The 144,179-nt window shown below is 46.5% G+C and overlaps 1 protein-coding gene across 1 annotated transcript; it reads right to left on the bottom strand.

Annotated features, from left to right (window-relative positions):
* Positions 1 to 33,109: 33,109 nt before the first annotated feature.
* Positions 33,110 to 34,756, bottom strand: LOC134990591 (protein FAM200A-like). Its single transcript, XM_063950705.1, has one exon. The coding sequence runs from the start codon at positions 34,754 to 34,756 to the stop codon at positions 33,110 to 33,112; it is 1,647 nt and encodes a 548-aa protein (XP_063806775.1).
* Positions 34,757 to 144,179: the final 109,423 nt, after the last annotated feature.

The raw sequence follows: 144,179 nt of genomic DNA on the forward strand, positions 1-144,179 counted from the left end.
TGGTCTGGTGGGCTATTATCGTAGGTTCAGGGGTGGAACTTGCAGCGGTGCAACCGGTGCAATGCACCAGGGCCCCTCCACGATGAAGGGGTCCACAGCCGGAGGCACTACAATGAGTCAGACTGACTCATTACATGCCACCTGCCGGCGCGCTGCAAGCCGCCGGTTCCCCTTAACAGAATGAGGCTTAGCTGGTGTGCAGAGCTGCAGTCTGGGTAGAGGGGGAGGAGGATGCAGTGGAGGAGTCTGGAGAAGGAGAAGGGGCCATCTTCCCCTCTCATTCACGGGCAGCCCAGCTGTTTCTTTTTGCTACCGGAGCATCACGTGACCATGCGGCTAAACTGTAGAGTATCTGAGGTAGTGCAGCAGCATTCCTTGTAAGGCGGTCAGGCAGCTGTGTGTTTATTTATTTTTATTTTATTATACATTTTTCTAATTGTACATTTCATCCTGCAAACTCAGAATCGCGGACCTCGAAGAGGTGGAGCCTACATTGAGGGGGCGGAGATTGGGAGGTGGTGGGCGGGGTTGTTACAGTAAGCTGGTCTCTCTGCAAATAGTAATGGTGACTGTGCATTGACATATAACATACAGCACAGCATAGAGTGACCCCACTAAGGCAGCCAGGCACAAAGTCATGTATTGTCACTCAGGGTGCATGTGCTGCTGCTGGCTTCATGATGCATAGTGTGGGCATCTGTCTCCATGGGCCTTGTATATCCTTGTACAAAGGAAGTGTCCCATCTTTATACAGTGAGAAGTCTCCTGAGTTTTTGTGGGAGTTGGATACAATTGGCCGACAGTTATCATATTGATATTCATTATGTCGACATGAAGAACTGTCAACAAACAGTCCCTTGTGATATAGCAGTTTCGTACTTTATACCGGTGACAGCAGTGCCTTTTTCTGGATCACATTGCATTGGCGATGTCTCAGCAGTGTTCTGGTGAGTATTTTCCCCATTATCCCTAATCCCTAAACCTTTCCCTAGTAGCTAACCTTAACCTTTTCCCCTCCCCACAGCCTAACCCTAGCCACCACCCCAGTGCCTCACCCCCCCCCTCCCCCCAGCAGCCTAACCCTAAAACTTTACCGTAGTGCCTACTATATTGGCGTTATGTGTAAAAGGAGCTCTACTGTGTGGCGTAACATGTATAAGAGGCACTACTGTGTGTTGTAATGTGTATAAGAAGCAGTACTGTGTGGCATAACGTGTTTCAGGAGCACTACTGTGTAGTGTAACGTATATAAAGAGTACTACTGTTCAGTGTAATGTAATGTAAATCGGTGTAATGTAATAAGGTTGCACTACTGTGTGGGATAATTTGAAATGGTGGTACTATTGTGTGCCCACACCCCTTTTCAATGAGACCATGCCCTATTTTTTGACACACATGTTGTGGATCTTGGGGGGGCTGGGGCAACGCATTTTGTTGCGCCTGGGCCCACCATGGTGTTGTTCTGCCACTGCGTAGGTTCATGCGCGAATTTGCCACAGGGCAGCATCATTCACTGAATGTCTGAGGAAACAGTCCCCAGACAAGATCTAATCGCAGATGTTGTAAATGTAGCACATCTACGATCATTTACTCTGACATGCGGGTGGATGCCCAGCACAGGGCTAGTCCGCCCCGCATGACTGACCCTAGCCCCCCCCCCTCGCACAGGTACAAAACCATTGCACGGTGGCGATGATTTTGTACCTGATGAGTGGCTCACTGCAAACGAATCTCCTGCACGCTGGCAGTCCGCTACTCGCCACATCCCGGGTCGCAGAGTCTGTGTGTAACGCCACGCAGCTGCATTGGGCCGCCCCCCAACGGTCCAGACAGGCCACCGTTGTCCGGACCGTGGTTCTAAAGCCGGTGGCATGCCCCTTCCCACCACGTGACCGCCTCTGCCTGTCAATCAGGCAGAGGCGATCGAAGCCCTGAGATGCTGATAGAATCTCACTGGGCTCCCGGAGTGCACACGCGCAGGGCGCACTCCACAAAGTAATTCAGACTGCGGTCGCTGCCGTTGCAGTGATGCAGTCTGAATTACCCCCTAGGCTGCAGAGACTACTTTGCAGAATTTAAGAAAAGCTTTATGCGCAGAGACTGTATTGCAGGCTCCTGATTTCAGGTGTAAAATGTGTGGCCCAAGACTACTTAACCCTTGCAAAACTACAGCTACTTATTCAAAATGGTAAAATATGGTGTTTGTGCCCACTTTGCCAGTGTATTTCATGCCCAAAACAGCGTTGGGCCAAGCAAAATACAAGTGGGTGATATGTAAGTGACCACCCTCTGTTGATTTCAGGTGTCAAATTTGTGGCCCAAGACTACTTAACCCTTGCAAAACTACAGCTACTTATTCAAAATGGTAAAATATGGCGTTTGTGCCCACTTTGCCAGTGTATTTCATGCCCAAAACAGCGTTGGGCCAAGCAAAATACAAGTGGGTGATATGTAAGTGACCACCCTCTGTTGATTTCAGGTGTCAAATTTGTGGCCCAAGACTAGTTAACCCTTGCAAAACTACAGCTACTTATTCAAAATGGCAAAATATAGTGTGTGTGCCCACTTTGCCAGTGTATTTCATGCCCAAAACAGCGTTGGGCCAGGCAAAATACAAATGGGTCACATGCATGTGACCACTGTCTGTTGATTTCAGGGGTTAAATTTGTGGCCCAAGACTAGTTAACCCTTGCAAAACTACAGCTACTTATTCAAAATGGTAAATTATGGTGTTTGTGCCCACTTTGCCAGTGTATTTCATGCCCAAAACAGCGTTGGGCCAAACAAAATACAAGTGGGTCATATGTAAGTGACCACGTTTTGTTGATTTCAGGTGTCAAATTTCTGGCCCAAGACTAGTTAACCCTTGCAAAACTACAGCTACTTATTCAAAATGGTAAAATATGGTGTGTGTGCCCACTTTGCCAGTGTATTTCATGCCCAAAACATGTTGGGCCAGGCAAAATACAAGTGGGTGATATGTAAGTGACCACCCTCTGTTGATTTCAGGTGTCAAATTTGTGGCCCAAGACTAGTTAACCCTTGCAAAACTACAGCTACTTATTCAAAATGGCAAAATATGGTGTGTGTGCCCACTTTGCCAGTGTATTTCATGCCCAAAACATGTTGGGCCAGGCAAAATACAAGTGGGTGATATGTAAGTGACCACCCTCTGTTGATTTCAGGTGTCAAATTTGTGGCCCAAGACTAGTTAACCCTTGCAAAACTACAGCTACTTATTCAAAATGGCAAAATATGGTGTGTGTGCCCACTTTGCCAGTGTATTTCATGCCCAAAACAGCGTTGGGCCAAACAAAATACAAGTGGGTGATATGTAAGTGACCACCCTCTGTTGATTTCAGGTGTCAAATTTGTGGCCCAAGACTAGTTAACCCTTGCAAAACTACAGCTACTTATTCAAAATGGCAATTTATAAAATGGTGTCTGTGCCCACTTTGCCAGTGTATTTCATGCCCAAAACAGCGTTGGGCCAAGCAAAATACAAGTGGTTGATATGTAAGTGACCACCCTCTGTTGATTTCAGGTGTCAAATTTGTGGCTCAAGACTGGTTAACCCTTGCAAAACTACAGCTACTTATTCAAAATGGTAAATTATGGTGTTTGTGCCCACTTTGCCAGTGTATTTCATGCCCAAAACAGCGTTGGGCCAAACAAAATACAAGTGGGTCATATGTAAGTGACCACGTTTTGTTGATTTCAGGTGTCAAATTTCTGGCCCAAGACTAGTTAACCCTTGCAAAACTACAGCTACTTATTCAAAATGTCAAAATATGTTGTGTGCCCACTTTGCCAGTGTATTTCATGCCCAAAACAGTGTTGGGCCAAGCAAAATACAAGTGGGTCATATGTTAGTGACCACTCTCTGTTGATTTCAGGTGTCAAATTTATGGCCCAAGACTAGTTAACCCTTTTAAAACTAATTTTTTTGAATAAGAAGCTGGAGCTCGAATAAGAAGTGAATAAGAAGTGAATAAGAAGCTGGCCGAATAAGAAGCTAACTTCAGCATCGTTATAAGTTTGTTCATTATATTTCTGATGCTGGGATTATTTATTTACTCATTATACTTTTTAAAAACATTGACAGCATATTGAGAGTTTTATTGATAGGGCCTAGTTGCCCTGGGTCTTCCACAAACCTTAATCTGACCCTGCAGTTGAGAGCACTCTTCCAGTCATGTGGGTCAACATTTATGTTTTTCTTCTTCCTCTCCTTTACAGTAAGATTCAGGGGCAAACGCAACCGCCGGTAATAAATACCGAACCCCTTTCTACACCTCACTTGCTTATATGCTATGATTTTAGACTTCAGGTGCTATTAATATATTTGTATCTCAGGGAGTAATTCAGAGCTGATCGCTAAGGCTGCGTTTTCTCACAGCCTGCGATCAGGTCTGAACCGCGCATGCGTATGCACCGCAATGCGCAGGCTCGTCAGACGACTGCACCGGGCATTGGTGCATAGCGACGGGATGGTGCGAAAAAAGCGATTGCACGGGCGATCGCAAGGAGATTGACAGGAAGAGGGCATTTGTGGGTGTCAACTGACCATTTTCTGGGGGTGCCTGTGAAAACACAGGCGTGTCCGAGCGTTTGCAGGGCGGGTGTCTGACGTCAAATCCGGTCCCGAACAGGTTGATGTGATCGCAGCGGCTGAAGTTCTGGGCTACTCAGAGATTGCACAAATCAGTTTGTGCAGCTCTGCTACACATGCGATCGCACACTTGCACAGCGAAAATACTCTCCACCTGTAGGCGGCGACTATCTGAACGCAGGACAGCAAAAAAACACTTGCGAGCTATCATGTCTGAATTACCCCCTCAATCAAGTAGCCTTCAGTAGTTTTATATATACATAATTTTTATATTATTATTTACTCTTTATATTTAATGTATTCTATTAGTTATGTTCCCATTTGTTTTTCCTGGTGCTGTTAACCTTGTACACACACACACACACACACACACACACACACACACACACACACACACACACACACACACACCTAATAAATTAGTGCACATGTACAAAAATGTTGGTATACTGTGTTTAAAGCCCTTATGAATATGAAGCAAAGGATCATTGAAGACAGAGGTTCCTTACTGAGGTCAGCTAGGAAGGGATCAGTCTGTGTGGTGGTCACATTCAGATTAGGCAGCCTCACAAGACTTGTGACCATAAGCTCTGGTTCACCTGTCGCTGGCTGAGAGAGGTCAGTGTGTGTAGCTCTACCCAGAGGGTCTGCGAATCGCGGGAAAATGTCGTGAGTGGGCGGAGCTACACTTGCAAGCCGCGATTAGCAATAAAATTGATGTGGTCCATCAAGTGGGGGGGGGGTTTCTGGGTACTCAGTGGTGCGCCACTGAGATTACCGGGGGGAGCTGCGCACTACAAAAGTTAGTCGCAGAGGAGGGCAGCAACAGTAACACTATATTGGCAGCACAGTCTCTGAAATTAGTGACTGCATTAGTGCTAAGAAGTTAAATTATCTTATACATTTTCGATTAAAATAACATCAGAGTACCTCAAACTGAAATACTGCTTACAGTTGAAAAGTGTTGTTCGTGCGAGGGGCAACATTTGAAATCTGCATGGCATATTGGAGGCAATCTATGCAGCACACTCGCACCTTAAGGCGGGTACACACTAGGTGATAAAGGTAATGCCGGTTATGAACGACTATATCGTTGAACGACTATATCGTTGAACGATATAGCATTCAACGATATAGCGCTACACACTGAACATTATCATTTAATGATAATGATCAGTGACATCACCGCCGGCATTCCCGAACATGCAGCTCAGCCTGACATTGACGGGTTGAGCTGCATGTCATCAGCTCAGTATTGGTGATCGCTGAACGTCGTGCGTGAGTGCGCATCGTTCACCAATATTGCCCCCATACACACTGGACGGTATAAGCCCTAAAAATAAACGATAACGACATTTACAGAAACAGTCAAAAGTTTGGACACACCTTCTCATTCAATGGTTTTTATTTATTTTAAGTATTTTCTACATTGTAGATTAATACTGAAGACATCAGAACTATGAAAGATCACATGGAATTATGCTGTAAACAAAAAAGTGTTAAACAAATCAAAATATGTTTTATATTTTAGATTCCTCAAAGTAGCCCCCTTTTGCTTTGATGACAGCTTGGCTCACTCTTGGCATTCTCTCAATCAGCTTCATGAGGTGGTCTCCTGGAATGGTTTTGAATTAACAGGTGTGCCTTGTCAAGAGTCAATCTGTGGAATTACTTGCCTTCTTAATGTGTTTGAGACCATCAGTTGTGTTGTGCAGGGGTAGGGTTAGTACACAGTGGACACCCCTATTTGACTACTGTTGTAATACATATTATGGCATGAACCACTCAACTCAGCAAAGAGAAACGATAGTCCATCATTACTTTAAGACATAAAGGTCAGTCGATACGGAAAATTTCAAGAACTTTGAATGTATCCTCAAGTGCAGTTGCAAAAACCATCAAACACTATGATAAAGCTCACTCTCGTGGACCGCCCCAGGAAAGGAAGACCAAGAGTAACCTCTGCTGCAGAAGATAAGTTCATTAGCGTTACCAGCCTCAGAAACCGCTACTTAACAGCACCTCAGATTAGAGTCCACATAAATTCTTCACAGAGTTCAAGTAGCAGACAAATCTCAACATCAACTGTTCAGAGGAGACTGCGTGTATCAGGCCTTCATGGTCGAATTGCTGCGAAGAAGCCACTACTGAGGATGAACAAGAAGAAGAAGAGAATTGTTTGGGCCAAGAAACACAAGGAATGGACATTAGACCAGTGGAAATCTGTACTTTGGTCTGATGAGTCCAAATTTGAGATTTTTGGTTCCAACCACTGTGTCTTTGTGAGACGCAGAGAAGTTGAGCGGATGGTTTCTGTTGGTGATTTATTCAAAATTCAAGGCACACTTAACCAGCATGGCTACCACAGCATTCTGCAGCGCCATGCCATCCCATCTGGTTTGCGCTTACTGGGATCATCATTTGTTTTTCTACAAGACAATTACCCCAAACACACCTCCAGGCTATGTAAGGGCTACTTGACCAAAAAGGAAAGTGATGGAGTGCTGTGTCAGATAACTTGGTCTCCACAATAAATCGACCTAAACCCAACTGAGATGGTTTGGGATGAGTTGGACCGCAGAGTGAAGGAAAAGCAGCCAACAAGTGCTCAGCACGTCTGGGAACTCCTTCAAGACTGTTGGAAAACCATTCCAGGAGACTTCCTCATGAAGCTGATTGAGAGAATGCCAAGAGTGTGCAACTCTGTCATCAAAGCAAAAGGGGGCTACTTTGAGGAATCTAAAATATAAAACATATTGTGAGTTGTTTAACACTTTTTTGTTTACAACATAATTCTATATGTGTTCTTTCATAGTTTTGATGTCTTCAGTATTAATCTACAATGTAGAAAATAATTAAAATAAATAAAAACCATTGAATGAGAAGGTGTGTCCAAGCATTTGACTGGTACTGTATGTCGCTATCGTTTATTTTTAAGGCTGAAATCGCCTAGTGTGTATGGGCCTTTACTGAAAATCAAATTTTGCTCTGGTGCAACTAGATGCTCTTGCCCTTCTGCTCCACCGGAGGTTTCTGTCCTACCTAAGCTCGCCTTAGGACCCTGCGTAAAGGCTTGACAGGTGTACCTCCCCAGTCAAACTCCCTACCTGCCACTTTAGGGCACTTCAAGCTGTAAAATCGACTAACAAAGGAGCAGATGTGCATTTTAACTTGTATCCTGGTTAGGGATGGCCATCAGTGGGTTATCCAACGATGGTTACCATCGATGATACTATTGATGGATAACCTTGATGGTGTTCAACCATCTGCAAGGGATGGTTCAGAGTAAAGAACCTCCTGAGAAAGTGGGTTTGTTCAAGATGTGGCTTAGAGGTGTGACCACATCTAGGTGGTTTTACCCCAAATGGTCACCCCTGCATTAGTGTTGAATGAGTTGCGGGACAAACAGAGCCCTGGTGCAGGGTTTTGCAGGTGTCAGGGGCAGAGCTAAACTCTGTATGCCGACACTTGGAGAAAAAGACATGTGGGTGCCGTTTTTTTACCCAGTGCTGCTTCTGGTACATGACCAGTGACAGCGTTGTCTGCATGTTTATATGTTTACAGCACCATCTGTTGCATTTCCAATGATCTTTCAGTGTTTATGCCTCTGTTCCGCAACGTCTTGCAAAGTGTTTCCTTATGAATCCCGGTAATGGACGCATTATTTCCTGAAAGCTTCCTGTATCCATTATCTCCTGCAGCGGTTGCTTCAAATTTTTATTCCATTTTCCTTCATGCAGTAGCGTAAACCTGACTTCCAATCCATTATATCTTTTTATAGGTCAATGTAAACTTGCCTGTGCTTGTTTTTCTTATATATGTTTTTTTTATTTTACTCATGAAACATAACTGAATGAATGGAAGAACTGAATGATGCATCAGATGAGCATCAACACATCTTCTGCGTTGCCCGTCCCTTCATCTCCTGAGATTCTGTCATAAATATGTTTAGGGGGAAACAATATATAACCCGCTTCTAATGTAAATTCATTTTCTCTGACGTCCTAGTGGATGCTGGGAACTCCGTTAGGACCATGGGGAATAGACGGGCTCCGCAGGAGACTGGGCACTCTAAAAGAAAGATTAGGTACTATATCTGGTGTGCACTGGCTCCTCCCTCTATGCCCCTCCTCCAGACCTCAGTTAGAATCTGTGCCCGGCCAGAGCTGGGTGCTCCTAGTGGGCTCTCCTGAGCTTGCTAGAAAGAAAGTATTTGTTAGGTTTTTTATTTTCAGTGAGATCTGCTGGCAACAGACTCACTGCTACGTGGGACTTAGGGGAGAGAAGCGAACCTACCTGCTTGCAGCTAGCTTGTGCTTCTTAGGCTACTGGACACCATTAGCTCCAGAGGGTTCGAACACAGGGCCTGACCTCGATCGTCCGTTCCCGGAGCCGCGCCGCCGTCCCCCTTGCAGAGCCAGAAGACAGAAGAAGAAGCGATGAAATCGGCGGCAGCAGACTCCTGTCTTCATTAAGGTAGCGCACAGCACTGCAGCTGTGCGCCATTGCTCCCACAGCACACCACACACTCCGGTCACTGTAGGGTGCAGGGCGCTGGGGGGGGGGGGGGGGCCCTGGGCAGCAATTATATTACCTTTTGGCATAAAATACACATAATACAGTCAGTTAACTGTATATGTGTAAAAACCCCCGCCATTAAGTTACAGAAAACGCGGGACAGAAGCCCGCCGCTGAGGGGGCGGGGCCTTCTTCCTCAGCACACCAGCGCCATTTTCCCTTCACAGCTCCGCTGGAAGCACGCTCCCCAGGCTCTCCCCTGCAGTATCCAGGTACAAGACGGGTTAAAAAGAGAGGGGGGGCACATAAATTTAGGCGCAAATCGATACAGACAAGCACTATTGGGAAAATCACTTATTAGCAGTGTAAATCCCTGTGTTATATAGCGCTGTGGTGTGTGCTGGCATACTCTCTCTCTCTGTCTCCCCAAAGGACTTTGTGGGGTCCTGTCCTCAGTCTGAGCATTCCCTGTGTGTGTGCGGTGTGTCGGTACGGCTGTGTCGACATGTTTGATGAGGAGGGTTACGTGGAGGCGGAGCAGGGGCAGATAAATGTGGTGTTTCCACCGACGGGGCCGACACCTGATTGGATGGATATGTGGAAGGTCTTAACCGACAGTGTCAATTCCTTACATAAAAGGTTCGATGACGCAGCAGCCTTGGGACAGCCGGGGTCTCAGCCCGCGCCTGCCCAGGCGACTCAGAAGCCGTCGGGGGCTCATAAACGCCCGCTAGCTCAGATGGTAGACACAGATGTCGACACGGAGTCTGACTTAAGTGTAGATGAGGATGAGACAAATGGACAGTCTACAAAGGCCATCCGATGCATGATTACTGCAATGAAAGATGTATTGCACATTTCTGACATTAACCCGGTTACCACCAAGAGGGGTATTATGTTTGGGGAGAAAAAGCAGCCAGTGACTTTTTCCCCATCTGATGAATTAAACGAATTGTGTGAAGAAGCGTGGAGTTCCCCTGATAAGAAACTAGTGATTTCTAAGACGTTACTGATGGCGTACCCTTTCCCGCCAACGGATAGGTTACGTTGGGAAACATCCCCTAGGGTGGACAAGGCGCTCACACGCTTATCTAAAAGGGTGGCACTGCCGTCTCAGGATACGGCCGCCCTAAAGGAGCCTGCGGATAGAAAGCAGGAAGCTATCCTGAAGTCTGTGTATACACACTCTGGTACTCTACTGAGACCTGCTATTGCTTCAGCCTGGATGTGTAGTGCTGCAGCAGCATGGACGGATACCCTGTCAGACAACATTGATTCCCTCGACAGGGATACTGCTTTGCTAACCCTCGAACATATAAAAGACGTTGTCTTATATATGCGGGATGCCCAGAGGGACATTTGCCTGCTGGCATCTAGAATTAATGCAATGTCCATTTCTGCCAGGAGAGTATTATGGACTCGGCAGTGGACAGGTGATGCTGATTCTAAAAAACACATGGATGTTTTGCCTTATAAGGGTGAGGAATTGTTTGGGGACGGTCTCTCGGACCTCGTATCCACAGCAACAGCTGGGAAGTCGACTTTTTTGCCTCAGGTTCCCTCACAGCCTAAGAAAGCACCGTATTATCAAGTGCAGTCCTTTCGGCCTCAGAAAGGCAAGCGGGTCAGAGGAGCATCCTTTCTGGCCAGAGGCAAGGGTAGAGGAAAGAAGCTGCACCAGGCAGCCAGTTCCCAGGAACAAAAATCCTCCCCTGCTTCCACTAAGTCCACCGCATGACGTTGGGGCTCCACAGGCGGAGCCAGGTGCGGTGGGGGCGCGTCTCCGAAACTTCAGCAACCAGTGGGTTCGCTCACAAGTGGATCTGTGGGCTGTACAAATTGTATCTCAGGGATACAAGCTGGAGTTCGAGGCGACTCCCCCTCGCCGTTACCTCAAATCTGCCTTGCCAGATGCTCCCAGGGAAAGGGAGGTAGTACTGGCGGCAATTCACAAGCTGTACCTCCAGCAGGTGATAATCAAGGTCCCCCTCCTTCAACAGGGAAGGGGTTACTATTCCACAATGTTTGTGGTACCGAAACCGGCCGGTTCGGTGAGACCCATTCTGAATTTAAAGTCCTTGAACACTTATATAAAGAAATTCAAGTTCAAAATGGAATCGCTCAGAGCGGTCATTGCAAGCCTGGAAGAGGGGGATTTTATAGTGTCGCTGGACATAAAAGATGCTTACTTGCATGTCCCCATTTACCCACCTCACCAGGAGTACCTCTGATTTGTGGTACAGGACTGTCATTACCAATTCCAGACGTTGCCGTTTGGCCTGTCCACGGCACAGAGAATATTTACCAAGGTAATGGCTGAAATGATGATACTCCTTCGGAAGAAGGGAGTTATTATTATCCCGTACTTGGACGATCTCCTCATAAAGGCGAGGTCCAGAGAGCAGTTGTTGGTCAGCGTAGCACTCTCTCAGGAAGTGTTGCAACAGCACGGCTGGATTCTGAATATCCCAAAGTCGCAGCTGATTCCTGCGGCGTGTCTGCTTTTCCTGGGCATGATTCTGGACACAGAACAGCAGAAGGTGTTTCTCCCGGTGGAGAAAGCCCAGGAATTGTCATCTCTGGTCAGGGACCTCCTGAAACCAAAACAGGTGTCGGTGCATCACTGCACGCGAGTCCTGGGAAAGATGGTGGCTTCTTACGAAGCAATTCTCTTTGGCAGGTTCCATGCAAGGATCTTTCAGTGGGATCTGTTGGACAAATGGTCCGGATCGCATCTTCAGATGCATCGCTTGATCACCCTGTCCCCAAGGGCCAGGGTGTCTCTGCTGTGGTGGCTGCAGAGTGCTCATCTTCTCGAGGGCCGCAGGTTCGGCATACAGGACTGGGTCCTGGTGACCACGGATGCAAGCCTCCGAGGATGGGGGGCAGTCACTCAGGGAAGAAACTTCCAAGGCCAGTGGTCAAGTCTGGAGACTTCACTACACATAAATATACTGGAACTAAGGGCCATTTACAACGCCCTGAGTCAAGCAGAGCCCCTGCTTCAAAACCAACCTGTACTGATTCAGTCAGACAACATCACGGCGGTCGCCCATGTAAACCGCCAGGGCGGCACAAGAAGCAGGATGGCAATGGCAGAAGCCACAAGGATTCTTCGATGGGCGGAGAATCACGTGCTAGCACTGTCAGCAGTGTTCATTCCGGGAGTGGACAACTGGGAAGCAGACTTCCTCAGCAGACATGACCTCCACCCGGGAGAGTGGGGACTTCATCAAGAAGTCTTCACACAGATTGTAAATCGCTGGGAACTGCCACAGGTGGACATGATGGCGTCCCGCCTCCACAAAAAGCTAAAAAAATATTGCGCCAGGTCAAGGGACCCTCAAGCGATAGCTGTGGACGCACTAATGACACCGTGGGTGTACCAGTCGGTTTATGTGTTCCCTCCTCTTCCTCTCATACCCAAGGTACTGAGGATAGTAAGAAAGAGAGGAGTAAGAACTATACTCATCGTTCCGGATTGGCCAAGAAGAACTTGGTACCCAGAACTACAAGAAATGATCTCAGAGGACCCATGGCCTCTGCCTCTCAGACAGGACCTGTTACAACAGGGGCCCTGTCTGTTCCAAGACTTACCGCGGCTGCGTTTGACGGCATGGCGGTTGAACGCCGGATCCTAGCGGAAAAGGGCATTCCGGATGAAGTTATTCCTACGCTGATAAAGGCTAGGAAAGACGTGACAGCAAAACATTATCACCGTATATGGCGAAAATATGTTGCTTGGTGTGAGGCCAGGAAGGCCCCTACAGAGGAATTCCAGCTGGGTCGATTCCTGCACTTCCTACAGTCAGGAGTGTCTATGGGCCTAAAATTAGGATCCATAAAGGTCCAGATTTCGGCCCTATCTATTTTCTTTCAAAAAGAATTGGCTTCACTGCCTGAAGTTCAGACGTTTGTTAAGGGAGTGCTGCATATTCAGCCCCCTTTTGTGCCTCCAGTGGCACCTTGGGATCTTAACGTTGTGTTGGATTTCCTGAAATCACACTGGTTTGAGCCACTTAAGACCGTGGAGCTAAAGTATCTCACGTGGAAGGTGGTCATGCTGTTGGCCTTGGCTTCAGCTAGGCGTGTGTCAGAATTGGCGGCTTTGTCATGTAAAAGCCCGTATCTGATCTTCCATATGGACAGGGCAGAATTGAGGACTCGTCCCCAATTTCTCCCAAAGTTGGTATCAGCGTTTCATTTGAACCAACCTATTGTGGTGCCTGCGGCTACTCGGGACTTGGAGGCTTCCAAGTTGCTGGACGTAGTCCGGGCTTTGAAAATGTATGTTTCCAGGACGGCTGGAGTCAGGAAAACTGACTCGCTCTTTATCCTGCATGCACCCAACAAGCTGGGTGCTCCTGCTTCAAAGCAAACTATTGCTCGCTGGATCTGTTGCACGATTCAGCTGGCACATTCTGCGGCTGGACTGCCGCATCCTAAATCAGTAAAAGCCCATTCCACAAGGAAGGTGGGCTCTTCTTGGGCGGCTGCCCGAGGGGTCTCGGCTTTACAGCTTTGCCGAGCTGCTACTTGGTCGGGTTCAAACACATTTGCTAAATTCTACAAGTTTGATACCCTGGCTGAGGAGGACCTTGAGTTTGCTCATTCGGTGCTGCAGAGTCGTCCGCACTCTCCCGCCCGTTTGGGAGCTTTGGTATAATCCCCATGGTCCTTACGGAGTTCCCAGCATCCACTAGGACGTCAGAGAAAATAAGAATTTACTCACCGGTAATTCTATTTCTCGTAGTCCGTAGTGGATGCTGGGCGCCCGTCCCAAGTGCGGACTCTCTGCAATACATGTATATAGTTATTGCTTCACTAAAGGGTTATGGTTATGAGCCATCCGTACAAGGAGGCTCAGTTGTTGTTCATACTGTTAACTGGGTATGGTTATCACAAGTTGTACAGTGTGATTGGTGTGGCTGGTATGAGTCCTACCCGGGATTCCAAATCCTTTCCTTGTTGTGTCAGCTCTTCCGGGCACAGTTTCCCTAACTGAGGTCTGGAGGAGGGGCATAGAGGGAGGAGCCAGTGCACACCAGATAGTACCTAATCTTTCTTTTAGAGTGCCCAGTCTCCTGCGGAGCCCGTCTATTCCCCATGGTCCTTACGGAGTTCCCAGCATCCACTACGGACTACAAGAAATAGAATTACCGGTGAGTAAATTCTTATTTTAATCACATGAGAACAAACACAAAAGCTGCTCACAGATGTCTAGTATGGGTGTCAGGACATTACCCTGTGGTATTGATCTGTGAGCAAGTGTTAGCAGTACAGTCTCTTCCAATTTCTGTATGTTTCTGTCTTCTTCACCCACACACTACTGCTGAATCATCTCCCACACATTTCTACAGTTATTAGCTACGTCTTTCTTTCTCTCACGGTTCTTGTGCTCCACCTATTCTCTTATTCATTTTCTCCTATTATGAGAAAATAAAAAAAGAAATATGCACCAGGGCCTTAAAATATAATCTAATAAATAAGGATTTTGAAGTATATGTGCTATGTTAAAATGGAAGAAATGTAGGCCTTTTGTTTCCTACACATTCAACCTTGCATGCCAGGGTAAGAAGACAACAATGATTATGGACAGGTTGGGGGTTGACCAATGTAGCACATGGATGATGATGATAATGAGAAGTCTAAGCCATGTGTCTAACCTCTTCCCCTCCCTATGCAGCTACACCATCCTCTGCCGGGTATGGGACTCAATGTCGACACCAATTAGGTCGACAGTGGGTAGGTCGACACTTGAAATAGGTTGACACAGCCATTAGGTTGACATGAAAAAAGGTCGACATGCGTTTTTAATGTTTTTTTGGTGTCGTTTTCTCCGCCAAGTGACCGGGAACCCCAATTAGTGCACTGCGTCCCCTTTCATGGCGAGCGAGCTGCACGCAAGGTGGCTCGCTCAGCTACCACACAGGTTACCGTTCCCAATCGTAGTCCATGTGGATCGTAAAGTATGAAAAAGTACCAAATAAATTGCGAAAAACTCAAGACGACCTTTTTGCATGTCGGCCTTGTTCATGTTGACCTAATGGCTGTGTCGACCTATTTCTAATGTTGACCTATCCACTGTCAACCAATGGGTGTCGACCTAGAGTCCGGATACCCCACTGCCTCTGATGTGCCAAGGTTGTATGTATGTAAGTCACACTTACCCACACTGTGGGCATTTGCTGGATTTGGAAAGAGAGTATCCTGGCACCTGGGAAATGTAGCAATTCTCCCACATCACAATGTATTGTCACTTCTTCTGTGAAGAGGGGAAGAAAATTACACAATTTGCTATGAATTGCGTCATCATAATCCCACCGCCAGAGATGTAATGCCCGGAATTGCAGCAAAACACTGCAGGGATGTGATGGTGTTATTTGCAGCTCCTCACCCTCACCCATGCAGGCCCATGGCTTCATGAAGCCATGCTCTTGGAGGGTCCTGGCAGTGGTGAATTTCCCATTAGGCACGTGAGGCACATGCCTAGGGACGGCACTTATTGGGGGGCAGTATTTGGATGCTTGTATTAGTACTGTCAGACCAAAATTTACCAGTAACTGCAAAATATTTCCACTCTACTGTCCCATATGTCATCTTGAGTGAAGTGTAAATGGGTAGGACATGCACATACTGCCCCTGTCAGCTGTCCAACTTAGTACATATGCATACTTAAGTAAAAATAAAATGAAATGTCATAGCTAGTGGCGTTTTTTATTATTATATTAAATTGGCTATCAACAATGAGGGCTTATAACCAATCGGTGAAAATAATAAAAATTAGGCAGAGGGGGGGCAGCCAGTACCGTTGTGCCTCAGGGCAACATGATGCCTAAATTCATCCCTGTGTCCAGGGAGGCTGCTGCCACTACCCTCTGCAGCTGACCAGTGCCCCTCCAACCAGACCTGGGTAAGTAGCATCCACTCTCCCTTCTTGGACACCCGAAAGACAAATAGGCTCTCCCCCAAATAAAGGAAATGTGAATTCCCCCCCCCCCCCCCATCCTCCGCTGATAAACCGGAGGCCCCTTTCCAACATCCCTGTTTGGCGTGTGTTTGGTTAATATGTGAAAAATACTGAAGAAATTGTAATTTATCATATTTACCTGTCCCACTAAGCGCTGGTGCCTAGTAACTGCTTAGGTGTCCTGGCACTTGTAGAAGCTGGGAGTCTGTCCAATCAACAGCTTTGCTCTGATTCTCTGTTAGGCGCCGGGGTCCGCTCGTCGGTGCGGCCCGGCGCCTAGCAACCAGGGACGCCGTACGCGAACAGCCGCCGGCTCCCTGGCAACGCTGGACGCCGGGCGCGCTGAGCCGCACGGACCCTAGCAACGGGGACGCCACTGGCGGACCGTGTTCCCCGTTGCTAGGCTTTAAGGGTTAATGTTTTCTCGTGCTCTCTGGCCGGGCAGCAAGGCAGCTGCACGGCATTTATTCTAATCAGCCTTTTGGCAGCTGATTGGAGGACTCCTTGTTAAATACACTCCCAGGGCTTCTCACAGACGCCGGTAATAGCTTCCTGCATGCTGTCTTTGTTTGCTGAGAGTCTGTTCCAGTCTTGCTGTATCCGGTCATTCCAGTATTGGAAGCTCTGAACTCGGAAGTTTGTCATCTAATTCCTGGAGTCCTGACTAATCACCTTATAACATCCAGTGGTGTTCGTGAGTCACGGCCTTGCTGTGTGTTGCGGCTTGTCCGCTTTATTATTTATTATTTTTGTTTTGGTGCATTTTGCGGAGGGTTCCGCTTCCACAGGTCCACTCTGGTATCCGGCGGTGCCGGGTAGGAGTATTGGACAAGTGGATTTTGGTTGTCCTTTTCCCTGGCGGGTTTCCGCACATACTTTAGGTTTTGTCAGTTAGCTTGTAGCCCCTGGCCTGGTTGTTTAGTCAGAGGGCCCCTTGTTATCACCCTGTCTCGGATTTCCCTTTGTCTCCCATTAAGACCTGAGGGGGCATCGGAGTTGGGCAGACTTAATCCGCCCTTCAAACGCGGCTGCCATGGGCTCAAGCAACCATAGTCTCGCAGGGGATTTCTGACAGCACGGGCGAGACAACGGAGTTAGGGCGCCAGGGGCTATTTTCTATTCCCGCTCCCATAACCAGCATTCCCTTCCAGTACTCTGACCATTGCCATGAGATCTCCTCCGGTCAGGAGTACTGGAATCATAATATTATTACCGGCCATACCAAAACCTAAAATTAAACTGGGTTTAATTTTTTCCTTATTCAGTTTTGTAAGAGTTATCGGCCTCATGAATCCCACAGGTTTAGGGCCAAATCCTGGTCAGCTCCTAGTCAGCCAGATTCAAGAACTTACTCAGATGTTTCAGGATCTTTCCCTTCGGGTGAAGTCGCAGGAAGATCTTTTACGAACTTCCCCGAGGGTAGTCCCTGAACCAAAAATGCACTTGCCTGACCGTTTTTCTGGTGATAGGAAGGAGTTTTTTAATTTTAAAGAATCCTGTAAACTTTATTTTCGTTTAAGACCGATCTCCTCAGGTACTGAATCTCAGCGGGTCGGAATTATTATTTCTTTGCTCCAGCGAGATCCTCAGACCTGGGCATTCGGTTTAAAAGTAGAGGATCCGGCGTTGTCATCAGTAGACGCCTTTTTTGGGTCTTTAGGGCTTTTGTATGATGACCCTGATAGAGAGGCATCCGCTGAGAGTCAGTTACGCACTCTCAGACAGGGTAGAAATCCTGCAGAAGTTTTTTGTACAGAGTTTCGCCGTTGGTCGAACGACTGTGGCTGGAATGACCCAGCCCTGCGCAGTCAGTTTCGCCTCGGCTTATCAGAGTCTATAAAAGACAGTCTCCTTCAGTATCCCGCTCCTGAGACTCTCGATAAACTCATAGAGCTTTCTATTAAGATTGATCGTCGTCTCAGAGAGCGGAGGGCTGAAAAAGGAGCACCTGTCAGGTCTACTCCATGTGTATTTTCCATTCCTGAGGACGTAGAGAAGCCCATGCAGATGGGTCTCTCCCGGCTGTCTCCAGAAGAAAGAGCCAGAAGGCAAAACTCTGGTCTTTGTTTGTACTGTGGGGGTAAGGGACATTTTGCCCATAATTGTCCGATCAAGTCAGGAAAACGCCTCAACCAAGTGAATTGTGAGGGGGTTCACTTTGGTCTGCAGCTTATCTCCTCGAAGAACTCCCTTTTAGTCCCAGCTAAAGTTTCCTTTGGCAGCCTCTGTTCCTCGGTGTCGGCTTTTGTTGACAGTGGAGCTGCAGGGAACTTTATGGACTTAACGTGGGCCAAGGCCTTAGGTATTCCTCAGTTAGCCTTGGGTAGGTTTATCACCATGCATGGTTTAGATGGGAGTCCCTTGTCCAATGGGGTTATTTCCCTCTGTACACCCCCTGTACTACTTACGGTAGGAGCTCTTCATTACGAAAAGATCGAGTTTTTCCTTACCCATTGCCCAGCAGTTCCAGTGGTTCTGGGTCACCCTTGGCTGGCCTTTCATAATCCCACCATTGATTGGCAGTCGGGGGAGATTTCACAATGGGGTACCATCTGTAATAAGGAATGTATTACGTTTCCCGTCAGAATAGCTGCTGCCATTCCCGGACTCATTCCCGTGGAATACCAGGACTTTGTTGATGTGTTTTCCAAGGGCAAAGCAGACATTCTGCCTCCCCATCGGCCTTATGATTGTGCTATTGAGCTAATTCCTGGTGCCACATTGCAAAAGGGAAGGTTATATGCATTATCCGGGCCAGAAACTGCGGCCATGAATGAGTATGTTAAGGAGAGCCTAGGGAAAGGATTTATCAGGCCATCTAAATCCCCTTTAAGTGCAGGCTTCTTCTTTGTGGAGAAAAAAGACGGATCACTCAGACCTTGCATTGACTTTAGAGCCCTGAATAAGATCTCAGTTAAAAATACTTACCCTCTGCCGCTGATTTCTGTCCTCTTTGATCAGCTGCGTTCGGCTGTGATTTTTTCTAAAATTGACCTGAGGGGAGCGTATAACCTCATCCGAATCAAGTCGGGAGATGAGTGGAAGACGGCTTTCAGTACTCAGTCGGGTCACTACGAGTATCTGGTGATGCCGTTCGGCTTGTCTAACGCTCCGGCAGTATTCCAGGATCTCATTAACGATGTGCTCCGTGATTTTCTAGGAAGATTCGTGGTCGTTTACTTAGACGACATCCTGATCTATTCTGAATCAATTGAACAACATGTTACCCAGGTGCGTCAGGTTCTTCAAAAATTACGTGAAAATCATCTATATGCCAAGCTGGAGAAGTGCGAGTTTCATGTCACGAAGGTATCCTTTTTAGGGTACATTACTTCCCCTCGGGGATTCTGCATGGAACCTAAGAAGCTCCAAGCCATCCTTAGCTGGGCGCAACCCACCAACTTAAAAGCAATTCAGCGCTTTTTAGGGTTTGCGAATTATTATAGAAGATTTATTCATTCTTTTTCCGACCTGGTTGCTCCCATTGTTGCACTGACTAAGAAGGGAGCGGATCCTACCAACTGGTCACATGAAGCCGAGTTATCCTTTCAGGCCTTGAAACAAGCTTTTGTCTCAGCTCCAGTCCTCAGACATCCCAACCCAGAATTGCCCTTCATTGTTGAGGTTGATGCCTCGGAGGTTGGAGTGGGGGCTATCCTATCTCAGAAGGATCCGGACACTCTGGAACTACATCCTTGTGCCTTTATGTCCAGGAAATTCTCATCCGCTGAATCCAACTACGATGTTGGTAACCGGGAGTTACTGGCTATTAAATGGGCTTTCGAGGAGTGGAGACATTGGCTTGAGGGAGCAACACATACCATTTCAGTATTGACTGACCATAAGAATCTGCAATACATCGAATCAGCTAAGCGGCTGAATGCCCGGCAGGCTCGTTGGGCTTTGTTCTTTACTCGTTTCAAATTTATTATAACTTTCAGGCCAGGTTCCAAGAATACCAAGGCAGATGCTCTGTCACGCAGTTTTCTTCCGGTTCATGATAACAGTCCTGTTACTCCCATACTTCCATCTTCAGTCATTTGGGCAGGCCTCACACAAGATTTATTTACCCAGTTAAAACAGCTTCAACACCAAGCTCCTGGAAATACTCCTGCTGGTCGTCTTTACGTCCCTGAGTTCTTGAGAGCAACTGTTTTGACTGAGTTCCATGATAACAAAGTTTCCGGGCATCCGGGGATCTCTAAGACATTGGAGTTAGTCTCCCGCTCAGTATGGTGGCCTGGTCTTTCTAAAGACGTTAAGGAGTTTGTTTCTTCATGTCAGGTTTGTGCACAGCATAAGGTTCCCCGTTCCTTGCCTATCGGGCAACTTATGCCCTTGAATGTCCCTCTTAGGCCATGGTCTCATATTTCCATGGATTTTGTGGTGGACCTTCCCCTTTCAGCTGGGTGCAGAGTCATTTGGGTGGTAGTAGACCGTTTTAGCAAGATGGCTCATTTCATTGCCCTTCCCCGACTGCCATCTGCCCAAGGATTGGCAGTGTTGTTTCTCCGCCATGTTTTCAGACTTCATGGGTTGCCCACTGATATTGTTTCTGATCGGGGTCCACAATTCATTGCACAATTCTGGAAGTGTTTCTGTGCTTCATTAAAGATGAGATTATCATTAACATCTGGTTACCACCCACAGTCCAACGGGCAAACCGAGCGAGTTAACCAATCATTGAAACAGTATTTGCGTTTGTATTCAGCTAAACTCCAGAATGATTGGTCCGAGTTTCTTCCATTGGCGGAGTTTGCTTACAATAATTCTTGTCATTCCTCCACCAACGTGTCTCCATTCTTTTCAGTTTTTGGTTTTCACCCCAGAGCTAATTCTTTTTTTCAACATTCCTCAGTTTCCTCGCTAACCTTAACCTCCCATCTCAGAGCCATTTGGAAAAAAGTGCACCTTGCTCTCAGAAAAGCGGCCTTTCGAGAGAAAATTTTTTCTGACCGGCTCCGACGTCCTTGCAGTTTTAAGGTGGGAGATAGGGTATGGTTGTCGACTCGTAACATTAGACTTCGACAATCTTCAGCTAGGTTGGGACCCAAATTTATTGGACCATTTCATATCATTAAAAAAGTTAACCCAGTTGCTTTCCGGTTACGTTTACCAAAATCTCTTCGGATTGGTAATACGTTTCATTGCTCCCTGTTGAAGCCATACATTTCTTCCAATAAATTTCCTCGGAAGATCTCTCAGGGAAGATCTCCAGTGGATGTACAGGGGCAACAGGAGTTCCTGGTGGAGAAGGTTCTCGATTCCAAGTTGTCCAGGGGCCGGCTCTATTTTCTGGTTCACTGGAGAGGTTATGGTCCAGAGGAAAGGTCCTGGGTCCTGGATAAGGATCTTCATGCCCCAAGGCTCAAGAGGGCATTTTTTCGGGAGTTTCCTTGGCTTTAGGGGTTCCTTGACCCCTCCTCAAGGGGGGGGTACTGTTAGGCGCCGGGGTCCGCTCGTCGGTGCGGCCCGGCGCCTAGCAACCAGGGACGCCGTACGCGAACAGCCGCCGGCTCCCTGGCAATGCTGGACGCCGGGCGCGCTGAGCCGCACGGACCCTAGCAACGGGGACGCCACTGGCGGACCGTGTTCCCCGTTGCTAGGCTTTAAGGGTTAATGTTTTCTCCTGCTCTCTGGCCGGGCAGCAAGGCAGCTGCACGGCATTTATTCTAATCAGCCTTTTGGCAGCTGATTGGAGGACTCCTTGTTAAATACACTCCCAGGGCTTCTCACAGACGCCGGTAATAGCTTCCTGCATGCTGTCTTTGTTTGCTGAGAGTCTGTTCCAGTCTTGCTGTATCCGGTCATTCCAGTATTGGAAGCTCTGAACTCGGAAGTTTGTCATCTAATTCCTGGAGTCCTGACTAATCACCTTATAACATCCAGTGGTGTTCGTGAGTCACGGCCTTGCCGTGTGTTGCGGCTTGTCCGCTTTATTATTTATTATTTTTGTTTTGGTGCATTTTGCGGAGGGTTCCGCTTCCACAGGTCCACTCTGGTATCCGGCGGTGCCGGGTAGGAGTATTGGACAAGTGGATTTTGGTTGTCCTTTTCCCTGGCGGGTTTCCGCACATACTTTAGGTTTTGTCAGTTAGCTTGTAGCCCCTGGCCTGGTTGTTTAGTCAGAGGGCCCCTTGTTATCATCCTGTCTCGGATTTCCCTTTGTCTCCCATTAAGACCTGAGGGGGCATCGGAGTTGGGCAAACTTAATCCGCCCTTCAAACGCGGCTGCCATGGGCTCAAGCAACCATAGTCTCGCAGGGGATTTCTGACAGCACGGGCGAGACAACGGAGTTAGGGCGCCAGGGGCTATTTTCTATTCCCGCTCCCATAACCAGCATTCCCTTCCAGTACTCTGACCATTGCCATGAGATCTCCTCCGGTCAGGAGTACTGGAATCATAACATTCTCTCTAACAAAGTGCTGTAACTGGTTACTTGTGCTGTCATTTGCGTCACAGCTCTCTGATAGGAGGAAGCTATGCGTTGTCTACTACAGTTTACCAACCTTACACTACAGATGTAAGAAAAAAGACAGTTATTATAGAAATTGGGCACATTAGTAATTATTACTTCAATGATCCATGCATATGGTGACGAAAACTACTCAAAGTAAGATGAATCTCCAGGGATGCGCCACACTAATATTTTCATGCTCACACTTTCCATAATGCGCTCTTGCACCCTCTTCATCTTTAGGGCAGTATCCTCATGGGATAGGAGACAGGTCAAAAAGCTTGGTGTATAGTGCTATGAGTTACGGCTCTATCAGTCCTAGTTCCTGTGTATGACTCATCCAATCCACACAATGCATTTCAGCAAAGCAAGTTTAACAAGCTGCCAGCCACTCTGTTATTTCTCTTGTCACGCTCTGCAGAACTTGATTCCAGTACTTGGATTTGATTCTTGTAACTCTGCCTTTTTGAGCCACAATGGATTTTATTGATCTGCTGACTCTCTGCCCACTTCCTGACTACAACCAATCATCTGCAACCTGTGGGTATTTAAGGCTGTAGAACCATCCACAGAGGGCCTGATTATTGTGCTCTCAAACTCTAATCCTGCTGCTCCTTTTTCTGTTCTTCGGTTTACTTAGACATTGGACTTGTGGCTTTGTTCTACCTTTACAGCTCTGTTATAGCTATGTTTCCTGAATTTGGCTTTTGGATTATCTTTGGGTACCTGCAACAGACTTCTGCCCAGAGGCAGAACTCTGGGAGGCAATGGAGTTAGCTGCCGCCGGGCTCCTGCTTTGAAGGGGGGCACCTCCTCCTGTTCCGTGTGTTCAGCGACATTAATCCATTAAGTTAATTGACAACAGCCTGTATCTCTTCCATAGCCGACTTCCCCACTAGTCACTATACATTACAAATCACACCCTCTTTATTATAGATACACAGGAAGCAGACACCTTACTGATGAAGCTATTTGCTCCTATAAAGGAAACATGAGAATTCTAACTATATGAAGTTATTTCTCTGACAATTACACGTAACTTCATATAGTTAGAAATAATTCTCATACTTCCTATGCAATAGCAGATATCTCCATCAGTAAGGTGCATGCTACCAGTGTAAAAGGTTGTGGGTTCTAATCCTGGATATGACACTTGAAAATTAATTGTCAGAGAAATAATCAGCATTGTGAGTGACTGAGCAGATCTATGCAGTGTGTGGCTGGACCCCTACATAGATCTGCCTAGTTGCAACGGTTTTGCAGTAGCTTCATATAGTTAGAATTAGAGATGAGCGGGTTCGGTTTTACTCAGTGTTACTCAGATCTCAAAACGGCATCTTATTGGCTCATGGATGATATATAGGGGAGGGTGGAGGGGGGGCACCAATGTTTTTCTTGCCTCCGGGCAACTGGGAGAAACTTACGCCACTGCTTCCGCCTGCTCCCAATTTGAGACTTTTGTATACTGATCCAGCTTGTATTAACTACCTGCTTCTGACTGCTCTCAATCTGACAGATCACTTGTGCACCAAATTTCTGACTTTGGCTCTGCTTAATCTTGTAGCTACCAGCCACTGACTCAAAGTTCTAAAGGGACGTTACTGCAGCCTCCCAGCTGCAGTATATGACCAATGAAGGGTTTTACATAAGGCAGGCATTCCCAACCACGGTCCTCAAGGCACACTAACAGTGCAGGTTTTAGTGATATCCAGGCTTGAACACAGGTGACTTAATGAGTAGCTCAGTTATTTTGATTTAACCATTTGTGCTGCAGCCTGGATATCACTAAAACCTGCACTGTTGATGTGCCTTGAGGACCGCGGTTGGGAATGCCTGACATAAGGGATGCAGGGCTGCAGCACCCCAATAAAATCTGCCACCCCAGTGACAGCCTGGCAGTGGCTTCCCTTTGGAAGCGCTCCCTGCTAATCACTTGATGGTCATGCAGTGCCAAGAGGAGGTGTTTTCTCCCTCTGGGATTGCCAGTTTGGACTGTGATAGCAGAAAACACTTTCAATTGGAAGCCACTCCTCTGCTGTCATGGCAGCCCTACCACGCTTCCAATGCGAATCCAGGTAGGAGCTGTTTAAGAAACACATCCCTATTAGTGGGATCGGTATGGGATGCCGGCGCACGGGATGCCGAATGTCAGCATATCGACATTTGCATCCCATGCGCCAGAATGCTGGGAAGGGGGGGGAGGCGAGCGCAAAGAAGCCTCTCGGGGGCTTGGTGGCGAGCTTAGCTCCCCACAGGTTCTATTCTCCCTCTATGGGTGTCATGGACACACACAGAGGGGGAATCACCTACTTTGCCGTTATTCCGGCGGCGGTATAGTACCCCTGTCAGGATCCCGCCAGGAGGAATTTTAACCAAATACTCTATTAACATTCCAACCTGCTGCAGACCAGTGAAAAGTCCATTCTGTCATACAGATTATTTACTGTCGGTTGTGTGCTTATAATTAGTTTCATGCTGATAAATGCATAAACTTGGCACTGCTCTTAATCAGTGGCTAATTGCCATTAGAAGGAAATAATGGTTTGCTATAATCCGTGCTTCAATTCCGCGCTGTTAAACTGTTTGACTTGCAGCTTAGATATTAACAAACCTTTTTTCCTTCTCAAAATTTTCAATCGAAGCTATAGTGAAAAGATACAGTATTACTTCAAATGATCATCAGTAATCAAATAACCAAAGAATAAAAAATGATTCATTCTAACAAATTTTTTATTACTATAGAGCTAATATATTTTCTCTTACGTCCTAGAGGATGCTGGGGACTCCAAAAGGACCATGGGGTATAGACGGGATCCGCAGGAGCTTGGGCACACTAAAAAGACTTAAAACTGGGTGTGAACTGGCTCCTCCCTCTATGCCCCTCCTCTAGACCTCAGTTAGACTTTGTGCCCAGGAGTGACTGGATGCACACTAGGGGAGCTCTACTGAGTTTCTCTAGAAAAAGACTTTTGTTAGGTTTTTTATTTTCAGGGAGCCCTGCTGGCTACAGGCTCCCTGCAGCGTGCGAGTGAGGGGAGAGAAGCAGGACCTACTTCTGTGAGTTTCAAGGCTCTGCTTCTCGGCTACTGGACACCATTAGCTCCAGAGGGTTCGATCACTTGGTGCGCCTAGCTGCTTGTTCCCGAAGCCACGCCGTCACCCCCTCACAGAAGGCAGAAGTCGGGTGAGTATGAGAAGATCAGAAGACTTCAGGACGGCAGAAGACTTCAGTGACGGAAGGTAAAGCACAGCGGTAACGCTGTGCTCCATGCTCCCACACACATATCACCAACGCTTGTCACTGGGTGCAGGGCGCTGGGGGGGGCGCCCTGGGAGGCATGTTACTGAAGTTTTGTAAGGGCGGCATATGATTGTGGGTGCCGAGGCACCTTTTACAGACCCCCGCCGGCATTTTACATGAGTTGGAATTTGGCGGGCCGAAGCCGCCGGGAAGGGGGCGTAGCTTCGGTCCGCGGCTCACACGCGCCATTTTCTCCCTGCACCAGACGGAGGGAGAGACGCTGCCGGGACCTCCACGCTGATTTCAAGTAAAGGGGGCATCTCCAGAGGGGAGCCGCAGTGGGGTACCAGTCTTTTTGATAATAAGGCAGCGCTGGGTACATATATTCGTGTACCAATATACAGGCGCTGGGGTGTGAGCTGGCATACTCCCTCTGTCTCCTCTTCTTGACTGCATTGTGGGCCTGTCACCTTGCTGGGACGGTTCTGTGTGTGTTGTGTGTCGGTACTACATGTCGACATGTCGGAGCCTGAATGTTATTCACCAGAGGAGGTTATGGGAGGTGGGGATGCGGGGCTAGATGTAGCACTGTCGACACAGCCGACTCCTGATTTACTAGCACTCCTTAATACAATAAATTCCAATGTAGCTTCTTTATCTAAGACAGGCTTTTTCAACCAGTTTGCCGTGGCACACTAGTGTGCCGCGACTAGTTGCAAGGTGTGCCGCGGAGCCAGAGCAGCTTCCGGCACCTTCAGAGTGAACTGTTGGCCCAGGCTCTTCTTACAGGATCAGTCGTACTCTGGCCGTCGTGCTCTGGCCTTGAAGATGCGGCGGTGTGATATCATAGGTCACAGCCGCCGCATCTCATCACCCAGCCAGCCCACCCACCTGCATACACATCTTCCAGTTCCTGCCTGCATACACAGCTTTCCTTGCCCACCCACATCCACACCTGCCCGCTACTCGGTATTTGCAGCACTCCACTATGAACCACTCCCGCCAATGAGGGCTAGGGACGAGGACAGCTGACCGGTAGGGGCTAATATTTGTTATTTTATTTCTCCTGTGGGGAACAATAAGATTTCAATAGGATTTATGTGGGGAGAATAAGGATTTATGGGGGGACAATGTGAATAATTCATGTGGGGAGCAATATGATTTATGTGGTGAGCAATGTGATAGTTTTTTCTGTATATGCCAATGTATGTGTGGATTTTTTTTTTTTTTACTGTGAGGACCAATGTGTGTTTTTTGTTTTTTTTTCTGTGGGGAACTGATGGTGTGCCTTGGGAATTTTAAAATATTGTTTGGTGTCCCGTGAGTGAAAAAAGGTTAAAAATCACTGATCTAAGAGGTTAGATAAGTCTGAGTCACAGACGCAGGTGTGGAAAAAGTCCATGGAGGAGGCTTTATCTCAGGTACAGACCCCATCCAGGTCCCATAAGAGGCCTTTTACTCAGGTGGGGGATACGGATACCGACACGGACTCTGATTCCGAGGTCGATTTCACTGAGGCTGCGTTACATCCACGATTAGTTAAGAGTATTCAGTACATGATTGTGGCTATAAAGGATGTTTTGCAGATTTCTGATGAACCTGCGGTACAGGAAACAAGGATTTGCTTGTTCAAGGGAAAGAAACCTGAGGTGAAGTTTCCCCCCTCTCATGAAATGAATACTCTTTGTGAAAAGGCTTGGGAGTCGCTGGATAAGAAATGGCAGATTCCCAAGAGGATTTATATGGCGTATCCTTTCCCCTCTGATGACAGGGAAAAATGGGAGATATCTCCAACTGTTGATAAAGCTCTATCCCTTTTGTCTAAGAAGGTGGTGCTTCCGTCTCCTGACACGGCAGCTCTCAAGGATCCGGCGGATCGCAAGTTGGAGACGTGTCTGAAGTCCATTTTCGCTAATATGGGTGCATTGCTCAGACCTGCTGTGGCGTCGGTATGGGTGAGTAGTGCTATTGCTAAATGGGCTGAGAATTTAGCTAGTGACATGGATACTCTTGATAAAGATAATGTCCTTCTAACTCTCGGTTATATTAAGGACGCTGCGGATTACCTAAAGGATGCGGCAAGGGACGTCTGTCTCTTGGGATCAAGGACCAATGACATGTCGATATCTGCCAGGAGGGCCTTGTGGAGCCATCAATGGAATGCTGATGCAGATTCCAAGAGGTCTATGGAAGCTCTACCCTTTAAAGGTACTGTCTTGTTTGGGGACGGCCTGGCGGACCTAGTCTCGACCGCGACTTCGGGTAAGTCCTCTTTTCTTCCTTATGTTCCCACGCAACAGAAAAAGGCACCACATCAACAAATGCAGTCCTTTCGTCACAATAAATACAGGCGTGGGAAAGGTTCGTCTTTCCTCGCCTCAAAGGGTAGAGGACGGGGAAGAAAACTTCCTGCAGCCTCAGGTGCACAGGACCAGAAGTCCTCCCCGGCTGCTACCAAGTCCACCGCATGACGCTGGGGCTTCCCTGGGGGAGACCGGACCGGTGGGGGGCCGTCTTCAGGTATTCAGCCAGGTCTGGATTCAATCAGACCTGGATCCTTGGGTGTTAGAAATCGTGTCTCAAGGATACAAACTGGAGTTTCAGGGGATGCCCCCTCACCGGTGCTTCATTTCGGCATTACCGGTGGTTCTTCCTGACAGGAAGGTGGTCCGGGCGGCGATTCAAAAATTGTGTCTACAGAAGGTCATTGTTCCTGTCCCTCCGTCCAAGCGGAGGGAGGGGTTCTACTCGAGCCTCTTTGTGGTACCGAAACCGGACGGTTCGGTCAGACCAATTCTAAATCTAAAATCCCTTAATCCATACTTGAAAGTCTTCAAGTTCAAGATGGAATCCCTTCGAGCGGTGATTGCCTGCCTGGAGGGGGGGGGGGGGATTTTATGGCGTCAGTCGAGATAAAGGATGCCTACTTACATGTGCCGATATATCCTCCACATCAGGCTTTCCTCAGGTTTGCGATACAGGATTCTCATTACCAATTTCAGACGTTGCCGTTTGGGCTTTCCACGGCTCCGAGGATTTTCACCAAGGTCATGGCAGAAATGATGGTTCTTCTTCGCAAACAAGGGGTTTCAATTATCCCGTACTTGGACGATCTCCTGATAAAGGCGAGGTCCAAGGAACGGTTGCTGAGAAGTGTAGAGTTGTCACTATCGGTTCTGCGATAGCACGGTTGGGTGCTCAATTTGCCGAAATCTCAGTTGATTCCGACCACTCAGCTTCCTTTTCTGGACATGATTCTGGACACGGAGTTACAGAAGGTATTCCTTCCAGAAGAAAAGGCTCGGGAACTGCAGACGATGGTCAGAGAACTTCTGAAGCCGACGAGTGTGTCAATCCATTATTGTACTCGGGTTCTGGGGAAGATGATTGCGGCGTACGAAGCCATTCCATTTGGCAGATTTCACGCCCGCGTGTTTCAGTGGGACTTGCTGAGCAAATGGTCCGGATCTCATCTACACATTCACCGGAAGATAAGTCTATCTCCCAGAGCCAGATTTTCTCTCCTGTGGTGGCTACAAGCTCATCACCTCCTGGGGGGACGCCGCTTCGGTATCCAGGATTGGGTACTTCTGACGACAGATGCAAGTCTCCGGGGCTGGGGCGCAGTCACCCAAGGAAGAAATTTCCAGGGAAAATGGTCGCTCCAGGAAGCCTGTCTCCACATAAATATTCTCGAGTTAAGAGCCATTTACAACGGCCTGCTCCAAGCAAGAAGTCTTCTTCAGGATCGACCGGTCCTGGTACAGTCAGACAACATCACAGCTGTGGCCCATATAAACTGGCAAGGCGGAACGAGGAGCAGAGCGGCAATGGCGGAGGCCACAAAGATCCTTCGCTGGGCGGAACAACACGTCAGCGCACTGTCAGCAGTTTTCCTACCGGGGGTGGACAACCGGGAAGCGGATTTCCTCAGCAGACACGACCTCCATCCGGGAGAGTGGGCTCTGCACCAAGAGGTATTTGCAGAAGTGACAAGACGCTGGGGAATTCCGTTGATAGACATGATGGCGTCTCGGCTCAACAAGAAGCTCCCGAGGTATTGTTCCAGGTCAAGGGACGCACAAGCCACTGCAGTGGACGCCCTGGTGTCTCCGTGGGTCTTCCAGTCGGTGTATGTGTTCCCTCCACTTCCTCTCATTCCAAAGGTGCTGGGGATCATTCGTCGAGCAAGGGTTCAGGCGATTCTCGTCGTTCCAGACTGGCCAAGAAGGGCCTGGTACCCGGATCTTCAGGACTTGCTGGTGGAAGATCCTTGGCCACTTCCTCTAAGAGAGGATCTGTTGTTGCAGGGTCCATGCGTGTTTCCAGACTTACCGCGGCTGCGTTTGACGGCACGGAGGTTGAGCGCCAGATCTTAGCTCGTAAGGGTATTCCCAGGGAAGTAATTCCAACTCTCATTAAGGCTAGGAAAGAGATTACGGCGAAACACTATCACCGTATCTGGAGGAAGTATGTTTCCTGGTGTGAGCTTAAAAAGGCTCCTGCGGAGGATTTTCACTTGGGTCGTTTTCTCCACTTTTTACAGGCGGGCGTAGATGCAGGCCTGAAATTGGGTTCCATCAAAGTGCAAATTTCGGCTTTGTCTATTTTCTTTCAAAAAGAGTTAGCTGCCCTCCCAGAGATTCAGACCTTTGTGAAGGATGTAATGCATATCAATCCGCCGTTTGTACCTCCTGTAGCTCCATGGTACCTCGATGTCGTCTTACGGTTTCTCATGTATTCTTGGTTTGAACCTTTGCGTAAGGTTGAGTTGAAATTTCTCACTTGGAAGGTCGTTATGCTTTTAGCGCTGGCATCTGCCAGGCGAGTGTCGGAATTGGCAGCTTTATCCCATAAGAGCCCGTACTTGATTTTTCATGCGGATAGGGCGGAATTGAGGACTCGTCAACAATTTCTGCCGAAGGTGGTTTCTTCATTTCACATTAACCAACCTATTGTGGTTCCGGTAGCTACGGAAGAGGTGGTGATTCCAAAATCTCTGGATGTTGTAAGAGCGTTAAAAGTATAGGTTTCTAGGACAGCTGTTACTAGGAAAACTGAAGCGTTGTTTGTTTTGTATGCGGCCAACAAGATTGGTCATCCCGCTTCAAAACAGACTATTGCACGCTGGATTTGTAGTACGATCTAGCAGGCTCATTCTTCGGTAGGACTGCCGGTGCCGAAATCGGTTAAAGCCCATTCTACCAGGAAAGTGTGCTCATATTGGGCGGCTGCCCGAGGTGTCTCGGCGCTACAGCTTTGCCGAGCAGCTACTTGGTCGGGTTCGAACACTTTTGCTAAGTTCTATAAGTTTGATACCCTGGCCGATGAGGACCTGGCGTTTGCTCAGTCGGTGCTGCAGAGTCGTCCGCACTCTCCCGCCCGTTCTGGAGCTTTGGTATAATCCCCATGGTCCTTTTGGAGTCCCCAGCATCCTCTAGGACGTAAGAGAAAACAGGATTTTGGTACTCACCGTTAAATCCTTTTCTCCTACAGAGGCGTATCTAGCACGGGGCGAGCAGGGCACGTGCCCTGGGCGCCATGGCAGCCCCAACAGAGGGGGGCGCCACCGGCACGGTCCACTCGCCCCATGCGTCAGGACTCAGGGATTCCGCCGGCGCTACCCGCGGCGGTTTCCCTGTCTCCCCGGCTGCTGTGCCTGTCACAATAGACAGGCAGCGGCAGCCAGGAGCCTCCCCCTACTCCCCCCTGCAAAGTGTACGCGATCGCGTGCGCGATCGTGACCGCGGAGGTGCGCGCATGCGCGTGCGCGACCTCGGGGGGCGCGCGGCCCCTGAACAGCAGCGAGTGCAGGTGAGCGGGGTAATCTTCTTTATACTTCCCTGTCGGGACAGGGGGTGCGGGACATTTTGTGTGTGTGTGTTAAGTGTGTGTGTGGGACAGTGTTCTTGTGGGACAGTGTGTGTGTGTTAATTGTGTGTGTGTCGGACAGTGTGCGTGTGTGTTAATTGTGTGTGTGTGTGTGTGTGTGGGACAGTGTGAGTGTGTTAATTGTGTGTGTGGGACAGTTTGAGTGTGTGTAAATTGAGTGTGAGTGTGTATTAATTGTGTGCGTGTGTTAATTGTGTGTGTGTGGGACAGTGTGTGTGTGTGTTAATTGTGTGTGTGTGTGTGTGTGTGTGTGTGTGGGACAGTGAGTGTGTTAATTGTGTGTGTGGGACAGTTTTGCGTGTTTGTTAATTGTGTGTGTGTGTGTGTGTGGGACAGTGTGCGTGTGTTAATTGTGTGTGTGTGTGGGACAGTTTTGAGTGCGTGTTAATTGTGCGTGTGTGTGTGTTAATTGTGTGTGTGTGGGACAGTGTGAGTGTGTTAATTGTGTGTGTGTGTGGGACAGTTTGAGTGTGTGTTAATTGTGTGTGTGTGGGACAGTGTGCGTGTGTATTAATTGTGTGTGTGTGGGACAGTGTGCGTGTGTGTTAATTGTGTGTGTGTGTGGGACAGTGTGCGTGTGTTAATTGTGTGTGTGTGTGTGTGTGTGTGTGTGGGACAGTGTGAGTGTGTTAATTGTGTGTGTGTGTGGGACAGTGCGTGTTTGTTAATTGTGTGTGTGGGACAGTGTGCGTGTGTGTTATTTGTGTGTGGGACAGTGTGCGTGCGTGTGTGTTAATTGTGTGTGTGTGGGACAGTGTGCGTGTGTTAATTGTGTGTGTGTGTGTGTGTGTGTGTTAATTGTCCCGGCGGTTATTGGCGTCTGTAGTGTGCGCCCCGTCCTCCTCCGCTGCCGCTGACAGGAGCGGCGGTGTGCGGCTCTCCCCCTCCTCCGCCGGCTCCGTCCTCCCGTCGTGGCCCTGCAGTGTGTGCCGGTCTCCCCAGCAGCAGCAGCAGGTTAGTCTCTCTCTCCCCCCCCCCACTCCTCCTCCTCCCCCCCCCCCCCCTCTCTCTCTCTCTCTCTCTCTCTCTCTCTCTCTCTCCTCCTGTGGATTGAAGTTTGTAAGTATCATTTTCATTTTCTCTGACGTCCTAGTGCAGTGGTTCCCAAACTTTTTTAGTCCAAGGCACCCTTTGGGTCTCCCTGACTTTTTCAAGGCACCCTTAAGCCAAAATAATTACCGAACTGTCCCTTTTTTTAAAGTAGTTGGGTCAAAACAATGTTATCAGTATTTAGATGAGGAAAAAATGACTTATTATTCACTTGTTTTAAAAATAATAAACATAAATCCAAGAAGAAAATATTTCTCTTTAATTTATTTTAAATAACAATTAACAGCACTCATTAACAGAAATAACATCAAACAAAATAAAACAACAGTAGGCAGTTATTAAAGAGTGTTCAAAAAATTCAACACTTATTAATGGGATATGTGAGCCTGTTGTGCACTGCACAACTTTTCAAACCTTGGGATCAGCTTGGACACTGCCACCCTTATTTCCTGTTCCACATTGATTTTTGAACGGTACTTGCTTTTTATTACAGCAACTGCTGAAAACCCAGCTTCACACAAATATGTTGTTGCAAAAGGAATGAGGATTTGCTGTGCTTTAGCACTTAGTATCGGATATTCATCTTTAATGGATATCCAAAACTCTTCAAGTCCTATGCTGCTGAATTTTACTTTCAAGGTCTTGTCACAGGAGAGCTCAATGAGTTTTTCTTCTTCTACAGAAGTAAATTCCGTTGGGGCCCTAGTACTGAATGGATCCTGGATCCAGACAAACTTTTCCATATTTTCTGGAAAATATTTTTCAAACCAGTCACTGAGGTTTGTTAGGTGCTGCTCAAAAACTGATTTAAGTTCATGTGTCAAACAAACATCATTTGATGTAACAAACTGATGCAACATGGGGAAACAGTCATTGTAACACTCTTCATTTAATTTTCTTCTCCATAGAAACAATTTTTTCCTGAATGCAGATACCTTCTCTGAGAGTTTAAGAATGTGGGTATTGTTTCCCTGCAGTGAGAGATTCAATGCATTCAGTTTATCAAATATATCACACAGGTAGGCTAAATTGGACAAAAAAACAGTATCCAAGTAGTTATTGGCACACTCGTGTTTTTCTTCTACAAGATATGAGTAGAGTTCCTGATGTAATTGAAAAACACGAGAAAGTACATTGCCACGGGAGAGCCATCGTGAACTGCAGTAATACAACAAAGATGTGTGCTCAGAGCCCATATCTTCACACATTTGTCTAAAAAACCTTGCCTTCTGTGGCCGAGTTTTTATAAAGTTCACAGCTTTCAACACACTTTCCATGACTGCATTCAGTGGCGGACTCAGATGCTTTGATGCAAGGGCTTCCCTGTGGATAATGCAGTGGGTCCAAAGTGCATCAGCAGCTTTGCTTCGTATGAGTGCCTGCAATCCTCCATAACAGCCAGCCATAGAACGACCACCATCAGTACAGACACCAAAGCACTTTGTCCAGTCTAACTGGTTTTCACTCATAAAAGTGTCAATGATCTGAAACAAGTCTTGTGCCTTTATACCGGCGGTGATACTTTTACAAAAGAGAAGGTCTTCCACAATATTGTCACAATCTACAAAGCGTGTGTAGCAAATCAGATGAGCATCCTTGTTACTGTCTGTTGCCTCATCTAGTTGTAGCGCAAAATCCTTCCCTTTCATTTTTTCAATTAACTGGTCATTTAGATCTTCAGCCATATGTTGGATTCTACAACTGATGGTATTGTTTGATAAAGGTACCTTTGAAAGCAGTTTTCCAGCTGATTCCCCAACCATAATGTTAACCATATCCACTGCAGCCGGTAAAATCAGTTCTTCTGCGATGGTGTGAGGCTTTTTACACATTGCAATTCTATGTGCCACCTTGTAAGATGCAAGCAAAGCATTGCTTGGTATGGATGCTTGTTTAAAAAATGTGCCTTTTTGTCCTTTTAATTCTTTTAGCTTTCTGCTGAAGAAATCACGCGATTTCTTAGCCATGTTAGGGTGATTGGTCTCCAAATGGCGCCTTAGTTTGCTTGGAATCATGCTTCCTGTTGACAATACTTTCAAGCAAAGTACACACTGGACGCTCTTCATGGTTGACATCTACAGATATGTAAAACCGATGTCTAGGTAAGTATCGTCGTATCTGCGATGTTTCCTTTTCTTCCCGACTGTGCCACTGGTCTGTGGTTCTTCATCCTTTTCTTTACTACAAGACTTCTTTCCAGTGTTCAAAAACCTTTCCATTTTTTGTGCAACAAAATTATTCTGTACTGGAGCAATCACAATAAATTAATTTAAGTGGAAGGCAAATCCTGTGTAGTTTCTATATGAGAAGTAAAATTGTGCTTCTAAAAAGCATAGCCAAAACTTTCTGGGCCCCATAGCAACATATTTGTAGGGCTTCTGCCCCAATGGTTCTTGAGAGACACCACTCCGCAACACTTATTAATATTATGTCCCTTAATAGTGCCATGGTTAATTTTCCAAAACATAGTACTGCCATAGTTAATGTTATGCCCCTAGTTTATTTTATGAACCATTGTAGTTCCATAGTTTACAATGTAAACTATGGAACTACAATGGTTAATAAAATAAACACTGTAGGGCTGCCAGTACATATTTTGTCACACAGTATTCCCAATTCATATGATCAGTGTCCCCAATTCATATTATGCCCCATTACAGTGCCCTCCAGTTCAAATGATGCCACGTTACAGTGTCCCATTTTGGAACATTATAGTGCTATACTACAATGAGTGGATCAGATTATGACACACTACAGTGCCCCGTTACCATTATAATATCCAACACAAATACACTTCTCACTGAAAAAGTAATGTGGCACAATTAAGGCTGGGCAATGGTATAAAAATTTTGCGAAAATCAGGCCTTTTCTGTGCTTCGGGCTAATCACGGAGCAGGTTACCGTGGAGAAGTTCTTGACTTCTTCAGTGGCATCCCAGCTCTGTAGCTGAATCGCATCACCATACATTAGTATGGTGAGTGCGATTCATGAAGGAATGTAAAGCTCTGGTTTCTGCATTTCCATGGCGTTTAGATTTGCCATCGCAGGATGGCAGAATCTGAACATCTGTGCAAAATTGCAAGCAAGCTAAAGGTGCCCACACACGGTACATTTTGTACTAGGTGCGTTTTGTACTAGATCGTATTGCATCTAGTACAAATCACATGCGATACGCTACGACAGCGTGCGATTTGAACTAGATGCGATCTAGTACAAAAATCCTTTTTTGGCTTGCGATGAGAACTATGTGGGAGCGCGAATCGCATCCCAAGCCAAAAGAAACACAGTGCGATTTGAACTACAAGTGATGCGTTTTGAACTAAAAAGTTCAAAACGCATCCAAGAATCGGACAGTGTATGAGTACCATGAGTGCTTCACTGCTTTCTGCCCAGCACCCAGTCATAGCCCTGCTCCTTGACCACCCTGCAGCTTCCCGAGACCTCTGCATGTGTAGAGAGAGCCGTCGGCTGATTCCAACACCGCAATGGGAGACCGATGGAGCCCGAGATACCACACATTGCCGTAAAGTATTCATGAATTGCTACTTACCAAAGTTATATGTCGCATCAAACTGATGCAATGTATAGTGGTAAGTATCAATTTATTTTATGTAGCATACATGAATACTCCCCTATATCTTTTATGTCTTTTTGCAGCGCAAATGCATCCATTTAAAAAAAAAAAAAAAAACAGGCTTTGTTTAAAATACCAGGTTTTTTTGAAGTCAAATCAATCTAAAAAGGTTCCAGTGCATCCATGCATCAAGACCAGTCCCCCACCTGCTTGCCAGCTTGTCCTCATATAAGCATTGGCGTATCTATAATGGTGCAGAGCAGTGGCGGAACTACCGCCAGTGCAAGCAGTGCCTTGCACTGGGGCCTGCCACTGTCCTGGGGCCCAAAGCCAGCAGCGCGGTATGTAATGAGTCAAACTGACTCATTACATGCCGCTGTCCGCCGAGGAGAGGAGCGCTGCGCCACGAGGGGGGAAGTAGGAGGATGGAGGTGGAGGAGGGAGCCGCAGCAGCGCACTGTAATTGGTGGAGGCGCTGCTGCTGTTCCTTTCCTTCACCATAGGCTGCCCTCCACCGCTGTGAATGCTGGGAAGCGCTAAAATGTCTAGTTACGGCACTGTTGCTAGGTATCCATTTCCCTAGTCCTGAGCAAATTCCCCTCACCAGATCCTCTCCAGGGGTGAGGGGGTGGACTTGGATGGGATGGGGGGGCAAAGCATTTTGTCGCACCTGGGCCCACCGCTCGCTAGTTCCGCCACTGGTGCAGAGTGTGCGGGCCCCTGGGTCCAGAGGGGGGCCGCACCGCACACACTGCACCCATTTTTTCGATACTTACCTTTCCGGCATCCATCAGTGTTTGTGTGGGCCCCCTCCTCTCCCGTAGACGCCACCGCCGCTACTAGCGCACTGAGCACTAGAGATTCTGGCACAGTGCCTATTTTTTCAGTGTCCTGCGCATGCACTGTAGAGTCTCTAGTGGTCAGAGGGCTATCAGCAGCGCTGATAACTATGGGAGAGGAGGGGGCCCACACACGTAGTCTGCACACGGGTCCCCTCCTCCGAGGAGATGCCTCTGCATATAAGTCACTTATAGCAGGCACCCCCCTCCTATAGATTTCCCTATGCAGCATCTCACATACAGTATCACATATTAATATTTTACTCACTTTCTCAGCCAGCTCCTCTGTCACAGCGGCCAGGACTTCAATCAGCCATCAGGTCCCTTGCCCAGCGCACTCCTCGGTCACTCCAGGGCACTCCTCGGTCACTCCAGGGCACTCCTCGGCCACTCCAGGGCACTCCTCGGCCACTCCAGGGCACTCCTCGGTCACTGCAGGGCACTCCTCGGTCACTCCAGGGCACTCCTCGGTCACTCCAGGGCACTCCTCGGCCACTTCAGCGCACTCCTCGGCCACTTCAGCGCACTCCTCGGCCACTGCAACCTGCTTACACCTGCACCCCCTGCCGGCTGATTCCAGTCACAGGTTCCCCAAAGCACGCGGTCACAACCTGCACAATAACACCTCAACCCCAGGATGACTCCTCCAGCACCTGAGCTGGCTGACCTTGGGCACAGCCACAGCACATCCCGCACAAACACCCCCCCCCCCCTCCCCTCGGTGCTGGCTTACTCCACACTGGCCAGCCGCAGCTCTCCTCTTCCTCCCTCTCCCGCCGGCTAACACCACACTGCCCAGCTGCAGCTGCCCTGCACTCTCGTCTCTCCCTGCCCCTGCGCCCTCCCCTCCTCTGTGCACACTGTGTAGCCTGCACTCTCTCCCTCCGGCCCTGTGCACACTGTAGCCTGCACTCTCTCCCTCCGGCTCTGTGCACAATGTAGCAGCCTGCGCCTCCCCCCCCCCCTGTGCGCAGTGCACACTGTAGCAGCCTGCTCCTCCTCTCCCCACCCCCGTGCGCAGTGCACACTGCAGCAGCCTGCTCCTCCTCTCCCTCCACAACACTAACCACCAGCCGCCGCCCCCCCCGAACCCCCCCCCCCCCCCGTGCCCAGTGTATGTCCGCCGCAGCCGCTAGCCCCGGCGCCGGCTACCTGAGCAGCGGCACGGACAGACTGATCCTGCCTCTCCTGCTGCCCTCACTCCCCTCCCGTAGCCGCATCATGCGGACAAACACAGCCCGCACATCCCGTCCCGGCGCCGGCTGGCTGAATGGACTGGCTGGCCACACTGCCTCTCCTGCTGCCAGCACTTCCCTCGCAAGTAAAAAAAAAAAAAAAAATGCGGACAAACGGTTGCTAGGCTGCGGCACCCCTGTCACAGCGCCGCGGCACCCCAGGGAGCCGCGGCGCACAGTTTGGGAACCACTGTCCTAGTGGATGCTGGGAACTCCGTAAGGACCATGGGGAATAGCGGGCTCCGCAGGAGACTGGGCACAAAAGTAAAAGCTTTAGGACTACCTGGTGTGCACTGGCTCCTCCCCCTATGACCCTCCTCCAAACCTCAGTTAGATTTTTGTGCCCGGCCGAGAAGGGTGCACACTAGGGGCTCTCCTGAGCTTCTTAGTGAAAAGTTTAGTTTTAGGTTTTTTATTTTCAGTGAGACCTGCTGGCAACAGGCTCACTGCATCGAGGGACTAAGGGGAGAAGAAGCGAACTCACCTGCGAGCAGAGTGGATTGGGCTTCTTAGGCTACTGGACACCATTAGCTCCAGAGGGACCGAACACAGGCCCAGCCTCGGAGCTCGGTCCCGGAGCCGCGCCGCCGGCCCCCTTACAGAGCCAGAAGCAAGAAAAGGTCCGGAAAAATCGGCGGCAGAAGACATCAGTCTTCAACAAGGTAGCGCACAGCACTGCAGCTGTGCGCCATTGTTACTCAGGCACACTTCACACTCCGGTCACTGAGGGTGCAGGGCGCTAGGGGGGGGCGCCCTGAGCAGCAATGTAAAACACCTTGGCTGGCATAAATACACCACATATAACCCCCAGGGCTATATGGGTGTATTTTAACCCCTGCCAGAACTTACAAAAAAGCGGGAGAAAAGGCAGCCGAGAAGGGGGCGGAGCCTATCTCCTCAGCACACGGGCGCCATTTTCCATCACAGCTCCGCTGGAAGGACGTCTCCCTGACTCTCCCCTGCAGTCCTGCACTACAGAAAAGGGTAAAAAAGAGAGGGGGGGCACTAATTTGGCGCAGTTTTATATTAACAGCAGCTATAAAGGGAAAAGCACACTTTATAGTGGTATTCCTGTATATATATAGCGCTCTGGTGTGTGCTGGCATACTCTCCCTCTGTCTCCCCAAAAGGCTAGTGGGGTCCTGTCCTCTATTAGAGCATTCCCTGTGTGTGTGCGGTGTGTCGGTACGATTGTGTCGACATGTTTGAGGAGGAAAATGAGATGGACGCGGAGCAATTGCCTATTATACAGTTGTCACCCCCTAGGGAGTCGACACCTGAGTGGATGAGCTTGTGGAAGGAATTGCGTGACAGTGTCAGCTCCTTACGACAGACAGTTGACGACATGAGACAGCCGGCAAATCAGCTTGTGCCTGTCCAGGGGTCTCAAACGCCATCAGGGGCTTTAAAACGCCCGTTACCTCAAATGGCAGACACAGACACGGATACTGACTCCAGTGTCGATGATGAGGAGACAAACGTGACTTCCACTAGGGCCACACGTTACATGATTGAAGCAATGAAAAATGTATTGCATATATCTGATAATACAAGTACCACTAAGAAGGGTATTATGTTTGGTGAGAAAAAACTGCCTGTAGTTTTTCCTGTATCCGAGGAATTAAATGAAGTGTGTGATGAGGCGTGGGTTTCCCCCGATAAAAAACTGATAATTCCTAAAAGGTTATTGGCATCGTACCCTTTCCCGCCAGAGGATAGGGCACGTTGGGAAACACCCCCTAGGGTGGATAAAGCGCTCACACGCTTGTCTAAACAGGTAGCACTACCCTCTCCTGATACGGCCGCCCTAAAGGAACCGGCCGATAGAAAGCTGGAGAATATCCTAAAATGTATATACTCTCACTCGGGTGTTATACTGCGACCAGCAATAGCCTCAGCCTGGATGTGCAGTGCGGGCCTGGCGTGGTCGGACTCCCTGACTGAAAATATTGATACCCTTGATAGGGACAGTATATTATTGACTATAGATCATCTGAAGGATGCATTTCTATATATGCGTGATGCACAGAGGGATATTTGCCGACTGGCATCAAGGGTTAGCGCGCTGTACATTTCTGCAAGAAGAGGTTTATGGACGCGGCAGTGGTCAGGTGATGCGGATTCTAAAAGGCACATGGAAGTATTGCCTTATAAGGTGGAGGAGTTATTTGGGGTAGGTCTATCAGACCTGGTAGCCACGGCAACTGCGGGAAAATCCACATTTTTACCCCAGGTAGCTTCTCAACCTAAGAAGACGCCGTATTATCAGGCGCAGTCCTTTCGGCCCCATAAGGGCAAGCGGGCAAAAGGCGCCTCATTTCTGCCCCGTGGTAGAGGGAGAGGAAAAAGGCTACAACAAACAGCCAGTTCCCAGGAACAAAAGCCCTCTCCCGCCTCCGCAAAGTCCTCAGCATGACGCTGGGGCCTTACAAGCGGACTCAGGCACGGTGGGGGCCCGTCTCAAGAAATTCAGTGCACAGTGGGCCCACTCGCAAGTGGACCCCTGGATCCTTCAGGTGGTATCTCAGGGGTACAAATTGGAATTCGAGACGTCTCCCCCTCGCCGTTTTCTAAAGTCTGCTTTACCGACGTCTCCCTCAGACAGGGAGGCAGTATTGGAAGCCATTCACAAGCTGTATTCCCAGCAGGTGATAATCAAGGTACCCCTCCTACAACAGGGAAAGGGATACTATTCCACACTATTTGTGGTACCGAAGCCGGACGGCTCGGTGAGACCAATTTTAAACCTAAAATCCTTGAATACTTACATACAAAGGTTCAAATTGAAGATGGAATCACTCAGAGCAGTGATTGCAAACCTGGAAGAAGGGGACTATATGGTGTCTCTGGACATCAAAGATGCTTACCTACATGTCCCAATTTACCGTTCTCACCAAGGGTACCTCAGGTTTGTGGTACAGAACTGTCACTATCAGTTTCAGACGCTGCCGTTTGGATTGTCCACGGCACCCCGGGTCTTTACCAAGGTAATGGCCGAAATGATGATACTCCTTCTAAGGAAGGGAGTTTTAGTTATCCCTTACTTGGACGATCTCCTGATAAGGGCAAGATCCAGGGAACAGTTGGAAGTCGGGGTAGCACTATCTCAGATAGTGCTGCGCCAGCACGGTTGGATTCTCAATATTCCAAAATCGCAGCTGATCCCGACGACACGACTTCTATTCCTAGGGATGATCCTGGACACAGTCCAGAAAAAGGTGTTTCTCCCGGAGGAGAAAGCCAGGGAGTTATCCGAACTAGAAAAAAAGCAATTGTTTCCCCAGCACACTGAATGGATAACAGTAACCAGATATAAATCCCACATGATAATAGAATTCAGAGATCTTCGTTACACATATTTGCGCAAATGTGTGGTTAAGCCCCAAAGCCGCATCAAGGCCTCTCTGTATATTTGGGGTCCCTAGCGCTATATCTAGGTGCAGGGTGTGGCACCCCAAAACACCAGAATGAGCCAGAAAGCACAGCGTGACATACCAGTGTAAAAAACTATGGTGTTAATAAATTAGTATTTAGGAAGCCGAAGCTATAGAGGGGGTGATACAAACATGAAATGTAATTAAAATAGAGAAATAGTGTTAGAAAATTAATAAGTGAAAAGTGTTAATAGAATGTAAAGGTATGCCACACTAAAGCCATCCAGCTCAGCCAGTCCAGAGGCACCACACCTCACACCTCTATTACCCCAATCTGGGTCTAATATTAACCAGCAAGGAGTCACATGATAATGGCTCCTTACTAAAATATGTCTAAGCTAAGAGCTACTTACCTTGGAGCAACCCCATAATGCTCCATGTGGCATGTCAGGGCCTGCACCTCCTCCTAATGCAGAAACCTCTCTGCCTCTCACAACATACATATAGATTGGTAAATGCTCAATTAGCTTAGTGATATCATTCAGGTGCTCGAAAGGAAGGGGTATTTCTGAGCAAGAAAAAAAGCAATTGTTTCCCCAGCACACTGAATGGATAACAGTAACCAGATATAAATCCCACATGATAATAGAATTCAGAGATCTTCGTTACACATATTTGCGCAAATGTGTGGTTAAGCCCCAAAGCCGCATCAAGGCCTCTCTGTATATTTGGGGTCCCTAGCGCTATATCTAGGTGCAGGGTGTGGCACCCCAAAACACCAGAATGAGCCAGAAAGCACAGCGTGACATACCAGTGTAAAAAACTATGGTGTTAATAAATTAGTATTTAGGAAGCCGAAGCTATAGAGGGGGTGATACAAACATGAAATGTAATTAAAATAGAGAAATAGTGTTAGAAAATTAATAAGTGAAAAGTGTTAATAGAATGTAAAGGTATGCCACACTAAAGCCATCCAGCTCAGCCAGTCCAGAGGCACCACACCTCACACCTCTATTACCCCAATCTGGGTCTAATATTAACCAGCAAGGAGTCACATGATAATGGCTCCTTACTAAAATATGTCTAAGCTAAGAGCTACTTACCTTGGAGCAACCCCATAATGCTCCATGTGGCATGTCAGGGCCTGCACCTCCTCCTAATGCAGAAACCTCTCTGCCTCTCACAACATACATATAGATTGGTAAATGCTCAATTAGCTTAGTGATATCATTCAGGTGCTCGAAAGGAAGGGGTATTTCTGAGCAAGAAAAAAAGCAATTGTTTCCCCAGCACACTGAATGGATAACAGTAACCAGATATAAATCCCACATGATGATAATAGAATTCAGAGATCTTCGTTACACATATTTGCGCAAATGTGTGGTTAAGCCCCAAAGCCGCATCAAGGCCTCTCTGTATATTTGGGGTCCCTAGCGCTATATCTAGGTGCAGGGTGTGGCACCCCAAAACACCAGAAATACCCCTTCCTTTCGAGCACCTGAATGATATCACTAAGCTAATTGAGCATTTACCAATCTATATGTAAGTTATCCGAACTAGTCAGAAAGCTCCTAAAACCAGGCCAAGTCTCTGTGCATCAATGCACAAGGGTGCTGGGAAAAATGGTGGCTTCTTACGAAGCAATCCCATTCGGCAGATTCCACGCAAGAACTTTCCAGTGGGATCTGCTAGACAAATGGTCCGGGTCGCATCTTCAGATGCACCAGCGGATAATCCTGTCTCCAAGGACAAGAGTGTCTCTCCTGTGGTGGTTGCAGAGTGCTCATCTTCTAGAGGGCCGCAGATTCGGCATTCAGGACTGGGTTCTGGTGACCACGGATGCCAGCCTGAGAGGCTGGGGAGCAGTCACACAGGGAAGAAATTTCCAGGGCTTGTGGTCAAGCCTGGAGACATCTCTTCACATAAATATCCTGGAGCTAAGAGCCATCTACAATGCTCTGAGCCTAGCAAGACCTCTGCTTCAAGGTCAGCCGGTGCTGATCCAGTCGGACAACATCACGGCAGTCGCCCACGTAAACAGACAGGGCGGCACAAGAAGCAGGAGGGCAATGACAGAAGTTGCAAGGATTCTTCGCTGGGCAGAAAATCATGTGATAGCACTGTCAGCAGTGTTCATTCCGGGAGTGGACAACTGGGAAGCAGACTTCCTCAGCAGACACGACCTCCACCCGGGGGAGTGGGGACTTCACCCAGAAGTCTTCCACATGATTGTGAACCGTTGGGAAAAACCAAAGGTGGACATGATGGCGTCCCGCCTCAACAAAAAACTAGACAGGTATTGCGCCAGGTCAAGGGACCCTCAGGCAATAGCTGTGGACGCTCTGGTAACACCATGGGTGTACCAGTCAGTGTATGTGTTCCCTCCTCTGCCTCTCATACCCAAGGTGCTGAGGATCATAAGAAGGAGAAGAGTAAGGACTATACTCGTGGCTCCGGATTGGCCAAGAAGGACTTGGTACCCGGAACTTCAAGAGATGCTCACAGAGTACCCGTGGCCTCTACCTCTAAGAAGGGATCTGCTCCAGCAGGGACCCTGTCTGTTCCAAGACTTACCGCGGCTGCGTTTGACGGCATGGCGGTTGAACGCCGGATCCTGAAGGAAAAAGGCATTCCGGAGGAAGTCATCCCTACCCTGATCAAAGCCAGGAAGGATGTAACCGTACAACATTATCACCGTATTTGGCGTAAATATGTTGCGTGGTGGCCCCTACAGAGGAATTTCAACTGGGTCGTTTCCTGCATTTCCTGCAAACAGGACTGTCTATGGGCCTAAAATTAGGGTCCATTAAGGTTCAAATTTCGGCCCTGTCGATTTTCTTCCAAAAAGAACTGGCTTCAGTTCCTGAAGTACAGACGTTTGTCAAGGGGGTACTGCATATACAACCTCCTTTTGTGCCTCCAGTGGCACCTTGGGATCTCAATGTAGTTTTGGGGTTCCTAAAATCACATTGGTTTGAACCACTTTCCACTGTGGACTTAAAATATCTCACATGGAAGGTGGTAATGCTGTTAGCCCTGGCTTCAGCCAGGCGTGTCTCAGAATTGGCGGCTTTATCCTATAAAAGCCCTTACCTAATTTTTCATACGGACAGAGCAGAATTGAGGACTCGTCCTCAATTTCTCCCTAAGGTGGTTTCAGCATTTCACTTGAACCAGCCTATTGTGGTGCCTGCGGCTACTAGGGACTTGGAGGACTCCAAGTTGCTGGACGTAGTCAGGGCCCTGAAAATATCCAGGACGGCTGGAGTCAGAAAAACTGACTCGCTGTTTATCCTGTATGCACCCAACAAGCTGGGTGCTCCTGCTTCTAAGCAGACTATTGCTCGTTGGATTTGTAGTACAATTCAGCTTGCACATTCTGTGGCAGGCCTGCCACAGCCAAAATCTGTAAAAGCCCATTCCACAAGGAAAGTGGGCTCATCTTGGGCGGCTGCCCGAGGGGTCTCGGCTTTACAACTTTGCCGAGCAGCTACTTGGTCAGGGGCAAACACGTTTGCTAGATTCTACAAATTTGATACCCTGGCTGAGGAGGACCTGGAGTTCTCTCATTCGGTGCTGCAGAGTCATCCGCACTCTCCCGCCCGTTTGGGAGCTTTGGTATAATCCCCATGGTCCTTACGGAGTTCCCAGCATCCACTAGGACGTCAGAGAAAATAAGAATTTACTTACCGATAATTCTATTTCTCGTAGTCCGTAGTGGATGCTGGGCGCCCATCCCAAGTGCGGATTGTCTGCAATACTTGTACATAGTTATTGTTACAAAAATCGGGTTATTATTGTTGTGAGCCATCTTTTCTGAGGCTCCTCTGTTATCATGCTGTTAACTGGATTCAGATCACAGGTTGTACGGTGTGATTGGTGTGGCTGGTATGAGTCTTACCCGGGATTCAATATCCTCCCTTATTGTGTACGCTCGTCCGGGCACAGTATCCTAACTGAGGCTTGGAGGAGGGTCATAGGGGGAGGAGCCAGTGCACACCAGGTAGTCCTAAAGCTTTTACTTTTGTGCCCAGTCTCCTGCGGAGCCCGCTATTCCCCATGGTCCTTACGGAGTTCCCAGCATCCACTACGGACTACGAGAAATAGAATTATCGGTAAGTAAATTCTTATTTTTACAGGTACCCCTATTGGATTCTACTGGACAAGTGGACGTGATCGGCGTGGGATGTAGGTAAGTAATCTGTCTCTCATTTTTACAGGTACCCCTATTGGATTCTACTGGACAAGTGGACGTGACCGGCGTGGGATGTAGGTAAGTAATCTGTCTCTCATTTTTACAGGTACCCCTATTGGATTCTACTGGACAAGTGGACGTGACCAGCGTGGGATGTAGGTAAGTAATCTGTCTCTCATTTTTACAGATTCCCCTACTGGATTCTACTGACAAGTGGACGTGATCGGCGTGGGATGTTGGTAAGTAATCTGTCTCTCATTTTTACAGGTACCCCTATTGAATTCTACTGGACAAGTGGACGTGATTGGCGTGGGATGTTGGTAAGTAATCTGTCTCTCATTTTTACAGATTCCCCTACTGGATTCAACTGACAAGTGGACGTGATCGGCGTGGGATGTTGGTAAGTAATCTGTCTCTCATTTTTACAGGTACCCCTATTGAATTCTACTGGACAAGTGGACGTGATTGGCGTGGGATGTAGGTAAGTAATCTGTCTCTCATTTTTACAGATTCCCCTACTGGATTCTACTGACAAGTGGACGTGATCGGAGTGGGATGTTGGTAAGTAATCTGTCTCTCATTTTTACAGGTACCCCTATTGAATTCTACTGGACAAGTGGACGTGATTGGCGTGGGATGTAGGTAAGTAATCTGTCTCTCATTTTTACAGATTCCCCTACTGGATTCTACTGACAAGTGGACGTGATCGGCGTGGGATGTTGGTAAGTAATCTGTCTCTCATTTTTACAGGTACCCCTATTGAATTCTACTGGACAAGTGGACGTGATCGGCGTGGGATGTAGGTAAGTAATCTGTCTCTCATTTTTACAGGTACCCCTATTGAATTCTACTGGACAAGTGGACGTGATCGGCGTGGGATGTAGGTAAGTAATCTGTCTCTCATTTTTACAGGTACCCCTATTGAATTCTACTGGACAAGTGGACGTGACCAGCGTGGGATGTAGGTAAGTAATCTGTCTCTCATTTTTACAGATTCCCCTACTGGATTCTACTGACAAGTGGACGTGATCGGCGTGGGATGTTGGTAAGTTATCTGTCTCTCATTTTTACAGGTACCCCTATTGAATTCTACTGGACAAGTGGACGTGATCGGCGTGGGATGTAGGTAAGTAATCTGTCTCTCATTTTTACAGGTACCCCTATTGAATTCTACTGGACAAGTGGACGTGACCAGCGTGGGATGTAGGTAAGTAATCTGTCTCTCTATTTTACAGGTACCCCTATTGGATTCTACTGGACAAGTGGACGTGACCGGAGTGGGATGTAGGTAAGTAATCTGTCTCTCATTTTTACAGATTCCCCTACTGAATTCTACTGACAAGTGGACGTGACCGGCGTGGGATGTAGGTAAGTAATCTGTCTCTCATTTTTACAGATTCCCCTACTGAATTCTACTGACAAGTGGACGTGATCGGCGTGGGATGTAGGTAAGTAATCTGTCTCTCATTTTTACAGGTACCCCTATTGGATTCTACTGGACAAGTGGACGTGACCGGCGTGGGATGTAGGTAAGTAATCTGTCTCTCATTTTTACAGATTCCCCTACTGGATTCTACTGGACAAGTGGACGTGACCGGCGTGGGATGTAGGTAAGTAATGTGTCTCTCATTTTTACAGCTACCCCTATTGGAGTCTACTGGACAAGTGGACGTGACCGGCGTGGGATATAGGTAAGTATGTGTGAGTGTGTCAGTGTGCTTTAATAAATTTTTACTATCACGGTGTGTGAGTTGTGTTTTTATTTGGGTATTTTTTCTGTTGTAGAACTACAGGTTCCCGGCGGGCCCGTTATTTCCCTGCATGTTGGTACTTGAGGTTCTCCAAGTACCAGCAAGCGGGGGAGGCTTTCTGGGCCTTGTAGTTCCACAACAAAAAACAATATTCTTTTTTTACTTACATGGTTATCAGCCTCCCATCCACAGCCCACGGATGGGGGGGACAGCCTCGGGCTTCACCCCTGGCCCTTGGGTGCCTGGAGGGGGGGTGACCCCTTGATTTAAGGGGTCCCCACTCCTCCAGGGAACCCCGGCCAGTGGTGACTAGTTGGGGGGGTAATGCCACGGCCGCAGGGACCTACATAAATGTGTCCCCCGGCTGTGGCATTATGTCCCTGGCTAGTAGAGCCAGGTGCTGGTTTTAAAAATACGGGGGGACCCCTACATCTTTTGTCCCCCGTATTTTTGGAACCAGGACCGGACTAAGAGCCCGATGCTGGTTGTCTAAATACGGGGAACCCCTGTCCAATTTTTCCCCAGTATTTAAATAACCAGGACCGGCTCAAAGAGCCCGAGGCTGGTTATACTTAGGAGGGGGACCTCACGCAGTTTTTTTTTTACATTTTTAACCCATTCAGACCCTTCTCCATTAAGTTAATGGAAACCCTGGACAACAAAATTGCATTCATGTCCTCCTCCCACTCCCTTCCCAGTCCCAAACACTAATTATTAATTTTTTCTATAAAAATTTACAATATATCACAAGTATGATGAGCAGGCATGCAGCTGGCATTGGCGGCTTTGGACTGAGTTGCAAATTAGTGGCGGAGGGCTGGGTCAGTTGATGGTGGGCGAGTTTGTAAGCCATTGGTGGTGGCATCGGCTCAGAGGCAGTGGCGGGCATTGGCTCGGTGGCGGTAGGGGTCATCGGCAGGATTCGGCGGACATTATGGCTGTAGTGCCTCACCGCACGCCACTGACCTCACCGCATGCCACTGGTGTGTGGGACAGTGTGCGTGTGTGTTAATTGTGTGTGTGTGTGGAACAGTGTCAGTGTGTGTAAATTTTTGCAGTCCAGTGTGTGTGTGGGGGAGAGGAAAGTATGAGAATGTGTGTGTGTAGTCTGAGTGGGTGTGTGTAGGATTTGGGGGTGGCAAGTCTGTGTGTGTGTAATCAGTGTGTGTGGGATGTACTAATGGCCATTTACCGAAGACAGATATGTATTAAACCACGGGCACTGAGATGCCCTTCTCACTCACCATCCAGCTGGGTGGGCGAGCCGGGCGGGTGGAAAGCCAGCAGCAGGGGCAGCATGCCGGATATCAGCAGCCGAGGGTGGGGGCTGTAATGCACGTGCGGAGCCCAAAGCCGGAGATCAGCAGCATGCTGACCGGCAATAAGCAGCTTCTGCTTCCGCGTTCAACATGCTGCTGATCTCCGGCTTTGGGCTACGCAGGGTTCGGGGGATGGGTGTCCTCTGCCGGTGTACTGCAGCTCCGGGGGTGCGGGCTCCGGAGGCTTTCAGCACTGTTGAATATCCAGCTGCCTCAAGTATGTACAGCCCGCACCCTCTGCTGCTGATATCCGGCATGCTGCTGCTGGCTGTCCCCCCGCCCGGCTCGGCCACACAGCTATATGGTGAGAAGGGCATCTCAGTTCCTGAGGTTTAACACATATGCCTCAGAAAATGGCCTCTGCGGTAAACGATACTAATGCTTACCATGACAGTAACAGCGGGGAGGAAGGCGCACATCGGGATCCTGCAGCATGAAACAAGAACCCCTTCGGAGCGCAGCAGACCACACTGAAAAGGGTGCATACCCGGTGCGGTGCTCTGCATCCCGGGTGGTGCCGAAGATGTGGAGTGTCGGAGGTGGCAGAAGCGCCGCAGCTTGGGGTGAGAAACCGCTGCAGCCCTTCCGCTGCTAAACTCTGCAATTAGTCTATTAAGGGGGTGGGCTCCCCTCATCATAGTGCCCCACAGGCCATGTTAATTCTGGGGGTAGGATCCCCTAACTCTATAATGGGAATTTTGGCTCATATCATGTGCTGTAACGTGAATTTTGGCTCATACCGTGTGCTATAATGTGAATTTCGGCTCATACTATGTGGGGTAATGTGAATTTTGGCTCATTCCGTGTGCTGTAATGTGAATTTCGGCTCATACCGTGTGCTGTAATGTGAATTTCGGCTCATACCATGTGGGGTAATGTGAATTTTGGCTCGTACCATGTGGAGTAATGTGAATTTTGGCTCATACCGTGTGCTCTAATGTGAATTTCGGCTCATACCGTGTGCTATAATGTGAATTTTGGCTCATACCATGTGGGGTAATGTGAATTTCGGCTCATACTGTGTGCTATAATGTGAATTTCGGCTCATGCCGTGTGGGGCAATGTGAATTTCGGCTCATACTGTGTGCTATAATGTGAATTTCGGCTCATACCGTGTTCTATAATGTCAAAGGGGCACCAGTACTAGATAGTATAAGGGGTCCTACTACACTGAAGGACACGCCCCTTTTGAGTGACCACGCCCCTTTTCCGGAGCGCGCGCGCCTTCGGCGCGCGCATAATTGCTATCTGCACTCTTTCATTCCACCTTCAAAAATTCAACTTCGACCACTGCACCTACATACACATACATACACACCCTGACATCTTTATATGCAGTGACACCGGTGGCGTCTGCACATACTTTCCTTTTGTATTTTTTTTTTTATTATCATTTTATTAATTTATTATTTTTATTTAAAAACATTTTTTTTTTTTTGGGGGGGGCGCCATTATTGATCTTGCCCTGGGCTCCAAAAACCCTAGTTACGCCTCTGTTCTCCTAGTCCGTAGAGGATGCTGGGCGCCCGTCCCAGTGCGGACTATTACTTGCAGTGTGTTTTCTTACTGGTTAAGTTAGTTTGTACACGAGTTGTGTATTGGTTTGTTGCAGCTGGTTGCTGGAGTTTTATGCATACTGTTATTTATCTGGTTTGGCGTTATTCTGGTTGTACGGTATGTTTATGGTGTGGGCTGGTATGTTTCTCGCCCTTAGTTAAAACAAAAATCTTTCCTTGTACTGTCCGTCTCTCCTGGGCACAGTTCCTATAACTGAGGTCTGGAGGAGGGGCATAGAGGGAGGAGCCAGTTCACACCCAGTTTTAAGTCTTTTTAGTGTGCCCAAGCTCCTGCGGATCCCGTCTATACCCCATGGTCCTTTTGGAGTGCCCAGCATCCTCTACGGACTAGGAGAAAAGGATTTAACGGTGAGTACCAAAATCCTGTTATAATATACAGTTTTTAATCATTCATATCAGTTGCAGTGGATAACAAAATATAAGGGGCCCTGATTGTGAAATGAAGACACTGCTGATGCGCAGGGAGTTGAGGGTTTTGAGGTTTGGGGGGTGTCGGGTGGTCTGGCTCCTACACTTTCACCCTGGCTACTAGATTTCAGAAATATTTGTCAAGCCATGATATAGAAACCTCTTTCGGTATTATGAACATGCTCAGAAAAATTATGTATTGTTATCTTTTATATTGCATTTTCTGTATTTTAATATGGTTTAGGTTAGTTTATTTGATTTATCATGCTGTGAATATTTTATCATCCTTGATTTTAGAATGTATATAGTATAGTATACATATTTTATTGCTATATACACATCTCTTCTTGATGTTATTTATCATATAAGCCATTTAAACTAATTGATGTCACTATATATGATTTATTATAATCTAATAGACATAAATGTAAAACTTAATTTCCTGTACAGCTGATGATGCGGGTAGTTGACCCATGTAACACGTCATGTTTTGTCACTTTTCTGATACTTCAATGACCTTTAGAAAACCATTGTTATGATTACACTCAGTTATGTAGGTTTATAGGTGGTGCCTTGTGACGCTCACGCAATTACCCACTGCCCAGCAGTCTTTTAGTCTCCTGCAATGCGAGGCTTCTCCTATAGCAGCCATCTTTCCAGGGTGAATTAGGTCCGCCCCGTACTCAGATGCCCCCAGCTTTTACGTATGGACAAGGCGACTATCGGAGGCTGGGCAGGGTTAAATGCAGTACAGTGAGACGTTAACCTGACACAACCTTACTACTATGCTAAGGCACTGACTGAGGAGTATATTCTTAACACAATCAATATGTACATGCAACAATGCACAAGGTGTTATAATCAACGAGACTGAATATACAAATGATTTGTAAATGCAGCAATGCACAGGATGTAATAAGCAACTTAATTAAATATTAATGTAACAATGCACAAGGTGGACACAATAAAGATATGTAGGCAAGACCTGAATACAAGGCTAGTTGGATCAATCAGAAAATCAGTCAGGCAGGATCTCAGAATCACTGGTATTTCACAGGCTGACAAGTTCTCTGCCTGCGTCTAGCATCCTGGTTGCTAGGCACTCGGCGGCTCCCAGGCCCCCCTGCGGTAGCGTTGCTAGGCACAGGGCAGGACACGGAAGTGCTGGCTGATGGAGGAAGTGCAGCGTCCCAGTCGCTTGGCAATGGCCGGGACCTGCCTCCTCCATGAGCCGCGCTGAGGCTAACAGTACCCTCCCCCCTTGAAGAGGGGTTAAGAAACCCCTAGAACCTGGTTTCTGGGGATATTTCTTAAAGAATCCTTTTTTGAGTTCAGGAGCATGGAGGAACCTCCCAGGCACCCAAGCTCTCTCCTCAGGACCGTATCCTTTCCAAGGAACTAAATAATGTACTTGACCCCACAGAAACTTGGAGTCCAGGATTCTCTCAACAACAAACTCTTGACGTCCCCGAATCATGACTGGAGAAGGTCTCCTGAAACATCTTACTTTAAATCTTTTAGAAACAAATACCGGTTTAAACAGAGAACAATGGAAGGTATTATTGATTCTCAAAGATCTGGGTAATTGAAGACTGAAAGCAACAGGATTGATTTTCTGGATGATTTCAAATGGTCCAATGTAACGGGGATCCAGTTTCTGGGATGTCTGGCGGAGTTTGATGTTTCGTGCAGATAACCACACCATGTCTCCTACTTTGAAAGAACAAGGTTTCCGAAATCTGTCAGCAAATCTCTTACACCGGGCTGCCACATCCTCCAAGGCTTGATGTACTTCCCTCCAAATTCTCCAGAGGCGAGACATGGGAGAAAAAGAAGAACTAGACCATTGTGATGGAGTGAAAGTATTACATTTAGGATGAATACCGGAAACACAAAAGAAAGGAGACATGGAAGTTGAAGAATCTTCAGAATTATTATGATTAACCAGTTTTGTCTGCCCATTGGACTGTGGATGATACCCTGACGAGATACTGATATTGATCCCCAGTTCCGCACAAAAAGACCTCGAAAAATGGGCTACAAATTGAGAGCCTCTATCCAAGACAATGTCTTGTGGTAGTCCATGAATACAAAATATGTGTTGAATGAACAATGAAGCAAGATCCTTAGCATTAGGCAGTCAAGGGAATGAAATGAGCCACTTTACTGAAACGATCAACTACTACCCAGATGACTGAGCATTTGGAAGATCTTGGCAGGTCCACAATAAAATCCATTGACAAATGGGTCCATGGCTTTGAGGGTACAAACAGAGGAAGTAATTGTCCAGAAGGAACAACATGAGGAGACTTGTTTTTGGCACAGACATGACAGGCCCTAACAAACTCCTGAAAGTCTGTCTTGATTGTTGGCCACCATACTGAGTGAGAGAGAAGATGTAAAGTCATATTAACCACTGGATGTCCTGAGGTCTTATTGAAATGGAACTCAGTTAACACAGCTGCTCTGAATTTCTCTGGAACGAACAGGAGTCATGAAGGAGTCTCAGATGGGGCCTTCGTCTGTGCTGACTGGACTTGAGAGGCAAGATTAATGGTTAGACCAGCAAGAATACATCCTGGGGTAAGAATCGGCTTCGGAAGCTTAGAGACTTCATGGCTAGACAGAAAACTCTGGGATAATGCGTCAGCTTTGGTGTTTTTGGAGCTGGGCCTATAGGTAATTACGAAATTGAATGTAGGAAAGAACAATGCCCATCTTGTTTGCTGAGAGTTGAATCTTTTGGCAGATTCAAGATAGACTATATTTTTGTGGTCTGTGAATACGGTTACTGTATGCCTTGCTCCCTCCAGCCAGTGCTTCCATTCCTCTAAAGCACATTTGACTGCTAAGAGCTCTCGATTTCCTGTATCATCGTTGACTTCAGCAGGGGAAAATTTCCGAGCGAAAAAGGCACGGGTGGAGCTTATGACTGACTGGATCCTCTTGTGAAAGAATAGCTCCAACACCTACTTCAGAGGCATCCACTTCTACAATGAAAGGCAGATCTGGATTAGGATGCTGGAGAACAGGAGCAGAGATAAATGCTTTTTTAAGGTCCTCAAATGCCTTTACCGCCTGTGGTGACCAATGAGCAGGATCTGCACCTTTCTTGGTTAGACTCACAATTGGGGCTACAATTGAAGAAAATGAATCGATAAATCTTCTGTAGTAGTTTGCAAAACCAAGCAAATGTTGTGTAGCTTTTAGATTAGAGGGACAAACCCATTCCACAATTACCTGAAGTTTCTTAGGGTCCATTAAAAACCCCTTGGAGGTGATGATGTATCCTAGGAAGGCCACCTTCTCAACCTCAAATTCACATTTTTCCAATTTTGCATAGAGATGATTTTCCCTGAGCTTGGTGAGGACCGCTTTTACATGAGCTCGGTATTCTTTGAGTGAGGCAGAGTAGATCAAAATATCATCAAGATAGACAACCACAAATCTTCCAAGGAATTCTCGAAGAACGTCATTTATAAGATCCTGGAAGATGGCAGGGCGTTGGAGAGTCCAAGGCATTACCAAATACTCGTAGTGGCCTGAGTGGGTGTTGAATGCGGTTTTCCACTCGTCTCCCTGCCAGATCCGAATGAGATTGTATGTTCCTCACAAATCAATTTTAGAGAAAACTGTAGCATTTCTGAGCTGATCAATTAAGACGGAGATCAGAGACAATGGGTATGAATTTTTTATTGTCATTTTATTCAGTCCACTGTAATCGTTGCATGGCCGTAATGAGCTTTCCTTTTTCCAGACAAAGAAAAACCCAGTGACTTAGGAGGCCTGATAAATCCTTTTTTAAACTCTCACGGATGTATTCCTCCATAGCTTTTGTCTCGGGCAAAGACAGAGCGCAGCCTTTAGGGAGTCTAGCTCCAGGTATAAGATTGATTGCGCAATCACAAGGATGGTGAGGAGGTAAAGATTCAGCTTGCTGTTTGGAAAAAACATCCATGAAAGACATGTACTGGGAAGGCAATCCTTCAGGGACTGGAAGTGCTGAGCGGACCGGCATGATGAGACATTTGGTTGCACATTCCATGCCCCAGGAAACAAGATCTCCTGTACTACAGTTGAATACTGGGTTATGAGCTTTTAGTCAGGGCAGGCCCAGAACTACTGGGGTTAAGGGACAATGTACAAGAAAAAAAGACAACTCTTCACAATGGACTATTCTGACAAAAAAACTGGAGGGCTGGAGTCCGGGTGCTCACCCGACCATTTTGAAGAGGACTGCCATCTAATCCACAGACGGAAATTGGTGGGCAAAGAGTCTCCATAGCAATTCCTCGGGCACAAGCAAATTCCAAGTCCATAAAATTTCCGGCAGCCCCAGAGTCAACAAAAACAGTTACTTCACTTGGACCAGAAGGGGTAGTTAACGTATTAGGTAATAATAAAGAATTATTTGGGGAGATGGAACAGAGACCCAAAAAAACTCTCCCTGAATTTCTCGGGTCTACTAGTTTTCCGCCTGGGGTGATCTGCTGAAAGGCCAAAGGCCCAAGATTGTGGGTCACCTTGCAACAGGGAAATTACGATTCCCACTCGCTGGGTCTCAGAACCTGAGGAGTAAGGTCTGAGCTTGAAATACAGCTTACAACTCTCCCAGAAGTTCACAAACTGTTTACGGTCCCCAGAGAACCTATCTGGGAGGTTTACTTTAGGTTCCTTCAGAGCAGGTGACGAGACGGTCTGGGTCCTACGATTTTCCTCCTGAGTATCCACACAAAGTGTAAGGTCCCGTAGCTGCTGGGTCAAACCCTGGATCTGACCCGCCAGAATCTGGGCTGGATTTTGTGCTGGATCCATCTGGAAACAAATGACCCATGGAGCTACGGTTTGTTGGCTGGTGATACTGTTATGATTACACTCAGTTCCGTAGGTTTATAGGCGGTGCCTTGTGACGCTCACGCAATTTCCCACTGCCCAGCAGTATTTTAGTCTCCTGCAATGCGAGGCTTCTCCTATAGCAGCCATCTTTCCAGGGTGAATTAGGTCCGCCCCGTACTCAGATGCCCCCAGGTTTTACGTATGGACAAGGCGACTATCGGAGGCTGGGCAGGGTTAAATGCAGTACAGTGGGACGTTTACCTGACACAGCCTTACTACTATGCTAAGGCACTGACTGAGGAGTATATTCTTAACACAATCAATATGTACATGCAACAATGCACAGGGTGTTATAAGCAACAAGACTATATATACAAATGATTTGTAAATGCAACAGTGTACAGGATGTAATAAGCAACTTAATTAAATATTAATGTAACAATGCACAAGGTGCGTACAATAAAGAAATGTAGGCAAGACAGTGCCTGTGTGGAAACTCCACACCAAAACCTGAATACAAGGCTAGCTGGATCAGATCAGGAAATCAGGCAGGGTCTCAGAATCACGGGGAATTTCACAGGCTGATTAGAGAAAGAAGGAATCTGTATTGTTGACGCACAAGGAGAAAGAAGATAATTTTGTCACATTAAAATATAACTTTTAATATTCTGTTATTTAAAATATGGTTTACAAGTTTATCCAAAACTACAGTGAAACATAGAGGTTAAAATCACAAAGACTAACAAACATGCGCAAACATGTGAATAAGGAAAAATTGAAGATTGTGAATTTAAGATATTAAAAAAGCGTATCCGCGTGTATTTATTAAGGAAATGGTATATAGTAATTACAATATGATGCACATCCACTTGGTCACCATGTATAGTATACTATTATCGGTCAAAAATTCATCCAATTAACCGTATTTGCAAACCCTACTTCGATTGCCCTGGATGTAATGGTTATCGTATCCAGATTGGTCCTATTTTTCCTATGTGCAGCATTATCATCAACCTCCTACTCGCTAGCATATACCTCAGAGGACAACTCCTTATATTAAGAGGCTAGGAGTGCAGGCTATTATATCTGCAAGTTTTCTGATTATCTCACATATGTAACCACCTTTTCCACTACAATATGGGGAGCTACCCAATACTTAAAGTGCCTCCACCCAAGTATATTTGTCCTGCAATAAGAGACGGTTCCTACTCTGGAAAGCCTAAGTGGTTTTAAATGTAATACAAGTAATTTCAATATATGTATCAGTGTGATGATGGCTAATGCAATTGTGCATCAATTAAAATATAGATACAGGTTGAGTATCCCATATAAAAATATTCCGAAATACGGAATATTCCGAAATACAGAATTTTTTGAGTGAGACTGAGATAGTGAAACCTTTGTTTTCTGATGGCTCAATGTACACAAACTTTGTTTAATACACAAAGTTATTAAAAATATTGTATTAAATGACCTTCAGGCTGTGTGTATAAGGTGTATATGAAACAAATGAATTGTGTGTATGTACACAAACAAGGGCGTAGCTACCATAGGTGCAGGGGATGGCGGCTGCTATGGGGCCTGAGTTGTCTCTGGGGCCCGAGCCTTCCCCTACTCCCACTGCTGAACCAATCAGTGAATCACAGACTGTCACTGTGGCTGCAGCCCGCCGCTCACCTAGTTTAGATTTGGTGTCGAGTCGTCAGCTGATCTGTCTGTGGCTCTTATGCTGACTCTGCTGGCAGTTTGGGATATAATAACATGACAGCAGTAACTGTTAGTCATAGTTGCCTACCCTCCCTCATTCTGTAGGAGACTCCCTGAAATAGCAGCAATCTCCCTCACTCCCTGAATAGTCCAGCAATCTCCCCGATTGCACCTTACCCCCATTATGCAGCTATTACATTCTTGGGGGAAAAAGAAATCAGAGATACATACATTCAAATGGGATCATCAGTGCCATTTCCTTGCATTGGTTATAAGGCACAATGATCCCTATGGACACTTACAGTATATGAAAGCTCTTGTAAAACACAATAATAATAATAATTTTATTTATATAGCGCTCTTTCTCCAACAGGACTCAAGGTGCTGATCACACTTAGCTGTCTCACCGGCAGGCCAGGCAGCCATGTGATAATCAAAGCTGACGTCATTCTGAATCCAACCAGCAGGCAATCAGCAACAGCTGCTGCGGCAGCTGAGTCCTGATTGACTCGCGATCGGTGCAAGATTCAAAATGACAGCAGGCTGAGCAGCATGGCCACGGAGTCTGACTTTGGTATTGCCGGGGCAAGACATGCAGAGCTGCGGAGTGTGGACTTCCCTTCTCCCTCCTACCTCGCGTTGCTGCTGTGTTCACCTTCTCTGACCTCCCCCACTCTCCTCCCAGGTACTTATTTGTAGATATTGGGGAGAAAAAAAAAAACCTATATCAAAGCCCAGTTCAGGGAGTGATGGAGCCGAATCAGTGCAGGTCTGCTGGGAACTCCCCTTGAAGGTTTATTGGCCCGGCACAGGTCTATGCAGGATGATTTACAGTCTGGTCCCTCCCAGGGGACCAGTCATCTTACTGCATATGGCAGCTAGTGTCTCTGTTCCTTCCTGCCCCTCTCTGTGAGTCTCTGAGTCCCTGCCCCCTGACAGCAGCACACCGTCACAGTCACACTGTCTCAGGAGAATGGGCAGCAAGAGAGGAGTATTCCCCATGGGGCGCCTCTGTGCAGTCGGGGCAGTTGGGGGGAGGGGGGATGGCATTCTGCTATGAGGCCCCAAATGGCATAGCTACACCCCTGTACACAAACTTTGTTTAATGCACAAACTTATTAAAAATATACAAACAAATCCTGCAAATATAAGAGTCTTTTCTTCAACAAATAGATCTTACTAACGCTGCGGCTCATTTACATTTGGCTGTAAGTAATTTTCTCTAACGTCCTAGTGGATGCTGGGGACTCCGTAAGGACCATGGGGAATAGACGGGCTCCGCAGGAGACAGGGCACTTTAAGAAAGAATTAGGACTACTGGTGTGCACTGGCTCCTCCCTCTATGCCCCTCCTCCAGACCTCAGTTAGAATCTGTGCCCGGCCGAGCTGGGTGCACTTTAGTGAGCTCTCCTGAGCTTGCTAATAAGAAAGTATTTTAGTTAGGTTTTTTATTTTCAGAGAGATCTGCTGGCAACAGACTCTCTGCTACGTGGGACTGAGGGGAGAGAAGCAAATCTACTAACTGCGGATAGGTTGCGCTTCTTAGGCTACTGGACACCATTAGCTCCAGAGGGATCGAACACAGGAACGCACCCTTGGTCGTCCGATCCCGGAGCCGCGCCGCCGTCCCCCTCACAGAGCCAGAAGCCGGAGAAGACGTCAAAAGCGGCGGCAGAAGACTCCGGTCTTCATATGAGGTAGCGCACAGCACTGCAGCTGTGCGCCATTGCTCCCACATCAAACCCACACACTCCGGTCACTGTAGGGTGCAGGGGGGGGGGGGGGCGCCCTGGGCAGCAATTAAGTGCCTCTTGGCATAAAAAGGCATATATACAGTTGGGCACTGTATATATGCATGAGCCCCCGCCGTTATTTTACACAAAATCGCGGGACAGAAGCCCGCCGCTGAGGGGGCGGGGCTTCTTCCTCAGCACTCACCAGCGCCATTTTCTCTCCACAGCTCCGCTGAGAGGAAGCTCCCCAGGCTCTCCCCTGCAGATTCACGGTAGAAAGAGGGTAAAAAGAGAGGGGGGGGGGGGCACATAAATTTAGCGCAATATCAGTATATACAGCAGCTACTGGGTAAACACTAAGTTACTGTGTAATTCCTGGGTCATATAGCGCTGGGGTGTGTGCTGGCATACTCTCTCTCTGTCTCTCCAAAAGGCCTTGTGGGGGTTCTGTCCTCAAATAGAGCATCCCATGTGTGTGTGGTGTGTCGGTACGCTTGTGTCGACATGTTTGACGAGGAAGGCTATGTGGAAGCAGAGCAGGTGCAGATGAATGTGGTGTCTCCGCCGACGGCGCCGACACCTGATTGGATGGATATGTGGAAGGTGTTAAATGATAATGTAAACTCCTTGCATAAAAGGTTGGATAAAGCTGATGCCTTGGGACAGTCAGGGTCTCAACCCATGCCTGATCCTACAGCGCAGAGGCTGTCAGGGTCTCAGAAGCGCCCACTATCCCAAATTGTTGACACGGATATCGACACTGATTCTGACTCCAGTGTCGATGGCGATGATGCAAAGTTGCAGCCTAAAATGGCTAAAGCCATCCGCTACATGATTATAGCAATGAAGGATGTATTGCACATCTCAGAGGAAAACCCTGTCCCTGCCAAGAGGGTTTATATGTTTGGGGAGAAAAGGCAAGAAGTGACTTTTCCCCCTTCACATGAGTTAAATGAGTTATGTGAAAAAGCTTGGGATTCTCCTGATAGGAAAATGCAGATTTCCAAACGGTTACTTATGGCGTATCCTTTCCAGCCAACGGACAGGTTACGCTGGGAATCCTCCCCTAGGGTAGACAAAGCTTTGACACGCTTATCTAAGAAGGTAGCCCTACCGTCACAGGATACGGCCGCCCTAAAAGATCCTGCGGATAGAAAGCAGGAAGGTATCCTGAAGTCCGTTTATACACATTCAGGTACCCTACTAAGGCCGGCAATTGCGTCGGCCTGGATGTGTAGTGCTGTAGCAGCATGGACAGATACTCTGTCTGAGGAGCTTGATACCTTGGACAAGGATACTATATTGCTGACCCTGGGGCATATAAAAGACGCTGTCCTATAGATGAGGGATGCCCAGAGAGACATTTGCCTACTGGGCTCTAGAATAAATGCAATGTCAATTTCTGCCAGAAGGGTCCTGTGGACTCGGCAATGGACAGGTGATGCCGACTCAAAAAAGCACATGGAGGTTTTACCTTATAAGGGTGAGGAATTGTTTGGGGACGGTCTCTCGGACCTAGTTTCCATAGCTACGGCTGGGAAGTCAAATTTTTTGCCATATATTCCCTCACAACCTAAGAAAGCACCGTATTACCAAATGCAGTCCTTTCGATCACAAAGAGGCAAGAAAGTCAGAGGTGCGTCCTTTCTTGCCAGAGGCAGGGGTAGAGGAAAGAAGCTGCACAATACAGCTAGTTCCTAGGAACAGAAGTCCTCCCCGGATTCCACTAAATCCACCGCATGACGCTGGGGCTCCACAGGTGGAGCCAGGAGTGGTGGGGGCGCGTCTCCGAAATTTCAGCCACCAGTGGGTTCGCTCACGGGTGGATCCCTGGGCTATACAGATTGTGTCTCAGGGATACAAGCTGGAATTCGAAGTGATGCCCCCTCACCGTTACCTCAAATCGGCCCTGCCAGCTTCCCCCATAGAAAGGGAAGTAGTGTTAGCGGCAATTCACAAATTATATCTCCAGCAGGTGGTGGTAAAGGTTCACCTCCCTCAACAGGGAAGGGGTTACTATTCCACAATGTTTGTGGTTCCGAAACCGGACGGTTCGGTCAGACCCATATTGAATTTAAAATCCCTGAACATTTACCTGAAAAGGTTCAAGTTCAAGATGGAATCGCTCAGGGCGGTCATTGCAAGCCTGGAAGAGGGGGATTTTATGGTGTCTCTGGACATAAAGGATGCTTACCTGCATGTCCCCATTTATCCACCTCATCAGGAGTACCTCAGATTTGTGGTACAGGACTGTCATTACCAATTCCAGACGTTGCCGTTTGGTCTGTCCACGGCACCGAGAATATTTACCAAGGTAATGGCAGAAATTATGGTGCTTCTGCGAAAGCAAGGAGTTACAATTATCCCATACTTGGACGATCTCCTCATAAAGGCGAGGTCCAGAGAGCAGTTGCTGATCAGCGTAGCACACTCTTAGGAGGTGTTACAACAGCACGGCTGGATTCTGAATATTCCTAAGTCGCAGCTGATTCCTACGACGAGTCTGCCCTTCCTGGGCATGATTCTGGACACAGACCAGAAGAAGGTGTTTCTCCCGGAGGAGAAGGCCCAGGAGCTCGTGACTCTGGTCAGAGACCTCTTAAAACCAAAACAGGTGTCGGTGCATCTATGCACGCGAGTCCTGGGAAAGATGGTGGCATCATACGAAGCCATTCCCTTCGGCATGTTCCATGCGAGGACCTTTCAGTGGGATCTGTTGGGCAAGTGGTCCGGATCGCATCTTCAGATGCATCGGCTGATCACCCCATCCCCCAGGGCCAGGGTGTTTCTTCTGTGGTGGCTGCAGAGTGCTCACCTTCTCGAGGGCCGCAGGTTCGGCATACAGGACTGGGTCCTGGTGACCACGGATGCAAGCCTCCGAGGGTGGGGGGCAGTCACTCAGGGAAGAAACTTCCAGGGGCTGTGGTCAAGTCAAGAGACTTGTCTGCACATCAATATCCTGGAACTAAGGGCCATATACAACGCCCTGAGTCAAGCGGAGCCTCTGCTTCGCAACCAACCGGTGCTGATTCAGTCAGACAACATCACCGCAGTGGCTCATGTAAACCGCCAGGGCGGCACAAGAAGCAGGGTGGCAATGGCAGAAGCCACCAGAATTCTTCGCTGGGCGGAGAATTACGTGCAAGCACTGTCAGCAGTGTTCATTCCGGGAGTGGACAACTGGGAAGCAGACTTCATCAGCAGGCACGACCTCCACCCGGGAGAGTGGGGACTTCATCAAGAAGTCTTCACACAGATTACAAATCGATGGGAACTGCCACAGGTGGACATGATGGCATCCCGCCTCAACAAAAAGCTACAAAGGTATTGCGCCAGGTCAAGAGACCCTCAGGCGATAGCTGTGGACGCACTAGTGACACCGTGGGTGTTCCAGTCGGTTTATGTGTTTCCTCCTCTTCCTCTCATACACAAGGTGCTGAGAATCGTAAGAAAAAGAAGAGTGAGAACAATACTCATTGTTCCGGATTGGCCAAGAAGGGCTTGGTATCCGGAACTGCTAGAAATGCTCACAGAGGACCCATGGCCTCTGCCTCTCAGACAGGATCTGTTGCAACAGGGGCCCTGTCTGTTCCAAGACTTACCGCGGCTGCGTTTGACGGCATGGCGGTTGAACGCCGGATCCTAGCGGAAAAAGGCATTCCGGATGAGGTTATTCCTACGCTGATAAAGGTTAGGAAGGACAAGACAGCAAAACATTATCACCGTATATGGCGAAAATATGTTGCTTGGTGTGAGGCCAGGAAGGCCCCTACAGAGGAATTCCAACTGGGCCGTTTCCTTCACTTCCTACAGGAGGGAGTGACTATGGGCTTAAAATTAGGGTCCATTAAGGTCCAGATTTCGGACCTATCCATTTTCTTTCAAAAGGAACTGGCTTCTCTTCCTGAAGTTCAGACGTTTGTAAAGGGAGTGCTGCATATTCAGCCCCCTTTTGTGCCACCAGTGGCACCTTGGGATCTTAACGTGGTGTTGAGTTTCCTGAAATCTCACTGGTTTGAGCCACTTAAGACCGTGGAGTTAAAATATCTCATGTGGAAAGTGGTCATGCTATTGGCCTTAGCTTCGGCTAGGCGTCTGTCTGAATTGGCGGCTTTGTCATGTAAAAGCCCCTATCTGGTTTTCCATATGGACAGGGCAGAGTTACGGACTCGTCCGCAATTTCTGCCGAAGGTGGTGTCATCCTTTCATTTGAACCAACCTATTGTGGTGCCTGCGGCTACTCGTGACTTGGAGGATTCCAAGTTACTAGATGTAGTCAGGGCTTTGAAGATTTATGTAGCCAGAACGTCTGGAGTCAGGAAAACTGACTCGCTGTTTACCCTGTATGCATCCAACAAGCTGGGTGCTCCTGCTTCAAAGCAAACTATTGCTCGCTGGATCTGTAAAACGATTCAGCAGGCTCATTCTGCGGCTGGATTGCCGTATCCAAAATCAGTAAAAGCCCATTCCACAAGGAAGGTGGGCTCTTCTTGGGCGGCTGCCCGAGGGGTCTCGGCATTACAGCTTTGCCGAGCTGCTACTTGGTCGGGTTCAAACACCTTTGCAAAGTTCTACAAGTTTGATACCCTGGCTGAGGAGGACCTTGAGTTTGCTCATTCGGTGCTGCAGAGTCATCCGCACTCTCCCACCCGTTTGGGTGCTTTGGTATAATCCCCATGGTCCTTACGGAGTCCCCAGCATCCACTAGGACGTTAGAGAAAATAAGATTTTACTTACCGGTAAATCTATTTCTCGTAGTCCGTAGTGGATGCTGGGCGCCCGTCCCAAGTGCGGACTTCTTCTGCAATACTTGTATATAGTTATTGCTTAAATAAGGGTTATGTTAGGGTTGCATCAGGTTTGTCTGATGCTCTGTTGTTGTTCATACTGTTAACTGGGTAAGTTTATCACGAGTTATACGGTGTGATTGGTGTGGCTGGTACGAGTCTTACCCTGGATTCCAAAATCCTTTCCTTGTACTGTCAGCTCTTCCGGGCACAGTTTCCTTAACTGAGGTCTGGAGGAGGGGCATAGAGGGAGGAGCCAGTGCACCCCAGTAGTCCTAATTCTTTCTTAAAGTGCCCTGTCTCCTGCTGTTGGATGCTTGTCTTGCCTGTCACTCTGCTCTCTGCCGCTGACAGGAATCAGTCACACAGGCTTCACTGCAGCTTCTCTCTCTCACAGCTTCCCTCACTTCCTCTGCTGTGCCTGGCTGAATGTTTGTCTTTTCAGTCAGTGTATACAGGGACCTGCATTCTGACAGGGAGATCCAGCTGTAATGTCAGACTTTACCTCAGGTGCTTTGTCTAGCCAGGGACTCACTCCCCAACTGACAGGCACTGTGATGACTCTCGTGACAGGAGTGCAGGGCTGATATTTATCTTGTAGAGCAGTGATTTACAACCTTTTTTTTACTAGCGGCACACTGAACAATATTTTAAAATTCCCAAGGCACACCAGTTCCCCACAGCAAAAAATCAAAAACACACATTGCATACCTCCCAACTTTGTCCCCTTTGAAAGCGGGACACACGCCGAAAAAGGGGCATGGCCTAAGTAAAAGGGGGCGTGGCTTCACGGGAGGACCCGCGATCGCGAGCCACGCCCCGTTTTCGTCACTGAGGGGGCATGCCCAGCGCTCTGTGAGCCGCTGGCATGCCCCCTCTCCCTCCGACTTCAGTGAATAGACGCTGTGCGCATGCGCACAGCGTCTGTTCACCGCTGCTCTGCTAAGCAGGGCAGCAACAGACAGAGCCTCCCAACTGCCCCCCCCCCCCCCCACCGCGGGACACTGCGGCCCGCGGGTGGGACAGCGGGACAGTCCCCAAAAAACGGGACTGTCCCGCGAAAATCGGGACAGTTGGGAGGTATGACATTGGCCTTCACAGTAAAAAAAAAATCCACACATACATTGGCCTACACAGAAAAAATAATCCCATTGCTCCCCATATAAATCATGTTGCTCCCTACATAATTCCTATTTCTCCCCACATAAATCAATCACATTGCTCCCCACATAAATCCATATAAATCCTTATTCTCCCCACATAAATCCTATTGAAATCTTATTGTTCCCCACAGGATAAATAAAATAACAAATATTAGTCCCTACTGGTCAGCTGTCCTCCTCCTGTCCCTCAGTGGCGGGGGTTGTTCATAGTGCAGTGCTGCGAATACTGAGCAGTGGGCGGTTGGGCAGGTGGATGTGGGTGGGCAAGGAAAGCTGTGTATGCAGGCAGGAACTGGAAGATGTGTATGCAGGCGGGTGGGTTGGCTGGGTTGTGAGAGGCGGCGGATGTGACCTATGATATCACACCGCTGCGTCTTCAAGGCATAGGTCACGGCCAGAGCACAACTGATCCTCTAAGAAGAGCCCGGGACAACAGTTCACTCTGAAGTTGCAGGAAGCTGCTCTGGCTCCGTGGCACACCTTTCAACTGGTCGTGGCACACTAGCACACTGGTTGAAAAAGCCTGTTGTAGAGGATAAAGCCCAGAATCTTCCCCGCTCTTTTTAAGAGGAGCCCCACAACTTTTCAGAGCTGTGTGGACACACAACAACACTCTGGGCTAACACTTCTGCTGCACATGAATAAGTCCACCACACCAACCCATATACTCATATAATGAGCATATAATATATGATAAACACTTTTTATCATAAAATCTTTACCATACCTAATACAGGGCTTAAAGTGGTCCAGGAGAGGTGGGGGAACTCACCTCCCCCATGACCCCTCACGGTTAGCGCGCCCCTGCAGAAAGGGTTGTGGCCTCACAAGGAAGGGGGCGTGGCCACACAAAAGTTTATAACTGTGTAACGTGTTGGTCTCCAGCAGGGGCATAAGTTATTACCAGACGCCCGGAGGCAAAAAAGTTTATATTGCCCCCCCTCGGCCCAGTCCAGGTATACACTCAGCCACATATACACGCATACACGCACTCACATATAAACAAATGCACACCCAACCAGATACACACACACACACACACACACACACACACACACACACACACACACACACACACACACACATACACACACACACACACACACACACACACACACACACACACATTATACCACTTATACACACATAGCCACATATATACACACACGTAGCCACATATCTACATACTCACAGCCACATGCACATCTATACAAATACACACATACATACACACACACACACACACACACACACACACACACACACACACAGCCACATTGACACACACACTGTCCCCACCCTGACACTTTCCTCCATCAGTTACCTCTTCTCAGCATGCAGGAGTTTCGGTGTCAGCATGCAGGAGCTGGACAGCGGCGCTGTGGGGCAGGAGCCGAAGCCAGGCAGCTGTGGTGTGGTGCGGGAGCCGGAGCTGGGCAGCTGCACTGTGCGGCAGGAGCCGGCCAGCCCTGATGTCATCAGGCTGAAGCCGGAGCTGGGCAACTGCGCTATCAGGGGGCAGGAGCTGACGAGATACAGTATCATTATGCGGGAGCTGGGCAGCCGCACTTCTCAGGGGGCGGGAGCCGGGGTGTCATGCGGGAGACGAGAGCTGCAGCCAGACAGCCGCACTGCCACTTGGCAGCTTCTCATTGGCTGGCAGTCCGCGAGCAGTGATTGGCTCACACCAGATTTTAAAAAAGCCGCCCCTTCTTTTAATTGGTGCTGCAGCCGCTCCGCAAGCCAGGATTGGCTGGCGGCCGCTGACACCTTTACAACGCAGCAGGGACCTGATGCTGTGGGCGGGCGGACTGTCTGCAATTAGAAGTGACGGAACACAGTTCCGCCCCGTTCCGGCCGACTTTAACCACTGCCTAAATAAATAAATAAATAAACAAACCCTACAAGGTCAGCCATAACAACATGTCACAATACATATATATCCATATCAGATTTAACATTAGACACAAATGCCTAAAATAGTTATTTTTACCAGTGGTTACACATATATGAGGTCCAAGTCCAAGGACACACTTTTTTAATATCTTTAATTCACAATCTTCAATTTTTCCCTATTCACATGTTTGTTAGTCTTTGTGATTTTAACCTCTATGTTTCACTGTAGTCTTGGATTAACTTGTAAACCATATTTTAAATAACAGAATATTAAAAGTTATATTTTAATGTGACAAAATTAGCTTCTTTATCCTTGTGCGTCCACAATACAGATTCCGTCTTTCTCTAATTTGTCAATTGTGTCATACACTGTAGTTGACAGCACCCCCTTAATTGATAATAAATAATTTCTGATATTAAGAGACACCTAACAAGTAGGTGTATGTTAATGATTTCATACACTCTAAATACTGTAGAATATTGAGTTTGCAGATTCCTAATCTCTTTTTCTCTATCATCCATATAGGATACTGATTACGATGGGAGTATAGATGGGGTCCAAAGGAGCCAGTGCACTTTAAATTTCTTCAGCATGGTGTGCTGGCTCCTCCCCTCTATGCCCTCCCTCACAGCTCAGTTTAGAGAAATGTGCCCTAAGGAGAGGATGCACACTCTGGAGCTCCAGAGGCAGTTTTTCTTCAGTTTGTTATTATCAGGTAAGCTGTTGGGCAACATCGTACCTGCACCGAGGGACACTGGGGGGAGACTGACACAGGCCTCCTGGAGGTGTCGAGTCAGATTCCGCTGACAGGACAACGGTCCTGAGGGTTCGTGTACTGTAGGCATTGAGCTCTCACGCACACACCTGCAGCATGCCGCACACCCCCAGTACAGAGCCTGTAGGTCATCAGAGTGGTGAGTGATAACCGGGGACCCTGCCTGCTGTGGCCCCGGATCATTGTGCGGCGTGATCGCAGGGCTGGCATACGGACTCCCCTTGGGGTGATCCCATAGCCCCCCCGCGCAGACTGGCCAGTGATAGTGGAATGGGGTACAAGTACTTTCATTTTTACACTATTTGGAGACTTTGCCAGTATAAATAACTGTTTAGCTCCGGCGCCATTACAGGAGGCGGAGCATCATCAGAGCGGGACCAGCGGCTTCCTGGCGCCATTTCCTGCACTTACAGTGCTGCTGCAGGACTGCCAGCTCCTCCAAGTGATACTCCACGGCCAGACACTGGTACAGGGGTTTAGTTAAGGGGGAGAGCCTGCTGTGGGACCCTTGTATTAGGCTCCTCACGCACTACAGTATACACTAAAAAAAATTCTCCTAGCAGTTCAATTGTTAGTATCAGGCTGTGTGCCGGTTCCTCATCTCTGTGTCTCTCCACACATACTAGGCTGGGCAGGCTTGCTTGTACCCTGTGTCTCTGTGTGTGTATGTAAATGTCCTCTGACAGCATGGTGAAAAAAGTTGTGTGTGCAGTCACACCAGGTTTTCCCCCTCTCCTGCGGATTCCCTCATGTGTGTACAATGCAGTCAGCCCTCACATGAGGGAATCCACAGGATTGGGCTTCTGGGGGGTGAATGCAAGAGCAGTGCCGTTTCAAGCGGCGGGCGAGCCGTGCAACCGCACGGGGCGCCCGCCGCGGCACTTAGTTACTCGTTATCACCTCTCCCCGAGCGCTCCTGCTCGGGGGGCGGAGTTTCGCGGAATGACGCGTTGCGTCGTGACGTCACGACGTAAACGCGTCATTCCGCGAAGCTCCGCCCCCCGAGCAGGAGCGCACGGGGAGAGGCGATAAGGAGAATGCATGGAAGGAGGAGGCGGCCGGCGGCCGGCGGCGCGAGGGACGTGAGTCGGCGGGACCGAAGAGCGGGAAGACGTCACGTAAGTATTCTCTCTCCCCCTTCCTTCCCCCCTACTTGAAACCTGCCTGCCGCACTGTGTAAAATGGGGACACCTGCCTATGGGGATACCTGCCTGCCGCACTGTGTAAAATGGGGACACCTGCCTATGGGGATACCTGCCTGCCGCACTGTGTAAAATGGGGACACCTGCCTATGGGGATACCTGCCTGCCGCACTGTGTAAAATGGGGGCACCTGCCTGCGTAATGTGTAATATGGGAATACCTGCCTGCCGCACTGTGTAAAATGGGGATATCTGCCTATGGGGATACCTGCCTGCCACACTGTGTAAAATGGGGACACCTGCCTATGGGGATACCTGCCTGCCGCACTGTGTAAAATGGGGACACCTGCCTATGGGGATACCTGCCTGCCGCACTGTGTAAAATGGGGACACCTGCCTATGGGGATACCTGCCTGCCGCACTGTGTAAAATGGGGGCACCTGCCTGCGTAATGTGTAATATGGGAATACCTGCCTGCCGCACTGTGTAAAATGGGGATATCTGCCTACCGTACTGTGTAAAATGGGGATATCTGCCTACCGTACTGTGTAAAATGGGGATACCTGCCTGCCGCACTGTGTAAAATGGGGATACCTGCCTGCCGCGCTGTGTAAAATGGGGATACCTGCCTGCCGCGCTGTGTAAAATGGGGACACCTGCCTGCCGCGCTGTGTAAAATGGGGACACCTGCCTGCCGCGCTGTGTAATATGGGGACACTTGCCTGCTGTAATGTGTAAAAAGGGGACTTTTTTATTTTAAATTTTTCCCCCCTGTGGTGGGTGTGATGATATCAGATGAGGCCACGCCCACTTTAATGAGACCACACCCATTTTAATCAGGCCACACACCCTTGTCGGGAGCGCGCGCATGCTTTTTCTTTTTATGGCTATATGGGGGGGGCACGCATTTTTTTAGAGCAATTGGGGGGGGGGGGCGCATTTTGAAATCTCGCACTGGGAGCCAAATTGTCTAGAAACGGCCCTGTGCAAGAGCCTCCTTGGCTCAGTTCAATTAAATCTATGGTGGCTGTCATGTCTGAGTTAACTACTGCAAGGCAAGAAAGGCAGCAGTTACAACAGTCTATGGCTGCTCTGACAAAGGGCAGATAGCAGACGTGTTCCTCCTCTCTAATCCTTTACCCCAAAAAAGGGGCTCACCTGATATCCTCTCGGAATCCGAGGGGGAGGTACTGGAGGTGGAAAAGGGGGAGGAGCTGGAATCAAATGCTGAGTTAGATGATTCCTCTGCTGCACAGGGTGTAGACTCACTATTGCAATAAGAGATGTTTTAAATATGCCTATTAATGAATCGGATGTGCAGCAATACTTTTTTTCTGCACAGAAAAAGGTACAGGTCACATTTCCTGAGCCACTTTCCTGAGCCACGGGTCTCTCCTGATAAAAAAAATTCCAAGAGTCCAAAAAATGGTTAGCCACCTTCCCATTTGCCCAGGAAGGGCGTAAGGTATGGGAAATTCCCCCGGCGGCGGACGCCTCAGTGTCACGCCTGTCAAAATAGCTATTTCTGCCGGTTCCAGGGGCTACAGTCTTAAAGGAACCTGCAGATAGGAAAATAGAAGCAACTTTAAAATCTATTTATGTTGCAGCAGGGACATCCCAAAGGCCTGTTATTGCAGGATGTTGGGTGACGCACACCATACAAACGGGCTGCTAACATTCAGGAGGGTCTCGCAGCGGATAAGTCCCTGGCCGACTTTGGGGGTAATTCAGAGTTGATCGCAGCAGCAAATTTGTTAGCAGTTGGGCAAAATCATGGCCCTCATTCCGAGTTGTTCGCTCGCTAGCTGCTTTTAGCAGCAGTGCAAACGCTAGGCCGCCGCCCTCTGGGAATGTATCTTAGCTTAGCAGAAGTGCGACCGAAAGGATCGCAGGACGGCAGCAAAAATTATTCAAGCAGTTTCTGAGTAGCTGCAGACCTACTCCTACCTTGCGATCACTTCAGTCTGTTTAGTTCCTGTTTTGACGTCACAAACACGCCCTGCGTTCGGCCAGCCACTCCCCCGTCTCCGCAGGCACGCCTGCGTTTTTATCTGACACGCCTGCGTTATTCAGCACACTCCCAGAAACGGTCAGTTACCTCCCAGAAATGTCCCTTTCCTGTCAATCACTCACTGATCAGCAGTGCGACTGAAAAGCGTCACTAGACCTTGTGTGAAACTGCATCGGCATGCGCAGAAGTGCCGATTTTTTTTGCCTGTTTGCTGCGCTGCGAACAACGACAGCTAGCGATCAACTCGGAATGAGGGCCCATGAGCACTGCAGGTGTGGCAGATATAACATTTGCACAGAGAATTAGATTTGGGTGGGTTATTTTGTTTCTGTGCAGGGTAAATACTGGCTGCTTTATTTTTACACTGCAATTTAGATTTCAGTTTGAACACACCCCACCCAAATCTAACTCTCTCTGCACATGGTATATCTGCCCCCCCCCCCTGCAGTGCACATGGTTTTGCCTAACTGCTAACAAATTTGCTGCTGGGATCAACGCTGAATTAGTCCCTTAGTACTGCTGGTTCAGAATATTTAGGAGTCTGCCCACTTCCTCTGTGATACCATAGAAGGAATCAGTGTTATTAATTCACGTACCTCTACCATGGTGGTATCTGCACACAGAGCATTGTTGTTACGCCAGTAGGTGGCGGACGCTGAGTCAAAAAGAGTGTGGAAGCCTTACCCTTCACAGGTTATTGGTTGTTTGGAGGGGAATTGGATACCTGGATTTCAAAGTCGACCGCTGGAAAGTCCACGTTCCTCCTCTCTGCTAGGCGCTATTACACCGGACCTTCTCTGCAGTCCTTTCAGACAGCGTGTTTTAAGGGTAAAGCCAGAGGTGCCTTAAATGCAGCACGAGGATCTAGTAGTAAGTCTCGCAAACTGGCTACTCCAAACCCTCAGCATGATGGTGTCCCTCTGCTCCAGGGGGATCTCAGGGTGGGAGCTCATCTGAGATTCTTCAGCCCCTTTTGGAACAGCTCCTGCCAGGATGCCTGGGTAAAAGACCTGATCTCCCAGGGCTACAAACTGAAGTTCAACAGTTCTCTGCCGCAAAGGTTTTTCAAATCGGGTTTATCGGCTTCAGAAACCATGTGCCTCACCCTACAGGAGGCCATTCAAAAGTTAGTCCAGACCCAGGTCATTGTTCCTGTACCACTTCAGCAATGGGGCAGCTGCGCTGCTGCACGTCCACAAGTCACTGCCAGACTAGTTGCCCAGCAACCGGCAACGCTGCCTGTGTCTAGCGTCCCGGTTGCTAGGTGCTCGTCGGCTCCCAGTCCCCCCTGCGGTAGCATTGCTAGGCGCAGGGTGGGACCCGGAAGTGCCGGCTGCCGGAGGAAGTGCAGCATCCCAGTTACTTGGCAACAGCCGGACCTGCCTCCTACACAAGCCACACTGCGGCTGATAACAACCATACATACTGTCCATGATATCAACAGTATATAAACAAGAACTGTTTCCCATCTGGAACTTTGGTAGTGTCATTCCACTATTCCAAGCTTTTTTTAATCATGTACTAAATAAAATGAAACTTTTGAAAACCAATCACTGCTAGAATATTCTAATATATCATTGGTTAAAGGTCTATTAAAGAAGCAAAGAAGAATTATCCCATTAAGGGCACTACCTCTCTCAGTTAAGATGTCACCTTTATGGTGAGTACTTATTTACTTATGAATCTGGTATTTTAAATGTATCTTATACAACTAGCACTTCATAGAAAACCTACATTGATAGTTACACTAAATGTAGGATTGCAGATTTATTAAACACCCAAATACCTTCTGCAATCAAGGTTTTGGTTCCCTGTAGCAATTTACATTCAAGTACCCTTACCCAAATAATAAAATTGCAATCACTCCTGCCCTCACTGCCCACAGTCTTACTAGAAAATATACTCTAAAGAACTAACAACAAACATAAACATTCATATTGCATACTGTACATGTTGTGGCCATAAATTTGTTGGTGCACATAAAGAGTAAAGTTGGACGGTGTGAACCTTTATCACAAAAGGGTTTTATCACGGTCTTTAGGCAAATATATGTTTGCTTAGCAGTAAAAATTGCTCACTCAACTGAATGCTTAAAATACTGAGTTCAGGTCACAGTTTTACCAGATTACAATGGTTTTGTATTAATACGCAAATCCTGTTATACCTTACTTTAATAGTTTGATTTAAATTGCACCTCACTAGTTTATCTTTATCCTCAAGCAATAAGCTTGAATAATTATGTTCTCTGTATCTTAGCAATAGTGGAGCTGAGTCCATAGAGTCACTTTACTTTTTCCGTTACCAGGCGGTCAGCTTGTTATGTTTATATGCTGTAGCGAGATCTCTAATGTATTTTCTTCTCTGTCACTTGTACAGCATGCACTTACAGCTTGGACAAATATCACTGTAGGGAATGCAGAACTTAGATCAATATATATCTCTTAATGTAAAGGCCAGTACTCACGGCCCGATGACGAGGAGATGTGTGCTGAGCGAACCGCTCAGCACACATCTCTCCCGCCGCTCAGCACAGCGCGATCTGTGCTGAGCGTGCAGGGGGAGACGGGGGAGGGGCACTCATTTCACCCAGCGGGTGAAGTGAGCGACCCGCTAGATTGGCCTGCATGCAGGTCAATCTAGCACCAGCGATAGCGATGCGCGGGGTTGCGCATCGCTATCGCTGTAGGGGGTACACACGGAGCGATAATGCTTAAATTCTAAGCAATCTAGTCAGATTGCTTAGAATATCGCTCTGTGAGTACCCCCCTTTAGGGAAAGTCACAACTTGGTACTTAGACTTCAAAAGGAGTTATCCTTTTTTATGTGGAAATGTGAGACTGGGACATGGAGTGGTGAAGACTTTGAAAGAAATAAGCGGTGTGCCTGTTTGATAAGAAAATATCACTAACCTGTATTTGTCTTTGTGGATTACATACAAATTAAATGAAGACCGTCTTCTTAATCTGTTTAAAGTCTCCTCAGAAATCCCTTTTTTTATTTGATTGTTTGGGAATGCAATAGCTGCTGATGTAGGTTTTTTTCTCTGTTATGTGGTTGTTGTCATAGTCTTGAACAAAATAATTGACATCTCTGTGAGGAATTTCTGCCTCTCTGTGGGGGTCATTCCGAGTTGTTCGCTCGTTGCCGATTTTCGCAACGGAGCGATTAAGGCAAAAATGCTCATGCGCATGGTACGCAGTGCGCATGCGCTAAGTACTTTAGCACAAAACTTAGTAGATTTACTCACGTCCGAACTAAGAATTTTCATAGTTGAAGTGATCGGAGTGTGATTGACAGGAAGTGGGTGTTTCTGGGCGGAAATTGGCCGTTTTCTGGGAGTGTTCGGAAAAACGCAGGCATGCCAGGAAAAAACGCGGGAGTGTCTGGAGAAACGGGGGAGTGGCTGGCCGAACGCAGGGCATGTTTGTGACGTCAAACCAGGAACGAAACGGCCTGAGCTGATCGCAATCTGTGAGTAAGTCTGGAGCTACTCAGAAACTGCTAAGAATTTTCTATTCGCAATTCTGCTAATCTTTCGTTCGCTATTCTGCTAAGCTAAGATACATTCCCAGAGGGCGGCGGCCTAGCGTGTGCAATGCTGCTAAAATCTGCTAGCGAGCGAACAACTCGGAATGACCCCCTGTATGTGGTAGCTTCCCCAAAATATTTTTCTAATCTTTACCTTTCAAGAATAGACAGTCTCCTTGCTTCTTAGAGCTTCTTTTTGTTATCTTAAGACCTTGTAAAAAGTTATTTGTTTTTTTCGCTCCTATAGCTGGCAGACTGTAAGATCACCTACTGGTACACCACTCTCTCCCAGGGGAAGACTTATCAAAGCTTAGAGAGAAGAAAGTACTAAGTCATTTTTCAAACACAGCCCGTAAAATGCCACTTATAGGTTGATTAGTTGGTATTTTATCTTCTGTACCTTCACTTTATTTCTCACCAAGCTTTGATAAATCTCCCCCTCAGTACTCCTGCTTCTGACAGGTGCTTCTCAGGCAGAGCCGTAACTAGACTTTTTGGGGCCCTGTGACAGAAAGAGAATTGGTAACCCCCCTCTCCCCCTCCCATTTGTCCAATAGGGACATTAGGCACATGCCTCGTGGGGTGGATAGCGGCACACTCATATTAAAGCGTGAAGCATGTTGAATTCACTTTCTCAAGACACTATCACCGAAGGGACTGAATGAACAAAATTCTTGAAACCTTTTTTTGTGATTTTTGAACTTTTGAATTTTTCTGAGGATTAGTCAAGTCTGTTTGGGTCATGACCCTTATTACACCCAATGATTCAGCTTTATATGCAAATTTTTGATCTTCATGCGTATAGTGATATACAAATATATATATATATATATATATATATATGTATATTTATACATTTGTATGTCTTTGTCTTCACTTTATGTACTTCACTTTATGTACTTACCTCTGAACTACCTATACCAGACTACCTATGCCAGACTAGCTGCTACAACTGACCATTAGTGACATATCTACTGTTATGTACGTTGCAGTTCTCTTTACCTGATGCGGGCACTTTAAATTAGTGATGAGCGGGTTCGGTTTCTCCGAAATCGAACCCCCCCGAACTTCACCTTTTTCACACGGGTCCGAGGCAGGTTAGAACCTTCCCGCCTTGCTCGGCTAACCCGAGCGCACCCGAACGTCATCATCCCGCTGTCGGATTCTTGCGAGATTCGGATTCTATATAAGCAGCCGCGCATCGCCGCCATTTTCACTCGTGCATTGGAGATGATAGGGAGAGGACGTGGTTGGCGTCCTCTCCGTTTATTGTAGAAGTTGATTGGTTTACTTTATTTCTTATTTGTGGGGAGGATTGGGGAGCAGCTGTTAGGAGGAGTACAGTGCAGAGTTTTGCTGATAAGTGACCACCAGTTTTTATCCGTTCTCTGCCTGAAAAAAACGCTCCATACCATATCTGTGCTCAGTGTGCTGCATGATATATCTGTGCTGAGTGCTCACACTGCTTAATTGTGGGGACTGGGGAGCAGCTATAGCAGGAGTACAGTGCAGAGTTTTGCTGACAGTGACCACCAGTATACGTTGTCTGCCTGAAAAACACTCCATATCTGTGCTCACAGTGTGCTGCTTTATTGTGGGGACTGGGGACCACCAGTATAATTAATATTATATAGGAGTAGTACAGTGCAGAGTGCACTGCTGTACCTACCTCTGTGTCGTCACTCGTCATCCATTAAGTATACTATCCATCTGCATTGTATACCTGTGGTGCATTTTAGACTAGTTTAGCAGTTTGCTGACAGTGTCCACCAGTATACTATATATAGCAGTACGGTAGGCCACTGCTGTACCTACCTCTGTGTCGTCACTCGTCATCCATTAAGTATACTATCCATCTACATTCTATACCTGTGGTGCATTTTAGTTTTGCAGTTTGCTGACAGTGTCCACCAGTATACTATATATAGCAGTACGGTAGGCCACTGCTGTACCTACCTCTGTGTCGTCACTCGTCATCCATTAAGTATACTATCCATCTACATTCTATACCTGTGGTGCATTTTAGTTTTGCAGTTTGCTGACAGTGTCCACCAGTATACTATATATAGCAGTACGGTAGGCCACTGCTGTGTACCTACCTCTGTGTCGTCACTCGTCATCCATTAAGTATACCATCCATCTACATTCTATACCTGTGGTGCACTTTAGACAGTTTTGCAGTTTGCTGACAGTGTCCACCAGTATACTATATATAGTAGTACGGTAGGCCACTGCTGTGTACCTACCTCTGTGTCGTCACTCGTCATCCATTAAGTATACTATCCATCTACATTCTATACCTGTGGTGCATTTTAGACAGTTTTGCAGTTTGCTGACAGTGTCCACCAGTATACTATATATAGCAGTACGGTAGGCCACTGCTGTACCTACCTCTGTGTCGTCACTCGTCATCCATTAAGTATACTATCCATCTACATTGTATACCTGTGGTGCATTTTTTTAGACTAGTTTAGCAGTTTGCTGACAGTGTCCACCAGTATACTATATATAGCAGTACGGTAGGCCACTGCTGTGTACCTACCTCTGTGTCGTCACTCGTCATCCATTAAGTATACTATCCATCTACATTCTATACCTGTGGTGCATTTTAGTTTTGCAGTTTGCTGACAGTGTCCACCAGTATACTATATATAGCAGTACGGTAGGCCACTGCTGTGTACCTACCTCTGTGTCGTCACTCGTCATCCATTAAGTATACTATCCATCTACATTCTATACCTGTGGTGCATTTTAGACAGTTTTGCAGTTTGCTGACAGTGTCCACCAGTATACTATATATATATACTTATAGCAGTACGGTAGGCCACTGCTGTACCTACCTCTGTGTCGTCACTCGTCATCCATTAAGTATACTATCCATCTACATTCTATACCTGTGGTGCATTTTAGACAGTTTTGCAGTTTGCTGACAGTGTCCACCAGTATACTATATATAGCAGTACGGTAGGCCACTGCTGTGTACCTACCTCTGTGTCGTCACTCGTCATCCATTAAGTATACTATCCATCTACATTCTATACCTGTGGTGCATTTTAGTTTTGCAGTTTGCTGACAGTGTCCACCAGTATACTATATATAGCAGTACGGTAGGCCACTGCTGTGTACCTACCTCTGTGTCGTCACTCGTCATCCATTAAGTATACTATCCATCTACATTGTATACCTGTGGTGCATTTTAGTTTTGCGCAGTAAGTATAGTAGTAGGCCATTGCTATTGATACTGGCATATAATTCCACACATTAAAAAATGGAGAACAAAAATGTGGAGGTTAAAGGGAAAGATCAAGATCCACTTCCACCTCGTGCTGAAGCTGCTGCCACTAGTCATGGCCGAGACGATGAAATGCCATCAACGTCGTCTGCCAAGGCCGATGCCCAATGTCATAGTAGAGAGCATGTAAAATCCAAAACACAGAAGTTCAGTAAAATGACCCAAAAATCAAAAGTAAAAGCGTCTGAGGAGAAGCGTAAACTTGCCAATATGCCATTTATGACACGGAGTGGCAAGGAACGGCTGAGGCCCTGGCCTATGTTCATGGCTAGTGGTTCAGCTTCAAATGAGGATGGAAGCACTCATCCTCTCGCTAGAAAAAGGAAAAGACTTAAGCTGGCAAAAGCACAGCAAAGAACTGTGCGTTCTTCAAAATCACAAATCCCCAAGGAGAGTCCAATTGTGTCGGTTGCGATGCCTGACCTTCCCAACACTGGACGGGAAGAGCTTGCGCCTTCCACCATTTGCACGCCCCCTGCAAGTGCTGGAAGGAGCACCCGCAGTCCAGTTCCTGATAGTCAAATTGAAGATGTCACTGTTGAAGTACACCAGGATGAGGATATGGGTGTTGCTGGCGCTGGGGAGGAAATTGACAAGGAGGATTCTGATGGTGAGGTGGTCTGTTTAAGTCAGGCACCCGGGGAGACACCTGTTGTCCGTGGGAGAAATATGGCCCTTGACATGCCTGGTCAAAATACAAAAAAAATCAGCTCTTCGGTGTGGAATTATTTCAACACAAATGCGGACAGCAGGTGTCAAGCCGTGTGTTGCCTTTGTCAAGCTGTAATAAGTAGGGGTAAGGACGTTAACCACCTCGGAACATCCTCCCTTATACGTCACCTGCAGCGCATTCATCATAAGTCAGTGACAAGTTCAAAAACTTTGGGTGACAGCGGAAGCAGTCCACTGACCACTAAATCCCTTCCTCTTGTAACCAAGCTCCTGCAAACCACACCACCAACTCCCTCAGTGTCAATTTCCTCCTTACCCAGGAAAGCCAATAGTCCTGCAGGCCATGTCACTGCCAAGTCTGACGAGTCCTCTCCTGCCTGGGATTCCTCCGATGCATCCTTGAGTGTAACGCCTACTGCTGCTGGCGCTGCTGTTGTTGCTGCTGGGAGTCGATCGTCATCCCAGAGGGGAAGTCGGAAGACCACTTGTACTACTTCCAGTAAGCAATTGACTGTCCAACAGTCCTTTGCGAGGAAGATGAAATATCACAGCAGTCATCCTGCTGCAAAGCGGATAACTGAGGACTTGGCAGCCTGGGCGGTGAGAAACGTGGTTCCGGTATCCATCGTTAATTCAGAGCCAACTAGAGACTTGATTGAGGTACTGTGTCCCCGGTACCAAATACCATCTAGGTTCCATTTCTCTAGGCAGGCGATACCAAAAATGTACACAGACCTCAGAAAAAGACTCACCAGTGTCCTAAAAAATGCAGTTGTACCCAATGTCCACTTAACCACGGACATGTGGACAAGTGGAGCAGGGCAGACTCAGGACTATATGACTGTGACAGCCTACTGGGTAGATGTATTGCCTCCTGCAGCAAGAACAGCAGCGGCGGCACCAGTAGCAGCATCTCGCAAACGCCAACTCGTTCCTAGGCAGGCTACGCTTTGTATCACCGCTTTCCAGAATAGGCACACAGCTGAAAACCTCTTACGGCAACTGAGGAAGATCATCGCAGAATGGCTTACCCCAATTGGACTCTCCTGAGGATTTGTGACATCGGACAACGCCAGCAATATTGTGCGTGCATTACATCTGGGCAAATTCCATCACGTCCCATGTTTTGCACATACCTTGAATTTGGTGGTGCAGAATTATTAAAAAAACGACAGGGGCGTGCAAGAGATGCTGTCAGTGGCCCGAAGAATTGCGGGCCACTTTCGGCATTCAGGCACCGCGTACAGAAGACTGGAGCACCACCAAACATTCCTGAACCTGCCCTGCCATCATCTGAAGCAAGAGGTGGTAACGAGGTGGAATTCAACCCTCTATATGCTTCAGAGGATGGAGGAGCAGCAAAAGGCCATTCAAGCCTATACATCTGGCCACGATATAGGCAAAGGAGGTGGAATGCACCTGACTCAAGCGCAGTGGAGAATGATTTCAACGTTGTGCAAGGTTCTGCAACCCTTTGAACTTGCCACACGTGAAGTCAGTTCAGACACTGCCAGCCTGAGTCAGGTCATTCCCCTCATCAGGCTTTTGCAGAAGAAGCTGGAGACATTGAAGGAGGAGCTAAAACAGAGCGATTCCGCTAGGCATGTGGGACTTGTGGATGGAGCCCTTCATTCGCTTAACCAGGATTCACGGGTGGTCAATCTGTTGAAATCAGAGCACTACATTTTGGCCACCGTGCTCGATCCTAGATTTAAAACCTACGTTGTATCGCTCTTTCCGGCAGACACAAGTCTGCAGAGGTTCAAAGACCTGCTGGTGAGAAAATTGTCAAGTCAAGCGGAACGTGACCCGTCACCATCTCCTCCTTCACATTCTCCCGCAACTGGGGGTGCGAGGAAAAGGCTAAGAATTCCGAGCCCACCCGCTGGCGGTGATGCAGGGCAGTCTGGAGCGAGTGCTGACATCTGGTCCGGACTGAAGGACCTGCCAACGATTACTGACATGTCGTCTACTGTCACTGCATATGATTCTCTCACCATTGAAAGAATGGTGGAGGATTATATGAGTGACCGCATCCAAGTAGGCACGTCAGACAGTCCGTACGTATACTGGCAGGAAAAAGAGGCAATTTGGAGGCCCTTGCAGAAACTGGCTTTATTGTACCTAAGTTGCCCTCCCTCCAGTGTGTACTCCGAAAGAGTGTTTAGTGCAGCCGCTCACCTTGTCAGCAATCGGCGTACGAGGTTACTTCCAGAAAATGTGGAGAAGATGATGTTCATTAAAATGAATTATAATCAATTCCTCCGTGGAGACATTCACCAGCAGCAATTGCCTCCAGAAAGTACACGGGGACCTGAGATGGTGGATTCCAGTGGGGACGAATTAATAATCTGTGAGGAGGGGGATGTACACAGTGAAAGGGGTGAGGAATCGGAGGATGATGATGAGGTGGACATCTTGCCTCTGTAGAGCCAGTTTGTGCAAGGAGAGATTGATTGCTTCTTTTTTGGTGGGGGCCCAAACCAACCAGTCATTTCAGTCACAGTCGTATGGCAGACCCTGTCACTGAAATGATGGGTTCGTTAAAGTGTGCATGTCCTGTTTATACAACATAAGGGTGGGTGGGAGGGCCCAAGGACAATTCCATCTTGCACCTTTTTTTTCTTTCATTTTTCTTTGCATCATGTGCTGTTTGGGGACAATTTTTTTGAAATGCCATCCTGCCTGACACTGCAGTGCCACTCCTAGATGGGCCATGTGTTTGTGTCGGCCACTTGTGTCGCTTAGCTTAGTCACACAGCCACCTTGGTGCGTCTCTTTTTTTCTTTGCATCATGTGCTGTTTGGGGAGTATTTTTTTGAAGGGCCATCCTGCCTGACACTGCAGTGCCACTCCTAGATGGGCCAGGTGTTTGTGTCGGCCACTTGTGTCGCTTAGCTTAGTCACACAGCCACCTTGGTGCGCCTCTTTTTTTCTTTGCATCATGTGCTGTTTGGGGACAATTTTTTGGAAGGGCCATCCTGTCTTGAGTGACACTGCAGTGCTACTCCTAGATGGGCCAGGTGTTTGTGTCGGCCACTTGTGTCGCTTAGCTTAGTCACACAGCGACCTTGGTGCACCTCTTTTTTTCTTTGCATCATGTGCTGTTTGGGGACAATTTTTTGGAAGGGCCATCCTGTCTTGATTGACACTGCAGTGCCACTCCTAGATGGGCCATGTGTTTGTGTCGGCCACTTGTGTCGCTTAGCTTAGTCACACAGCCACCTTGGTGCATCTCTTTTTTTCTTTGCATCATGTGCTGTTTGGGGAGTATTTTTTTGAAGGGCCATCCTGCCTGACACTGCAGTGCCACTCCTAGATGGGCCAGGTGTTTGTGTTGGCCACTTGTGTCGCTTAGCTTAGTCACACAGCCACCTTGGTGCGCCTCTTTTTTTCTTTGCATCATGTGCTGTTTGGGGAGTATTTTTTTGAAGGGCCATCCTGCCTGACACTGCAGTGCCACTCCTAGATGGGCCAGGTGTTTATGTCGGCCACTTGTGTCGCTTAGCTTAGTCACACAGCCACCTTGGTGCGCCTCTTTTTTTCTTTGCATCATGTGCTGTTTGGGGACAATTTTTTGGAAGGGCCATCCTGTCTTGATTGACACTGCAGTGCCACTCCTAGATGGGCCAGGTGTTTGTGTCGGCCACTTGTGTCGCTTAGCTTAGTCACACAGCGACCTTGGTGCGCCTCTTTTTTTCTTTGCATCATGTGCTGTTTGGGGACAATTTTTTGGAAGGGCCATCCTGTCTTGATTGACACTGCAGTGCCACTCCTAGATGGGCCAGGTGTTTGTGTCGGCCACTTGTGTCGCTTAGCTTAGTCACACAGCCACCTTGGTGCGCCTCTTTTTTTTCTGTGCATCATGTGCTGTTTGGGGAGTATTTTTTTGAAGGGCCATCCTGTCTGACACTGCAGTGCCACTCCTAGATGGGCCAGGTGTTTGTGTCGGCCACTTGTGTCGCTTAGCTTAGTCACACAGCCACCTTGGTGCGCCTCTTTTTTTCTTTGCATCATGTGCTGTTTGGGGAGTATTTTTTTGAAGGGCCATCCTGCCTGACACTGCAGTGCCACTCCTAGATGGGCCAGGTGTTTGTGTCGGCCACTTGTGTCGCTTAGCTTAGTCACACAGCCACCTTGGTGCGCCTCTTTTTTTCTTTGCATCATGTGCTGTTTGGGGAGTATTTTTTTGAAGGGCCATCCTGCCTGACACTGCAGTGCCACTCCTAGATTGGCCAGGTGTTTGTGTCGGCCACTTGTGTCGCTTAGCTTAGCCATCCAGCGACCTTGGTGCAAATTTTAGGACTAAAAATAATATTGTGAGGTGTGAGGTGTTCAGAATAGACTGGAAATGAGTGGAAATTATGGTTATTGAGGTTAATAATACTATGAGATCAAAATGACCCCCAAATTCTATGATTTAAGCTGTTTTTTAGGGTTTTTTGAAAAAAATACCCGAATCCAAAACACACCCGAATCCGACAAAATTTTTTCGGTGAGGTTTTGCCAAAACGCGTCCGAATCCAAAACACGGCCGCGGAACCGAACCCAAAACCAAAACACAAAACGCGAAAAATTTCCGGTGCACATCACTACTTTAAATGCAAGATCAGGGATGCGCGCAATATAATATAATTAATTGGCTTTGGTTCAGACTTGCCTACCCTCCCGCATTTAGCGGGAGGCTCTCGTATTTTCCCTGAGTCCCTCACTGCCCCGCACACTGAACGTCATCATGTGTTTATGATGATGAAAAAACACAATACTCCAATTTATCCAGTGATGAATGGAAAGCACTTAGGGATCTTAGGAATAATACTTCTTTGGTAATCAGAAACGCTGATAAGAGCGGAGTGGTGGTCCTTCAGGACTTCGACAAGTATCATCATGAAATTAGAACCCAATTGGGTGACACACAAACATACTTGTGTGTTGAGTTAAACCCCATTTGAAGGATTACAGAATACATGGGTCAATGATGAGGTTTTTGAGTGTGAAATTCCCTATTTGCCCTGTGATTTACACCCTCCAGCAGGTGCACAAATCTATGATAAATTCACCAGGGAGGCCTATATTTTTGGCCCGCGGGTCTCTATTGCAGCCTTTGGCCCATTTTGTAGATCATTATCTTCAGCCTTCTGTACAGGCAATGGGGAGCTATATCTGTGATACAGGTGACTTCCTGAAGGGTCTGGCCCTGATCAACGACAGCTGCTGATTGCCTTTTGACAACTATGGATGTGAGCTCACTCTACACCGTCATCCCACACGAGGATGGGATTGCGGTGGTACGAGACACTCTAGTTGCAGGTCCTTATGAAGGACCTCCCATCAAGTTCATACTGGATTTGATAAGATTGGTGTTGTCTAATAATCATTTTCAATATCAGGATGAGTATTTTATGCAGCTCACGGGGACAGCGATGGGTTCTGACTTGGCCCTGGGGGTCGCGAACCTCTATATGGCCAAATACGAGAATTAATACATCCTTTCCAAGTATGCCAAATATTTGGTTAGGTGCAAGAGGTACATAGATGACCTTTTTTTGGTATGGAGGGGTTCGATAGAATCGTTTTATTCTATGGTAGATGACCTCAACAGACTTGACAATCCCATAAATTTACTGCTACTGTAAGCAGTGTGTACATTAATTTTTTGGATGTTACAATTTTTAACAGCTCAACGACTTTGGAATATACACTGTTCCGTAAGACCACAGATCGCAACACACTGCTCTGGGCTACCAGTCACCATCCTGACAAATTGAAATCCAATCTACCTGTTTTACAATTTTTAAGAGTTTTGAGGAACAATTCTAATGCTGAGAAAGCTAAACACCAGTTGTAGGACTGCCGTATGCGATTTGTGGAACGTGGTTATAAGCATAGTGACGTGAACAGATGTCTACAAAAGGCACTTAAAATACACCACAATCCACCTCTAAGGATGAAACAGAATACAGGGTCTAATCGCTTGATCTTTAAGACCAGTTGTAATACTAATTTACATTCTGTGGAAAGATCGATCAAGAAACACTGCTCGATTGTCAACACAGATCCCAAGTTCAAGAAAATTGTTAAAAAGCCTCCTCTTCTGAGCATACGACATGGGAGCAGTCTAAAAGACATGCTATTGAGACCCACTATGAGGCCCGATGTACCATCCAATACCATGTGGCTAAATAAGCACAATGGATGTTTTAAGTGCCTGCAATGTGCAACTTGTAGGTCGTTGATAAGTGGACAATACTTTTGTCAAACTCTGTATGGAACAAAAATTCCACTACTGCATCATTTAACCTGCCTTTTGGACTACGTCATTTATTACCTAACGTGCCCTTGTGGCAAGGTATATGTCGGCAAGACGATCAGGACATTTAGAGAACGAATGAACCACCACCGTTCCTCTATCCATCTGGCATATGCCAGTGGAAAAACTGACAAACCAGTAGCATTACATTTTTTGCAAATGAGACATCAGCTATTGAAGCTATGGTGTATGATCATTGACTGGATCCCACCCCCACATCATGGGGGTAGAATCCATATTGGATTCAAGTTCTCGAGACACTATCACCGAAAAGGAACTGAATGAACAAAATTCTTTAAACATCTTTTTGTGATTTTTGAACTTTTGAATTTTTCTGTGGGTTAGTCAAGTCTGTTTGGGTCATGAACCTTATTACACCCAATGATTCAGCTTTATAATTGAATTTTTGATCTTCACACGTATAGTGATATATTTGTATATTTATACATTTGTATGTCTTTGTTTTCACTTTATGTACTTACCTCTGTATGTGTGATATCTATTGGTGTATATACTGTACATTGTGGAACTACCTATACCAGACAAGCTGCTACAACTGATCATTAGTGACATATCTATTGTTATGTACGGTGCAGTTTTCTTTACCTGATGCGGCCACTTCAAATGTAAGATCAGGGATGCGCGCAATATAATAAAATTAATTGGCTTTGGTTATACCTGCTTTACTTAAATATGTAATGTGACTGGTATTTTTGCTATCTTTCTGGAGTTAAACATGTTTGATTATTTGGCTGGGCTGCATCTGCGGTCCACGGCAGCGTTGCTTCCGCTGGTATGCGTTCCACAGTGGGGCCAACTGACTTGTAGTGACGCACGGATGCAGAAGTACCTGCATTCCAGGTATAGCGGCGTGCGTTCCATAGTGGACGGCGGCCGCTTGTTAATGATTTTACTGTATTCCCAGTGAGTATGTTATTTGTATATTGGCCTAATGAGTTAGGTGCTTTGAGGCAACATTAATTGGTGCTTAAGTCGGAACATTTCTTCAGTATTAGGTCGCCTTAGTGTAGTTTGGCTGTTGATTGATTAAGCATGAGGCATGGCTATGCTGGTATATGTCGTTCCACAGGTACAGGCAGTATGGATGTAACTTTGCCTACTGTTCAACTGGTCTTGACAAAGGTCCTGTTGGGGACTGAAACGTTGACCCTGTTTATGCTGTCATCATTGATATGAGTGAATAGTGTCGAAGTCGAAAATATTACACTTACACTCACCACGTGCAAACACCACACAGAGTGGTCTCCGTGCGTGCACGTGTTCTGCCGTGCGTGCGCATACCCGCACACTGTGTACACTGGCTGGCGAAGCCCTGCGTGTTAGCGCGTGGTATGAGTGACTATGGTAGCAGAGCCACAAAGACATATTCAATATTTTATCCACATAGTGCATAATTTACACATAGTCTACACACACCACACCAGCAAGTTACATTTACTTAGGAAATAGAACAACAGAGATATCCATCTTTACAGGATGTGAGGGGACAGAACTAGGTTAGGACATAGTGTTTGGTATCCAGATGTACAGTATTTCAAGGGCTACATTCCAATCGCAGTTTGCAGATTATAGCATGCTCCTGCACATACATATGTGCAGGAATACAATATTCACAACCTACTGTAATTACTGTACTCGTGATATTCGGCGGGAACCCAGTGGCGGACCTCTGCAAGTACACCTGGACCAAGCATCGCCCACCTATTCAAACCAACCTATGACCCCTCATTTACTATAAATGACCGGCCCCTTGACCTATGGAAGAAGAGCTTACAGTGCCCTTTGTATTGTATTGTGTTTTGGACCATTGTATAAAAGTAAGGCCTCCTGGCCGGCCTCAGGCTAATTCTCCAAAGGTCATCTTGCTAAGACTGACTGAGGACCGGATTTGTTGCTGCGTTAGACCACAACATAACATATACTACTGGTGTCGCCTTCCATTCTTGTTTGGGTATAGAAGTGTATAGAAGTGTATTCAGCCACACGTGTCGCTGTATCCTGCGCATAGCGTGTCGGCGTGAATACGCAACGTGTATACACATCGCAGGGGTTATCGATTACATTCAGCGGCCGCAGCGGCCCGAACCATAGTATTATAAGGTATTGCATTTCCCTGAAAGTTAAACGAACTTAACAATAGAGCAGGTGTGACTCCGCACCAGCAAAAAAATAGAAAAGATCAAAGAATAACTACAATAGAAAACGAAACCAGCATTAGTAAAGTGTAAGGACTAACTATCCATATAATCACTGCTGGTGGTGCACCACAAAGTCAATAAATAAGTTAATGTACATACAAGAAGAGAAAGAGAAAAGAGAGGACTTTCTTGTTTGGCGCACTGTTGAAGAAAAATAATAAGATTTTACTTACCGGTAAATCTATTTCTCGTAGTACGTAGTGGATGCTGGGGACTCCGTAAGGACCATGGGGTATAGACGGGCTCCGCAGGAGACATGGGCACTTTAAGAAAGAATTTAGATTCTGGTGTGCTCTGGCTCCTCCCTCTATGTCCCTCCTCCAGACCTCAGTTAGAGAAACTGTGCCCGGAAGAGCTGACAGTACAAGGAAAGGATTTTGGGAATCCAGGGTAAGACTCATACCAGCCACACCAATCACACCGTATAACTTGTAATAACTTTACCCAGTTAACAGTATGAACAACAACAGAGCATCAGATCAACCCTGATGCAACTATAACATAACCCTTATTTAAGCAATAACTATATACAAGCATTGCAGAAGAAGTCCGCACTTGGGACGGGCGCCCAGCATCCACTACGGACTACGAGAAATAGATTTACCGGTAAGTAAAATCTTATTTTCTCTAACGTCCTAGTGGATGCTGGGGACTCCGTAAGGACCATGGGGATTATACCAAAGCTCCCAACCGGGCGGGAGAGTGCGGATGACTCTGCAGCACCGATTGAGCAAACACAAGGTCCTCCTCAGCCAGGGTATCAAACTTGTAGAACTTTGCAAAGGTGTTTGAACCTGACCAAGTAGCCGCTCGGCAAAGCTGTAATGCCGAGACCCCTCGGGCAGCCGCCCAAGAAGAGCCCACCTTCCTTGTGGAATGGGCCTTAACTGATTTAGGCAGCGGCAACCCAGCCGCAGAAAGAGCCTGCTGAATCGTGTTACAGATCCAGCGAGCAATAGTTTGCTTTGAAGCAGGCGCCCCAAGCTTGTTGGAAGCATACAGGATAAACAAAGATTCAGTTTCCTGACTTTAGCCGTTCTGGCTACATAAACCTTCAAAGCCCTGACCACATCCAGTGACTCGGAATCCTCCAATTCAGTAGTAGCCACAGGCACCACAATAGGTTGGTTTATATGAAAGGATGAAACCACTTTCAGCAGAAATTGTGGGCGGGTCCGCAATTCTGCTCTATCCGCATGGAAAACCAGATAAGGGCTTTTATGTGACAAAGCCGCCAATTCTGACACACGCCTAGCCGAAGCCAAGGCTAATAGCATGACCACCTTCCACGTGAGATATTTCAATCCCACCGTTTTGAGTGGTTCAAACCAGTGTGATTTCAGGAAACTCAACACCACGTTAAGATCCCAAGGTGCCACTGGAGGCACAAAAGGGGGATGAATATGCAGCACTCCCTTTACAAACGTCTGAACTTCAGGCAGAGAAGCCAGTTCTTTTTGAAAGAAAATGGATAGGGCCGAAATCTGGACCTTAATGGAACCCAATTTTAGGCCTAAAGTCACTCCTGATTGTAGGAAGTGAAGGAAACGGCCCAGCTGGAATTCCTCCGTAGGGGCATTCCTGGCCTCACACCAAGCCACATATTTTCGCCATACACGGTGATAATGTTGAGCCGTCACGTCCTTCTTAGCCTTTATCAGCGTAGGAATAACTTCATCTGGAATGCCTTTTTCTGCTAGGATCCGGCGTTCAACCGCCATGCCGTCAAACGCAGCCGCGGTAAGTCTTGGAACAGACAGGGCCCCTGTTGCAACAAGTCCTGTCTTAGAGGCAGAGGCCACGGGTCCTCTGTGAGCATGTCTTGCAGATCTGGATACCAAGTCCTTCTTGGCCAATCCGGAACAATGAGTATTGTTCTCACTCCTCTTTTTCTTATGATTCTCAGCACCTTGGGTATGAGAGGAAGAGGAGGAAATACACAGACCAACTGGAACACCCACGGCATCACCAGTGCGTCCACAGCTATCGCCTGAGGGTCTCTTGACCTGGCGCAATACCTCTGTAGTTTTTTGTTGAGGCGGGATGCCATCATGTCCACCTGTGGCAGTTCCCACCGACTTGCAACCTGCGTGAAGACTTCTTGATGAAGTCCCCACTCTCCCGGGTGGAGGTCGTGCCTGCTGAGGAAGTCTGCTTCCCAGTTGTCCACTCCCGGAATGAACACTGCTGACAGTGCGCTTACGTGATTCTCCGCCCAGCAAAGAATTCTGGTGGCTTCCGCCATTGCCACCCTGCTCCTTGTGCCGCCTTGTCGGTTCACATGAGCCACTGCGGTGATGTTGTCTGACTGAATCAGAACCGGTTGGTCGCGAAGTAGGGACTCCGCTTGACGTAGGGCATTGTATATGGCCCTTAGTTCCAGGATGTTGATGTGAAGGCAAGTCTCCTGACTTGACCACAGACCTTGGAAATTTCTTCCCTGTGTGACTGCCCCCCACCCTCTGAGGCTTGCATCCGTGGTCACCAGGACCCAGTCCTGAATGCCGACTCTGCGACCTTCGAGAAGGTGAGCACTTTGCAGCCACCACAGGAGAGACACCCTGGCCCTGGGGGATAGGGTGATTAACCGATGCATCTGAAGATGTTATCCGGACCACTTGTCCAGTAGATCCCATTGAAAGGTCCTCGAATGGAACCTGCCGAAGGGAATGGCCTCGTATGATGCCACCATCTTTCCCAGTACTCGCGTGCAGTGATGCACCGACACCTGTTTTGGTTTTAATAGGTCTCTGACCAGTGTCATGAGCTCCTGAGCCTTCTCCATCGGGAGATAAACCCTCTTCTGGTCTGTGTCCAGAATCATGCTCAGGAAAGGCAGATGAGTCAACTGCGACTTTGGAATATTTAGAATCTAGCCGTGTTGTTGTAATACTTCCAGAGAGCGTGCTACGCTGATCAGCAACTGCTCCCTTGACCTCGCTTTTATGAGGAGATCGTCCAAGTATGGGATAATTGTGACCCCTTGCTTCCGCAGGAGTACCATCATTTCCGCCATTACCTTGGTAAATATTCTCGGTGCCGTGGAGAGACCAAACGGCAACGTCTGGAATTGGTAATGACAATCCTGTACCACAAATCTGAGGTACGCCTGATGAGGTGGATAAATGGGGACATGAAGGTATGCATCCTTTATGTCCAGAGACACCATAAAATCCCCCCCTTCCAGGCTTGCGATGACCGCTCTGAGCGATTCCATCTTGAACTTGAACCTTTTCAGGTATATGTTCAGGGATTTTAAATTCAATATGGGTCTGACCGAACCGTCCGGTTTCGGTACCACAAACATGGTCGAATAATAACCCTTCCCTTGTTGAAGGAGGGGAACCTTGACCACCACCTGTTGAAGATACAATTTGTGAATTGCAGCTAACACTATTTCCCTCTCTAAGGGGGAAGCTGGCAGGGCCGATTTGAGGTAACGGTGAGGGGGCATCTCTTCGAATTCCAGCTTGTATCCCTGAGACACAATCTCTATTGCCCAGGGATCCAACTGGGAGTGTACCCACTTGTGGCTGAAATTTCGGAGACGCGCTCCCACCGGGCCTAGCTCCGCCTGTGGAGCCCCAGCGTCATGCGGTGGATTTAGTGGAAGCCGGGGAGGACTTCTGTTCCTGGGAACTAGCTGCGTTGTGCAGCTTCCTTCCTCTGCCCCTGCCTCTGGCAAGAAAGGACGCACCTCGGACTTTCTTGCCTTTTTGTGATCGAAAGGACTGCATTTGGTAATACGGTGCTTTCTTAGGTTGTGAGGAAACATATGGCAAAAAATTTGACTTTCCAGCAGTAGCTGTGGAGACCAGGTCCGAGAGACCGTCCCCAAACAATTCCTCACCCTTGCAAGGTAAAACCTCCATGTGCCTTTTTGAGTCGGCATCACCTGTCCATTGCCGAGTCCACAGGACCCTTCTGGCAGAAATCGACATTGCATTTATTCTAGAGCCCAGTAGGCTAATGTCTCTTTGAGCATCTCTCATATATAGGACAGCGTCTTTTATATGCCCCAGGGTCATTAATATAGTATCCTTGTCTAAGGTATCAAGTTCCTCAGATAGGTATCCGTCCATGCTGCTACAGCACTACACACCCAGGCCGACGCAATTGCCGGCCTTAATAAGGTACCTGAATGTGTATATAAATGGACTTCAGGGTACCCTCTTGCTTTCTATCCACAGCATCTTTCAGGGTGGCCGTATCCTGTGACGGCAGGGCTACCCTCTTTGATAAGCGTGTTAAAGCTTTGTCCACCCTAGGGGAGGATTCCCAGCGTAACCTGTCCGTTGGCGGGAAAGGATACGCCATAAGCATCCGTTTAGAAATCTGCAGTTTTTTATCTGGAGATTCCCAAGCCTTTTCACATAACTCATTTAGCTCGTGTGAAGGGGTAAAGGTCACCATCTGCCTTTTTCTCCCATACATATGAACCCTCTTGTCAGGGACTGGGGTTTCCTCTGTGATGTGCAACACATCCTTAATTGCTATAATCATATAACGGATGGATTTAGCCAATTTAGGCTGTAACTTTGCATCATCGTAATCGACACTGGAGTCAGAATCCATGTCGGTATCAGTGTCAACAATTTGGGATAGTGGGCGCTTCTGAGACCCTGCCGGCCTCTGCGACATAGGATCAGGCACGGGCTGAGACCCTGACTGTCCTAAGGCTTCAGCTTTATCCAACCTTTTATGCAAGGAATTAACATTATCATTTAAAACCTTCCACATATCCATCCAATCAGGTGTCGGCGCCGTCGGCGGAGACACCACATTCATTTGCTCCCGCTCTGTTTCCACATAGCCTTCCTCGTCAAACATGTCGACACAAGCGTACCGACACACCACACACACAGGGGAGGCTCTTTTTGAAGACAGTTCCCCCACAAGGCCCTTTGGAGAGACAGAGAGAGAGTATGCCAGCACACACCCCAGCGCTATATAACCCAGGAATAACACAGTAACTTAATGTTAACCCAGTAGCCGCTGTTATAATGATTTTTGCGCCTAATTATGTGCCCCCCCCCTTCTCTTTTTACCCTCTTCTACCGTGTATCTGCAGGGGAGAGCCTGGGGAGCTTCCTCTCAGCGGAGCTGTGGAGAAAAAATGGCGCTGGTGAGTGCTGAGGAAGAAGCCCCGCCCCCTCAGCGGCGGGCTTCTGTCCCGCTTTTATGTGCAATATTATGGCGGGGTCTCATACATATATACAGTGCCCAACTGTATATATGTCAAACTTTTGCCAAGAGGTCCTAATTGCTGCCCAGGGCGCCCCCCCTGCGCTTTGCACCCTTACAGTGACCGGAGTATGTGGGTGTATGTGGGAGCAATGGCGCACAGCTGCAGTGCTGTGCGCTACCTTAGTGAAGACTGGAGTCTTCTGCCGCCGATTTAGAAGTCTTCTTGCTTCTTATGCTCACCCGGCTTCTGTCTTCCGGCTCTGCGAGGGGGACGGCGGCGCGGCTCTGGGATCGGACGACGAGGGTGAGATCCTGTGTACGATCCCTCTGGAGCTAATGGTGTCCAGTAGCCTAAGAAGCAGGACCTATCTGCAGAGAGTAGGGCTGCTTCTCTCCCCTCAGTCCCACGATGCAGGGAGTCTGTTGCCAGCAGAGCTCCCTGAAAATAAAAAACCTAACAAAATACTTTCTTACAGCAAGCTCAGTAGAGCTCACTGAACAGCACCCAGCTCGTCCGGGCACAGATTCAAACTGAGGTCTGGAGGAGGGACATAGAGGGAGGAGCCAGAGCACACCAGAATCTAAATTCTTTCTTAAAGTGCCCATGTCTCCTGCGGAGCCCGTCTATTCCCCATGGTCCTTACGGAGTCCCCAAGGTAGACACTCATTAGGTCTGCCACTGTTGGTCGACACTGACATGGACAAATGGTCGACACATGAAAATGGTCGACACATGCAAGGTCGACACATGAAAAGGTCGACATGAGTTTTTTTCCCCAAAAATCTTTTTTGGACCTTTTTCATACTTTACAATCCACGTTGACTATGATTGGGAACGCGAAGCAAGCCATGCGAGGGGACATGGTGCACTAATTGGGGTTCCCTGTCACTTTACGCAGAAAACGACACCAAAAAAAGAAAAAAAAAATCATGTCGACATTTTCATGTGTCGACCATTTGCCCATGTTGACTATGTGTGTGTGTATATATATATATATATATATATACACAGTACAGGGGCGGAAAACTTCAGCCATTAAGGGACTTATTATTTATTTATTTACTTAAAGCGTCTGTGGCCCCTGGCTCTGACAGTTTTATACCTCAATATTACAAAATGTTGCTACCACCCTTATCCCCTTTTTAAAATACTTTTTTTTAATGACCTGTTGGATGTAGAATCTTTCGATACTATGACCACCTTGGCCAACATAGTTCTCGTTCCAAAGCCGGATCGTGATCTTGAATCAGTAACTAACTACAGACCCATCTCGCTACTACATGTTGATATTAAAATCTACGCGAAACAGTTGGCAAATAGATTGGCTCCTCTACTCCCTAGGCTGGTCCATACAGATCAGGTCGGCTTTATACCGGGGCGACAAGCGCTTGACAACACGAGTCGGACGATTGATCTGATCCATGAAATACATAGACAGAAACTTTGGGCCTTGATATTAGCTTTGGATGCTAAAAAAGTGTCCGACTCAATCCACTGGCCCTTCATGTTTTATACTCTTCAATCTATGGATTTTAATGATCGTTTTTTTCATGGAGTAGCCGCCCTATATAAATCGCCTAGAGCGACTGTGCTGACCAACGGGGTTATGTCTTCTCCTTTTCCGATATCCTATGGGACCCGACAAGGTTGTCCCCATCCCCTCTCATATTTGCCCTATCAATAGAACCTCTCGCTGCGCGAATACGCGCTAACCCGCATATAAAGGGCATAAAGATTGGGTCTACTGAACATAAAATTGTTCTCTATGCGGATGAAGTCCTTCTTACGATAACTGACCCAATCCATTTTCTGCCCCACTTATTTCGGGAAATAGAGGAATTTGTTGTACTCTCTGGCTATAAAATTAACACACAAAAAACTGAGGTTCTTGATTTTTATATTCCTCAAAGCTCTAAAAATATCCTAGAACAATTTTATCACTTTCAGTGGAATAGGGACCAACTAAAATATTTTGGAATCTCTATTACCAAAAATTATCGACAACTCAGGCTAATGATCCTAAATTGCTCACACAGTTTCAGAAAGATATTGACAACTGGGGAAGTCATCATATATCATAGATCAGCCGTATTAATGCCGTTAAAATGAATTTATTGCTCAGGTTGTTATATTTATTTAAAACATTACCAATTCGGGTCCCTCCCTATGTTTTCAAACACCTACAATGCACTACGGCACAATTTATCTGGTCTAAAAAACGACCTCGAGTAAGGCATGAGGTAATACAAAAACACACCTCAAATTGTAGTCTGGGGTCCCAAACTTCACATTTTATTACTTAGCTACTAAATTGGCACAATGTATATTGTGGAAGGGGCCCCTCTCTGAGAGGATGTGGGTTCTAATAGAAACTAATGTTCATCAATTGCACACGATATCTTCCTTACTTTGGCTCCCTAGATCTGCTCGCCCTCGGACTACCCTTTCTCACCCTGTTATTTCTTATTCTCTTGATTTATGGGACACAGCTAATCGCATATACAATATAGCCCCATACCCCAGTCCCTTAATCCCTCTGTTTGATAACCTTCAGATATTGGCAAAATAATGGTATAAGACTTCTGAATGATATCACTCAGAACTCATCCTTCTCCGCTTTCTCTGATTTTTAAACATATTTTTTCATTCCTCATAAAAAATTTTTGTTAATATTTACAAATCCGACACTTCCATTCCACGATAACATCCCAACTCAACCATAGATCTCTCACTACGGTAGAAGACTCTGCTCTTCATAAGGTTTCAACTAAAGGGATTATCTCTATTTTATATTAATCACTTCTTCCCCCTTCCCTGACAGACAGAGAATCTCTCAAAAGGGCTTGGGAAACGGACTTGGGGGATGGAGCCAGGTAACGTTAGATAATGACGATTGGACTGATATCTACTCTAATATAGCCTCAAGCTCTATCTTTGTGCGAGCAAAAGGAAACACATACAAGTTATTCTATAGATGGCACTACGTCCCTACTTGACTTAATAAAATGTATCCTGAACTATCTCTCTATTGTGTTGGCGATGTAATATGACTGACGGAACATTTCTCCACATCTGGTGGAATTGTTCAAGACAAACTATTCTATGAAAGGAGTTCGGTGCTCTTGCCACCTCCATTTTGGATATCCAGATCCCGTATATTTCCTTCTCAATGTAAGTATCCCTGAAGGCTCCCGACACCAAAATAAGTTATTTACTCACGTTACTTTAGCAGCCAGATGTGTCATAACTTCTGCCTTGAAATCAACTGAAACTCCTATTTTGGAGGTAATTATAGGTAAGATTTGGCATATCCATTCCATAGAATGTATCACTAGCATTTTGATGGGATCTTCCAAAAAATGTATTAAAGTCTGGGAACCCTGGACCTCCTACTTTCAAGCTCCCCCTGCTTTTAACTGACCACTTCTCAATCACCCTTCTATGACTGATGTAGCCAGCTCAACGTTAGACTATATCGCGGTTAGGCCATGGACTTGACCAGTCGAGGTACTTCCATCGTCTTTCTCTTGTCTTTCCTCTACACCTTTATCTTTCTTCTTGTACTTTCTCTATCTTCCTTCTCTTTCCCTACTTTTCTTCTTATAAAATCGAAAAATGGATGAGACTGTTTCAAGGTTTTTTTTTGGGGGGGATTCTATCTTTGTTGGTGTTTAAAAAGGAATCTAAGGAACACTTTCATATGTTCTTTCGTATGCTAATGTACAACATTGTTGTTTCTTAGTTCTTATTTTCCTTTTTGACAATGGTTTTACTTTGTAACACCTCTGTTTTGCATCTCATCTCAATAAAATACATTTGGGTAAAAAAAAAAAAAAAATTCTATCTGTTGCCTTTCCGCCATGACTTTTACATCCTCCCTCTGCCATATCCAAGACTTTTCCTGCATTGCTCCATGCCTCTGGACCTCACTGCCCACCCTATAAGACTCTCTCCCAGCCTGCAGAGCTCCAAATGTGCTCCCTTCTTGTCTCTTCCCAGATCAATTCCCAGGCCTGTCCCGCCAACTCCCTTAGACTTTAAGTTCTCAATGGCTGGGCCCTTCATCCTCTTATCATCATCTTGCACTTTCCATGTCTCCAATTTCCCACCAATCAATCAGCAGTTCTGATTCTACCTGTCTGCACTCCCAGGGCACAGGGTCACTGCATGGATGCAACTATGGGGGTATGGTGCTAGTCGAGCATGGGCACCGGATTTAAAGGGTGTTGCTGAGATGGCGCACTGCTACTAATTGTACAGCTTCCTGCTCTAACCACCTGCAAGCCCAATGGAGCCCTACAGCATTGGTCCCCCATCTCTAAAATGCCGACACAGCACATTGCCCCTGCTTCCCTCTGGCTGCGGCTAGGGACAGCTTCTCACCATAAATCACAGTGCCAGGACCAATGTGGCCTACTTTTCTGGTCGCAATTGCATTCTCAAGGTGCTGACCACGGCTGCTGCAAATCGCCTCATGCACAACAGAAGACGCTTTACATCAACTCTCAGCCTCCACTTACTGAGCCTACCTGATGTTGCAGCAGCCCTGTCGCCTCACTCACCTCTACCTAATGGACTGGACGCCATCGCGGCCTTCAGATATTTTGGGCCAGTTCCTTCCTTTTAAGGAGCTGCTATACTCCTGCCATCTATGTTTCTGGTGCCACATTTGGTACTAGAGTTTGGTGCAGTATCAGCCGCCACACTCCACACTAAGCTGATACTGCCAACTTGCTTCTTCAAAGTATGCCATAGTGAGTAAGGGCAATACTAATATGTGGCATAGTGTTTAAGGGCACTACTAATGTGTGATACATTGTGTAAGGGACATTACTGTGTTGCATTATGCATATAAATGGCACTACTAATGTGTGGCATTATGCATATAAGGCGCATTACTACTGTGTGGCATGACATGTATAAGGGGTACTACTGTGTGGCATAGTGTGTAAGGGCACTACTAATGTGTAGCATATTGTATAAGGGCACAACTAATGTGTGGTATAATGTTTAAGGGCACTACTAATGTGTGGCATAGTGTATAAGGGCACAACTAATGTGTGGTATAATGTTTAAGGGCACTACTAATGTGTGGCATATTGTATAAGGGCACAACTAATGTGTGGTATAATGTTTAAGGGTACTACTAATGTGTGGCATAATGTGTATAAGGGCACTACTAATTTGTGGCATAATTTACCTAATGGCACTACAAATGTGTAGCATAATGTGTAAGGGACATTACTGTGTGGCAATAAGTATATAAAGTGCAGTACTATTGTGTTGCATTATGTGTGTAAAGTGCATTACTACTGTGTTGTGTCATTTTAAATGTACCGTCTATTTGAATAGGCTGCATAATATGTATGTTACTCTGTAATTTGCCTGTATGGCGCCATGAATACTTTGGTGTTAAATAAATAAATAAACAATACTGATAAAATATTATTTTGGTGTGATACTAATAGGTATATTATTCAAGTGAAGAGACTTTAGAGAAATGCAATTTGCATGGTAGCTCTTTCCATAACATGGGTCAGTACTGCTGACTGTTTAGTCCTTCCATTTGGTTTATTTGGTGCTGGATAGGGAAGTGATAGATAAAGAGGCAGCCTGAGTGGCAACATGAAAAGGATAAGGGATCATAATAAGAGGGTTCCTAAGAGACAATATGCAAATAAGCCAGTCCTATTTATAGAAATGCCTCTTGGGAAATGCTATTTACATGACAACGCTTTATGTCAATGGTTTATTCAATAAGCATTCAGAATTCACAATCATAGACTGATTGCTTCACCCTATATTGAAGCTCACCAATGTAGGATAGCTAAAATCTTTATAAACTCGAGAATGATAGGTGTGCATAATCTCGTTGCACTGCCACTATATAGACAAGCGCACATTTGTTGGTACCCTTACAGTTTGTTCACACAATGCTTCATTTGTCAGGAAAACTTATCAAACATGCATTCACATCCCCATTTCTTGTCATGCAGTGGGCTTTCCCAGCGCCCTGGGAGCTACTGGGCAGCCCCCGGCTTCTTTCTGCACTGTGTGGATGATGCTATGCAGAGCAGCGGTGACAGAGTGGACCCCCAACCTCCCCACCGCCCATGGGACACTGTGGCCCGTAAGTGGGACAGCGGGACAGTAGCCGAAAACCGTGACTGTCCCGCTGAATTCGGAACGGTTGGCAGGGATGCATGTATTCAATATTCTAATTAGCCATTCAGCTTATTTAAATTAAGAAAGGTAGTCACTCTGCTGTTTGGTATCATTGTGTGCACCACTCTGAACAGGGACCAGAGAAAGCAATAGAAAGAATTGTCTGAGGAAATCAGAAATAAATGTTAGACAAGTTTATTAAAGGTAAAGGCTATAAGACCATGTTAAAGCAGCTTGATGTTCGGGCAAAGGCGTAACTAGGGTTTTTGGAGCCCAGGGCAAGATCAACAATGGCGCCCCCCCCCCAAAAAAAAAAAAATACAAAAGAAAAGTATGTGCACACGCCACCGGTGTCACTGTATATAAAGATGTCAGGGTGTGTATGTATAGATGTAGGTGCAGTGGTCGAAGTGGAATTTTTGAAGGGGGAATGAAAAAGTGTAGATAACAATTATCGGCGCGCGCGCTTCGGAAAAGGGGGTGTGGTCACTCAAAAGGGGCGGTTCCTTCAGTGTAGTAGGACCCCTTATACTATCTAGTACTGGTGCACCTTTCACATTATAGCACACGGTATAAGCCGAAATTCACATTACCCCACACGGTATGAGCCGAAATTCACACTATAGCACACGGTATGAGCCGAAATTCACATTACAGCACATGGTATAAGCAGAAATTCACATTACCCCACACGGTATGAGCCGAAATTCACATTACCCCACACGGTATGAGCCAAAATTCACATAATAGCACACGGTATGAGCCGAAATTCACATTATAGCACACGGTATGAGCCGAAATTCATGTTACAGCACATGGTATGAGCCAAAATTCACATTATAGAGTGAGGGGATCCTACCCCCTTAATTAACAAGGCCTGTGGGGCACTGTGGTGAGGGGATCATACCCCCTTAAACTAATCCTGCAGGGCACTGTGGTGAGGGGAGCCTACCCCCTTAATTGACTAATTGCAGAGTTTAGCAGCGAAAGGGTTGCAGCGGTTTCTCACCCCAAGCTGCAGCGCTTCTGCCACCTCCGACACTCCACATCTTCGGCACCACCCAGGATGCAGAGCACCGCACCAGGGATGCACCCTTTTCACTGTGGTCTGCTGCGCTCCGAAGGGGTTCTTCTCCCCGCTGTTACTGCCACGGTAAGCATTAGTATCGTTTACCGCAGAGGCCATTTATTGAGGCATATGTATTTAACCTCTGGAACTGAGATGCCCTTCTCACAGCTGTGTGGCCGAGCCGGGCGGGGGACAGCCAACAGCAGCAGCAGCATGCCGGATATCAGCAGCCGAGGGTGCGGGCTGTACATACTTGAGGCAGCTGGATATTCAACAGTGCTGAGAGCCTCCGGAGACTGCAACCCCCAGAGCTGCAGTACACCGGCAGAGGACACCCATCCCCTGAACCCTGCGTAGCCCAAAGCCGGAGATCGGCACCATGTTGAACGCGAAAGCAGAAGCCACTTGTTGCCAGTCAACATGCTGCCGATCTCCGCATTTGGGCTGCGCACATGCCTTACAGCCCGCACCCTCGGCTGCTGATATCCGACATGCTGCCCCTGCTGCTGGCTTTCCACCCGCCCGGATCGGCCACCCAGCTGGATGGTGACTGAGAAGGGCATCTCAGTGCACGTGGTTTAATACATATCCCTCTTCGGTAAATGGCCTCTGTGGTACATGGTACTAATGCTTACCGTGGCGGTAAGCATCCCACCCACACACACAGACTGCCCCACCCCCTTACTTACTTACTTACACACACACACACACACACACACACACACACACACACACACACACACACACACACACAGTCAGACTGTAGATTACACACACACAGACTGGCCACCCCCAAACCCCACACACGCACACAAAAATTGACACACAGTCACACTGTCCCACACATACACACACACACAATTAACACACGCGCACTCACACTGTACCCCCCTCCTCTCCCGACAGTGAAGTTTAAACTGCTCTGGCCTGCTCACCTGCACCTCTGAGGCCACGCGCACGCGCACCTCCGAGGTCATGCACGCGATATGGAGACACTGCAGGGGGGGGGGAGTAGGGGGAGGCTCCTAGCTGCCACTGCCTGTACAGTGTGACAGGCACAGCAGCCGGGGAGACAGGGAGAGCACAGCGGGTAGCGCCGGCTGAAACCCTGTCGCATGTGGCGAGTGGCGTCGGTATGCTGACAGCCGGGATCATGATCACCGGGTTCATAACTACAATCCTCTGTGACTACGGCTGGAAATAGTATTAGGAAGTTTGAAGTCCATGGGGCTGTAGCCAATCTATCTGGACACGGCCACAAGAGTGATGTTGACCCCTTATTAAATAGAAGATAGTGAGTTTGGTAGAAAAAGAGCCAAGGAAAACTACCAAACAGATAAAAGTTGAACTCCATGGTCAAGGTGGGATCCATGGAAGATTTAAAGTGTTGTTACATAATATACGTACGGAACATATGATGAGAAAGTCGTTGCTATTTCATTAATAAAGGTTAATTATATATACAGTTATGCCAGGGCCGGCTCCAGGCCTACTAGCACCCTGAGCGAGAAAATGTAAAAGTGCCCCCCCCCCCCCCCCCATGCGCGCGCCGAAGGCGCGCGCGCTCTTGGAAAAGTGGGCGTGGCCTCTTGGAAAAGTGGGCGTGGTCTCGTCCCCCAGCAGTGCCAGCTACACATGACATGCCCTCCAGCAGTGCCAGCTACACGTGCTAGTGTTCACTTTTTAGGGCAGGTTGCTGATCACAGGGAGGGCACATTTTTAAGTTAGGTGGGCAAAATGATGTACATACTGTAATGCTTGTTGTTCCCATTTCCACACGCTAAAGCATGGACATGAAAAATTTAGGGGAGTTACTTCGTGGGGGAAGGTGCGTAGCCACATTATAGTGGCAATTCACATTACACCACACAGTAGTGCAGCTAATACACATTGCACCAGGTTGAACCTCCTATAAGAGCACGTTAGACACATTGCGCCAGGTAGAGCACTGAGACACACTGCCCAGCCACAGACGCCTAGCGGGAACACTACATGATATGCCCCCCAGCAGTGCCAGCTACACATGACATGCCCCCCAGCAGTGCCAGCTACACGTGACATGCCCCCCAGCAGTGCCAGCTACATAAATGGCCACACAGTTCCAGATGGATAAATGCCCCCACAGCGCAGATATGCCCCCACAGTGCCACATACATTAATGCCCTCACAGTGCAAGATATGCCCCCACAGTGCAAGAAATGTCCCCACAGTGCAAGAAATGCCCCCACAGTGCAAGAAATGCCCCCACGGTGCCAGATACATAAATGCCCCCACGGTGCCAGATACATAAATGCCCCCACGGTGCCAGATACTTAAATGCCCCCACGGTGCCAGATACATAAATGCCCCCACGGTGCCTGATACATAAATGCCCCCACGGTGCCAGATACATAAATGCCCCCACGGTGCCAGATACATAAATGTCCCCACGGTGCCTGATACATAAATGCCCCCACGGTGCATGATACATAAATGCCCCCACGGTGCATGATACATAAATGCCCCCACGGTGCCTGATACATAAATGCCCCCACGGTGCCTGATACATAAATGCCCCCACGGTGCCTGATACATAAATGCCCCCACAGTGCCAGATAAATGCCCCCACAGTGCCAGATAAATGCCCCCACAGAGCCAGATATGTCCCCACAGTGCCAGATATGCCCCCACAGTGCCAGATATGCCCCCACGGTGCCAGAAATGCCCCCACAGTGCCAGAAATGCCCCCACAGTGCCAGAAATGCCCCCACAGTGCCAGATAAATGCCCCCACAGAGCCAGATAAATGCCCCCACAGAGCCAGATAAATGCCCCCACAGTGCCAGATATGTCCCCACAGTGCCAGATATGCCCCCACAGTGCCAGATATGCCCCCACAGTGCCAGATATGCCCCCACAGTGCCAGATATGCCCCCACAGTGCCTGATATGTCCCCACAGTGCCTGATATGCCCCCACAGTGCCAGAAATGCCCCCACAGTGCCAGAAATGCCCCCACAGTGCCAGATAAATGCCCCCACAGAGCCAGATAAATGCCCCCACAGAGCCAGATAAATGCCCCCACAGTGCCAGAAATGCCCCCACAGTGCCAGATATGTCCCCACAGTGCCTGATATGCCCCCACAGGGCCAGATATGTCCCCACAGTGCCTGATATGCCCCCACAGTGCCAAATATGCCCCCACAGAGCCAGATATGCAATGCCCCCACAGTGCCAGAAATGCCCCCACAGTGCCAGAAATGCCCCCCACAGAGCCAGAAATGCCCCCACAGTGCCAGAAATGCCCCCACATAACCAAAAATGCCCCCTGTGTGCCAGAAATGCCCCCACAGTGCGGATCTCCCCCCCCCCCCCCCAAAAAAAAAATACCTGCGGCGCTGGGGAGGAGTACTGCTGTCCGCCTGTGTGGGAGCGCTGGCGGGCGGGCGGGCGGGAGGCCGGGCGAGTGAGCCTGAGCCTGGGTCCGGGCTGGCGGGCGGGTGGGCGGCCACTTGTGCAGGCGGGCTATGCGCGGCGCCGGCGTCTGACGTTAGATACCGGCGCCGCGCAGCGCGCATACACAGCGCGACCGCCAAATGCTGCAGCAGCACACACACAGGGCCGGCTCCAGCATCGAATATGGCGGCGCCAGCGCGTGGCGCCCATTAAGGGTGGCGCCCTGCGCGGTCACTCTATTCGAACATGCCTAGAGCCGGCCCTGAGTTATGCCGTAATAGTATAGATTGTAAACTTGCAAGCAGGGCCCTCTTACCTCTCTGTCTGTTATGATTCAATCTTGTTTTATGACTGTTTTGTTCCCACCTGTAAAGCACAATGGAATATGCTGGCGCTATGTAAGTAAATGTTAAGAAATAAATAATATGTCTTCATGATTTCAAAACTCTCTAGGGCAGTGGTTCTCAAACTGTGTTTCGTGGCACCCTGGGGTGCCCCAGGACACTTGCAGGGGTGCCTTGGATTGGTGGTCCAGGACCAATTCAAATTATTTTTGATCAGTATAATAGGTAAAACCAGTGCTGGTGGCTGCCAGTCATAAAATATGTGGACAAACAGAAGCAAATCTTGTCTCTGACCACACAATTGAACCTGAGGATGACATATAAACACAATTTACTTAATTTAATATATTTTTTTTTATTTCTTAATGAGAAATTTTGGCCTTGGCGTGCCATGAAAAACATTCCGATACTCTACGGCGCCGTGATTCCAAAAAGTTTGAGAACCACTGCTCTAGGCTATGCCTTAGTATAATGTTTAAAAAAGAAACAAGAACTTGTAAAACAGAAAATATTTTGACAACATATTTAAGATAACGTGGTCTCTGTATTGTGGTCAGTTCAGTTTAGTTTATATTAGCAGATTTGATAGCATAGTCTGGGAGATGTAATTTCTGGAGGCGTATCAGTGTTTGTATTGTATGTCCTCTTACATGGAAATGATCGGGCGTACATACAGTATAATTACAGCAGGGTGCCTAGATTTGCTGGGAATGTATCATTACAACCCAACAGCAACACTATGAACCACAAGGCCATATTTAAAAATACAATAAACTGAACTATTTTATTTATTTTTTTATTTCACTTTACAGAAGACAAGTTGGTCATTTTTTTTTTCTAACAGTCTCACAGGTTAGGGTACAAAGTCTACTCTATAGAGAAATGTATAGTTATTTTACATAAACAGTAGTGCAATTCTTGCTCTGATTTTCAACCACTATCCTGGCTCTAGGGTCTCTCCTATGTCCTCTCATTTTTTATTCATGACTATTGTTTTCAAATTGGCCAAGCAGGGCTGCCATCAGAAATTGTGGGGCCCGGGACTGACAAGATAGGCATGCCACGCCCCATCCCCTGGGGGGTTGGAGTTGTAAATAATGTGGGTGGAACTACAGAAGGGGTGGGGCATCAATTAGTGCACAAACCAGTTAAAACATTTTTTCAACATTTGGGTTGTGGGGGTGGGTGTTATATGTTATAACATGACAATTTATAATACCCTAGCCCTGTCCCAGTCACCTCCCTCTCACACATATACAGTAGATAACCTAGCCCTGGTTAAGTCACCTCAATATGATACATAAATACCCACATGGCAGCCCCACCACACACACACTAGTGATGAGCACCGGAAATTTTTCGGGTTTTGTGTTTTGGTTTTGGGTTCGGTTCCGCGGCCGTGTTTTGGGTTCGAACGCGTTTTGGCAAAACCTCACCGAATTTTTTTTGTCGGATTCGGGTGTGTTTTGGATTCGGGTGTTTTTTTCAAAAAACCCTAAAAAACAGCTTAAATCATAGAATTTGGGGTCATTTTGATCCCAAAGTATTATTAACCTCAATAACCATAATTTCCACTCATTTTCAGTCTATTCTGAACACCTCACACCTCACAATATTATTTTTAGTCCTAAAATTTGCACCGAGGTCGCTGGATGACTAAGCTCAGCGACCCAAGTGGCCGACACAAACACCTGGCCCATCTAGGAGTGGCACTGCAGTGTCACGCAGGATGGCCCTTCCAAAAAACACCCCCCAAACAGCACATGACGCAAAGAAGAAAAAAAAGAGGCGCAATGAGGTAGCTGTGTGAGTAAGCTAAGCGACCCTAGTGGCCGACACAAACACCTGGCCCATCTAGGAGTGGCACTGCAGTGTCCCGCAGGATGGCCCTTCCAAAAAACACCCCCCAAACAGCACATGACGCAAAGAAAAAAAGAGGCGCAATGAGGTAGCTGTGTGACTAAGATAAGCGACCCAAGTGGCCGACACAAACACCTGGCCCATCTAGGAGTGGCACTGCAGTGTCACGCAGGATGGCCCTTCCAAAAACGACTCCCCAAACAGCACATGACGCAAAGAAAAATGAAAGAAAAAAGAGGTGCAAGATGGAATTGTCCTTGGGCCCTCCCACCCACCCTTATGTTGTATAAACAGGACATGCACACTTTAACCAACCCATCATTTCAGTGACAGGGTCTGCCATACGACTGTGACTGAAATGACGGGTTGGTTTGGACCCCCACCAAAAAAGAAGCAATTAATCTCTCCTTGCACAAACTGGCTCTACAGAGGCAAGATGTCCACCTCATCATCATCCTCCGATATATCACCGTATTCATCCCCCTTCTCACAGATTATCAATTCGTCCCCACTGGAATCCACCATCTCAGCTCCCTGTGTACTTTGTGGAGGCAATTGCTGCTGGTGAATGTCTCCACGGAGGAATTGATTATAATTCATTTTAATGAACATCATCTTCTCCACATTTTCTGGATGTAACCTCGTACGCCGATTGCTGACAAGGTGAGCGGCGGCACTAAACACTCTTTCGGAGTACACACTTGTGGGAGGGCAACTTAGGTAGAATAAAGCCAGTTTGTGCAAGGGCCTCCAAATTGCCTCTTTTTCCTGCCAGTATAAGTACGGACTGTCTGACGTGCCTACTTGGATGCGGTCACTCATATAATCCTCCACCATTCTTTCAATGGGGAGAGAATCATATGCAGTGACAGTAGACGACATGTCCGTAATCGTTGTCAGGTCCTTCAGTCCGGACCAGATGTCAGCATCAGCAGTCGCTCCAGACTGCCCTGCATCACCGCCATTTCCTCGCACCCCCAGTTGCGGGAGAATGTGAAGGAGGAGATGTTGACAGGTCGCGTTCCGCTTGACTTGACAATTTTCTCACCAGCAGTTCTTTGAACCCCAGCAGACTTGTGTCTGCCGGAAAGAGAGATCCAAGGTAGGTTTTAAATCTAGGATCGAGCACGGTGGCCAAAATGTAGTGCTCTGATTTCAACAGATTGACCACCCGTGAATCCTTGTTAAGCGAATTAAGGGCTCCATCCACAAGTCCCACATGCCTAGCGGAATCGCTCTGTGTTAGCTCCTCCTTCAATGTCTCCAGCTTCTTCTGCAAAAGCCTGATGAGGGGAATGACCTGACTCAGGCTGGCAGTGTCTGAACTGACTTCACATGTGGCAAGTTCAAAAGGTTGCAGAACCTTGCACAACGTTGAAATCATTCTCCACTGCGCTTGAGACAGGTACATTCCACCTCCTATATCGTGCTCAGTTGTATAGGCTTGAATGGCCTTTTGCTGCTCCTCCAACCTCTGAAGCATATAGAGGGTTGAATTCCACCTCGTTACCACTTCTTGCTTCAGATGATGGCAGGGCAGGTTCAGGCGTTTTTGGTGGTGCTCCAGTCTTCTGTACGTGGTGCCTGTACGCCGAAAGTGTGCCGCAATTCTTCTGGCCACCGACAGTATCTCTTGCACGCCCCTGTCGTTTTTTAAATAATTCTGCACCACCAAATTCAAGGTATGTGCAAAACATGGGACGTGCTGGAATTTGCCCAGATTTAATGCACACACAATATTGCTGGCGTTGTCCGATGCCACAAATCCACAGGAGAGTCCAATTGGGGTAAGCCATTCTGCGATGATCTTCCTCAGTTGCCGTAAGAGGTTTTCAGCTGTGTGCGTATTCTGGAAAGCGGTGATACAAAGCGTAGCCTGCCTAGGAAAGAGTTGGCGTTTGCGAGATGCTGCTACTGGTGCCGCCGCTGCTGTTCTTGCGGCGGGAGTCAATACATCTACCCAGTGGGCTGTCACAGTCATATAGTCCTGAGTCTGCCCTGCTCCACTTGTCCACATGTCCGTGGTTAAGTGGACATTGGGTACAACTGCATTTTTTAGGACACTTGTGAGTCTTTTTCTGAGGTCTGTGTACATTTTCGGTATCGCCTGCCTAGAGAAATGGAACCTAGATGGTATTTGGTACCGGGGACACAGTACCTCCAACAAGTCTCTAGTTGGCTCTGCAGTAATGATGGATACCGGAACCACGTTTCTCACCGCCCAGGATGCCAAGGCCTCAGTTATCCACTTTGCAGCAGGATGACTGCTGTGATATTTCATCTTCCTCGCAAAGGACTGTTGGACAGTCAATTGCTTGGTGGAAGTCGTAAAAGTGGTCTTACGACTTCCCCTCTGGGATGACGATCGACTCCCAGCAGCAACAACAGCAGCGCCAGCAGCAGTAGGCGTTACACGCAAGGATGCATCGGAGGAATCCCAGGCAGGAGAGGACTCGTCAGAATTGCCAGTGACATGGCCTGCAGGACTATTGGCATTCCTGGGGAAGGAGGAAATTGACACTGAGGGAGTTGGTGGGGTGGTTTGCGTGAGCTTGGTTACAAGAGGAAGGGATTTAGTGGTCAGTGGACTGCTTCCGCTGTCGCCCAAAGTTTTTGAACTTGTCACTGACTTATGATGAATGCGCTGCAGGTGACGTATAAGGGAGGATGTTCCGAGGTGGTTAACGTCCTTACCCCTACTTATTACAGCTTGACAAAGGCAACACATGGCTTGACAAATGTTGTCCGCATTTCTGTTGAAATACTTCCACACTGAAGAGCTGATTTTTTTGGTATTTTCACCAGGCATGTCAATGGCCATATTCCTCCCACGGACAACAGGTGTCTCCCCGGGTGCCTGACTTAAACAAACCACCTCACCATCAGAATCCTCCTGGTCAATTTCCTCCCCAGCGCCAGCAACACCCATATCCTCCTCATCCTGGTGTACTTCAACACTGACATCTTCAATCTGACTATCAGGAACTGGGCTGCGGGTGCTCCTTCCAGCACTTGCAGGGGGCGTGCAAATGGTGGAAGGCGCATGCTCTTCACGTCCAGTGTTGGGAAGGTCAGGCATCGCAACCGACACAATTGGACTCTCCTTGTGGATTTGTGATTTCGAAGAACGCACAGTTCTTTGCTGTGCTTTTGCCAGCTTGAGTCTTTTCATTTTTCTAGCGAGAGGCTGAGTGCTTCCATCCTCATGTGAAGCTGAACCACTAGCCATGAACATAGGCCAGGGCCTCAGCCGTTCCTTGCCACTCCGTGTGGTAAATGGCATATTGGCAAGTTTACGCTTCTCCTCCGACGATTTTATTTTAGATTTTTGAGTCCTTTTTTTACTGATATTTGGTGTTTTGGATTTTACATGCTCTGTACTATGACATTGGGCATCGGCCTTGGCAGACGACGTTGATGGCATTTCATCGTCTCGGCCATGACTAGTGGCAGCAGCTTCAGCACGAGGTGGAAGTGGATCTTGATCTTTCCCTATTTTTGGAACCTCAACATTTTTGTTCTCCATATTTTAATAGGCACAACTAAAAGGCACCTCAGGTAAACAATGGAGATGGATGGATACTAGTATACTTATGGATGACGAGCGACTGCCGACACAGAGGTAGCTACAGCCGTGGACTACCGTACTGCGTCTGCTAGTATAGACTGGATGATAATGATATAAAAAATATATATATATCACTACTGCAGGACAGGTATATATTGTATAATGACGGACCTGCTGGACACTGTCAGCACTGCAGACTCCTAAACTACTAGTATGAAGAAGATAGAAAAAAAAAAACCACCACAGGTAGGTATACAATTATGGACGAGCGACTGCCAGTGCTGACACAGAGGTAGCTACAGCCGTGGACTACCGTACTGCGTCTGCTAGTATAGACTGGATGATAATGATATAAAAAATATATATATATCACTACTGCAAGACAGGTATATATTATATAATGACGGACCTGCTGGACACTGTCAGCACTGCAGACTCCTAAACTACTAGTATGAAGAAGATAGAAAAAAAAACCCACCACAGGTAGGTATACAATTATGGACGAGCGACTGCCAGTGCCGACACAGAGGTAGCTACAGCCGTGGACTACCGTACTGCGTCTGCTAGTATAGACTGGATGATAATGATATAAAAAATATATATATATCACTACTGCAGGACAGGTATATATTGTATAATGACGGACCTGCTGGACACTGTCAGCACTGCAGACTCCTAAACTACTAGTATGAAGAAGATAGAAAAAAAAAACCCACCACAGGTAGGTATACAATTATGGACGAGCGACTGCCAGTGCCGACACAGAGGTAGCTACAGCCGTGGACTACCGTACTGCGTCTGCTAGTATAGACTGGATGATAATGATATAAAAAATATATATATATCACTACTGCAGGACAGGTATATATTGTATAATGACGGACCTGCTGGACACTGTCAGCACTGCAGACTCCTAAACTACTAGTATGAAGAAGATAGAAAAAAAAAACCCCCACCACAGGTAGGTATACAATTATGGATGAGCGACTGCCAGTGCCGACACAGAGGTAGCTACAGCCGTGGACTACCGTACTGCGTCTGCTAGTATAGACTGGATGATAATGATATAAAAAATATATATATATCACTACTGCAGGACAGGTATATATTATATAATGACGGACCTGCTGGACACTGTCAGCACTGCAGACTCCTAAACTACTAGTATGAAGAAGATAGAAAAAAAAAAAACCACCACAGGTAGGTATACAATTATGGACGAGCGACTGCCAGTGCCGACACAGAGGTAGCTACAGCCGTGGACTACCGTACTGCGTCTGCTAGTATAGACTGGATGATAATGATATAAAAAATATATATATATCACTACTGCAGGACAGGTATATATTGTATAATGACGGACCTGCTGGACACTGTCAGCACTGCAGACTCCTAAACTACTAGTATGAAGAAGATAGAAAAAAAAAACCCACCACAGGTAGGTATACAATTATGGACGAGCGACTGCCAGTGCCAACACAGAGGTAGCTACAGCCGTGGACTACCGTACTGCGTCTGCTAGTATAGACTGGATGATAATGATATAAAAAATATATATATATCACTACTGCAGGACAGGTATATATTATATAATGACGGACCTGCTGGACACTGTCAGCACTGCAGACTCCTAAACTACTAGTATGAAGAAGATAGAAATATAATGAATGACTGACCTGCTGGACACTGTCAGCAGTATACGTTTATAGAATAAAAAAAAAAAACACCACACGAGTGTTTAACTTTTTCAGGCAGACAATATACTGGTGGTCACTGCTGGTCAGTCACACTGGCACTCTGGCAGCAAAAGTGTGCACTGTTAAATATGTACTCCTGCTATAACTGCTCCCCAGTCTCCCCCACAATTAAGCTGTGTGAGCAGTGAGCACTACTCAGCACAGTCAGATATACATAGATGATATTATCATGCAGCACACTGAGGCTGAGCACAGATATGGTATGTGACTGTGTATCGTTTTTTTTCAGGCAGAGAACGGATTATATTAAATAATAAATAAAACTGGTGGTCACTAGTATAACTATCAGCAAAACTCTGCACTCTCTGAGTACTCCTAATGCTCCAGTAAATCAAGTGTCTCACTCTCTATCTAAACGGAGAGGACGCCAGCCACGTCCTCTCCCTATCAATCTCAATGCACGTGTGAAAATGGCGGCGACGCGCGGCTCCTTATATAGAATCCGAGTCTCGCGATAGAATACGAGCCTCGCGAGAATCCGACAGCGGGATGATGACGTTCGGGCGCGCTCGGGTTAGCCGAGCAAGGCGGGAAGATCCGAGTCTGCCTCGGACCCGTGTAAAAAGCGTGAAGTTCGGGGGGGTTCGGTTTCCGAGAAACCGAACCCGCTCATCACTAACACACACACACACACACACACACACACACACACACACACACACACACACACACACACACACACACACACACACACACACATAACCCAACCACCTCCCTCTCACACACATATAACCTGCCATGCCCCATCCACATCCCTCTCACACATATATAAACCCTGCCGTAGCCACCTCCTTCTCACACATATACCCCAGCCCTGCCCATCCACCTCCCTCTCACTCACATATACCCCAGCCACCTCCCTATCACAGATATATATATATATATATATATATATATATATGCCCTAGCCCTGCCTCACCAATAATGTTGCCTTCTCTCTGACTTATGTTAAATGTGATGCTTCCTTGTGTACCTGTGTATTTGTTAGTTCGTATTGTTGGTTGTTTTGTTTCCACCATGGTGGTGGCCATTTTGTTGAGGATATTTCTATACAGTTATACCCTCGCCTACAGCTGCAGAGACGGGGCCACTCTCTGTCTGGGGTTGGGACAAAAGTCCAGGCAGTCCTCCCCTGATGGCAGATCTGTGACAAAGTCCTGCTATCTACAGGGTAACTATAATTAAAGTTCACCTATTCCAATCAGTGTACAGCAAAAACTACTTATCGTAATATCACCAAATTTTCAGTATGTCTTAATGAGGCCATGGGAAGGAAATTCACTGCAAAAAACTTGGACCTTTTTGAAAGATCTGTCAGTGACCCAAATCTCTGCAAAGCTTCTGGTGCTGACTTCACGTTTTGGTAAAACAATTTCACTAGTAACGCAGTCTTGTAAATTTAATGTCATTTTTTTATTTTATTTGCTGTGAATCTCCTTCCTATGGACTTTTTGCTGTAGACTGCTTGGAATAGGTGAACTTTAATTATAGACACCGACTATCTGTAGACAGTTGATACAAGGATTTGAATATTAGTTCACAAAATGTCTCGTTGATGTATTGATATGCAAATTGCGAGGATATTATCACAAGCAAACTGGTTTTTCCATGTGGTTTGGTCACACAAAATGCACAACAGGGGAGATGTACTAAGCCTTGGAGAGAGTTAAAGTGGACAGAGAAAAAGTACAAACCAATCAGCTCCTAACTGCCATGTTACTGGCTGAAAAATGGCAGTTAGGAGCTGGTTGATATGTAATTTATCTCTCTCCACTTCATCACTCTCCAAAGCTTAGTACTGTACATCTGCCCATATGTGGTGGTGTGTCCTTTAACAGCTGTAAATTGTTAGCAATAGTAGGCTTCTATTCTGCAAACCGCTGGAATGATTACAAACTCAGTGAACTGGACTTGGCACTCCTTGGGCCTACAGACAGGATCTGGATTCTGCTAGGACCTCTGGATGGGACCTAGAGTTAGATTTACTAAACCTTCTAAAATAGACAATTGGTGGTGTTGCCTATAGTAACAATGCAGATTCTAACTATGATTTCTCTATTGCATTCTAGAAAATAATAGACAAAATCTAATTGGTTGCTCTGGGCAATATCACCACTTTGTTGCTTTAGAAGCTTTAGTAAATCTACCCCCTAGTCTTTCTAGGTACCTCGGGCAGCTTGTACTGGATACCTGGAAGCTTAACCTCTGGCAATGACAGGCTAGCATACAGCAGTGTACGCACTCTCACTGTGACATCTCTCTTTTGCAGGCTCAGTAGACTTCTTCCTCCTTGCTGCTGTGAGTTTGGCGACATTGTTTTCCCTTCCTTTACCAATGCTTCTCTGCAGGGACATAGCCAGAACTTTGTAGGCCCCATAGCAACATTTTGAAGCGGCCCCCATCCCAATGCTTCTAGAGAGACACCTCTCCGCAGCAGTTGTTAAGTTTATTCCCCATAATAGTGCCCTAGTTCATTTTATGAACCATAGTAGTGCCGTAGTTCACATTATGTAACATCGTAGGGTTGCCACATTATGACAGTGCCCCCAGTCCATACTATGCCACACTATAGTGCCTCAACTTCATATTGTGCCACATTACAGTGCCCCAGTTCATATTATGTCACACTATAGTGCCTCCACTTCATATTGTGCCACATTACAGTGCCCCAGTTCATATTATGTCACACTATAGTGCCTCCACTTCATATTATGTCACACTATAGTGCCTCCACTTCATATTATGTAACAGTATGATACCCTCCAGTTCATTGTATACCACATTACAATGAACAGATCCAGGGGCATAACTAGATATATTGCATGCCCCAAGGCAAAGTTTGTAAAGGTCCCTTTGTACCACCCAATGCTGAAAAATGTATATAACACATGTAACTTTTACAGAGAAGGCGGGCCAGTCACAGCTTTGCGCCCCATAGCAGCTGCACTCCCTGCACCTATGGTAGCTACGCCAATGCTCCTCTGGCAACCTGGGAAGTGTAGTTTCCAGCACCAGTGACAGCGTTAAATGGCCTATTTGTGCCAGTGACAACTCCTTCCTGTCACTCAACTCCTGGGACCCAGCCCTCCTAGACAGTTGAGCGCTGGATCTCAGGATTACAAATGGGATGCGGTCAAAATACCAGTAGTTGGTATCTCAACATTCAGGAGACCGACAGCTAGATCCCGACACATCCCGGAGGGAAGTACAGGGGTTTTGTTTAGGGTTAGGCACTAGGGGCAGGGATAGGGCTAGCCTGTGGAGGAGAGATTAAGCTGCAGGAGGGGTGGGTTAGGGGGTAGGATTAGGGGTATGCGTATGAAGAAAATACTTACCGGGCTGTATAGGGATTCTGGCCAATGGAATCCCGCTGTTGGTCTCCTGATTTTGTACCCAACCCTTTCAAACAATATATTTATATACATAGACAATACTATTGCAAATAATGAAGAAAAAAATGTAATTTCATTACTAACGTTTCATGCAGGCCAGTGCACACTTCTGCTACTTGGACAACACCACCACCTTGCTCCTGAAATCTGCACTTTCGTAAAAATAAAGATGCCTGGCGCTACCAAAGAGGATATTGTGCTCGGCCTCATCCATTTTACAATTCATACATAAGGCCCTGTCACGGGGTCCCGTCATTTGGGGAAAAGGGATCCACGTTTAAACATAGATACCCTTTAGTGCGATGGATCGGGTCTTTGCATTTTTTTTTTCTTTTTTAACCCATGGATGACTACAGCGAAAGAAGAGGACCGATCTACTCAGGGTTTTTTGTGAGTATAATTTTTTTTTTCTTTTTACAGGTACCCCCGGATTCTACTGGAGAAGGGGACGTGAATGGCGGCATGAGATGTAGGTAAGTGTGTGAGTGTGTGTGTGTGTTTATTTGAATATTGCTTTGGGTATGGAACTACAGGTACCAGTGGGCCCTTTAATGCCCCACATGCTGGTACTTGTGGTTCTCCATGAACCAGCATGCGGGGAGGCTTGCTGGTACCTGTAGTTCCACACCAAAAGACAATATTTATTTTTTCATTTTTAATGGCTATCAGCCCGCCATCCACAGCCCACAGATGGAGGGGACAGCCTCGGGCTTCACCCCTGGCCCTTGGGTGCCTGGAGGGGATACCCCTTTATTTTAGGGCTCCCAACTCCACCAGGGAACCCCGGCCAGGGGTGATTAGTTGGGGGTTATGCCACAGCCGCAGAGACCTACATATATGTGTTCTCCAGCTGTGGCATTCTCTCCCTGGCTAGTGGAGCCCAGTGCTGGTTTTAAAAATTACGGGGGACCCCTACGTCTTTTATCCCCTGTATTTTTGGAACCAGGAGCATAAAGTCTCCCAGTATTTATACAACCTGATTGTATAAATACTGGAAGACTCTATGCATTCCCCCCCCCCCCCCCCCCCCCAGTATTTTAACAACCAGGACCGGCTCAAAGAGCCCAGGGCTGGTTATGTTTAGGAGCAATTTTTTATTTTTATTTTTAACTATTTCGCATACGTTTACACAGAAAAGCCCTGCATGGATCTCACTGATCCGTGCATGATTCTCCAAATACGCCAGCCAGAAGCTGGTCTAGGAAAGTTCTATTTCTGTACGAATTCCATGCTTCTCCAGCAGTGTTTGGCTATTGTTAGCAGTGAAAAAGAATAGTAATTCTTAGTAAATTACCATGTTGTATGGGGTGTATGTTAACAAATAACCTGTTTGACCGATGGTCTATTGATTCGTATTTGTGTTGACAGCAGTGTATCTCAATACGAATTGCTCCAACACTGCCTAGATTTGTGTTTAGTAAATTTCCAAGGTGCATTTTTGGCCGAAAATGCAACCTCGAATCAAATCGGGACCGTAGTAAATTTCCACCTGTGTTTCCCGCCTTATCAAATGTGTATCAACAGATCCCCTCCCCTCCCTCCCTGTGAGACTTCTTACATGGTCGTATTTCTTAACTTGCTCAATTGTTTCGCCTTTTTGTGACTTCTCTGTTGGTGATGATATTCTGTATTTCTGAATGCCACTCTTCACTTATAATCCAAGTTTTATAAATAAAAAAAAGTATCTAGGATTTCCACATATTTTACATGTTGTAAAGGCTCTGGTGAAAGAGTGGGAATTTCTGAGCTGGGAAATTTTGTGGAAAAATAAAAATTCTTGAGAATAATCTTCAGGTGCTCTATTAAAGTACCGAATGTTCATTTATAAAATGACAGCTGTGAGTGAGGACATAGGAGACAAAATATCAGTGTTATATTCAGTAAATTACCAAGACACACAGCTACTGAGATCTGAGTGATTCACCGTAGGAAAAATGAGTAGTACGAGTAATACATATGCCAAGAAGTGGGAAGGTTCAGATAAACGCTTCCCGATACTTCTAGATTATAGGTTCTAGTTATAAAAAGAATAAAGACCTTTTCAACAACTTTTTAGCAGAAGAAAGGTTCTTACTATATATCTATCCAGGGGCGTTTTAAGATAGGAGAGGGCCCCATGTGCAGACTTCAGGTGGGCTTCGTCCTCTCCACGGCGCCACCGTCTCTGGCACTGTGCCAGAATCTCCTGCGCATGCGCAGGTCTCCGGAAACATGGCGACCGCCATTGTCCGGAGATTATCTACTGAGCATGTGCGGTGGCCATTTTGGATGTTATTTTTTACTGCTGCTGCGGCTATCTATCTATCTATCTATCTATCTATCTATCTATCTATCTATCTATCTATCTATCTATACATCCTATATATAAAGAAGAAACAGCGGCTTACAATGTGGTCCGTGCACTTCTTCAAGAACACACAATAGTTTTGTATTGTGAAATTATTGCAAAAACATTGGTGGCTATTTAGAGATGGACGCAGTGTTGAGAAATTCGAAATGACTGCTTTATCAACCGTCTGTGCGCATGACGCAACCGCATTGTGCGTGCGTGGGCTTTTATTCCAGGATGTGATCGCATTATGATTGGCAACCGTTGGGGGTGGGGGAGTGGAGTAGGAAATGCAGCCCGGAGGCAGTCTCGGAGAATGATTTCTCTCTTTTTTCTTCCATAATGAACCGGTCGCTCGGTGGATCAGAGTGCGTCATTACCAATGGACGAGTCACTGAACAGTAGGAAAGTCTTCACCGGGACATACCTTAACCACTTGGTCTTTCCTGGCATAAGAAAATATATAAACAAGGTGATTTTTCTACTGCAATATGTGTATTATGGGCACAAGGATCCCTGAACCAACGCTCCAAGGGTAGACAGACAAACACAGAACGCTACTCACTATGCTATTCTTGTCTCTTCGCTGGGTCAATCAACGGCTCCTGTAGTAGAAACAGTACAGCCTACCTAACCTAAATGACTAATGTCTGTTACAGTAGGGCAACTCAACTGAACGAGGCCCTAACCTAATATGTGCTAAAAATACAAACAACAAATATAGCCTTATTGCGTAGGCTATATTTTATCTAATCACAATATTAATAACAAAACAAACATTCAAATCATGGAGCATATACGACATCAATTGCAGCAAATAAACAGGGATAACATACCATGAATAATTCACCCAAATAGGTATGGCCAGCCGACCCTAAACTATTAATAGGTGATAATCACTGTCACGTATATGTGGAGTAGGTGTAAACCAAAGGATTCTCTGGGGGATGCAGTCTGCCCGGGAGGAAGTGTGGAAAACTGGGCCGCTTTTCCAAGTTACACCCTATCAGGAGCTTTTACACTTTTCCAAGTTACACCCTATCAGGAGCTTTTACACTTAACCCTATGGAAGCGGGGGCCTGACAGCACTCTGCAGTTAACAAACAGCATGTACTACTTTTCTGGGCCTACTGCCAGCCTGTTATAGGGGCAAACCAAATTATATCTAAAGAATGATCTGGGCCCAGTGCCCCATCCACTTGATTTAACTGGAGGGGGGACTTAAATTAACAGGACCTAGTGCCCCCTACTGAGTCCACAGGCCCAAGGTCTGATTTATGACCACGGGCCTAGTGACCGCCAATTGCGCATAAAGTCTGTCGATCCCTCATGGTCTGGAGAAAGTTACAAATAGGAGGTAGCTGCCCACAGGTGCCTACCCTGAACGGCAGATGAGACTGCAGTCGGGAACTTCATTGAGCTCTTTTGCTTCCCACCACTGCACGTCTCTACATTTCTCAGCTTCTGGCTTGCCGTCTGCCACTGTCCTCAGAGCTCCGCTGCATAGTCTTATGCCGTCGCCACCTGTTCACTTCAGCCGCTGGAGCTCTTCCATTCCTCAGGAAATCTTCACTACTCCTTCTCCACCGGCGGACTAAGCTCTCCTGCTCTGTGGTGTCTAATATAAGAAACCGCAAGTGGGTAGAGCTGTGACATGGCAAGCCATGGCTGTTTCTGATTGGTGGCCAGCCTGCAAGCAGTGGTTGGCTCGCAATTGTGCCAGTTTCAAATTGCCACAGTCCTATTGGTTGAGCTTGAATCCTTGTGGATGTAAGATTGTACATGCCAACATCACGTCGCCACACCTCCATCGTGGCTTTTTCCACCAGATGCTGGAGAGAGAACCCTGCCTCCTACTCAGCTGTGCCCCCGCTCACAGCAGCAATGGCATACTACTCCAGTTCCCACAGTCAACGTTTCAATGTCAGCTAAACACACACACACACACACACACACACACACACACACATAAATACTGACTCACACTGGTGCCCACACACGGCACAACTTAGATGCCGATCCGACGAATTAGAACAATGTAGCAGCTATATCGCTCCGTGTGTGAGCATGATGTTGTCGTCCCCTGCGTCGCTGATCTTTTAGCATGTTCAAAAGATCAGCGATGCAGGCGGAAAATCCCATGCAAAGCGGGCGGTCAGGCACCGAATCGCCCCGTGTGTAGGGACCGCCCGATATATCGGCCCTCGGACACTCCGTTGCATCGGCCGCACACGTCACTTTTGACAAAGAAAAAGTATGAGTAAAGGGGACTTATCCTGCGCTCCGCTATGTGTTGTCGTCTCAAGAGATTCCCAGAATCGTTTGGAAATTCATATGGGTAACATATAGGAAATAGGAAGAGATTTTGTGTACATAGTGAAATACCGTTTTGTATTATAGGTATAACATGAGCGTTTATTTAATACAAATAGTAAAAAGCCATATATGATGCACTACAATATATGGATAAACAAAAATACACAGTGGATAGACGTACAGTAGTTATAGCAGCCTTTGGAGCTGAGGTGGGGAGTAATGAGGGAAATTACCAGATGTTGAGAACTGAATGAACAGTTCTAAGCCAGCTTGCGGGTTAATTTGGTGCAGGGAAACCCGGGAATCCCCTGAACCTCGCCGTACTGGAACAGATATTTTCTCTCCTGCTGCCCTCCTCAGCGTCCTGTATTCACCGACGCGTTTCTACCTCTGACTGAGGTCTTTTTCAAGGTGTATTAGCTTGAGCTGCTAGCATGTGTTTTTAAATCATCCCTAACCAATCATACCATAGATGCAGCAGCTGGGCCCTATACAAGTTAATTATCTAACTTGTTAGATAATTAACTTGTATAGGGCCCAGCTGCTGCATCTATGGTATGATTGGTTAGGGATGATTTAAAAACACATGCTAGCAGCTCAAGCTAATACACCTTGAAAAAGACCTCAGTCAGAGGTAGAAACGCGTCGGTGAATACAGGACGCTGAGGAGGGCAGCAGGAGAGAAAATATCTGTTCCAGTATGGCGAGGTTCAGGGGATTCCCGGGTTTCCCTGCACCAAATTAACCCGCAAGCTGGCTTAGAACTGTTCATTCAGTTCTCAACATCTGGTAATTTCCCTCATTACTCCCCACCTCAGCTCCAAAGGCTGCTATAACTACTGTACATCTATCCACTGTGTATTTTTGTTTATCCATATATTGTAGTGCATCATATATGGATTTTTACTATTTGTATTAAATAAACGCTCATGTTATACCTATAATACAAAACGGTATTTCACTATGTACACAAAATCTCTTCCTATTTCCTATATGTTACCCATATGAATTTCCAAACGATTCTGGGAATCTCTTGAGACGACAACACATAGCGGAGCGCAGGATAAGTCCCCTTTACTCATACTTTTTCTTTGTCACATGTGGTGAAGGATTTGGGAACCTTCTTTGTAGAAAAGGGGTGCTATCCAGCAGCTATATCTTTGCGCACTGAGATCTTCCTTGTATTTTATTTTTTGTTATTGTATATTGCACACGTCACTTTGTGTGAGCTATCATGTTAACTATCTCTGTGGGGACTCGCATTCTGCTCCAAAGGAATCATATTTTTTTTAATGTCTCCCTTCTGTTGTTGTTCCCATCCTTTTAATAAATGGTTCCCTTCATTAGTCAGTAATACCAAGGAACACGTTGTCTCCTGTCTCTTTAATCTAGTTGAATTGATCAGAATCAGAATCAGAATCAGCTTTATTGGCCAGGTGTACTCACGTACACTAGGAATTCTTTGTGGTACAATGCATCGCCAAGCAGCAACATGGAGGGAAAAAAACGTAGCATACATTACAAACATTACACATATGAGTTCATACTGCACATATGCAACTGTACAGTAGACATATTATACATTTAAGACTAAAAACTAAGGCTGCTTGGCAGAGCAGCATAAGCTTTCTCATGTAATTGGTGAAGACACATATATAGTGAAGACACATTTTTCCATAATACTTATTTTTCTTATGGATGAAGAAGGCCTATCACTGTCTTTATTAGAGCCCACTGCTGTACTGGAATATGATGCGTGTTAAGCAGGATTTAATGGAAGTCCTACTGTGGTTCTATAAATATTTGCACCAAATCCGAGGAGTGCCATCTAGTGGCCACATTCTGATTAACCTGATTATTTGGAAGAATTAACTGCTTACAACTCATGAATGAAAGCTCTCTGCAACCACACTTGAAATGAGCAACTAGTTTCCTGGGCACTGTCATCATATCAGAGACAGAATGCTGCCGCCAGGGTGCCAGAGCAAATCCTGGCGATTTTTCCTAAAAATAACGATTTTAGGAAGAATCAGACTTGCTTTGGAGGTACGAGAAAAAAGACAGTGATTTCTATATGGACCATTTTCAGTCCTATAACTGAATAGCAAAACTCTGCACCGTGTTTTTTTTTTTTGCATTTCCTGCCTTCAATTGAATTTCCCCCATAGTGTGTGTTTACCCCCCTTCTCTGATGTTTTCCCCACCCCTCTATTCCATCTCATCTCTCCAGCAGTTCTCTTACCCTGCCAGATAGACCAGTAAGTGTCTGTTCTCCTTTAAGAAGCTTTATTGCCGCATCATTAAGTCCCCAATGCTTAAGGAGGGAGCTGCTGCTCTCTATATATGTATTTGTTATTGCAACTATGTTACGTTTGGCCTTGGTCTGAGTGTATAAAATAATAACCCCACTCATACAGTGCTGATCTCTTGTATCAGTATATCGTATGTATAATCATAAACAAGTGATGCTAATGCTAATATATGTGATAATAACTTACGCAGGTAATACCAGTATAGATAGAGAGTTTTCATGTCATCATTTCAGTGTCTATTGAGGAGTCCTGTATGTTATAAGCAGGGCCGGATTAAAGGCCACATGGGCCTGGAGCTGAAAATATTCAAGGGCCTATAGTGTGATCAGTGCTGTGTGGGTATGGCCTGGGGTATGGTTCGTTTTATCGACAGTATCTAGGTCGACAATGTTTAGGTCGACCACTATAGGTCGACAGTCACTAGGTCGACATGGATGGAAGGTCGACAGGGTTTCTAGGTCGACATGTGCTAGGTCGACAGGTCTAAAGGTCGACATGAGGATTTTTTTTTTTGTGTGTCGTTTTCTTCGTAGAGTGACCGGGATCCCAATTTAGTGCACCGCGTCCCCTCGCATGGCACGCTTTGCTCGCCATGCTTCGGGCATGGTGCCTTCGCTCCGCTACCGCTTCACTCAGCACACTTTACCGTTCCAATCATAGTCCACGTGGATCGTTAAGTATGAAAAAATCCACACAAACTTTTTTTAAAAAAAAACCTCATGTCGACCTTTAGACCTGTCGACCTAGCACATGTCGACCTAGAAACCCTGTCGACCTTCCATCCATGTCGACCTAGTGACTGTCGACCTATAGTGGTCGACCTAAACATTGGCGACCTAGACACTGTCGATCTTCAGACCGGATCCCATGGCCTGAGCCATATGGGCATGCACTATCAGCTCCAATGTGTCCCTAAATATGTAAAAATATAAAAAATTGCATCATTTTGTGAGAAAAATAGAAATACAATCTTATTACTCATGCTTCATGGCAGATTATGAGACCAGCTGGTGGCTAGTGATCATCATGCTGCCATGATGATGGGCCTATTTTTATGTAGAGGCCTGGAGCTGTAGCTCCATCCGCCCCATTGGTAATCTGGCCCTGTTTATAAGAACTAGTTCATTGTAACAGTTTGCAGGTATTAGAAGTCTCATTAGATTTCCAGGGCCTGTATGCTTGATTTGATGATTTCATGCAAATGACATCATTTTAGCATAGCTAGATTAAAAGTGATATGATAATATAAATGGAGTGGACATACTTTGTAAGAGTACAATGACTACTATCTGAAACTAGAACTTTGTGGGCCCCACAGAGATTTCGTGGCCTTAGCAATGGGGCTGCAGCAGCCGGGCAGGGGTGTATCTAGGGGTCCAAGCGCCCCTGGCAAAGTAAGGGGCTGGCGCCCCGCCCCCCCTACACACATTTGAAATAAGGTGTGAGTATTGGAAATGAGGCATGGTCTTGTGGGGGAAGGGCGTGGACACAATAGTACTTCCAAATCAAATTATGCCACACAGTAGTGTCCCTTTTTCACATTACACCGCGCAGTAGTGTCTCATATTCACATTACACCATCCCTCCCTCCTAACCCTAACCCACCTTTCCCAAACCCTGACCCTAACCCGCCCCCCCAGCCTCTTCAGTGGTGTCTAACCCTAACCCACCCTTCCTAATCTCCCTCCCTGCAGATAAACCTAAACCTACCACCCACGCAGCCTAACCCTAACCCTCCCATGTGGCTTGCCAGTGGAGATATTGGCCCCAACTCGATCCGGATTTTGGCATTCTGAATCGCTATCTATGTTGAGATGCCAGCATCAGCATTCCGAGCAGTTTCGGGATGCTGGCTTCAGCTTTCCGACTGCTGGGATGCCAAACGCCGGCATCTTGACTGCATCCCGAATGAAATGCTAATGAGATGCTGTGAGATGAGCCTCAAATGGACCCAGCCATTAACCAAACACCATTAATTGGATGGTAGAAGTGCTTCCTGTTAGAAGAAACATCAGGGTGCCATCACTTCCAAGATAAAATGATCAATTATACAATTAACTGATATACATTTCCTTGAACTTGGCCTTGAAATAGGTAAGATTTGTATTTTCTTTATTGCACTCAACAAGTTAAAGATTTCGCTTACTTACTACTTACTTACATCTAACATGCATGAAAATCGTGTAGTTTTCCAGGTCCAGGTTTTACAGTCCCTTCTCCCAAACACTGCCACTTTTTTATTATCTTCAACAACAAATAGATCTATAGCACTGTGCTATCTAACAATTGCTGTGTACCTGGTGAGAGTCTGTTACTGCCGGCGTGTCCATCAGAACTGCACTAGTGATCAGACTAGTGTCCGGCAGCACCGCACTTGTAATCAGACTCAAAATAAACTACAGTTCCCAGCAGCCCTTGCTGCCGGGAGCTCCCAGCAACAAGGGCTGCTGGGAGATGTAGATTATTTTGAGTATGATTACACGTGCTGTGCTGCCGGACACCGGCGCCGCTTCAGCAGTAACAGACTCTCAGAAGGTACAGTCTGATATTACTACTTTTCTACCCTTTGGCCACGGGTGGCACTCGCCAGTAGGCGCCCCCTCCTTGCCTGGCGCCCCTGGCGAGTGCCATCCTGGCCAATGGGTAGATACACCCCTGCAGCCGGGTCTGTGTAACCTCAGGGTTATCTAGCTGATGGTGTTGCAAGTATTCCAATGTTGCATCCTCAGAGCAGCACTACATGCAGGAGGCATCTACTTACAGTATAACAGACATCTCCTGCTGTACTAGCATTATGTAAGCAGCAGCTCAACCACACCTGAACCAGGCCCATAGATTGCTGTATAACATGTGTGCACTCTATAAAAAAAACTATTACTAGAAATAATAATTGCCAGCTCTGACTGATCACATAACATCGCACAGCTCACAAGCAGCTGGCTGACACACTTTGCCGGAGTAGTTTAGGGACAAGTGACAAAAACAGTAAGATGAGCACTGGAGCTCTGTTTACTCCAAAACTTTGTGCAGTCACCTGTGTTCTATACAGTTGGCAGCAAGATGACAATCGGTTCCTTTGTTTGGACTGTTATTGTGCAGGGAAAATGCTACTTACCCGCTTGTCCTTTGCACCACAATGCACAATGTGTCATTGAAGTGGTCTTCAGTAATACTGTTGATGTCATTTATAGGTTCTTATCCTGTCATTTTTCTTCATAACTGATACATCTTGGTAAACCTGTAGGAGCAGTTTTGTACAGATATTACCAGTGTGTACAGTCGGAAAACATCATTGTGAGAAGTCAGTAAGGCCGTGTTTCCCAAACTCGGTTCCTAAGACACCTTAGCGGTCCAGGCTTGTGCACAGGTGACTTAATTAGTACCTCAGTCAGTCTATGTACTAACCCTTGGGGAGAGATAAAGTGGACGGAGATAAAGTACCAGTCAATCAGCTTTTAACTATCATGTTACAGGGTGGGTTTGAAAAATGTCAGGAGCTGATTGGTTGGTACTTTACCTCCAGCCTTGATAAAGAGCTCAGAGCATCTCAAAACGCGTCAGCACATGCTTTGTGTATGCAGTGACCACCTGCCACGGACTGCGGACCTTTCCCGGTATTGCGTTGGAGTAATACCTTCCCAGCTTGTGGAAGTTTCAATATTTGTTTTGTTGCCATTCATATGTGTTACTAATTGGTCCACATTGAGGATTACATACAGTCCATTTTATATACCTTCTGTTCTCTGTACCATAGGGGGTAAAGTATGTGTTATTTCTGACTCGTATTAAAAACAAAAATGCTTTGGTAAACTACACAGCACCCTTTAGACATTAGCCAACCTTTTTCATAGGTACTTTACCTCAATCCACATATCTCTCTCCAAGGCTTAGTATTGATAATGCTGATTTATATACAGGAATGAAAAGCTATACCTTATACACACTTTAAATACACTTTACCATGGAGCCGCTGCGACCGCTAAACTTAATACACACTCTACGCACCTTTTACGCTGTTAGCGTACAGAGTTCCGTACCGTGTACGGACTTTGCGTACAAACGCCGCGCTGTCGGTACAAAGTACACACATCGCGTACACACCCAATGAATACACTATAAACCTTATGCAGCAATGCAGTGCGATGCTATTACACTTTAAACCTTAGCAGGGAAAGACACGACACCAGTCTGTAGTTAAACCACTGGGTTCCGACACCACAGCGTATTATTGCTGAAAGGGGGTTACAATATAAACAATACAATACAACAGAATAATGGATACATTCAATGGTACATACGTGATTGGATTTGCCGCGCTACCCGGTCCGGTCCTCGGTCATCTAATAGATAACTTTGTGAGTCTTGTGTCTGACCAGGCCTGCTGCAGGCTCTCTTTATAAAATTCATCCAAAACATAACACAATGGATACTGTAATCTCTTTGTCCATTGGACACAGGGATGGTCATTTACAGTACAGGAGAGGTCATAGGTCGGTTTGAATAGGTGGGCGATGTCTGTTCCAACTGCTCTTGTGGGTGGTCTCCTCTGGATTCCCGCCGCATACATAATGTACAGTAAATACAGTTTATATCTATATTCTGCTCCTGCACATAACTATCCGCAGGAACATGCGATCTTTCTCAAACCAACACCGGAATGTTACCCTTAAAATACCCTTCAGCTGGATACCAAACACCACCTTATAACCTTGTTCTGTCCTCTCCTATCCTGTAAAGGTGAATCCCTTTGTTCTGTTACCATTTAAACTGCTGTTACTTTCTGATGTGGTGCAGGAAGACCATGTGTACATTGTGCACTATTTAGATTAAATATGTAATGTGTTTTGATAGCCTTCCATGCATTCACAAACTCTACCGTAAATACTCATGCTAATGCGCAGGACCGCGGGAGCGACCATACGCAAATTGCTGATATGCGCACGCACGGCAGAACAAGTACACGTGCGGAGGCCATCTGTGTGTAGTTTGTACTGCAATATTTTTCGACTTTGACAGTCCACCCTTTGGCAGTCACCAATAACTGCCACTATCTAATCACTAAACAGAAAAATATCTATACAATATCTACAGAAGTTTTGGATGGTCGGGGGAGAGTTGTAGGTGGGAAATGTATGACCTAGTGGGATAGTAGAAAGCATGTATGTATGAATCCATGTCTGAGGGGCATGTATCATCGTGCCGTATATGTTCTAAATGAGCTTCGAGGTATTGCGAAGTATACATTAAATCCTTCTCATCCCGTATTAAGGGTCTGGAAATGGGCCAACAAACACTACCGAGCTCTTTTTCAGCTTCTTGTTAAAACAAATGGGGTGCACATTTAATTGATGATACATGGAGGGGGAAACATAAGTGAGTGCTAGTATATGTGGATATCACCTGTCGACTGTGTGCTGTTATCTGGAGGTTGCAGAGATGAAGATAAGACACATATCTAAAATACATTCACATAAACATTTTGGGTAGGGCTGATGTCTTTTCCGGATGGATGTATCTGGGCAGAGGGGGAAACAAAAGAAAAACGGGTGAAAGAAACAGGCCATGAAATTCATTTGCAATCCTTATCATAACACTGTCTCTATGGAGGGGTCATAAATTAAATCTGCTGCTATAACAGCGCCCTCGCTCCTTAGACTCATCAACTTTGTGCCGTGCTTGCGCCGCGTCAGAATTCTAACACACCTAAATATCGAACCAATAATTATGACGACTCCCAGGATACAAAGGAGAAGCTTCCCTACACTCATAATAACATTTTGAGCCCATTCTCCTAAACCTGAGAACCAATTTCGTGGGTTCAACCATGAGACCCAGCCGGTCAGTTCATTACTCACAGTCGCTAAGGTAAGGTTGTGCTTCCTCCTGAACTCCCACTTCAACTGCAAGATATCATCCATCTTTTGATCGATGATCTCCGTGGGGTCGTCAGTGCTGTTCATAATATACGTACAGCACTTCACACCATATTGAGTTGCCAGAGTAACACAGTACCCACCTGTCACGGCTGGGATATAATTAAGGACAATCCTGTGCTGAATCAGTTCCTTCTTGTAAGCTTGTAACTCCCTTCCCGTATACCTGAAGGTGTCGTCATACATCTCAGTGATATTATCTATCAAGTTCGCTAGCGCATGGATATACCTATAATTTATAATTCCTCTGGCAGTACGGGTGATGTCTAATGCGAGAAGGAATTGAATCCCGGTGGATTCGTGGATCAAATCAGAGGCTGCGTACTCTGTCCTATCTATGAGGTGTCTCTTGATGATGTGTTCATAATGAGTATGAGTATAAGGAGCCTGAGCACTGCGGTGAACGTCTTTCATCTTATCATGGGTTATGGTCATGACCTCTGGCAGTACTCTCCCAATATAACACAATCCCTCTGAGCTCGGGGCTTGTACGCCTTCCTCCCACATATGAAATAGGCATCATCTGGGAGAACATAGGGGACAAAATATAACATCACCATATTACAAACTTTCCAAGTGAAGAAACCAATCCCTAGTTATCCCATCTGCTCAGTACAAGTATCGGGCTGGATGATATGAGCACAATACCCTGGCGATACTTTTCCAACCCACATGGTCTTGCTTCCACGAGTTTACCTATACCGAAAATATCTCCCACTGTTGGCTATTTGGCGTACAAGTTCAGAGTCTATGGGTATCCTATCAGCTCTGTGTTAAAAGGTCATTGTCTGGTTGTTCCACGTCACTTCCCAATTTCCCGGTTTTCGGTAATTGGAAATATTAAAACACAATAAGGACCTGTCTACATGATACTGGTGGAGCTTCAAACTAGGGGGCCTAGAGATATCGAATTTCTTGTCCACCGGTCTCCTACCCCGTAATTCGAGTACCTCATCTATTGCTAAAGGGTACGATACTAATCCTGACTTGCTCTGACCTTGAGATACCTGTGAGCACACCCAGCATTCTGTCTGGTTTAAGACCTTACCCACTAGTGAGTGGTAATCACTCAATGGATGACGGTCCATGTCGATATTAAGGTTGGACTGACATCTCTGGATGCACCCATCCTCAACTATATTCTCATAATTCCTACAAATACAATATTCATCAGACAATAACCCCTCACAGTGCCTCCGAGCTCCCTGACTACCAGAGCGCCTACTGATGCCAGCCTTTACTAAAGTGATGCGCTGATCCTGAGATCCTACAAATTCATACTTGCCATCAGAACCCATTCCAGATCCCTGCTCGACCTCTCTGGGACCCTCACCAATACAAACTGTCCTTATCAAAACCAGAATTACTAACAGAACCCGAAACGCAGTCTCTTGTGATCAATCCATTTCGTTAGGGGAAAGGAGGAAAATAAGAAGGAGAAAAGAAAGGAAAAATGCAGGGGGAGGTGAAAAAAGAAAGTGGTACGACAACCGTTCTAGCTCTTGTTACTCTCTGTGCTCAGATGCCTTTCAACAGTCCTGCCTCTCAACTTTCCCGGAACAGACACTCCAGTGATACGAGATTCTCTACACTCTGCTCTTTGTCACGAGTTCTCTCCGGGTCAGCGACCTTCTTGCAGTGGGACGAGTGGATCCAAGTCTCTCTTTCGGCGACCTTCAATGCTGTTGTGCTGGTTAACAAGACTTGATATGGTCCTTCCCACCTGTCTATGAGGCAACCTGAGCGTAAGAAATTTCGAATCATCACATAATCCCCAGGTTCAATGTCATGACAATTACTGTTCGGTAGGTCAGGAATCACCAGCTTTAAATTTCTTTGTTGATTTCTCAGCTGCTGGCTCATCCCAACCAAATATTTCACAGTCACTTCATTATTACATTTCAAATCATCCTGGGGGTCTATCTTTACATGAGGTTGTCGACCAAAAAGAATTTCAAAGGGTGATAGGTTAAGGGGAGACCTGGGAGTGGTTCTGATGCTGTACAACACTAGTGGCAAAGCTTCTGGCCACGACAATCCAGTTTCAGCCATTAATTTGCTCAGCTTGTTCTTAATAGTGCTATTCACTCTCTCCACCTTTGCACTCGCCTGTGGACGGTACGGAGTATGCAGCTTGCTATTAATTCCCATCAGCTTGCACATGACCTGAAAGACTTCACCTGTAAAATGGGTACCCCTATCACTTTCAATTATTCTAGGGATACCATATCTACACACAAATTCCTGCACAATTTTCTTTGCAGTGAACGTAGCAGTATTTGTGGCAGCAGGGAACGCTTCTACCCAGTTGGAAAATACATCAATACAAACTAACACATATTTTAAATTCCTACAGGGTGGTAACTGTATGAAATCGATTTGTATTACCTGAAAAGGTCCGTCTGTCGGAGGGATATGGGATGGCTCTGTTGGTATTGACTTTCCAATATTCTTCCTCAAGCAAGTAAAACATGTCATTGCTCTCTTACCTGCATGAGAAGAGAATCCTGGCACACACCAGTAGGCTCTCACCAGCTTACACATATCCTCTTTACCCAGATGAGTCAGACCTTGTGCCGCCTCAGCTAGGTTAGGAAGATATGCTCTGGGGGCCACTGGCTTACCTTGTCCACCTGTCCACAGTCCTGAGGATTCCTGGCCATATCCCTTTGACCTCCAGACTGCCTTTTCCTGTAAAGAACACAAATCTTGCATTTCAATTAATTGTTGTGTGTTGATCGTGTTAAATGTCATCAGTGGTGTGATGTTCGTTTGTATGGGAGTGCTGGCTGCTGATTTAGCAGCTTCGTCTGCCCGGCTGTTACCAAGTGAAATTGGGTCTTGGTTGTCAGTATGTGCTTTGCACTTGATAACAGCCACTCTGTCTGGTTCCTGTATCGCTGTTAGAAGCCTTTTTATGTGGGACGCATGCGCTACAGGTGTGCCAGCTGCCGTCATGAAATTTCTGAGGTGCCATAGGGCCCCGAAATCATGCACCACTCCAAAGGCATACCTAGAATCTGTGTATATATTAGCTGACTTACCCTTGGCCAATTCACACGCTCTGGTTAGGGCGACCAACTCAGCAACTTATGCTGAGTGCGGTGGGCCCAGGGGTTCAGCTTCTATGATACCTCTGTCGTCTACAACTGCATATCCAGTACACAGGTCTCCTGAGTCCGTCTGTCTGTGGCAACTACTGTCAGTGTAGAAGGTAAAGTCTACTACTTCCAGTGGGTTGTCACTGATGTCAGGCCTCGCAGTGAAAGTCTGATTCAGGTATTCCATACAATCATGCTTATCAGTGTCTGTACTAAATCCTCCTTCACCATCATTCTCATCCTCCACCCTTTGTTCCTGTCCAGGCACACTTGGCAAGTAAGTTGCAGGATTTAGTGAGCTGCATCTCTTAATGGTGATGTTTACAGGGGCCATCAGTGATAATTCCCACTTTGTAAACCGAGCAGATGAGACATGTCTGGTTTGGGCGGAGTTTAGTAAGGCTGATACTGCATGAGGTGTATGGATGGTCAGGTTGTGTCCTAACACTACATCCTCGCTTTTACTTACTAGCAAAGCTATCGCTGCAACACTTCGCAAGCATGTGGGGAGAGACCACGCTACGGTGTCCAACTGTGCACTGTAGTAAGCTACCGGCCTGCTGGCATCACCATGTCTCTGGGTTAAAACTCCTGCCGCGCACCCTGCACTTTCTGTACCGTATAATTGAAAGGGCTTCTCATAATCTGGCATGCCTAATGCAGGTGCCTGTGATAGGCACTGTTTGAGTCTCTCAAATGCCAGTTCGGACTCATCTGTGTGTGAGACCCGTTCTGGTTTGTTCGAAGAGACCATTTCTTGCAAAGGTAAAGCCAGTATAGAGAACCCTGGAATCCAGTTTCGACAGTACCCACACATTCCAAGGAAAGTGCGGATCTGTTGCTGCGTTTGTGGCAGAGTCATGTCGCGAATCGCCTGGATTCTATCAGCGGTGAGGTGTCTTAAGTCCTTGAGTCAAGCAATGTCCCAAATATTTTACCCCGGTCTGGCACAACTGCAACTTATCCTTTTAAACCTTGTGTCCCGTTTGGGAAAGATGAAACAGAAGCTGTTTCGTGTCTTTCAAGGACGATTCAAGTGAGTCAGAATACAACAATAAGTCATCGACATACTGTATTAGCACTGATCCACTCTCAGGTTGAAAGGATTGTAAACAGTCATGCAAAGCCTAGGAGAAAATACTCGGGCTGTCAATGAAACCTTGGGAGAGATGAGTCCAGGTGTACTGTACTCCCCTGTATGTAAAAGCAAAAAGATATTGGCTGTCAGGGTGCAGAGGGACAGAAAAGAAGGCAGAACAGAGGTCGATGACAGTGAAGAATTTTGCAGTAGAGGGAATTTCCATGAGGATGACAGCTGGATTGGGCACTACGGGGAATTGGCTCTCAACTATCTTGTTTATCCCCCTTAGATCCTGCACTAGCCTGTAACCCCTCCCCCCACTCTTTTTCACAGGGAAGATGGGACTATTGGCAGTGCTGGACGTCCTGACTAGTTGTAGCAACCTCTCTATGACGGGGTACACTCCTAATTCTACCTCTGGCTTCAGAGGATACTGAGGGATTTTTGGAGCTATCCCACCATCTTTTACTTGCACTACTACTGGAGCTACATTCGCCATCAATCCAGTGTCTTGTCCATCTTTGGTCCAAAGGGAACCCGGTATTTGTGAGATCATTTCCTCTACCTTTGATGGACACTTGTCTATAACAGTAGAATGCGACATTAGCCTTTGAGGGGTGTCTAATATATCTTGTACTTCTTGAGCATGGTTCCCAGGTATATCCAAGAAGACACCCTCAGGAGTACAGTATATGACACACCGCATTTTACACAATAAATCTCTCCCGAGTAGATTAGTCGGAGCCGATGCAGCCAACAGGAAAGAATGTTTGGTTTGCAAGGGCCCTATCGTAATCTCTGCAGGTCTACTCAAAGGGTATTGTTGCACAGTTCCTGTTACTCCCATTGCCGAAATTGTTTTACCCGTGGTTTTTATGCCTACTGTCGAATTTAACACTGACCTGGCCGCCCCTGTATCTACAAGAAAAGGTAATGGTACACCAGCTACATCAACTGTGACCTCAGGTTCGCTACCAAGGCTAGCAATCAACTTCACTGGCTGCAGACTACAGGTGTGGCCCAACCCCTATTGTGTGGTGAAACCCTCCCGCAGTGCATTGGCAGCTACAATATGTGAGGGGGGTAGCTGAGAATTTTCGGAGGCCTGCCAGTCTCTCCTTGGTGGGTACCTCCTTGTTTCCCCTGTATGTGGCTCATAATTTCTCCTAGGTGGTCCCTGATCCCAATTATGTGCATTGTAGTGTGGTTCATATCCTGGTCTAGGGGGTCGGTATACATTATGTGTACCTTTATTCTTACAGTCCCTTGCAAAATGTCCTACCTTGTGACAAGTATAGCATGTTACTACACGTGACTTACCATCAGGGGTCTGGGGTTTCGGCTGATATGGCTTTTTTTGTAAGTGCGTCTATACTTACTGTCATCAGCCTTTCCCCCTGTAACTCCCTGTGCTTAATGATGTTCCTATCATGCTCGACAGCGGACTCTCTCAATGCAGCCACCGAGATACCTCTCCAGTTTGGTAGAGAGGTCTGTACCCTTGTTCTTAATGCCTCCTTTAACCCGTCCATTAATACAGTAACAGCTACCTCCCTGTGATGTGCATTATCTTTTATGTCCTCGATCCCAGTGTATCTAGACATTTCCTGCAGTGCTTGATGGAAATATTCGGATGCCGTTTCACCTTCCTTTTGTCTTATGGAAAAGATTTTATTCCATTTGACAACAGTAGGAAAATATACTCCTAATTGCAGATTGATTTGCCGTACATTCTCCTGATTGTATTCATCAGTGAGAGGTACTTCTGCGTCTAACTTACAATCGGTTATGAATTTTGCGGGGTCAATATTTGAGGGTAAACATACCCTTAGCACTATTCGCCAATCTTTGTTTGTGGGTTCGTTGGCATTACCTAACTCTTTAATGAACCTCTGGCATGCGACTAGATCTTTTCTGGAATCGGGAAATTCTGACATAATTGACCTTAACTCTGCCCGGGACCAAGGACAATGCATGGCAATGTTCCTGATGGGAGTGACTCCCTGAGCGTCAGTCTTCCCATTGGGGACTGCAATCACCCTGACAGGATTTAATTCAATTACATCATTCTGGTTTGATTCTACAATGTGAGGTGCTATTGTTTCTGTATAATGTACGGTACCGTACTTACCTGTGGACACGACCTCACTTATCCCTCCGCTAGGGGGCCTGACTACTGCTCTTGTTGGTAGGGCCGTGCCCACCCGAGTGTCTTGTATGGTGGTTGCTAGAGAGAGTGCCGATATTGTGCTGGGCTCATCTTCCTGCTGGCAGTCCTGTGGAAAACTTAACATGGGATACAACTGGCAAGGGTTAGTGTTAGTACATTTATCAATTACTCTCCTATCCTGTACCAATGTACCATTGTCTGTAGCCACTTTCTCCCCCACAATATATGGTGGTGGTGGTGCGGTCGCCATTGTTTTCCCGCTAGGTTTGGAACCTGCTGCGCGAGCTAATTCCCTTTGCATATCCCCCTTTTGTTGCCATAAATTTAAACAATCTGTATGTCTAATCCTTTGTTTCTTGGATTTTATCAGACATATCCTTATCCTTAAGTTCTGTAATACCTCTGGTTCAAAGCTGCCCACCCTAGGGAATGGTTCCCTATCTTTGTTAGTCATACATACCCATTCATTGCAAAAAGCCTCCGTGTGTGAACCATACTTTTCACACATAATAAACCTTGCTGACCCTCTCGGTCGCAAATCTGACCTTTTCGGTCCCACTACTTCAGCCTGAACCCTGGCTACTGAACGCCCACTGCTTGTGCAATTGGATCCCATCGCGGACTTTTTGCCAATAAACGCAATCCCCAATGCACACCGTAGATAAATGGTGAAAGACACCTAGCGCTTTCACTCGCTCCTTCTCCACTGAGTACCACGACTCACTCCAATAGTGAACACCGCGTACCCAGCGAGGCCCTATCTGGTTTCTATTTACTGGAAGTGTTTAGGAGTGACTTACCTATTCCAGTAAATATACACAGCTGGAGATTTTCCTGAGAGAGACCAGCGAAAACTCCCTATAACCTTATACACAAATAACACTTGCGTATGCTCTATACAGCGCTAGGTACTTGTTATCTATGTGCCGTACAACCACGGGTCGATGTACAAACTGCGACCCTCAGCCCGGCGCATAATACAAAAACCTTTTAATTCCAATACTTCGCACTACTATGCACTATCACGCTCCTCTGTAAATCACCTCACGATTTGCGTATTTCAATCTATATTAACGTGAGTCAGCCGCCTCACGCCACCAAGCCTCTACTTACTTGATGTACCACGGGACCCGATTTCCGGAGTTCAATACGTTCACTCTAATGTTCGCTCACTCAAATATACTTTGTTTTTCTGTAAAGAAAATTTGGATTTATTCAGGTTGGCAGCTTTACCCCCAAAGGCAATTTAAATAAAATTATTTATACTAAATTTTGTTTTTATACTAATTTTTTTTTAGAAACCGGGTAGTTTTGTGCTATTGTAGCGTGGCTACTGTCCCACCTTTAAACTAAACGAACTATTGTGTAATTTGTACTTAGCGCCCGTACTCTTACGCAATTTGCATAAACACGCGACCGTGCGTGTCTCTTACGCTGCGTGTGCAGTTCCGTAATTTGTCCGAGACGCGTGTACAAAACCGTACATCCGCAATAGCAGGAATCATACAACTCTATAAATGTGAGCAATAAAACTACTACACTAAACACAACACAGTTTCTTTCTGTATAAACCTTTATAACTAGGCCAGACTGTGTTTGTGCTTTACGCTTACTTCCTTAAATATTTATTTTAGTTTGAACTATATAGCAACAAATATCTCCGGTTTCACACAGGTCTAAATGAATCTAGCAATCTGAATGTTATGGCAACAATGTGAGGATATACAAAGAGTATGGGTGCCTTTTTTTTTTGTGAACGGTTTTGGCGCCAAAAAAAATTCACAGATTTTTAAATAGCTTTTTTCCTGTTTACCTTACGGGTTCTACCAGCATCTCTACAAACCATACAGAGCAGACGCCATCTAATCAGCAAATAAGTAGGGTTTTCAGTGTATCCATCAACCAGGAAAAGGATACGTAGGATACTTTCTGTCCACCCTTTTGCTGATAGATTAAGTCTGCTGTGACCTGTTAGGCTGTGAGTATGTGGAAAACCGGACGGAGCCCCCAATTGATAATGCTGATTTATATACAGGAATGAAAAGCTATACCTTATACACACTTTAAATACACTTTACCATGGAGCCGCTGCGGCCGCTAAACTTAATACACACTCTATGCACCTTTTACGCTGTTAGCGTACAGAGTCCCGTACCGTGTATGGACTTTGCGTACAAACGCCGCGCTGACGGTACAAAGTACATCGCACTGCATTGCTGCATAAGATTTAAAGTGTATTCATTGGGTGTGTACGCGCTGTACACACCCAATTAATACACTTTAAATCTTATGCAGCAATGCAGTGCGATGCTATTACACTTTAAACCTTAGCAGGGAAAGACACGACACCAGTCTGTAGTTAAACCACTGGGTTCCGACACCACAGCGTATTATTGCTGAAAGGGGGTTACAATATAAACAATACAAGACAACAGAATAATGGCTACATTCAATGGTACATACGTGATTGAATTCGCCGCGCTACCCGGTCCGGTCCTCGGTCATCTAATAGATAACTTTGTGAGTCTTGCGTCTGACCAGGCCTGCTGCAGGCTCTCTTTATACAATTCATCCAAAACATAACACAATGGATACTGTAATCTCTTTGTCCATTGGACACAGGGATGGTCATTTACAGTACAGGAGAGGTCATAGGTCGGTTTGAATAGGTGGGCGATGTCTGTTCCAACTGCTCTTGTGGGTGGTCTCCTCTGGATTCCCGCCGCATACTAATGTACAGTAAATACAGTTTATATCTATATGCTGCTCCTGCACATAACTATCCGCAGGAACATGCGATCTTTCTCAAACCAACACCGGAATGTTACCCTTAAAATAACCTTCAGCTGGATACCAAACACCACCTAATAACCTTGTTCTGTCCCCTCCTATCCTGTAAAGGTGAATCCCTTTGTTCTGTTACCATTTAAACCGCTGTTACTTTCTGATGTGGTGCAGGGAGACTATGTGTACATTGTGCACTATTTGGATTAAATATGTAATGTGTTTTGATAGCCTTCCATGCATTCACAAACTCTACCGTAAATACTCATACCACACGCTAATGCGCAGGGCCGCGGGAGCGACCATACACAAATTGCGGATATGCGCACGCACGGCAGAACAAGTACACGCGTGGAGGCCATCTGTGTGTAGTTTGTACGTGATGTGTGTACTGCAATATTTTTCGACTTTGACAGTATATAGACCACCCAGTTTGATATAGCCATCTGTGCTTATGCATGGATATCCTTAAAACCTGGACTGTTAGGGTGCTGCGAGGACTAAGGTGGAGATGTACTGTACTAAGCAGTGATAAAAGTGGAGAAGTGAGCCAGTGGATAGTTGCAATGGGCAACTTCTCCACTGGCTCACTTCTCCACTTTTATCACTGCTTAGTACATGTCCCCTTAAGTCTGGGAAACCTTGCAGTGAGGTAACATATCCCTGAAATACCATGAGGCTGAAGTTCGCTTCTTTTCACTTCTTATTCATGCTCCAGCTTCCTATTCAGCATATCTTATATTAAAACAAATAACTTAAGTTAGATCACTAAGATAACATTGTGTAAACAAAAAGAGGCTGTCCCTTATACAAAGTTTAACTGTATTTTATCTGGCCAACAAGATTTTGGGCATCAAACAGGGTGGGAAGAGTGGGCGCAGGTACTATTTTATTGGCTTGAATAAGTAGCTATAGTTGTGCAAGGGTTAAACGGCCTTGGGCCACAACTTTTATACATGGTCATTTACATGTGATCTGCTTACAATTCGCCTTGCCCAATGAGGTTTTGAGCATTTAATAGGGTGGCAAAGTGGGCACAGGTACTACTTTTTTTTTTATAGCTGTTCTACTGTTGTGGATTGTGGCTACGTCTTATTAGTAATGTGATGCCAGAAGACCTCACTCCATACTGAAGCTACTGTAACTCCATTCTGACAAATTGGTTAAATGACGGATTTAACAAAGTTGTCTGAACGTCAGTTTTGGTCCATTTTCCAGTGTTTGGGAGTAAATGGTCGACTGGAATGAAAATCTGGTAATGGATGAGAGAAAATGACAACCAGCCTGACGTGGCAGATGATCTGACAGATAATTGTATAGTGTATGCCCAGCTTAAGATAAGGATTTGCTTTGTCGTTTGTAATAAAACATCAATAAATAAATATTGGGATTACTGTATACAATTATAACAGTTTATGAAGGTGTGGTGTAGAAGATATACACTGTCTAGATAGACAGTTAATAAGCTGATGTGGGTGGCATGCATTAGGTCGACAGGTCAAAAAAAGTTCGAAATGAGAATGGTCGTAAGTGGTTAAGGTCGACACAGAAATGGTCGATATGTGTTTTTTTTAGTCACATCTGGTCTATGTCATGTTTTGTGTCAATCATCATCACAGGTTACTATTCCCAATCGTAGTACACGTGAGAGTAAATCAAGCAAATGCTTGGAAGACATGGGAAAAAAATGTGTTGACCATTTGTATGTCGACCATTGTCGAGTCGAACTTTTGAACCAGTCGATCATATGGTGTCGACCTATTGACTGTCTAACTAGACAGTGTAGATCTATTATCTGATTACGTTTATGAAGTGACATTTGGATCAAATCGAGGTTTTAGTACTATCCAATTACAGAGGCGTAACTCTGGGAGGCAACGGAGTCACCTGCCGCCGGGTTCCTGCTCTGAAGGGGGGCATCTCTCTTCTCATTCTGTGACACCATTCAATTAAGTTAATTAATAGCCGCTGCTATCTCTTCAGTGGCTGACTTCCTCACTGTTAAATGCACCTTACAAGTCACACCCTTTTTATTATAGATAGATATTTTACAAGTGTCATACCCAGGATTAGAACCCTATTAGACCTATTACACTGGAAGCAGACACCTTACTGATTAAACTATTTGCTCCTTTATAGGAAACATGAGAATTCTAACTATATGAAGTTATAGGCTCATTGTAAGGGCTTGTATTTTAAAGTGTTGCTTGGATTTGTAAGTGTATGTGAGTTGGAATCAGCAGGAGCGTGAAGCCGAGTGAAAAGGAGGTGCAGTGAGCTGGAACAACTGCAACTGCTAAGTGGAGTATAGGTGCCGCAGGAGAGGTCCCACTCAGAGGGGACACTGGAGTACTACGGCAGCATAAAAGCGAAGGACCAAGAACCGCACAAAGATAGATAAGTATAAGCCAGTTTAATTATTGTATAAGTGAGTGTTTGCCCAGATTGTTTGTCTTCTACTTTTTCTTTTTGCTTCTTTTTCTTTGAGAGTAACAGGGAGTTAGACCTTACAAACAGTATGGGAGGGGCTGTGATTGGGGACCTCACTCAGTGCATGTCGTGCAAGATGTATGCACACCTGGAGCTACCGGCCCAGTGTGATTACATCTGCACGAGGTGTGTGCGAACGGTTGCCCTGGAAGCCCAGGTAACTGATCAAGAGCAAACCGTTACGCGACTGAGGGAGATTCATAATCTCGAGCGAAGTTTAGACAGAACGGTGGAGGAGTTGCGGGAGGGGTCACTGGTAGAAGAGGATGATGATCAGGTAGCCAGCTGGGTCACAGTTAGAAGGAAGAAAAATCGCCGTGATCGCCGTACAGTCTGTTGTCTCCCGGGTGCTCGGGTACGGCACATCGCGGACCGGGTAGATAGATTGTTGGGAGGGTCTGGGAAAGACCCGGCGGTTTTGGTGCACATTGGCACCAATGACAAAGTTAGCGGAAGGTGGGATGTCCTTAAGAAAGACTATAGGGACTTAGGAAAGAAACTTAAGGCAAGAACAACTAAGATAATATTCTCCGAAATATTACCCATGCCACGCGCTAGTCCAGGGAGGCAGAGGGAGATTAGGGAGGTAAATGTGTGGCTTAGGGATTGGTGCAGGAAAGAGGGGTTTGTGTTCCTGGAACACTGGGCGGACTTCTCAGTCAGGCGCCATCTCTTTTGTCGTGACGGATTGCACCTGAGGAGGGGGCAGCGGTGCTGGGGGGAAGGATGGTTAGAAGGTTGGAGGAGATTTTAAACTAGGAGCCTGGGGGGAGGGTTGAACTAGAAACTACGGGTCATACAGTAAGAATAGTGGGGATGGCGGTAGTAAACAAAATGGGGGAGAAGTTGGGGGGAGGGTAAGAGCAGGCGGTAAGGTTACTAACATGGGTACTAAAAGAGATTTTACCAAAGCACTAACCAATGACGATTACAGGTCATCATTGCTACATAAGGTGAAAGATGTCCCTAACGCAAGGGAAAATACTTATCTTAGTTGTATGTATGTAAACGCCAGAAGCATTACTGGTAAAAAGGGTGAACTAGAAATACTTGCAGCAAGCAAACAGTATGATATTATAGGCATTACTGAAACTTGGTGGGATGAATCTCATGATTGGACAGTCAATCTAGAGGGCTATACACTGTTTAGGAGAGACAGACTAAATAAAAAGGGTGGAGGGGTGTGTCTTTACGTAAAGCCGTTTTTAAAACCTGATATACGGGAAGATATTCAGGAGGGGACTGTAGACACTGTCGAGACATTATGGGTAGAAATTGCATGCGGGGAAAAAGGAATAAAAAAGTTAGTATTGGGTGTATGCTATAGGCCGCCTGGTATCAACGCATCTGAAGAGGAATTGTTACTAAAGCAAATTGATAGAGCAGCAGGAGTAGGAGACATAGTAGTGATGGGAGATTTTAACTATCCAGAGATAAACTGGAAAAACGATTCATGTGGTACTGCGAGGGGCACTATGTTTTTAAACACACTTAATGATAACTACTTAGTCCAACTAATTGAGGAACCAACTAGGTACAATGCATTCTCAGACCTGGTATTAACAAACAATGGGGATTTGGTATCAGGTATTATAGTAGGGGAACCCATAGGAAACAGCGACCACAATATGGTCACATTCAATATCAGTTTTCATAAACAGCCCTATACTGGCTCAACTAGGACTCTAAACTTTAGCAAAGCGAATTTTGAAAAGATGAGGGTATTTTTCAGGGATATTGAATGGGAAGGTTTGTTTTTAGGAAAAAATACTATGGAGAAATGGGAGGTACTAAAATTCCTGCTAGCTAAAAATACTCTCAAATTTATTCCTACGAGCAGCAAAAAAAGGAATAAAAATCATAAACCGATGTGGCTTAACAAAAAGATAAAGGAACTTATGGGCAAGAAAAAGTGAGCATTTAAAAAATACAAATCTGATGGGGAAGCAGAGTCATTTCAGCACTATAAGGAATGTAACATAATATGCAAAAAGGAAATAAGAGAGGCTAAAGTAGAAACTGAAAAACTAGTAGCAAAGGAAAGCAAAGCGAATCCCAAAAAAATCTTTAAATACATTAATAGCAAGAGATTAAAGAAGGAGAGTATAGGCCCTTTAAAAGACAAGTTGGGAGTCTTAGGCAAAAATGATAATGACATAGCGGACACACTAAACTAGTTTGTTTCAACAGTATTTACTAGAGAGGACCTAATTCAGGGACTAACACATAATCTCAAAAATGAGAATATCCCACTGATAGGTACTTATTTAAGCGAGGAAGTAGTCTGTGACCGATTAAAACATTTAAAGATTAATAAGTCACCAGGTCCCGATGGTATTCATCCAAGGATTCTATTGGAGCTTCACTCTGAACTTGCAAAACCGCTATTTTTGATCTGTAAGGATTCAGTAATATCAGGTATGGTTCCCAAAGACTGGCGTATAGCGGAAGTAGTGCCTATATTCAAAAAGGGAAGTAAAGCTGAACCAGGTAATTATAGACCAGTTAGTCTTACATCTATAGTGGGGAAAGTATTGGAAGGTATTCTAAGAGATAGTATTCAGAAGTTCCTTGAAGTCAATAAGGTAATTAAAAGGAATCAACATGGGATTATGAAGGACAGATCCTGTCAAACCAACTTACTTGGCTTTTATGAAACAGTAAGCGCAAACCTAGATCAGGGTAAAGAGGTGGATGTAATCTTTTTAAATTTTGCCAAAGCATTCGACACTGTACCACACATGAGACTTATCTACAAGCTACAAGAAACAGGACTAGGAAGCACAATATGCACTTGGGTCAAAAACTGGTTAGATAATAGGGAGCAGCGCGTTGTGGTTAATGGATCTTTTTCCAATTGGACTGAAGTGCTTAGTGGTGTGCCGCAAGGCTCAGTATTAGGACCGCTATTGTTCAATATTTTCATTAACGACCTAACAGAAGGTCTAGAGAGCATGGTGTCAATTTTTGCAGATGATACCAAATTGTGTAAAGTTATAAATGCGGAGGGGGATGCTGAGTCGCTTCAGAACGACTTAGTTAAATTAGAAGCTTGGGCAGCGAAATGGAGAATGCGCTTCAATACAGACAAGTGTAAGGTAATGCACTGTGGTATCAAGAACAAAAATAACACCTACCTACTAAGTGGGGTAAAATTAGGGGATTCTGTACTGGAAAAGGACTTAGGTGTCCTCATAGATAGCAAGCTAAGCAGTAGTACCCAAAGTAGGACTGCAGCAAAGAAGGCTAATAAGATATTAGCATGCATAAAATGGGAAATTGATGCTAGGGACGAGAGTATTATACTCCCGTTATATAAATCACTTGTGCGGCCACACCTTGAATACTGTGTACAATTCTGGGCACCTTACTACATAAAGGATATCCTGGAGCTAGAAAAGGTTCAGAGGCGGGCGACCAAACTAATTAAGGTTATGGAGACGCTGGAATACGAGGAAAGGCTTGCAAGACTAGGCATGTTTACACTGGAAAAGAGGAGATTAAGAGGGAACATGATAAACATTTACAAATATATAAGGGGACAATATACAGATCTTGCGCAGGACCTGTTTTTGGTTAGATCAACACAGAGAACTCGTGGACACTCGCTCAGGTTAGAGGAGAGGAGATACCGCACAATACAGCGTAAAGGCTTTTTTACGGTAAGAACGATACGTGTTTGGAATTCCCTGCCTGAGGGAGTTGTAATGGCCGACTCAGTCAACACCTTTAAGAATGGGTTAGATAAATTCCTAATGGATAAGGATAGCCAGGGTTACGGGGCATAGTCACGCACTATAGTTATTATAAAAAAGAGGGATAAAACCTAACGGCAGTCATCAACTTCAGTCAAAATTTTATACAAAATAATCGTGCATAGGAGACCACAAATAGGTTGAACTCGATGGACAATTGTCTTTTTTCAACCTTAGATACTATGTTACTTCACTGACAATTACAAGTAACTTCATATAGTTTGAATTCTCATTCTTCCTACGCAGGAGCAAATAGCTCTGTAAGTAAAGTGTCTGCCGTCAGTGTAACAGTTCATGGCTTCTAATCCTGGTTATGCCTGCTAAGAAATGTGTGATTTAAAATAAAAGACAATTAAATGTGTATATATACAGTATATACATTTTTATTTCAGAACACACACACTCTCTCTCTCTCTCTCTATATATATATATATATATATATATATATTTATATATATATATATATATATATATATATATATATATATAAATACAGTGGGACAAAAAAGTACTTGGACAGCCACCGATTGTGCAAGTTGACCCACTTAAAAAGATGAGAGAGGTCTGTAATTTCCATCATAGGTACACTTCAACTGTAAGAGACAGAATCTGAGCAAAAAAACCTAGGAAATTACATTGTATGATTTTTAAACAATTTATTTGTATATTCCTGTGGAAAATAAATATTTGGACAATCAAAAAGTTTAACTCAATACTTTGTAATATAACCTCGGTTGTCAATTACAGAGGTCAAATGTTTCCTGTAGTTTTTGACCAGGTTTGCACACACTGTAGCAGGTATTTTGGCCCACTCTTCCATGCAGATCTTCTCTAGATCTGTCATGTTTTGGGGCTGTCACCGGGCAACACGGACTTTCAACTCCCTCCACAGATTTTCTATTGGGTTGAGGTCTGGAGACTGGCTAGGCCACTCCAGGACCTTGAAATGCTTCTTACTGAGCCACTCCTTAGTTGCCCGGGCGGTGTGTTTGGGGTCATTGTCATGCTGGAAGACCCAGCCACGTTCCATCTTCAATGCTCTTACTGAGGGAAGGAGGTTTTTGCCCAAAATCTCACGATACATGGCCTCATTCATCCTCTCCTTAATACGGATCGGTCGCCCTGTCCCCTTTGCAGCAAAGCAGCCCCAAAGCATGATGTTTCCACCCCCATGCTTCACAGTGGGTATGGTGTTCTTGGGATGCCATTCATCATTCTTCTCCCTCCAAACACGGCAAGTGGAGTTTATACCAAAAAGTAAAATTTTGCTCTCATCTGACCACATTACATTTTCCCAATCCTCCTCTGGATCATCCAGATGGTCACTGGAAAACTTTAGATGGGCCTGGACATGTGCTGGCTTAAGCAGGGGGACCTTTCGGGCGCTGCAAAATATCAATCCATGACAACATAGTGTGTTACTAATGGTAACCTTTATGACTTTGGTCCCAGCTCTCTTGAGGTCATTGACCAGGTCCCCCTGTGTAGTTCTGGGCTGATTCCTCACCGTTCTCAAGATCATTGATACCCCACGAGGTGAGATCTTGCATGGAGCCCAGGTCGAGGGAGATTGTCAGTGATCTTGTATTTCTTCCATTTTTTAATAATTGCACCAACAGTTGATCTCTTCTCACCAAGTTGCTTGCCTATTGTCGAGTAGCTCATTCCAGCCTTGTGCAGCTCTACAATTTTATCCCTGGTGTCCTTAGACAGCTCCCTGGTCTTGGCCATGGTGAATAGGTAGCAGTCTGACTGTTTGAGGGTGTGGACAAGTGTCTTTTATACAGATAACCAGTTCAAACAGGTGCCACTAATACAGGTAACGAGTGGAGGAAAGAAGAGCTTCTTAAAGAAGAAGTAACAGGTCTGTGAGAGCCAGAAATCTTGCTGCTTGTAGGTGTCCAAATATTTATTTTCCACAAGAATATACAAGTAAATTGTTTAAAAATTATACAATGTGATTTCCTGTTTTTTCCCCCCCAGATTCTGTCTCTCACAGTTTAAGTGTACCTATGAAGGAAATTACAGACCTCTCTCATCTTTTTAAG

The sequence above is a fragment of the Pseudophryne corroboree genome, chromosome 2, assembly GCF_028390025.1.
Source record: "Pseudophryne corroboree isolate aPseCor3 chromosome 2, aPseCor3.hap2, whole genome shotgun sequence".
Taxonomy (NCBI): Eukaryota; Metazoa; Chordata; class Amphibia; order Anura; family Myobatrachidae; genus Pseudophryne; species Pseudophryne corroboree.

Coding starts and splice junctions, on each gene's coding strand:
- LOC134990591 (XM_063950705.1), bottom strand. CDS start 34,756: ATGATTCCAAGCAAACTAAGGCGCCATTTGGAGACCAATCACCCTAAC.